The following is a 144179-nucleotide window of genomic DNA, read 5'->3' on the forward strand; positions in this document are numbered from 1 at the left end:
TTGTACCGCGCCTATCTTCAGCAGCCAGAGAGGTGAGCCGTTGCTAGTGGATACGACCTGGTCACTACCGCCGCAGCAAGACCATCCCGCTTTGCGGCGGGCTCTGGTGAATACCAGTAGTGACTTAGAACCGATCCACTAGCACGGTCCACGCCAATCCCTCTCTGGCACAGAGGATCCACTACCTGCCAGCCGGCATCGTGACAACGCATTAAAGCAGGTCATTTGTATATAGGGATAACTTATAAGTGTGGAATTGAAGGGAAAAACAGGAATAGAAGTGTTCTGTCTCCAGGGCACTGCCAGGTATTCCATCACAATCACATAGAGGAGGGGAGAGAGCGGACACCCCATCTGGTCCCATTATAGATAGAGAAGGGGGAAGAAAGAATACTGTTGACCCTAACCTGAGCTGTGGCTCCATTATATAGATCCATAATGTCACCGTGAAACTGGGGACTTATACGTAAGTGGTCCAGTGTTAAATTGAGAAAGTTCCACCCCACACTATAAAATGCCTTTTCAGCATCAATGAGGAGTAAACAGATCATGTGACCTGGTGGCGGCCATGAGAAAGAACGACTTCAGGGTGTTTTCTCTAGCCTCCCTGTCTGAGACAAAACCAATCTGATCAGACTGGATCAGGGAAGATAGCAGGGAGCCCAACCAGAGAGGTGCAAGAATCACAGAATAGATCTTGGTGTTAAGAATGAGCAGTGCGATAGATCGATAATTACTACAACAGGCAGGGTCCTTGTCTGGTTTAGGAATCATGGTGATATGGTCAGCCAGACCCTGGGGTAAAAAGGTGGCCCCCTCCACAACAGAATTAAAATCCCTTAGTAATGGGGCAGACAGGAAGTCAGTATATTTTTTGTAAAAATGGGCAGTAAACCTGTCAGGGATAGGGCTTTTCCCATTTTTAAGGCCCCTTATTATGTCTGATACCTCCACAAGCTCCAGTGGACTTTCCAGGTGATCCTGTTTATCTGGGAGTAAGGAGAAAAAAACTATGCTTTTGAAGGTAGTCCCTAATTTTATCATGGAAGAGGGAGGCTGGACGATATGCGTACTTGCCGCTGATATGGTAAAGGGACAGATAATAAGAACAAAACTCGGGCACAATCTGTTGTGTAGTGTGTATTTTACCTAATGTGGGGGAGTTGAGTGATATGAATGAATTAAACATAAAATTGACTTATAAATGGGGGAGGTCGAAAATGGAGTTCCTGGATGTACTGTTTGATGTTGACCAAGATGGCTATATCTCAACAGATGTGTATCGTAAAAAAAACTTCTACCAATACTCTTCTTCACGCTTCCTCTTCTCATCCTCATGCACTTGTCTCCAATATCCCGACAGGTCAGTTTCTGCGAATCCGACGGATTTGCTCGACGGATGAACATTTTGAAAAACAAGCTAATGATCTGTCTCTACGCTTTAAGGAACGGGGATATCAAGAAAGGGATATTACCAGAGGCTATGCACGAGCCAAGGACACACCAAGAGGCAATCTGCTTACCCAGTCCAAGAGGAAAAAGGGAAATGATCAGGTAAGATTCATATCTGCTTACAACACCAGGTGGCGTCAACTACAAAGAGCCCTGTGCAAACACTGGCCAATTTTACAAATGGACCCGATATTGTCTCAATATATATCACACAAACCTTCAATTACCTACCGGAGATCAAAGAACCTTAGAGACATGCTGGTCCACAGTCATCATAGAGGACAACCAGTGCGGCGACTATTTGGGTCAAAATGGGGTTGTAAACCCTGTGGGTGGTGTGTAGCCTGTCCAAATGTAGAAACCACAAATGAATTTTGGAATTCAAGTACAGACCAGAGATATGTGATTACACACCCTATTACTTGTATTACCACAGGAGTAATCTACTACGCCACCTGTCCTTGTAACATGATTTATGTTGGACTTGCAGGGAATTCCGTCGGAGAATAAGGGAACATGTTTTAGGAATTGAAGCAGCCAAGGAGGAAATAGATCTACAGAAGCTAAAGACCATACCCCGCCACTTTCATCAGTATCATGATTGTAACAGCACCCTCTTCAAGGTGAGAGGCATTGATAGAGTGGTACCTGGACCAAGGGGGGGGGAACTGGAGAAAGATTTTGGCACAGAAGGAAACTATGTGGATCTACAAGTTGAGAACCACTACTCCCTATGGCCTTAATGAATACAATAGTTTTGCCTCGTACTTGTGATTTTTCGTGATAGTATGACTTTCTACTATCTCTTCTATTAATACCAGTTATTGCTATCTGATCCCGTTTTTAGTTTTGTGGTCCTAATGATTTTAAAAAAAAATTAAATTTTTTTTTATATTTTGTTATTCTTTTCCTTGTTTCTTTATTATATATATATACATATACACTTTTTTCACACTTTATAGGGTTTTGAAAATTGGTCTTGTGTCCAAAAGAGTTTGGAAATTTGAAGAGAGCATGGATGACCATCAGCAGCAAAGCACTTGTCACTTTATTGAGTAGGGCCACCAGCAACCGGGTACTATATGAATTACTGTTATACATAGTATTGTTGAATAAAATTATTTCTGTCTTTTGAGGTGTTGATTAACAGTCGTTTTGTCTGATACACTTTGCCATTTATACATACAGTCATTAATTATCTAATTTATATATAAAAAATGTTCATATTTGTTATACACCTTTAGTACACTGTATGCTCGCATACACACTAATTAGAAGTAGGTACACTCGATTATACACCCTATGGGGTACATCACTTTTTCCATTCAGTATCACTAATATTTATCTTTGCACATAATTATTTGTATCCATTATACAATTATTTTTTATACACGCTAATCAACCAACCACCCATGTTTATTTATACTTATATATGAATTGTTATTACACTTACCACATACCCCCCTTTTTCTTTTTCGTTTTTATTAGCGAAGGTTTTAGCCAGCAACATAGCAATAATATGCTTATTATCTTGATTGTGTCACTTTTTTTGCACTGTTTTTTCACATTTTTCACATTTTTTATGCATGTCTCACTTATACTCACCTGCACTTTTAGTGGCACTTTTCACTATTTAATTGTAACAAAGAAAAAATAAAAAAAAAATGTTTTGCTCCTGGAATGGGGATTGAACCTCCAACGGGGTGTGTGTGTGTATGTGCCTGGCCGTTACACTGCCTCTACTCTATGAATGGCCTGGATATATTTTGTTGCCTGACACATGCATATATATGCGGTGCGCTCTCTTCTGTGTTTTGTTTTCTGCATTTTCTTTTCTTTTATTTCCTGTTTCTTCTCTTCTCAATGGCGCCCCTTTCTTTTATTTATTATTACTTGATTATCCTGGGTAGGATATGCTATGATATCCGCTCGTGTATTTTCTGATGCTAATATCTTGATCCTTGGTGCGCACCGCGCACGCGCGGATTACTCCCTCTGTCTCGCGGGATGACGATGGTGGACGCACCTTGTCATCGCGCATGCGCGATGCGCACCAAGATGGCGCCAGATACCGGGACCATGTCACCGATCCAGGTGAACTGTATATGAATTATTTACTCATAAATCCCTATTGGCTGGTATGTTGTATATATACCCCCACAAACTAGACTTGGTCATACTCCCTGAGGAAGCCAAACGGCGAAACGACGTTGGGGTACTGGTGTTGTGTAGGTAGGTACACTGTCTATGTCTCCCAGCCTGTGCTTTGTGAGTGGGGAAGCCTCATGGTAATGCTGATACTCTGTGCTCTAATTGCACACCATTACTTGCCTTTCCCCTTTCTCCTGACCACTCGCTGGAGGCTATATATGCAGTGACCTCCTTTTTTAGGTTAGCTTTGTTTTGTGGTGCAATTTTTTACATGACTGTTATGTGTAACTTATAATTATTGTTATACTGGTGGCCCTACTCTGTAGTTAAGAATAACTATGTCATATTTTGCACTTTTGCATTTATACTAACCAACAATATACTACCTGCCCTACCAACTCCTTTTTTGTCTGGCTATACTGTCCCTTTTAATTGTTTTTATTAAATGATGTTCTCAATAAAGTTTATTATTTATGTATAAAATTGGTGTTCCAGTGTGTATATAGGATTTACTGGTGGCGGCCATGAGAAAGAACGACTTCAGGGTGTTTTCTCAAGCCTCCCTGTCTGAGACAAAACCAATCTGATCAGACTGTATCAGGGAAGATAGCAGGGAGCCCAACCAGAGAGGTACAAGAATCACAGAATAGATCTTGGTGTTAAGAATGAGCAGTGCGATAGATCGATAATTACTACAACAGGCAGGGTCCTTGTCTGGTTTAGGAATCATGGTGATATGGTCAGCCAGACCCTGGGGTAAAAAGGTGGCCCCCTCCACAACAGAATTAAAATCCCTTAGTAATGGGGCAGACAGGAAGTCAGTATATTTTTTGTAAAAATGGGCAGTAAACCTGTCAGGGATAGGGCTTTTCCCATTTTTAAGGCCCCTTATTATGTCTGATACCTCCACAAGCTCCAGTGGACTTTCCAGGTGATCCTGTTTATCTGGGAGTAAGGAGAAAAAAACTATGCTTTTGAAGGTAGTCCCTAATTTTATCATGGAAGAGGGAGGCTGGACGATATGCGTACTTGCCGCTGATATGGTAAAGGGACAGATAATAAGAACAAAACTCGGGCACAATCTGTTGTGTAGTGTGTATTTTACCTAATGTGGGGGAGTTGAGTGATATGGAGCGGAGGTTTTAAGATGAAGGGCTCTAGACTGTTAGTAGCCACTCTTGTCAACATATTTGTAATATCCCGTTTGCCCTCTCCCGGAGGCAGAAAGATCCCTGGTTAAGGCAGTTCAGTAGTTGCTGTCTCCTAGTCAAGATCTGGGCATGCATCGCATCTGAATAAGCTTGTTTGTTGGAAGACTCCAAAAATAGCCTACCTCTCAAAGTGGGAAAGCAAATTCAGGGCACTGGGCACCCAAAGAGAACTAAAACCTAGTAGGTACTGGGGCATGATCTGACCAGACAATGCAGTCTATGGAGGACAAAAAATATGTCAAGGTGACTGTAATATTGTGTGTTGGAGAAAAGTAAGTATAACTGTTACGCCGAGCGCTCCGGGTCCCCGCTCCTCCCCGGAGCGCTCGCTTCACTCCCTCCGCTGCAGCGCTCCGGTCACGTCCTCTGACCCGGGGCGCTGCGATCCTGCTGCCAGCCGGGATGCGATTCGCGATGCGGGTAGCGCCCGCTCGCGATGCGCTCCCCGGCTCCCCTACCTGACTCGCTCCCCGTCTGTTCTGTCCCGGCGCGCGCGGCCCCGCTCCCTAGGGCGCGCGCGCGCCGGGTCTCTGCGATTTAAAGGGCCACTGCGCCGCTGATTGGCGCAGTGGTTCCAATTAGGGTTTTCACCTGTGCACTTCCCTATATTACCTCACTTCCCTTGCACTCCCTTGCCGGATCTTGTTGCCTTAGTGCCAGTGAAAGCGTTCCTTGTGTGTTCCTTGCCTGTGTTTCCAGACCTTCTGCCGTTGCCCCTGACTACGATCCTTGCTGCCTGCCCCGACCTTCTGCTACGTCCGACCTTGCTTCTGCCTACTCCCTTGTACCGCGCCTATCTTCAGCAGCCAGAGAGGTGAGCCGTTGCTAGTGGATACGACCTGGTCACTACCGCCGCAGCAAGACCATCCCGCTTTGCGGCGGGCTCTGGTGAAAACCAGTAGTGGCTTAGAACCGGTCCACTAGCACGGTCCACGCCAATCCCTCTCTGGCACAGAGGGTCCACTACCTGCCAGCCGGCATCGTGACAGTAGATCCGGCCATGGATCCCGCTGAAGTTCCTCTGCCACTTGTCGCTGACCTCACCACGGTGGTCGCCCAGCAGTCACAACAGATAGCGCAACAAGGCCAACAGCTGTCTCAACTGACCGTTATGCTACAACAGTTGCTACCACAGCTTCAGCAGTCATCTCCTCCGCCAGCTCCTGCACCTCCTCCGCAGCGAGTGGCCGCTCCTGGGATACGCTTATCCTTGCCGGATAAATTTGATGGGGACTCTAAGTTTTGCCGTGGCTTTCTTTCCCAATGTTCCCTGCATCTGGAGATGATGTCGGACCTGTTTCCCACTGAAAGGTCTAAGGTGGCTTTCGTAGTCAGTCTTCTGTCCGGAAAAGCCCTGTCATGGGCCACACCGCTCTGGGACCGCAATGACCCCGTCACTGCCTCTGTACACTCCTTCTTCTCGGAAATCCGAAGTGTCTTTGAGGAACCTGCCCGAGCCTCTTCTGCTGAGACTGCCCTGTTGAACCTGGTCCAGGGTAATTCTTCCGTTGGCGAGTATGCCGTACAATTCCGTACACTTGCTTCAGAATTGTCCTGGAATAATGAGGCCCTCTGCGCGACCTTCAAAAAAGGCCTATCCAGCAACATTAAAGATGTTCTGGCCGCACGAGAAATTCCTGCTAATCTACATGAACTTATTCACCTAGCCACTCGCATTGACATGCGTTTTTCTGAAAGGCGTCAGGAACTCCGCCAAGATATGGACTCTGTTCGCACGAGGCGTTTCGTCTCCTCGGCTCCTCTCTCCTCTGGTCCCCTGCAATCTGTTCCTGTGCCTCCCGCCGTGGAGGCTATGCAGGTCGACCGGTCTCGCCTGACACCTCAAGAGAGGACACGACGCCGTATGGAGAACCTCTGCCTGTACTGTGCTAGTACCGAACACTTCCTGAGGGATTGTCCTATCCGTCCTCCCCGCCTGGAAAGACGTACGCTGACTCCGCACAAAGGTGAGACAGTCCTTGATGTCTACTCTGCTTCTCCACGTCTTACTGTGCCTGTGCGGATGTCTGCCTCTGCCTTCTCCTTCTCTACAGTGGCCTTCTTGGACTCTGGATCTGCAGGAAATTTTATTTTGGCCTCTCTCGTCAACAGGTTCAACATCCCAGTGACCAGTCTCGCCAGACCCCTCTACATCAATTGTGTAAATAATGAAAGATTGGACTGTACCATACGTTTCCGCACGGAGCCCCTTCTTATGAGCATCGGATCTCATCATGAGAGGATTGAACTTTTGGTCCTCCCCAATTGCACCTCGGAGATTCTCCTTGGACTTCCCTGGCTTCAACTTCATTCCCCAACCCTGGATTGGTCCACTGGGGAGATCAAGAGTTGGGGGTCCTCTTGTTCCAAGAACTGTCTAAAACCGGTTCCCAGTAACCCTTGCCGTAACTCTGTGGTTCCTCCAGTAACCGGTCTCCCTAAGGCCTATATGGACTTCGCGGATGTTTTCTGCAAAAAACAAGCTGAGACTCTACCTCCTCACAGGCCTTATGATTGCCCTATCGACCTCCTCCCGGGTACTACTCCACCCCGGGGCAGAATTTATCCTCTCTCTGCCCCAGAGACTCTTGCCATGTCCGAATACGTCCAGGAGAATCTAAAAAAGGGCTTTATCCGTAAATCCTCCTCTCCTGCCGGAGCCGGATTTTTCTTTGTGTCCAAAAAAGATGGCTCCCTACGTCCTTGCATTGACTACCGCGGTCTTAATAAAATCACGGTTAAGAACCGCTACCCCTTACCCCTCATCTCTGAACTCTTTGATCGCCTCCAAGGTGCCCACATCTTCACTAAATTGGACTTAAGAGGCGCCTATAACCTCATCCGCATCAGAGAGGGGGACGAGTGGAAAACGGCATTTAACACCAGAGATGGACACTTTGAGTATCTGGTCATGCCCTTTGGACTGTGCAATGCCCCTGCCGTCTTCCAAGACTTTGTCAATGAAATTTTTCGTGATCTGTTATACTCCTGTGTTGTGGTATATCTGGACGATATCCTAATTTTTTCTGCCAATCTAGAAGAACACCGCCAGCATGTCCGTATGGTTCTTCAGAGACTTCGTGACAACCAACTCTATGCCAAAATTGAGAAATGTCTGTTTGAATGCCAATCTCTTCCTTTTCTAGGATATTTGGTCTCTGGCCAGGGACTACAGATGGATCCAGACAAACTCTCTGCCGTCTTAAATTGGCCACGCCCCTCCGGACTCCGTGCTATCCAACGCTTTTTGGGGTTCGCCAATTATTACAGGCAATTTATTCCACATTTTTCTACCATTGTGGCTCCTATCGTGGCTTTAACCAAGAAAAATGCTGATCCCAAGTCCTGGCCTCCTCAAGCAGAAGACTCCTTTAAACGACTCAAGTCTGCCTTTTCTTCGGCTCCCGTGCTCTCCAGACCTGACCCTTCCAAACCCTTCCTATTGGAGGTTGATGCCTCCTCAGTAGGAGCTGGAGCTGTTCTTCTACAAAAAAATCCTTCCGGGCATGCTGTCACTTGTGGTTTTTTCTCTAGGACCTTCTCTCCAGCGGAGAGGAACTACTCCATCGGGGATCGAGAGCTTCTAGCCATTAAATTAGCACTTGAGGAATGGAGGCATCTGCTGGAGGGATCAAGATTTCCTGTTATTATCTACACCGACCACAAGAACCTCTCCTACCTCCAGTCGGCCCAACGGCTGAATCCTCGCCAGGCCCGGTGGTCTCTGTTCTTTGCCCGATTTAATTTTGAGATTCACTTTCGTCCTGCCGATAAGAACATTAGGGCCGATGCTCTCTCTCGTTCCTCGGATGCCTCAGAAGTTGATCTCCCTCCGCAACACATCATTCCACCTGACTGCCTGATCTCCACTTCTCCTGCCTCCATCAGGCAGACTCCTCCAGGAAAGACCTTTGTTTCTCCACGCCAACGCCTCGGAATCCTCAAATGGGGTCACTCCTCCCATCTCGCAGGTCATGCGGGCATCAAGAAATCTGTGCAACTCATCTCCCGCTTCTATTGGTGGCCGACTCTGGAGACGGATGTTGGGGACTTTGTGCGAGCCTGCACTATCTGTGCCCGGGATAAGACTCCTCGCCAGAAGCCCGCTGGTTTTCTTCATCCTCTGCCTGTCCCCGAACAGCCTTGGTCTCTGATTGGTATGGATTTTATTACTGATTTACCCCCTTCCCGTGGCAACACCGTTATTTGGGTGGTCGTTGATCGATTCTCCAAAATGGCACATTTCATCCCTCTTCCTGGTCTTCCTTCTGCGCCTCAGTTGGCTAAACAATTTTTTGTACACATTTTTCGTCTTCACGGGTTGCCTACGCAGATTGTCTCGGATAGAGGGGTCCAATTCGTGTCTAAATTCTGGAGGGCTCTCTGTAAACAACTCAAGATTAAATTAAATTTTTCCTCTGCATATCATCCCCAGTCCAATGGACAAGTAGAAAGAATTAACCAGATCCTGGGTGATTATTTGCGACATTTTGTTTCCTCCCGCCAGGATGACTGGGCAGATCTCCTTCCATGGGCCGAATTTTCGTATAACTTCAGGGTCTCTGAATCTTCCTCCAAATCCCCATTTTTCGTGGTGTACGGCCGTCACCCTCTTCCCCCCCTCCCTACCCCCTTGCCCTCTGGTCTGCCCGCTGTGGATGAAATTTCTCGTGACCTTTCCATTATATGGAGAGAGACCCAAAATTCTCTCTTACAGGCTTCTTCACGCATGAAGAGGTTCGCGGATAAGAAAAGAAGAGCTCCCCCCGTTTTTTCCCCTGGAGACAAGGTATGGCTCTCCGCTAAATATGTCCGCTTCCGTGTCCCTAGCTACAAGTTGGGACCACGCTATCTTGGTCCTTTCAAAATTTTGTGTCAAATTAATCCTGTCTCTTATAAACTTCTTCTTCCTCCTTCTCTTCGTATCCCTAATGCCTTTCACGTCTCTCTTCTCAAACCACTCATCCTCAACCGTTTTTCTCCCAAATCTGTTCCTCCCACTCCTGTTTCCGGCTCCTCGGACGTCTTCTCGGTCAAGGAAATTTTGGCTGCCAAAAAGGTCAGAGGGAAAAATTTTTTTTTAGTAGACTGGGAGGGTTGTGGTCCTGAAGAGAGATCCTGGGAACCTGAGGACAACATCCTTGACAAAAGTCTGCTCCTCAGGTTCTCAGGCTCCAAGAAGAGGGGGAGACCCAAGGGGGGGGGTACTGTTACGCCGAGCGCTCCGGGTCCCCGCTCCTCCCCGGAGCGCTCGCTTCACTCCCTCCGCTGCAGCGCTCCGGTCACGTCCTCTGACCCGGGGCGCTGCGATCCTGCTGCCAGCCGGGATGCGATTCGCGATGCGGGTAGCGCCCGCTCGCGATGCGCTCCCCGGCTCCCCTACCTGACTCGCTCCCCGTCTGTTCTGTCCCGGCGCGCGCGGCCCCGCTCCCTAGGGCGCGCGCGCGCCGGGTCTCTGCGATTTAAAGGGCCACTGCGCCGCTGATTGGCGCAGTGGTTCCAATTAGGGTTTTCACCTGTGCACTTCCCTATATTACCTCACTTCCCTTGCACTCCCTTGCCGGATCTTGTTGCCTTAGTGCCAGTGAAAGCGTTCCTTGTGTGTTCCTTGCCTGTGTTTCCAGACCTTCTGCCGTTGCCCCTGACTACGATCCTTGCTGCCTGCCCCGACCTTCTGCTACGTCCGACCTTGCTTCTGCCTACTCCCTTGTACCGCGCCTATCTTCAGCAGCCAGAGAGGTGAGCCGTTGCTAGTGGATACGACCTGGTCACTACCGCCGCAGCAAGACCATCCCGCTTTGCGGCGGGCTCTGGTGAAAACCAGTAGTGGCTTAGAACCGGTCCACTAGCACGGTCCACGCCAATCCCTCTCTGGCACAGAGGGTCCACTACCTGCCAGCCGGCATCGTGACAATAACCTTTGACCAACAGGTGGACCAATCGCCACAGGTCTACAAGGCAGCAGTCATGCAGTTTCTTCCTTAGATTACGGAGTGCTACGAAGGACAGAGAGGACTTACCAGTGGAGGAATCGAGAGTAGGATCCCAGATCCAGTTGAAGTCACCACTGATGACAATCTGCGTTGTCCCGGCAAGCTCATCCAGCTGGTGAGGCACCTTCAAGGCAAATGTAACCTGACCCTGGGACAGGTCCTGTCTATTGCTGTTTATTGCCATGGGTCCTGCAGTAAAGCATATCTCTAAATGCTGTTAAAAAAGCTCAGGCAGGATGATACATTCCCTTTAAGGGCTTGTTACACAAGGCACTTATCCCCTGAACAGGATGGTTATTTATCAAATGTATAATACAATATTACCCTATGTAATAAATCTAGTGATTGGCTAATGAACGAGCAAAAAGCTAATTCGTCAGCTGATCACAATTTTAGGTTGCCAGAAATACTTGTTCATCAGCCAAACATCTTCCCATGTAATAGAAAATGTGCAGCAGACAAATGATGAAAGAAAAGGGCTACATGAATGATCTAGCAATTGTTCATGTGGTCCTGTCTGCACTGGAGTTAAGTCATGTAACATCTCAACAAATGAACACTGATCTTCCAGATCGGCGCTTGTTATCGAGACCTGCTTGACAGGTATAACACAGCCTTCAGTGAGATGTTCTTTAGATCTAAACTGTTTCTCTGAAGGAATGTATGTAATTGTTACTCAAAGGTGTGCAGCCAACCACTGGAACCCTGGCTCTCCCCTAGAATAGAGCGTGTCCCTCTGCACGAAGTGGCAGCTGACACCCCCCCCCCTCCATATATCTCTTTGGGAGAGCCAAAGATAGCCGAACAGCTCTCCCATAGAGATATATGGAAGGGGCATGTCGGACACCGCTTCATATGGAGGTCGACACTCTGTTCCTGGGGAGAGCCGGGCCCTGTACAGGAGATAGTGGTTGGTCCCAGCGGTTGGGTGCACACCTTTGAGTGACTATTACATACATTCCTTCAGAGAAACCGCCGACAGCTGGGACACCCCACTTTCTCCTGTACAGGGCCTGGCTCTCCCCAGGAACAGAGCATATTGACCCCCGCACGAAGCGGCGGCCGACACACCACCCTCCATATATCTCTATGGGTGAGCCAAAAGTAGCCAAATGGCTCTCCGACAGAGATATATGGAAGGGGGGTGTCGGTCGTCGTTTCGTGCAGGGGTTGACACACCCCATTCCCAGAGAAAGCTGGGCCCCATACAGGAGATCCTGTGGATAGGGGATCACTCTTTGTACATGATATATCTCCTTTAAGGTCTTCATACACATTGTAGAAAAGTCTGTCAAATACAATGGGGGAGATTTATCAAAACCTGTCTAGAGGAAAGATGGCTTCTTTAATTTGTCAGATGGCTTCTTTAATTTGTGAAAAGGCCTCTGAAAATGAAAGAAGCAATCTTATGGGCAACTCAGCAATTTTTCCTCTGGACAAGTTTTGATAAATCTCCCCCAATGTTTTTGACAGAAACCAGCCAACCATCTAATGCTAACATATGCCTCCTGATGTTTCCTCCTACAGATGATGTTGGGGTATAGAAGAATCAGAAATGTTGCACTTCAACTGCTTGACTGTTTTTAGGGCAATAAAGCACTGACATAGCTGTCTGGCATAGCTAAACCCCCTCTCCTTTCAGGACACATGAACGTTTGTCCAAGTTGAATGTTTATGTGTGTGGGAGGGGATAAGGTGAGAAAGCTGTTGGTTAAACCAACCTAGATATGCAGTTCTATATGTTGCATATCCACATGATGATTAGTCCCTAATTCATTCAATGAGCTGGTTTTTCTGTGTAGAATCTGCAGGAATAGGTACCACCCACACAGGAATTTTTCTTAACGCATGAACAAGGTTGTGGAAACCACGTTTACAGGTTTTGTATTTCTGCACAGAAATCCTGTAACATCAACCTTTCCCCTTGAATGTATTTCACTCTACTCCCCTACTTTTCCCCCTATCCCACCTTAAACCCTACAACACCACTCTTCTCTCTCTCCCTATAGCACCATTTCTCATGACCTCACGGTGCCGCATCCTGCAACCTGCAGAACTGTATATTCCCCCACCTACAGCACCATTCACCATGTTCACAGCACCATCTTTCTTCTTTCCTATGGCAGCACATTTTGTCTCTTTTCATGTAGCACAGTAAACCCCCCTCCCTTGTAAACAATCATCCCGGTATTGACAGGAGCAGTCAGCAGCTCCTACCTGATGATTATTATGCCTATGCACAATCCTCAGATGCCCTCAGAGGATCACAAGTACAAAACCCAGCATGCTGCAGGTCATTCATTCACTGTGGGCTTTAGTTTACTTGATTACAAGGCGGCACCCAGGCAATGAAGAAACCCAGGAAGGGCAATAATTACAGGTGGACACAGGATTTAGTTCTTCTTCTGTTCCCTTGTATTGTGCTTTTAGTGGCCTTGTGTTCAGTGCCTCCATTTTGCCCAGTTACCATTCATTGCTTGTTTATGGGTTGTAAACAAGGCATTAAATGTCAAATGGGCCCTATGAGGGGAATGAACAGAAAGACACTAAGGGGGCAATGAGTATTAGTTGTGCAGATAGGGTAGGGAGTACTGAACAGAAGAACACTAAAAAGGCCATGCATGGAAAACGGAATTTAGTGCCGCCTTAGTGCCTATTTGTTATTTATTGCCTGAAAGTGTTACTGTCACCTTAACAGACAGGACAAAAGTTTAGGTTAGGCTGGGTGTTAGGACCCCAACCATTTTAGAACAACCCAGGAGAAGAACTTGCTTGAGCACTTCACTACCCTTATCACTGCTTCTCCCATAAGATGAGCCTCATTATAAGTGTGGTGTCCGGGTACTGTACATGTACTGTACTTTGTGTAAGAAGTCCCCAAAGTCAGAGTTCCTCCGTACTGATAGGATGCTCTTAGTGGGATAACCCCTAGTCGCCTCTTCCTGCTTTAATTTTATGTATATATTTTATATATTGTATAGTGTAAATGTTGCTTCCAGGACTTTAGGTCACATGATTAATATTTATGTTGTTCTGCTAAGGTTAAGGACCTTCCAGGTCATGTGCTTATGTCACTTGATGTACCACAATGCTTTGTATTAGGACTGACAGGTCTGGGGGACCAATAAGCTTGAAGCCTGCCCCTTTAGATATAAGGGCGCTGTTATCCAATCCTCGCTCTCTTGTCTGTTTTTTTCCGATCGGATATGACAGCGAGCGGAGCTCTGTGCTTACCTACAAGACAAATCAGGCCTGAAGCCTACCAATCCGGCCGGATGTATAAAAATTTCTTTGACCCTGGTAAGAAGGCCGGGAATCAGGAGGTAACTGGGGAGCAGTCTACAAGTCGGACCTAAGGCTGCAGCAATTTGGTATCTGGCTTTATTTATCCGGCCATGTAGGTTTAGTGTTAGGTCCTGTACCACTTGAGAAACCTTGGCGTGGTGTGCGGGCTCAGGTATGTCTTTCATATAAGGATATACTGGCTAATGTCTCAATTTTTACATCAGTTTTGAGGGTTAGCTAATGTCCTTGTTTACATTTACCACAGGAGTGAACCCATATTGTGGTCCACAAGTGCAGGTCCTCCACTCCAAATGTAGGTGCACAACTGCACTTGGGTTTGAGCACCTTCTATCACTTTAAACCATGTTAATGTAATTTTTTAATGTGAATCATGCAATACGCATCACCATACCCATTTTTCTGGTGTCAGGATGCCACTGTGGTACTTGTGACCGTCTGCAGGCATCCTCCATTGTATGCAATTTTTGCTGGGGATCGCCCATAGCAACGGATCACAAGTGCAGGACCTCCACCCCAGCGAAGGTTCACAACTGCACTTGGGGTTGAGAGTTTCCTGCTACAACCACCTGCATGTAACTATAAGCCGGTATTCTGCTGTTTAAGGCTTATACTAATGCACCTTTTTATCTTACTGGGTAGCATTAAGGTTTCACCTGTGAGGCTGGCTATAAATGAACCAACAAGAGTAGGGCTTGTAGCCTGTCTCCCCCCTCCCATTGTATGTGTGCTTAGCCCACACTGGAGGTAACTGGGGAGCAGTCTGCAAGTCGGACCTAAGACTGCCGTAATTTGGTTCCTGGCTTTATTTATCCAGCCAGGTTGGTTTAGTGTTAGGTCCAGTACCACTTGGGAAAGCTTGGCGTGGTGTGCGGGCTCAGGTATGTCTTTCATTTAAGGATATACTGGCTAATGTCTCAATTTTACATCAGTTTTGAGGGTTAGCTAATGTCATTGTTTACATTTACTACAGGAGTGAACCCGTATTGTGGTCCACAAGTGCCGGTCCTCCACTCCAACGTAGGTGCATAACTGCACTTGGGGTTGAGCACCTCCTATCACTTTAGACCGCATTAATGAAATTGAATTAGGAGGTGAAGTGCCAAAAGCTAAAAAGGTACTCTGTGAGTTTCAGCACCTCAGAGTCACCATTACCAGAGGCACCAAAGTACCTCTGCTCTAGACCTCCCCCACCCAATGACCAGACCCAGAGGGCGGAGGTCTCGTTGCTGCAGTCATTGAAGTGGTGTTGTGGCACCAGCCCCGGAATGCCCAAGTACATCTTCCCCCTCCATGTAACTCACATCCCCATCACCACCAGTGGCAGAGACTAGACCACTGATAAGAACAGATACTACACTTAAAGGGGTACTCTGGTGGAAAACATTTTTTTTTTTTAAATCAATTGGTGCCAGAAAGTTAAACAGATTTGTAAATTACTTCTACTGAAAAAATCTTTACCCTTCCAGTACTTTTGTAGCTGTATGCTACAGAGGAAATTCTTTTCTTTTTGAATTTATTTTTTGTCTTGTCCAGAGTGCTGACACCTGGTGCCTGTATCAGGAACTGCCCAGAGCAGGAGAAAATCCCCATAGCAAACCTATGCTGCTCTGGACAGTTCCTGATACGGGCATCAGGTGTCAGCAGAGAGCACTGTTGACAAGACAAAAAAACTTTTAGGCAGCTGTATGCTACAGAGGAAATTCTTTTCTTTTTGAATTTCCTCTGTAGCATACAGCTGCCTAAAAGTACTGGAAAGGTAAAGATTTTTGATAGAATTAATTTACAAATCTGTTTAACTTTATGGCACCAGTTGATTTAAAAAAAATTATAATAATTATTCCACCGGAGTACCCCTTTAATCTTAGCCAAAAGCTAGACTTCACTGCCTTCATGACCATATTGCTGATCCACCAGTTATCTCAGCAGGGGACTGAGGGTGATCTCCCTCTTTATAGGGGTGGTTGTGGGTGTGTTTTCACTTTGATTTAATTTATTATCAATAAAATTCTTGTAAGAAATTAACGAAAACCTACCGTGGATAGGTGAGAAGTTGTAACTGTGGGTTAACCCCTTTAAGATTTTATATGAACCCTTATACCAGGTTAACAAAGCCAATAAAGCCATGCAATGTGGGAGTGCTGACTTTATCACAGCCTCACCTGATAAAAAAAAATGATTTTCTAAACATTTTTAGAGTAACAGGTTATGAAAGTTAGGTAAAGGCTGTAAAGAATTAAAATTAAAAAGACATTAGAGGACTAGAAACGACACTGATCAACCTGGACACAATACAAAAATTCCAAGCTGACTTTTTTATATTTTGTTGGATACATCTGCCAATTACTTAGAGGAATGTGCATTTGTGTATATGATATAAAAAATCTCCCAACAAAAGAAGAGTTGGAGAAAAGCTATTTGCAATTGTAAGTATCTCAGGGGAGTGCTTTTTCCCAAAACACAAACTTATAAATACACATTTTGCAATATTGTATATTGGAAATAGTAAAATGTTGTTATTTCTATCAATTTGTATTTTCTGGTGCCCAGATTACAACCCAGGTCATCAATGTATTATTGCTTGGTATGTGACACCTGGCATCCCTGACATGTGATAGAAATGTTGCATAGCGGCTGCGCTACTCCCTTTTTGAAAATTTTACTGCACAGCAAAAAAAAAAAAATATTTAAATAAAACCATTTTTTCCCATAAAAAATGTTTTTTTTTGGTTAAAGCGAAATAATAGAAGACAGTCAATAAAAAAATTTACATACATCCAAAAATAGATCCAATAAGATCTATAACTTAACCAGTAAAAAAAATATTCAAAATGCTATGTTGATGGGAAACAATTACAAAACATGGTGAAATGAATGTAAAATAAAAAGGAACCATGGCAATAAAAAAAAATGAAAAATGTATGTGTCCGGGAGATGTTATATTTTGTCCTTATATTGCCTTTTCTTAAATTTTTAGGCATTAAAAAGTTGCAATTTTTTTTTGTAAAAATTTGTCTCATATTTAAGCTAAAACTTTCAATTTTTGTTGCTTATTATTTTTAACATGGGATTAGAGGAGAAGTGTGTCTCCTTAAAGGATAAGTATAATGAGGAAAAACGTATCCCCTATCGGAAGGATAGGGGATAAGTTTTAGATCGCGGGGGGGTCTGACCGCAGGGGCCCCCCATGATCTCCTAAGAGCCGGAGATCGCGAATGGCTCTCCCATAGAGCTTTATGGAGGGGCGTGGCTGCCTCTGCTTCGGGTGGGGGTCATGACGTCCTCCTGTGCTGGAGTACTGGGGCTCCTTCGGATAGGGGATAATTATTGATACTCAATATTCCTCTTAATTCCACCATAAATACACATTCTCAGCTTTGCCAATCTTGCATTTTTGTCTCAGTAGAAAAAAGGCAAATAAATCCTGGAGGAACAATGATTCAAGCATTTTAAAATCCAAGAGGCCATACACTATGAATAGTTGGCAATGTTTTATTTAATACTAGCTGAGTACCTGGCGTTGCCCGGTTTTTCCTACCTAATCCTTGTGAGGGAGGAAAAGCAACATAGGAAGAAGTACTTGTCCTCATATCACGTCCTCATATCTAGTCCTCATATCCCGTCCTCTTATCCCAATCTAATATTCTGTCCTCATATCCCACCTCATATCCCGACCCCATATAACGACTTCATATCCTGTCCTCATATCTGGACCTCATATCCCGTCCTCATTTCCTGTCCTCATATCTACACCTCATATCCCGTCCTCATATCTGGACCTCATATCCTGTCCTCATATCCCAACTTAATATCCCATCCTCATTTCCTAACCTCATATCCTGTCATTTTAGTCTGTCCTCATATCCCGTCTTTATATCCCATCCTCATATCCCATCCTCATATTCCGACTTCACATCCTGACCTCATACCCCGTCCTCATCTTCAGCTCTCATACCCTGTCCTGTATCTCATCCTCATATCCTGTCATCATATCCTGACCTCATATCCAATCCTCATATCCCAACCTCATATTCCAACCTCATTTCCTGTCCTCAAATCCCAAACTCATATCCCGTCCTCATATCCTCTCCTCATATTCTGACCTCACATCCTTACCTCATATCCTGTCTGCATCTCCTGCCCTCATATCCTGTCCTCTGGTTGTGATGAAGAGATTATAGGGTGAAAATAGAAGGAGGCATGGTTTTGTAGAAGTTGGCATGACTTGCAAGCTAGACCAATGCACAAAAAGGGTAGAAAATAAAAGGAGAGCGTGGCTTAAATGTTGGATTGCTATATAAAAAAAAAAAAAAAAAAAAACAGTTCTTTAGAAGGTAGTATTAGAATACGTAAAAAGTCAAATGTCAGACGACTTTAAAGGATATAAGAAATGGAACTTTCTGTTGTGTTGGAAGGAATAAATTATGACACAGTGAAATGCTTTCTGTTCTTTATTCAAATACATAATGTTTATGAATGAGCAGGAAATGAGATTTGTACAGATAAAAAATTACAAGTCTAACCAATATTAAATATGTTTGGAACTGACTCTAATTTCATTCTCATTTTGTGAACTAAAATAGAGAAATGAACTATATACTGGACAAAATTAAACATTACACAAATCCAACAAGAAATTGTTCAGCGAAGGAATAGTGCCAAAAACTCTTCATTATTGTTAAAGGTGAGCAAACAGGAACAAATGTGACGCGTTTCAGGTGTCCATATGCACCCTTAGTCATACATGATGTACGACTAAGGGTGCATATGAACACCTAAAACGCATCACATTTGTCCGTGTTTGCTGGCTTTTACAATAAAGAAGAGGTTTTGGCACTATTCCTTTGCAGTACAATCTCTTGTTGTATGCTATATTGCATTGTGTGCCTGCCATAGCACAGACCGAGCGAGGGGCAACTACACGGTAAGCTGGATATTGTCTACTATTCCTGCAATACACAAATCCAGGTAGATAATTAATTAATTCATGGGGGATATGTATCAATAATGGTGTTGCAATGTGTGATTTTATGTATGTTTTTTTGCGTCATATGGAGCGTAGTTGTGCCAAAATTATCAATTGTCGCATGCAAGTTTGTAATTTTGGCACAAATGCAGCCCTACAAAAGGCGCAGACTACTGCCACAGAATTCCAGGCAGAACTTTCTGTCTGTGAGGTAGTTGAATCTGGCCTTGGGACTTTGGCTGGTTACAGAGGTAAAGCTCGCACAGCCAGGGCCTTTTTTGCCTATTTTTGCTGTTTTTAATTTGTGCATTAGGGGGGATATTCATCCAGACCTCTGCCTTGGAAAAGTGTTGCATTTTCCCCTAGTAACCAATCAGGTTGCTTCTTTTATTGTTCAGGGTCCACTTTCTGGGTGGGCACTATTTAAATGTACTACATTCTGGGTGGTATGTCCTTGCCTGACCTGCATCTATATTACCTAGCGGGACAGGTACGCTATCTTAGACACTGGGTCGCTCTAGACCCGTTACCCAATAGCGAACATCACTTAGCCCATGTTCTACACCTTCACCATCTGTGGCCTGTTTTGGAAGGTAGGTAGAGTCAGGGGGGTACATGGCTGCCACTTCACAAACTAGCCCAGCATGTTTGGACGGTGTCCAAACGTTTGTATGCCTATACTGACATACCTCTAGACAGGCAGTTATGGTATGATCCCCTACTACCACACTTTTCTCACCACTTGGATCCACAGTTCTGGAGGTCACTTGGGATCCTCACGCTGGGTGATATCTGCGACGACTCTGGTTTTAGATCCTTTCAACATTTCCAGGACACTAGAGGTGTCCCACGACAGGCGTTTTACCGATATCTCCAGCTCAGGCACGCGTTCTCTGCTCAGTTCCCAGTATCCTCGACCCCGCTCTCTCATTTCCCACTCATAGGTATGTTAACCACACAGGGCCCTGGGGGTTTTATCTCTGCTTTGTACACCTCCTTACTGGGTGCTAAGATGGAGAGGGAACCTCTTCTGGTGCAACCTTACTGGAAGTCCTCCATACCTGACTTGACCGATGAGGAATGGGATACTGCTCTTTCCTCTCATATGTCGGTCTCCCCTTCCATCAACAACAAGCTTATACAGTTATATATGTTCCACCAAGCATATCTCACACCTGTTAGAGTGGTTAAAATGTGTAGACGGCCGGGCTCTGCGTGTCACAGGTGTGGGGGGGGGGGCAGACTTTTTACACATGATGTGGTCTTGCCGCTTTATTGCCTCTTACTGGTCGGATGTTGTCCGATTTGTGAGTTTTTTGACACAATGCCCCGTACCTCTTTCCTTGAAAGTCTGCTTACTGGGAATACTGGATGAGGAACACTGGAACCACTTTGAGATCACGTTTCTTAGGGAAGTCCTATTCCTAGCCCGCAAGGCCATAGCCCTGCGGTGGATGGACCCTAGAGCCCCGACTGTACCTGGCTGGAAGGCCCTAGTTAATACGTCTGTCAATTATGAGTACTTGGTCTACAAAAATCGGAAGAACCCCTCTAAATTTTATAAAATCTGGTCTGGTTGGTGTGCTTCTCCACAGGCAAACTTCACAGCCTCCCGTTTTATAGCCCTTAGAGATCAATTATCCACCCGCCCTGACCCCACATTGTAAAGTGTCTATATCTCTGTTCCGCTATTCGCCCTGTTGATCGCCTTTGTCCTCTTCGCTCTCCTCTTCGTAATGACTCCCGGGCCTCCCTCTCCTTCACACTAGGTCTCCTCCCCTTCCCCTTCTCCAGGTCCTGACTCCCCTCCCTCCTCCTCTATTCTCCCCCCTCTCCTTTTGCCTCCTTCCATCTCTGCCTCCTTTTCTCGTTTCACCCCCTCCCCACCCCCCCTTTTTTTTTTTCTCTCTCTCTAATCCATGGTTCACCTGTCGGGTGTTTCTGTTTTTCGTGTCTGTTGTCTTGTTTGCGTCCTTTCGTTTGTCTTTCTTTGTCTACTTTGTGCTCTGGTTCCCACTAAATGTGGTTGGTTATTTTATGTGTTCTATTTTATTGCTTGACCCAGCATGTGACACTAGCTGCAAAGTGCAAACTTTTTTTTTTGCTTCTGAACATGGTATATATATATACAAATGTATGGTATCTCGATTGTTTATTGTCATTTGCTATGTTCATTTCTACATTCGCAATAAAATACAGTTTAAAAAAAATTTACTACATTCTATTGTTGTAGCTATTTTCTCTGTCATTTTATTTATGGTGTGGATTTCCACCTTAATGAAGGTATTGCGCCAAAATTTGCACCAAATCGAAAAGTTGCAATTAACGAATTCCAAACCAATGACTAGCACCGTCAAATCAGTGATAATGTTCTTAACCATTTGGCGCAACTGATTGTCGCAAAAAGTAACATATAAAGAAAATTGTGAAAAATCACAGTAAAAAAAAAATCCTTCATACATACCCCCTAATGTATGCATTAAAATATATCAGGAGCTTGAATAACACATGTAATATGAACCTGTTAAGGACCAAAGATTTTTTCATTTTTGCACTTTTGTATTTTCCACCTCACCTTCTAAAAATCTGAATGTTTTCAATTTTGCACCTACAGACCCATATGAGGGCTTGTTTTTTGCGCCACCAATTGTACTTTGTAATGACATCAATCATTTCAACCAAAAATGTATGTATCTTGTAAATTTGGGGGATTCTGATTCTACGCAGTGCAGTTTCTGGTAAAAATGACACCATATGTTTATTCTGTATGTCCATACGGTTACAATGATACCCAATTTATATAGTTATTTTTTATTTTACTACTTTAAAAAGTGATAACTACATGCACCAAAATTAGTATGTTTAAAATTATCATCTTCTGACCCCTATAACTTTTTTATTTTTCCGTATACGGGATGGTATGAGGGCTCATTTTTTGCCCCATGATCTGAAGTTTTTATCGGTGCCATAACCGTACCGATGGAACTTTTTGTTTTTTAGGGCATGCAAAGTGACCGAAAATACGCAAAGAGGGGGTTGATTAAAAATTGTATTCAGGAAGGGGTTAAATCACATTTATTCACATTTTTGTTACTCTTTTTTTAGACCCCATAGGGGACTATTACATGCAATCCTTTGATTGCATACACTGAACAATGCTATGCCATAGCATAGCATTAATCAGTGTAATCTGTGCTCGATTGCTCCAGCCTGGATCTCAGGCTTGGAGCAATCAAAGGCCAATCTGACAGCGAGGAGCAAGGTAAGGTGCCTCACACTGTCCTCTCAGCTGATTGGGATGCCTCAATTTCACCGTGGAGGTCGCGAACAGCTCCGCTGAGCTAACCAGCAGTATTTGATTGCGGCATCTAAAGAGTTAACACCGGACATCAGCCCATTTAGCGATATCCGGCATTCGCTGCGGGTCCTGGTTGCTGATAGCAACCGGGACCCAGCAGGTACGAAGCGCGCTTTACATAACGGGATATCTTATGACCATTTTTGGCACTAAAAGTTGTCAATTCACCAAGTTAAACTTGATATACAGTGTGCAAAAGTTTGTGCCAAAAAAATTACATTTTAAGAATACCTAAGTGAGGTTTTTTAGTTGGTGAGTCATGCTTTAAGCCTTTAATAACAGAATGGACAAATTGTGGTGCAAATTTTGGGGCATCATGTGCAAAATAACCCATGTGCCAAAATGTAGGCGCAAAACAAACCAAAAAAAGTTGGACACAATTTAATTTATCCCCTCCCCCTGCATTATGGAGCTGTACACACAGTAAAGAAAATAGGAAGCCATCAAACAATAATGGAAGCAAAAGATGGACATTTAATAATATATGGCTTTACATTCGTACAGAAAAAGTTTGGATATATTTGGAAAAAAAGGCACAAAATATTTGGAAGACAAAAATATTTGGAGAACACATTTTGTGATGAAACATTTAAATGTTATATAAACCTTGAAAATATGTGACTTATTCTAACTACAGAAGATTCATATTGTCAAAATATATCTTCTAGCCTCACAGAACAAAGAGGTATTTGTACAATATTTTAGTTTTTGTCCATATGCTGTCTTGTTCCAGGTCTCTGTAGTACATTTGTATGGTGATGCTGTGTGTGCTGCAACCTAATTATCTGGTCAAAGGGCTATACAAGCTAAGAGATAGAGTAAGTTAACGTTTAACCCATAAGGATTGTAAACCAAACTGGGGGCCAATGAACCTTTGGAGTTTGATATGATTAAGGGATAACCAGAGGTACACGTCTCAAATTCGCCATAATCAAGCAGAACCTGCTGGTGGTGATCTCTGAAATTGCTCAGGTAAGACTGCTGGGATCTATTCCACAAATATATAATCCTAATATAAAATCAGCAACAGAGAGCACATGAAAAAACCCATGGAAAGAAATATAAATGAGTAACCTGACTAAATATAACATATGTTTTAGAGCACTCCAATTTTTTCCAAATAAAGCAATGTTGTATTGAGATAGATACTGGATGTTACATTATATATTTAATCTATAAAGAAATACAGTGCATCATGATTTATATGTAATATGTATGGGAAATAATATAGCAGAGCTATTAATGTCTGTCCAGTTCTTTGTTAGGCAGATGTTGTTAATCATTTATGTTTTCAAAAGCCATTTGTGGATTAATTCCATTTATATTTAGGCTCTGTGTAAAGAACAACTTAAGTAAGAATGTAAAATAAACAGACAGACAGACAAGTAGATATAGAGCTATATTAATAATAATAATATAAAAATGAATGCAATATTTTTATGTATAATGCTGCAGCTTCATTTTATAATATTAGTAACATTACATTAAATATCAGAAGCATGGGTATATACTGTCATTATTATTATTTTTATTGTTAATATTATGATTATTATTACTTCTACTAGTAACTTTAACTTTATATACTATAGAATTATTCTGTTGTATAAATATACGACAATAAACAGAATAAGTAGTTAGTATTTATTATTAGTAGTATTATTATTAGTATTATTTGTATAATAATATTATAATAATATTAATAACATTACATAAAATCAGAAATATGGTTATATACTTTAGTATTATTATTAATATTATTATTATTATTATTTGTATTATTACTAATGATATTATAGTAAATAATCATTCTTTTCTATACATTATTAATATTATTATTATTATTCTGTGTCTACTTTATTATTTATTATTATTATTCTGTCTCTACTGTTTTTGAATTTAAAAAATGTTGTGTGAAATAGGCCTTAGCATATATTCTATGAATATTTGCTAAGTCACCAAATACAGAACAGTTATTACTTAGGCCCATATTTATTAAGTATGCTTAGGCACTGGGGAATGGTTAATATGACTAATGCTTCCCTTCTTTTCTGTATGGCTTTGTGATCTACAGCAGCTGCTTGTTTATGTAGTCTTATTTATGATGATAAGCTTTTTTAGAATGTAGAGTGATTGCTCTATTTGATGTTATTTTACCATAAGTAAACTATATAAATGTGGCTTAGAAATATAACTACCTTACATAGCAAGATTGTTTCTTTAATTCTTAAATCATATTGGGGGAGATTTATCAAAACCTGTGCAAAGGAAAAGTTGCCCAGTTGAACATAGCAACCAATCAAATCCATTCTTTAATTTTGCAGAGGTCTTGTTAAAAATGAAAGAAGCGAGCTGATTGGTTGCTATGGGCAACTGGACAACTTTTCCTTTGCACAGGTTTTGATAAATCTCCCCCACTATGCTTATATTCAATAAGGTTGTTTCTTAAAGTCTCCTAACATATCATACTTATAATAAATATTTAATGGTTCACAAAGTTATACTATTTGTACAAAGAACAGAGAGTTGGGGTACGTTCCCATGTGCCGTATTTTGCTGCATATTTGTTGCTGCGTATTTTCCTACCCATTGAAGTCAATGGGAAGCAAAATCTGCCGCATATTTTGCTACTCATTGAGTTCAATGGGAAAGGAAATACACATTAGCAAATATGCAGCAACATATGGCATGTGGGAACAGTACTAAGGCTAAATTTATGCAGCTTAAAGCTTTTGAATACAGCCTCTGGCAAAAAATATGGAATTACAACACTTAGAGTATGGTCTCCAAGCTTTAGAAGATACACGGTTCACAGATATGACACAAAATAATGTTTAATAGCTACACACGGACTTCATAAAACATACCTCAAATAAATTAGGAAAAATAATGGAATCACTTTGCAATTTGCATTTCTAAAACAAATCCATGTACAAATCTAACAATGCAAATACGTTTACAGTACAAAAGTGCTTACAGACCATACCAAATTATGAACTGAAGATGGGTTAGACAACATTTGTTATCCCTTTTTTAAGCATTTTCTTTGGCCATTTTTTTCAGAATTTTTTTGCTTTTGGACCATCTTTTTTAGGGATGTGTAAAGAAAACTTAAAGGGGTTATCCAGGAAAAAACTTTTTTTATTTATCAACTGGCTCCAGAAAGTTAAACAGATTTGTAAATTACTTTAGTCTAAGTGCTCTCTGATGACACCCATCTCGGGAACTGTGCAGAGTAGAAGCAAATCCCCATAGCAAACTTCTTCTACTCTGTGCAGTTCCCGAGACAGACGGAGGTGTCAGCAGAGAGCACTGTTGCCAGACAGAAAAGAACAACCCATCTTCAGCGGCTGATAATTATTGGAAGGATTAAGATTTTTTAATAGAAGTAATTTACAAATCTATTTAACTTGGAGCCAGTTTACATAAATTATTTTTTTTTCCCCTGGAATACCCCTTTAACCTGTTGGGGACAGAGGGCGTATGGATACGCCCTCGCATCCTGTCACTTAAGAACGGAGGGCGTACCAGGATGACTGCTGATATGTATCAGCAGGCATCCCGTGTCAATGCCTAGGGGGGTCATGAGACCCATGTCGGTGATTTGCGGCAATCCGGGCAAATCGCCCGAAAAATAAGAATGATCGGAGCTGTCAGAGACAGCTCCAACCATCCTAAAGGATAGGAGCGAGGTGGCAGTGCTGCCACCTCCTCCTATTCCCTGCCATTGGTCGGTCAGTATGACCACCAATGACAGTTGGGGGCGGGGGGTTAGAGTTAATTTCCCCCACGCTGCCCACCCATCAAAGTCCGGGCAGAGCGGGGGGAACGCGAGCGGCAAGGAGGGGAGCATGGCCGGCTTACCCGGGCCGGCGACGGCATCCCTGAGCAGCAGCGGCATCGGTGAAAGCAGGAGGAGTGCGGCCGGAAAGTGTGGTGGTGGAGGAGGCTGCAGTGAAGATCGCCGGTAAGTGATCTTCACTGTGGCCTTCTAAAAGTTGCAAAACTACAACTCCCAGCATGCTCAGACTGCCTTTACTGTGTAGTGGTCTCTAAACTGTGGTCCTCCAGATGTTGCTAAACTACAACTTTCAGCATGCACTGACTTTCTGGGCATTCTGAGAGTTGTAGTTTTGCAGCATCTGAAGTGGGACAGTAGGGAGACCACTATACGGTGGTCTCCAAACTGTAGCCCTCCAGATGTTGCCAAACTACAATTCCCAGCATGCCCAAACAGTCAGGGATACTGGGCGTGTAGTTCTGCAATATCTGGCCCTTCTTATGTTGCAGAACTACAACTCCCAGCATGCCTGGACAGTCTGGGCTTGCTTGGAGTTGTAGTTTTGCAACATCTGGAAGGCTACAGTTTGGAGACCACTACTTAGCGGTCTCCAAACTGTTCTTCCCCAGTTGTTGCATAACTACAACTCCTGGCATGCCCAGACTGTCCAGGCATATTGGGAGTTGTAGTTCTGCAACATCTTAAGGGCCAGATATTGCTGAACAACACGCCCAGCATCCCTGACTGTCTGGGCATGCTGGAAATTATAGTTTTGCAACAGCTGTAGGCACACTGGTTGGGAAACACTGAGCTAGAGTCTGTTTCCTAACTCAGTGATTCCAACCCGTGGGCCTCCAGCTGGTGAAAAACTACAACTCCCAGAATGCACTCACAGACCGTACATGCTGGTAGTTGTAGTTTTGCAACAGCTGGAGGTACACGGGTTGGAATCACTGAGCTAAAGTCTGTTTCTTAACTCAGTGGTTCCCCACCAGTGTGCCTACAGCTGTTGCAAAACTACAACTCCCAGCATGTACGGTCTGTCAGCCATCAGTGCATTCTGGGAGTTGTCATTTTTCCACAGCAGAAGGTTTGAGGCCCCCCCCCCCCCCCACCACCACCACCACACACACACGTGAATGTACAGGGTACATTCACACGGGTTGGTTTACAGTGGGTTTCTTTACAAGATTTGGGGGGATTTTTCTCCTTTTACCCCTTTTCATTTTCACAAAAGATAACATTTTCTAATGCAATTTCTTCCGAATACGGAAATACCCCATATGTGGACGTAAAATGCTCTGCGGATGAACTACATGGCTCAGGAGTGAGAGAATACAATGTACTTTTGAGGCCCAAATTGGTGATTTGCACAGGGGTGGCTGATTGTTACAGCGGTTCTGACATGAAATTAAAAAAAATAAATACCCACATGTGACCCCATTTTGGAAACTACACCCCTCATGGAACGTAACAAGGGGTATAGTGAGCCTTAACACCCCACAGGTCTTTGACAAATTTGTAACACCATTTTGTAATTTGTAACACAATTTTTTCTGAGTAAGGGAATACCCCATATGTGGATGTAAAGTGCTCTGCGGGCGAACTACGATGCTCAGAAGAGAAGGGGCACCATTGGGCTTTTTGAGAGAGAATTAGGCTGGAATTGAAGGCTATGTGTGTTTACAAAGCCCCCCATGGTGCTAGAACAGTGGACCCCCCCACATGTGACCCCATTTTGGAAACTACACCCATCACGGAATGTTATAAGGGGTACAGTGAGCATTTATGCCCCACAGATGTCTGACAGATTTTTTGAACAGTCATCAGTAAAAATGAAAAATATAATTTTTGATTTGGACAGCCCACTGTTACAAAGATCTGTCAAACGCCAGTGGGGTGTAAATGCTCACTGCACCCCTTATTAAATTCTGTGAGGGGTGTAGTTTCCAAAATGGGGTCACATGTGGGGGGGGGGGGGTCCACTGTTGTGGCACCATGGGGGCTTTGTAAACTCACATGGCCCCTGACTTCCATTCCAAGCAAATTCTCTCTCCAAAAGCCCAATGGCACCCCTTCTCTTCTGAGCATTGTAGTTCGCCCGCAGAGCACTTTACATCCACATATGGGGTATTTCCTTACTCGAGAGAAATGGGGTTACAAATTTTGTGGAGCATTTTCTCCTATTACTCCTTTTGAAAATGAAAAGTTTGGGGTAACACCAGCATTTTAGTGTTAAAACTAAATTTTTCATTTTCCCACTTTAAGTCCTTCCCTTCTGAGCCCTCTAGTTCACCCACAGAGCACTTTACATCCACATATGAGGTATTTCCTTACTCGAGAGAAAATGAATCACAAGTTTTGGGGGGCCTTTTTACCTTTTACCCCTTGTAAAAATGAAAAAAATGGGGCTACAATAACATTTTATTGTAAAAAATTTAGATTTTTATCTTTCTCCTCCATTTTGCTGCTATTTCTGTGAAACTCCTAAAGGGTTAACAAACTTTTGAATGTCATTTTGAATAATTTGAAGGGTGCAGTTTTCATAATGGGGTCCATTATAGGGTATTTCCAACATAAAGACCCTCAAATTCACTTATAAACTTAACTGGTCCCTGAAAAAATTCTGATTTCGAAATTTTCGTGAAAAATTGGAAAATTTCTGCTATACTTTGAAGCCCTCTAATGTCTTCAAAGAATTAAAGCATGTCAACTTTATGATGCAGTCATAAAGTAGACATATTGTATTTGTGAATCAATATGTAATTTATTTGACATGTCCCTTTTCCTTACAAGCAGTGTGCTTCAAAGTTCTAAAAATGCAAAAGTTTCTAATTTTTCCAGAAATTTTGGAATTTTTCACCAAGAAATGATGCAAGTATCTAGGTAAATTTACCACTAACATAAAGTAGAATATGTCACGAAACAACAGTCTTGGAATCAAATTTATAAGTAAAAGCATCCCAGAGTTACTAATACATAAAGTGATAGTGGTCAGATTTGCAAAAAATGCTCCCGTCCTTAGGGTTATGATGGGCTCCGGCCCCAAGGGGTTAAGGGGGTACTCCAGTAGAAAACTTTTTTTTTTAAACTCAGCTAGTGCCAGAAAATTAAACAGATTTGTAAATTACTTCTATGTAAAAATCTCAATCCTTTCAGTACTTATCAGCTGTTGTATGCTCCAGAGGAAATTGTGTAGCTATTTTCTGTCTGACCAGAGTGCTCTCTGCTGACACCTCTGTCCATGTCAGGAACTGTCCAGAGCAGGAGAGGTTTGCTATGGGGATTTGCTCCTACTCTGGACAGTTCCTGACACTGACAGAGGTGTCGGCAGAGAGCACTGTGCTCAGACTGAAAAATACTACACATTTTTCAAGAGGATACAACAGATGATGAATACTGAAAGGCTTAAAAAAAAAATTACATAAATTAATTACCAACCTTTCTGGCACCAGTTGATTTTAAAACATTTTCTTTGTCTGAAGTGCCGCTTTAACCTTGAGTGATTCCATAATTTCCTGGCATGGTCAGAGGTGTCAGCAGAGAGCACTGTGGTTAGACTGGAAAGAACTACACAATTTCCTCTGGAGAAACAGCAGCTGATAAGTACTGGAAGGGTTGAGATTTTTAAATATAAGTCATTTGCAATCTGTTTAACTTTCAGGAGCCAGTTGATATGATTCCCAATCAACTACTTAAAATTTGGTGCAAATATAAACAAAATTAGATTATAACTGGTATACAGTATACAGGTAGACCAAGGAGTATACTGGTAGACCAAGGAAGATGTCAAAGTGTTAAGATAGGAATGTTAAAGTAATATGAATGAAAAATAAAAATGTACAACAAAACAAATGAAGAACAAATAAGCAGAAACAGGAGTCAATGTTGGTAAAACAACTGTAAGGCTATGTTTCCACACATTTATTTATTTTGTGTTTTTATTTTTTTATTTTTTGGCTCAAAAACTGCAGTGGCAGTTTTCCAAAAACACAAGAAAAAAAACCTGTGTGGAAACTTAGCCTTAGGGTACGTTCACACAGTCGGATTATCTGAGGAATTTCTGCAGCGTATTTGCTGCTGAAAACCCACATCGGATTCTGCTACCATTGACTTTAATGGGTTAACAGAAAATCTGCAATAGAGGCAGATTTGCAGATGTTTCTCTGGACCCATTAAAGTCAAAAGGTAGCAAAATCTGCTGTAGATTTTCCACAGCAAATGTGCAGATAATATGCCCGTGTGAACGGACCCTTAGAATGGAATGGGATTTGCATACAGAAAAGACAAAGAAACCAGCACTGACAGATAAACAGAAGAAAACAAAAGTTACAATGGGCTAAAGATCGTAGAGTATAGAGGATTGAATAGCAGTGATATTAAGTGATGAATCATCAATCTACTTTGGCCAAGAAGATGATGCTTGAACTCAACTTTGATCCAGTTCTCATTAAAACATATAAAGATGATGGTTGAAGAAAACAATGACATTTTCCCACTCATTTATGATATAGGGTTGGGGAAAATTGTAACCAGCTGCAAGTAGAATATTGTTTATTATAAGTCAAGTCTGAGTCTCTAAGATTTTAGAGTGTTACAAAAGTGTGAGGAATAGCTTCAAAATTGGATTTTTTGTCTATTGACAATTCCATTTATTATTATTATACATTTTTTTTACTTAAAGGGGTACTTTAGAGTAAAATGTTTACGTTTTAGAAAGTTAAACAGATTTGTAAATTACTTCTATTTAAAAATCTTAATCTTCTAGTACTTATCAGCTGCTGTATGCTCCAAAGGAAGGTATGTAGTTCTGAGCACAGTGCTCTCTACTGACACCTCTGTCCGTGTCAGGAACTGTCCAGAGCAGGAGAGGTTTGCTATGGGGATTTGCTCCTACTTTGGACAGTTCCTGACAGAGACAGAGGTGGCGCAGAGAGCACTGTGCTCAGACTGAAAAATACTACACATACTAAAAAGTACTAAAAGGCCTAAGATTTTATTTTTTTTAACATAAATGAATTACCAACCTTTATGGCACCAGTTGATTTTAAAACATTTTCTTTGTCTGAAGTGCCGCTTTAACCTTTAGTGATTCCATAATTTCCTCTGTTGGATCTGGAAAACCATGCCCAGTAATAACAATTTATTTAGGTATGTTTATACAGCCAGAATGTTCAACTATTAAACAAACATTGTATGCTGTCATATCTGTAATGTCTAAATTTGCTATAAAGGGAAATAGCTGTGTGAACATCCTCTATGTATGGTGATTAAATTATTTTGCTGCCATCCCTGTATAATTTAAGGGCAAACCAATGTCATGAAGGTGTTCTTTTCTGCATGTTTGATCATATTCCTTACACCTCAATTGTATCAGTAAATTAAAAAAAAATTTAAAATTGTATTCAGGGCAGTATAGGTTTTTGCTTTATTCACAATGAATAGCAGAGATATGCTACATGTTAATATTGAGCTTAAAGGGGTTGTCCAGGAAAAAAAATTTTTAGTATATCAACTGGCTCCAGAAAGTTAAACAGATTTGTAAATTACTTCTATTAAAAAAATCTTAATCCTTTCAGTACTTATGAGCTTCTGAAGTTAATGTTGTTCTTTTCTGTATAAGTGCCCTCTGATGAAACGTGTCACGGGAACCGTCCAGTTTAGAAGCAAATCCCCATAGCAAACCTCTTCTAAACTGGGCGGTTCCCGTGTCACACGTGTCATCAGAGAGCACTTAGACAGAAAAGAACAACCTGAACTTCAGAAGCTCATAAGTACTGAAAGGATTAAGATTTTTTAATAGAAGTAATTTACAAATCTGTTTAACTTTCTGGAGCCAGTTGATTTATAAAAAAAAGTGTTTTCCTGGATAACCCCTTTAACAAATTTTAGCAAATAAGACAAATTCATTTTAGTTTTGAGAGCAGTGGGTATAGTTTAGACAAGTGTAGCTTCCAAAAATGAATAACTTTACAGACGCAAACATACAGACTCAATAGACACTGCTGTGAATATTCCCCCTTATGGGTATGTGTTCTTGATGGTTGAACTGTAAGGCCAAGTTTCAACTTGGTTTTTATTATGGCAGTTTTTGGAAAAGGGTCCCCCCACAGTAGGTGTAGGCAGCGGGATCCCACCCACAGTAGGTGTAGGCAGCGGGGTCCCCCCAGAGTAGGTGTGGGTAGCGGGATCCCCCCCACAATAGGTGTAGGCAGCGGGGTCCCCTCACAGTAGGTGTCAGCAGCAGAGTTTTCCTTCCTCTCCCCCAATCCCGGGTTGAAAAAAAAATTATGCTCACCTGATGTACCATGCAGCGATCTCCTGAGCAGAAAAGCCCGCGTCTCCCTTCCTCCATAGTGCAGGCGCTGATGAGTGACGTCATCGGCAACTGCACTGTTCAGGGGGGGTGGAGGTCACGTCTCCTCTGTGTAGACGCAGATGCAGCTCACATGGTGGGGATGCCTTCTCCTGTATTTGCGTGTACCACACATACTGGAGAAGGCAGCTCTGTCTGCTGGGGATCCAGGACAAGTGTATAGAAAACTGTATAGTAAAATGGTCTGATATTTTGTGCATATAACCATATATACAATATCCACATTTACAGTTTTAATATATTTAACATGGAAAAACAGTTAGGTCCTAGCAAAATGGTTTCAAGTTTATTCAATTGATCAAGGTACAGGAGAAGTACAACCCCTTAAGGACATGTGTCGTAAATGTACGGTGCTGCAGCGAGTAATTTCCTTGCACCATAAATAATTTTTGGGTTTTCCTATACATTTTAGGGTAAAATGAGTGATGTCCTTACAAAGTACAATTGGTTGCGCAAAAAAAAAAAAAGCCCTCACATGGGTTTGTGAATGGAAATATAAAAGAGTTTAGATGAGGAAAAAATGAAAAAGCAAAAATAACATTGGCTGTGTCATTAAGGCCAAAATGGGCTGTGTCATTAAGGGGTTAAAGGGGTACTCTGTTGCTAGACATCTTATTTCCTATCCATAGGATTATTCCCTATCCATAGGATCTCTGTACAGACAACTGGCTGAACATTATGCTCAGAATGCTGGGTTTGGGAGGTCTTAGTCGTGATGCCACGCCACGCCCCCTCCCATAGACATGAATGGAGGGGGCGATTTCAGTGCATGTAGCAATTGGATGCAACCAGTGTAAAATTTGCTGGCGTATTTTATTTAACATGCACATTTTCATTTTTAATATGTCTATCCCAGATATGTTTTAAAGGGGTACTCCGGTGAAAACCTTTTTTCTTTTAAATCAACTGGTGGCAGAAAGTTAAACATATTTGTAAATTACTTCTATTAAAAAATCTTAATCCTTCCAGTACTTACTAGCTGCTGAATGCTACAGAGGAAATTCCTTTCATTTTGGAACACTGATGACATCACGAGCACAGTGCTCTCTGCTGACATCTCTGTCCATTTTATCAACCATGTATAGCAGTGGTTAGCACTGCTGCCTTGCAGTGCTGGGGACTTGGGTTCAAATCCCCCTAAGGACAACAATAAATAAAGTGTTATTATTATTATAATAATGTCAGCAGAGAGAACTGTGCTTGTGATGTCATCAGAGAGCATTCCAAAAAGAAAAGAATTTCCTCTGTAGTATTGAGCAGCTAATAAGTACAGGAAGGATTAAGATTTTTTAATAGAAATAATTTACAAATATGTTTAACTTTCTGCCACCAGTTGATTTAAAAGAAAAAAGGTTTTCACCGGAGTACCCCTTTAATGCACTTACTGCCGTTTTACAAACCATATTTGCTGGCAGTTTGCTCCAGGCTTCCACTGCTCTCCCAGTAAATTATATTTAAATTAATTTGCATAAAATTGTAATGTAGTTTATAGTGAAAATGAGACTTCAAGTCTGCATCTCAGGACCTACAAACATTTGTACCACACACATAATACATTAAAGGGGTACTCCACTGTTCAGCGTTTGGAGCAAACTGTTCTGAGCCGGCGCTGGGAGCTCGTTACATCATAGACCCGCACCCCAATGACGTTACACCATGCCCCTTCAATGCAAGTCTATGGGAGGGGGCGTGACAGCTGTTAATTTTATGCAAATTAAAAGAGATGGAATTGTAGCAGACAGGCATTGCCGCTGCAGCTGGTTCGGCATAATCCCAGCTCTCAAGTGCTCCCAAATGTAAATTATTAGTCAAATAGTTGGTACTTAATGCACGACAGGTCCTAGCTGCTATCAGCAGCCAGGGACTCGCTGCTAATGGCAAACATGAGCGATCGCACTTATGTCCGCCATTAACCCCTCAGATGCCGTGATCAATACAGATTGCGGCAGTGCAGTAAAAAAAATGGATCAACGGATTGCCCACAGCGTTGCCGCGGGGATCCGATCATCCTTATTGGCGGACGGAGGTCCCCTCACCTGCCTCCATCCGTCTCCTGGGGTCGTCTGCTCTGATCGGGCAGACCAGAGCAGAAGATCACCGATTATACTGATCAGTGCTATGCCCTACGTATAGCACTAAATAGTATCAGCAATCAAGTGATTGCTATAAATAGTCCCCTATGGGGACATAAAAAGTGTAAAAAAAAAAAAAAAAAAAAGGAGAAAATAAAAAGAAAATAAATTGAAAAATCCCCTCCCCCCAAAAAATTTTAATTGTCCCTTTTTCCCATTTTACACCCAAAACGTGTAAGAAAAATAATTGATAAACATATTTGGTATCGCCGTGTGTGTAAATGTCTGAACTATCAAAATATAATGATCCTGTACGTGAAAGGCGTGAACGTAAATAAAAATAAAAGTCCAAAAATGCAGCTGTTTTGTCACATCATATTCCCAAAAATTTTTATAAGAAATTTATTAAAAGTTTTATATACACAAATGTGGTATCAATAGAAAGTACAGATTACGGCACAAAAAATGAGCTCTCATACCTCCGCTTATACGGAAAAATGAAAAAGCTATTGGCCGTCAAAATAGAGGGATTTTAAATGTACTAATTTGGTTAAAAGGTTTTAGATTTTTTTAAGGAGTACAATAATAGAAAAGTATGTAAACATGTGTATCATTTTAATCGTATTGACCCACAGAATAAAGAAAACTTGTCATTTTTATGGTAAATTGTACAGTGTTAAAACGAAACCTTCTAAATTCAGCAAAATTTCAGTTTCCTTTTCAATTTCCCCACACCAATAGTATTTTTTTGGTTGCACCATACATATTATGGTAAAATGATTGATGTCATTACAAAGGACAACTGGTCGCACAAAAAACGAGCCCTCATACTCGTCTGTGGATAAAAATATAAAAGAGTTATGATTTTTAGAAGACGTGGATAAAAAAAAAACGAAAATGCAAAAATAAAATCCTTAAAGGAGTACTCCCGTGGAAAACTTTTTTTTTTTTTTTTTTAAATCAACTGGTGCCAGAAAGTTAAACAGATTTGTAAATTACTTCTATGAAAAAATCTTAATCCTTCCAGTACTTTTTAGGGGCTATATACTACAGAAGAAATGTTTTTCTTTTTGGATTTCTCTGATGTCACGACCACAGTGCTCTCTGCTGACCTCTGCTGTCCATTTTTGGAACTGTCTAGAGCAGGGAAAAATCCCCATAGCAAACATATGCTGCTCTGGACAGTTCCTAAAATGGACAGCAGAGGTCAGCAGAGAGCACTGTGGTTGTGACATCAGAGAAATCCAAAAAGAAGAGCATTTCCTATGTAGTATACAGCCCATAAAATGTATTGGAAGGACAAAGATTTTTTAATAGAAGTAATTTACAAATCTGTTTAACTTTCTGGCACCAGTTGATTTAAAAAAAAAAGTTTTCCACAGGAATATTATTTGTATTTAAAATCTTAATCCTTCCAGTAGTTATCAGCTGCTGAATTTGAGTTGTTCTTTTCTGTCTGACAACAGTGCTCTCTGCTGCCACCTCTGCTTGTCTTGGAACTGTCCAGAGTAGGACCAATCCCCATACCAAACCTCTAATGATTCGGACAGCTCCTGAGACAAGCAGAGGTCAGAAAAAAAAAATCTCAACTTCAGCATCTGATAACTACTTGAAGGATTAAGATTTTTTAATAGAAGTAATTTACAAATCTGTTTAACTTTCTGGAGCCAGTTGATATAAAAACATTTTTTTTTCCTGGACTACCCCTTTAAGGAGTTAAATCTCTCAGTCACTGGATTAGAAACCCCTTCTGAAAAGTGTTAGAAGGGCAATGCTAATGCCACCCTGCCACCAGAGTTGGCAAGCCTTTTGCTATATGAAGATGACCATGCTGAAGCTACAGAAGCACATTATGGTTCTGAATTGTCACTTTTGCCGGTTGCTAGGCAACTGCCCAGACTCATTCTTAAAGGAGAAGTCTCATGCTGGTATGTACAGGAAAAACTTATCCCCTATCCACAGGATAGGGGATACGTTTTAGATTGCAGGGGGTCCGGGTGCTGTGGCCCCCGTGATCATCTGTATGGAGCCCCAGCTCTCCCACAGTATAGCATGTCATGACCCCCACCTGAAGCGGGCGCCGCCACACCCCCATTCAGCAATCTTCGGCTCTCCTATAGAGTTATATGGAGGGGATGTGGCGGCCCCCGCTTTGGGCAGGGGTTGTGACGCGCCACTGAGTGGACAAGCTGGGCTCTGTGCAGATGATCGCGGGGGGCCACACCGCTTTAACCCCCAGCAATCTAAAACTTATCCCCTATCCTGTGGATAGGGGATAAGTTTTTCCTGTACATACTGTCATGAGACTTCTTCTTCAATGACTTCCTAATAAACAACTACAACTGCAATTTGCAAGTAAGTTTCCAAAGGCCTCCTTGGGCCCTAATACACGGGGCCCAACAGACCAAACAGACTGATAATCACCCTGTGTATTAGGCCCAGTGATCAGCCATCAAACACTTTTTTAGCGGCTTATCGCAGGGTTATTTTAAGTTTTAAGAATCAGCATTTACACCTCGTCCTGTGTATATGGTCAACAAATAAGGGAAACAGCCTCACTAAACAAACGTCAATGTAGAAGAAGGCAAGTCAAGAAGGCTGTGTAATACAGCGCTTAGTTATTTAAGTACATTTACTGATCTATAATAGACATGAATTCTAGATTAAAAAAAGAACTTGATCATACATACAACTCTTCTTATATAATGGTGGAGTGGGGGTTAAAACTTTTTTACAGGAGCTCCACCAGTGCTTACAGTCTATGTCAAAATTAAACATATTATTTCCTTCATTCAATCACTTCTATTAAAATCAACTCCCGGTAGTACCTGCAGCACTTATGGGGCCTGCCTCATAGTTTATATTTTATTGCATATATTTTATCTATGAGGATTCATTTATTTTATATTTCACCAATTACAACTCTTTCTAAAAAAAAAAAAACATCCAAAGGTTAATTTGGAATTTCTCTACCTAATCTTTGTAGGGATCACATTATGAATTGCAGCTAATAGCGTAAAAGCGATAACCACTAATGACTAAATTACAGCACATGACTACTGCAACTACTACTACTACAGCTTACAATAAGAATAAGAAATATAAAAACATTTAAAGAACTTTCATGTCTAACCTATATAAAAAAAACTTTCTTTTTTTAAGCCCTACAATGAGAATGAATACTCTGAATACTCAAACGTAGGTTTTAATAATTGTAATTGCACAAAATATGCACCATAAAAAAAATAATAACCAAACATATATAGCAGTTAAGGTTATTATGATTGTAGGTTGATTTTGAATGATCACTGAAAAGCTCCTCAGCTAAAATTAAATTTTACTAAACATTATTCAAATCAGAACAGGGTCATAGTGGAATTGTATAGGAATAAACTATGATAAGACAATAGGTGTTAATATAATAACAGGTTTTAATAAAAAGGTGAACAGATAACCTTTACAAAATCTGTTGTGTAATCCAGCACCAAAGAGAGGGGACTTTAGTTAAATATCTGTTATTGGGCTTACTCTACATTACGTACATAACAACTTTTTACTAACTATTATTTTGTGTGTATTTTTTAAGCTGCATTGCCAGATTTTTGACTCTTGTGTGTAAAGGATGGTGTGTACAGTTTAAACAACTCAGTACATGAGCATTTTGTGCAGCTGAAGAGAACGGATACTGAAATAAAGAATATATAGCAGAGAATTTTCTCAAGAACCTTTCTATCTGACCTGTTTTAAACCAGTGATGTAGTAGCATCCAGCTCCTTTTTTTAACTATGTCAGCAACACAGAAACATTTTCTTGTGGCAATGCATTATATTGATGCATCAGTGTGCATTGTAATTTAGGTCATTCGAAATTTCAGATGTTACACGGCTACTGTAGTAGTAGAAAGTACAGAATTCTCCAGTGATATGTTAAAAAACAAAGCATATTTCTTGTATTATGAAGAGATATGGAACATTCTAGAACAAAGTTTATATCAGGTAGCTGAGGTACATTTATTAAAGGGGTACTCCGCTGGAAAACATTTTGTTTTAAATCAACTGATGTGAGAAAGTTAAGCAGATTTGTAAATTAATTCTTAATCTTTCCAGTACTTTTCAGCTGCTGTATGCTCCACAGGAAGTTATTTTCTTTTTGAATTTCCTTTCTTTCTGACCACAGACACCTCTGTCCATGTCAGGAACTGTCCAGAGCAGGTTAAGTTTGCTATGGGCATTTGCTCCGGCTCTGGACAGTTCCTGACATGGACAGAGGTGTCAGCAGAGAGCACTGTGGTAAGGCAGAAAGGACATTTTCTAAGTACCCCTTTCAGAGTACCCCTTTAAAAATTTGGAAATTCTTGTATCCAGTCTTGTCAGGTAGTCCTATGCAAAACCATTGAGTTAGTTAGGATAAGGAACAGAAGAGAATACATCCAATCAATAGATTTAGACTAGTAGTTGTATTATATCTTTCTGATCATTGCTCCCAGACACTTTATCCTCTTGATACATTGAAATGTTGCTTATCCGAGGACTAAATTTATACATTTCAACAGGGTAAACAGTGTTCAGGGAGATGGTGAGGTAATCAGATGGTGACAGCTCGGAGACAGTACCACATGGTGTAATGGACCTTAGCTTTCTGATGGCAGATAAGATAGAATAAAACATTTCCTAGATAAAAGATAAACATAGATCATGCCCCATTTCTTTGAACAGATAATCTATAGAAGCTGGTAGCACTGGAAACATAAAGTTTAATGGTGCGCGCCTCATATTTTTCAGTTTTTTTAGTCTTTGATTAGAGCTGTCAGAGCCAGAAAAGTTTTACTATAAAGGCTCATACACACTGAGGAAAATCAGCGAACCGAAATCTGCACTTATTTCATGCTGAATTTTACAATGAAAATAAGCATCAACATCCCATTGACAAGTGGGCTTTTTGGAGCGGATTTAGCCAAAAGAATGATCAACGCTCAAAGTCCCCTCAAGATAATATATATAACACAGGTGTGTACAATCAGTGACTCTCAACCTCTGCCTTCAGCCGAAATGGGAGCTGTAGTTTTGCGACGATTGGGACGATGTCCGGAATTAACCTCTTAGATCCCACAATTATAGTTGACTGTGGCATCAGAAACTGGAAAATTTGTATGCTGGTAGCTCAGTGGAGCTGATCATGACACCCGCAGCAAAATCATGGGGACCCAATCAGCTGGAAGAGTGGCGGGAGGGCCCTTACCTGTCTCCTTGCCATCCGATCATCACTTCAATGCTCCAGAAAGCCATGACAGCCTGGAGCCTGATTAATGCTATGCAATGGCAAAGCATTGTTCAGTGTATGCAATCTAAAAATTGCATGTAACAGGGTTATATTCAATTTTAAAACGAGATGAAAAAAGGGGGTATGTGGAGCTCACACTGAAGGGACAGGAGGTTAACTGAATTCCTTCACTCAAGGAATATAATGGAAAAATAAATAAAAACAGAGAGATCAGTCCTCAGTGTTTCACCCACTTCTGTGAGTGTGTGATGGATATCTGGTATAAATGATAAAGCCAGTTGCAATGTATGTAATATTTAATATACGATATTAAAATAGTAACATAAAATTTATCTAAAAGTTGCGCCTCTGCAGGGCCCTTGCGGTAAATAGGCTCACTTGAGAGAATATGTTAATACAATTCTTTATCGAAATAATGATCAAATATATTGCTGCAGTTCACCCTGTGGACAAGTTATTAAATAAATCTAAAAATCTTATACAAAAACCTGCAAAGAAATGTCCAAAGAAAATGCATACAAATAAACCTATGAAGGATAATAATATTGCCAAAAAAAATTAAAGTCCTGTATTGAGACATCCTGTGAAAATAAAGACCTGAAAAAAATAATAATAATGAAATGCAAAATCCAAATATATTGATTCCTATTGTTTCCAATCCGGTAAATAAATGATATGTCCGTTTTTGGTGCAATAATATTAATCCCAGCAGACACTGTATCTTTAAGTTGAGAATCCTGTTTAGAAGAAATTTGGCACACTGTGCCACTCACCGCCCTTTGGTCAGATGTTCACAGGGTTTTGATGTTAAAACTCCACGGGATGGTGACTTTTCGACTGGAGGTGGCGACAACCAGTAATGGAGTCAAGCCTCTTCTCACAGTCTGATACCGCTGCCAACAGATGGTAACAATGCTCGCTTCGGCGTGAAGATGGATACTGCCCAATGTAAGCGGCGTGTAGAGGTAGCGGCGTGTGATGAAATCGGTCAGCTGATTGCAGGTCAACTGACCTCAGGTGCACTCGATCCCGGTATGTCCCGCAAGTTGGAGTTTGCCCTGGCTTCGGACGGGAGGTTGCAGAGTGGCCAGGAGGATGTAGCTGTTAAGTCCAGTATCTGGCGCTGGATCACAGGATCATAGGATCACAGTTGGCTGCTGATGGATCACAAAAAGGTCTGCTGGTAGTTAAAATCCTTCTAATAATAAAAGTTATAGTCCTTGATTATTCAATGTCCCGGACAATAGTAGACATGGACGGACAATAGTTCCGATCAGGTCTCTTTATATGCCAAAATAAAAATAACAATAAAATAAAATACAAACGCAGCTGAACCGCATCAGATGGGAACTTGTAGCAATACCAAACATGTTTCTGGGTATCTATGGATAGTGTCCTGATCCCTTCCTCAGTGGTGCATACAGGCATTCAGTTCTTTGTATGCACCACTGAGGAAGGGGTCAGGACACTATCCATAGATACCCCGAAACGCGTTTTGTATTGCTACAAGTTCACATCTGATGCGATTCACCTGCGTTTGTATTTTATTTTATTGTTATTTTTATTTTTCCATATAAAGAGACCAGATCGGAACTACTGTCCGTCCATGTCTACTATTGTCCGGGACATTGGATAATCAAGGACTATAACTTTTATTATTAGAAAGACTATAACTACCAGCAGACCTTTTTGTGATCCATCAGCAGCCAACTGTGATCCTATGATCCTGTGATCCAGCGCCAGATACTGGAATTAACAGCTACATCCTCCTGGCCACTCTGCAACCTCCCGTCCGAAGCCAGGGCAAACTCCAACTTGCGGGACATACCGGGATCGAGTGCACCTGAGGTCAGCTGACCTGCAATCAGCTGACCGATTTATTCACATGCCACTACCTCTACACGCCGCTTACATTGGGCGGTATCCATCTTCACGCCGAAGCGAGCATTGTTACCATCTGTTGGCAGCGGTATCAGACTGTGAGAAGAAGCTTGACTCCATTACTGGTTGTCCCCACCTCCAGTCGAAAAGTCACCATCCCGTGGAGTTTTAACATCAAGACCCTGTGAACATCTGACCAAAGGGCGGTGAGTGGCACAGTGTGCCAAATTTCTTCTAAACAGGATTCTCAACTTAAAGATTAAAGGGGTATTAAAGGGGTGTTCCGCCCCTAGACATCTTATCCCCTATCCAAAGGATAGGGGATAAGATGTCAGATCGCCGCGGTCCCGGAGTTTGCTCTGTGCGTAATGACAGGCGATACGGGGGACGGAGCAGCGTGACGTCATGGCGCCGCCTCTCGTGACATCACGGCCCGTCCCCTTAATGCAAGTCTATGGGAGGGGGCGTGACGACCGCCACGCCCCCTCCCATAGACTTGTATTGAAAGGGGCGGGCCATGACATCACGAGGGGCGGAGCCGTGATGTAACGATGCTCCGGCCCCTGTACCGCTCATCATTACGTGCAGAGCGAATTCGCTCTGTGCTGTAATGATAGCATGGTGCCGCAGCTGGGATCCCAGGGGTCCCCAGCAGCGGGACCGCGGCTATCTGACATCTTATCCCCTATCCTTTGGATAGGGGATAAGATGTCTAGGGGCGGAATACCCCTTTAATATTATTGCACCAAAAACGGATATATAATTTATTTACAGGATTGGAAACAATAGGAATCAATATAATTGGATTTTGCATTTCATTATAATTTTTTTCAGGACTTTATCTCAATACAGGACTTTAATTTTTTTGGCAATATTATTATCCTTCATAGGTTTATATGTTTATATTTGTATGTATTTTCTTTGCACATTTCTTTGCAGGTTTTTGTATATGATTTTTATATTTACTTAATAACTTGTCCACAGGGTGAACCGCAGCAATATATTTGATTATAATTTCGATAAAGAATTGTATTAACATATTCTCTTAAGTGAGCCTATTTACCGCAAGGGCCTTGCGGAGGCGCAACTTTTAGAGAAATTTTATATTACTATTTTAATATCATATATTAAATATTACATAAATTGCAACTGGCTTTATCATTTATACCAGATATCCATCACACACTCACAGAAGTGGGTGAGACACTGAGGACTGAACTCTCTGTTTTTATTTATTTTCAATTTTGTCCCATAAATATTTTTTTGGTTTTCCATAGATTTGGTGGTAAAATGAGTGATTTTATTGCAATAAGTACAATTGGTGGTGCAAAAAAACAAGTCCTCATATGGGTCTGTAGGTTAAAATTGAAAGTGTTATGACTATTAAAAAGCGAGGAGGAAAAAAATAAATGCAAAAATGAAAAATCCCTGCATCCTAAAGGGGGTCAAAAATATCAAATTTTATCCCAAAACTGTATAATAGTAAAAGTAACTGCTACTACTTACAATAAATAATAGAAAGAATAAATAGATACGACTCTTTAAATAATTGAATAAAACTCTAGGTTAATCTTATAGTCATGATCATCATAAACATCATGATCAAAAATGCAGCGCTGATAGAGCCAAAGTTTATCACCCCTATTAATTTTGCAGATAGCTAGATAGACAGATAGATAGATAGATTCTAAATTTACAGGCTATCTATCTTTATCTATCTAGCTGAATCTCCAGTTTTCTAGCAATTGGTAGAGCCTGGACATATAATACAAGTTGTGGTGGTTTACAGTTGTATTGGCCTAATGGCATTACCAAATCCACAAAGAAGAGAAAATTCATGATATCCCAGAACCTATGGTAAAGTATGTAATATAATATTATCATTCTGTCTGTAAGGCTGGGTTCACACTACGTTTTCTCCCATATGGGAGCGCATACGGCAGGGGGGAGCTAAAACCTGGCGCTCCCGTATGCCTTCGTATGCGCTCCCGTATGTCATTCATTTCAATGAGCCGGCCGGAGTGAAACGTTCGGCTCATTTTTGCGCCGTATGCGCTTTTACAACCGGACCTAAAACTGTGGTCAACCACGGTTTTAGGTCCGGTTGTAAAAGCGCATATGGCGCAAAAATGAGCCGACCGGACCGAACGTTTCACTCCGGCCGGCTCATTGAAATGAATGACATACGGGAGCGCATACGAAGGCATACGGGAGCGCAAGGTTTTAGCTCCCCCCTGCCGTATGCGCTCCCGTATGGGAGAAAACGTAGTGTGAACCCAGCCTAACAAAGCTGTCTGATTTTTTTTTTACATAGGATAGCATGGTAGACTATGCTGTGATATATGTCTGAACATACATGTGCTGGGTAAAGCAGTTTCCTGATGTGCACCCAAGCTAAGAAGCACATTTCTACCAGCTTTACATATGCGTTTTAGGCTGGGTTCACATCAGGTTTTTGTCTCTGTTTCCCTATTCCGATACAGTCGCTTTAATTTAGTTGTACGCAAACATGATCAACTTCACTATTGTGTAAAAAAACGCGTCTGTTGCTGTTAGTTTTTTTTATAATGTAAGTCAATTGGAAATGGTTTATGTATGGCATGTAGGGCATACAGCAGTATCTGTTTTAGCATTGGCATTAGTAGAAAACATGTATGTTAAACAGCAGAAAAAAAAACACTGTTGAAAAATCTGTCACTTTACAATGTGATCCATACATTCTAAGTACACGATGGTCCACACTATTATTAAGGGGCTCTTATTATCATAGCAGAACGATTCAGTATTTCTACCCAAATGTGAATATTTACATGTTCATGAGCACCAGCAAATCCCATGTTGCTTAGCATGCTGTCTTAGACTCATACATTATAACAAAATATGCCATAATATGATGACATTTTCCCATTGGTTTAACGGTAGCAACAAATTTTTTCCACTAAATATGGTAGAAAATGGTTAAATAAACAAGCATTAAGGGAAATATTAATTTAGTAGTGTTAGGATCTATTTACGCGTACAGCATGCTTCGCTTATTTGATGCGCAGGATTTGAAGCTGCAGATTTGAAGATGGGTTCAAATATTTAGTTTACATTGAAATCTGCAGCATAAAACCCTGCGCATCAAATAAGCGCAGGATACTGTACATGTTAATACACCCTTAACCAGGAATCAGATTTTTTTTTTATCTTGGACAACCCCTTTATACATATCTATTTATTATATGTATTGCATGCAATGAGGGAACCTAATACAGATCCTTTAGATGTACCGTATTTTTTTTATTGTCTCTCATTTTGCATATTAAACTACATTTCTTCTGCCTTTTTAATGTCTGCTATAAGAGGGACCCTGCATTCAAAGGAAAAAATTATTTGATCTGATTTTGTACTTTTCCTAGTGATAAAGAAATGATCAGTCTTTAATTTTAATGGTACAGTTATTTGAAAAGTGACAGACAGAATAACAACAAAACATCCATAAAAACACATTTTAAATAAGTTATAAAATTATTGTTATAATTATAAATTATGATCCCTATTCAATCAGCGAGATTTCTGGCTCCCAGGTGTCTTTTTAACAAGTAAAGAGCGGAGATTGGGAACACTCTCTTAAAGGGAGTGCTCCTAATCTCAGCTTGCTACCTGTATAAAAGACACCTGTGCAAAGAAGCAATCAAAACAGATTCCAAACTCTCCACCAATCAGATTCCAAACTCTCCACCATGGCCAATGAAGTAAGAGATTGTCCAGCACAGACTGTCCAGTCTTCAGTAGTTTATTGATTAAAATACTGACATCAGGACAAAGAAAGTCATGTGATGCGTTTCAGGTGTCAGCATACACCCTTAGTTATACCTAGTCTCCACCATGGCCAAGACCAAAGAGCTGTCAAAGGATGTCAGGGACAAGATTGTAGACCTACCTGAGGCTGGAATGGGCTACAAGACCATCACCAAGCAGCTTGGTAAGAAGTTTACAACAGTTGGTGCGATTATTCACAAATGTAAAAAACACAAAATAACTGTCAATTTCCTTCATTGCGGGGCTCCATGCAAGATGTCATCTGGATGAGTTTCGATGATCATGATGGGAACAATGACGAATCATCCCAGAACTACATGGGAGGATCTTGTCAATGATCTCAAGGCAACTCAAGGTCCCCCTTCTCAAGACAGCATATGTACAGGACCATCTGAAGTTTGACAGTGAACCTTTTAGATCTTGCACAGAAACCTAAATAATGTTTTTCGGAATTTATTTGTTGTTATTCTGTCTTTCACTGTTCAGATAAACCTACTGTTAAAATTATAGACTTATCCTTTGTTTGTCAGTGGGCAAACATACAAGATCAAATACTTTTTCCCCTCAATGTACTACATTATGGTCCAGGAGAGTTGGTGTTGTGATGTAATCAAAACCTGTGGAGCAAGTAAAAGGGGTACTCCACCCCTAGACATCTTATTCCCTATCTAAAGGATAGAGGATAAGATGTCTGGTCATGGGAGTCCTGCCACTGGGGACCCATGCAATTTCCCTGCTGCACCCGGGGTTCGTTTAGAGCATTGGGTGCAGCACCTGAGGCTTGTGACGTCATTGTCGCGCCCCGCTTGTGACCGTGATGTCACAAGCCTCCGCTCCACCTCACCAGTCATCCAGCACAGAGCGAAGTTGGCTCCGTGCACCGAAGATCTGGGGTGCCTTAGCCGAGATCCCCCTGTGATCAGACATCTTATGCCCTATCCTTTGGATAGAGAATAACATGTCTAGGGGTGGAGTACCCCATTAAAATATATGCAGTTGTTTCCACAAATAGTAGATAATAGTAGTATAATGTAGTAATGTGTTGTACAGTGTATAGTGGGAAAGATACTACTGGAATGATCGATGACATCAAATAATTAATTCTTAGACTTTTAGTCATATTAATCCATGTAATTTATCTTGAATCTGATTGCAGTGAGCACTCCTAATTAACCTGATTTATTGCTGATAATCACTCACAATGGAATCAAATCAAAAATCCGGGGATGAAATGGCGGCCACCCAGACACAGAAGGAAGCCTCACTGCGCACTCTGATTCAGCGTACAGGATATAGTTTGACTCAGGTAGGAGCTTTAGCTACAGAAGGTTTACACATAATCACCATTTTAGTTATTTTTATCCTATAATATGAAAAATCATCAAATTTTAGGAACCAAAATACTTTTATCCATGGGCTGTCTATTGTATTGACTCTGGTCAACTCTTACATTGAACTACAATACTAGATAAAACCTATAGGCAAGATTGGCATTGTTTCTGGAAGAAAAATTGATAAAAGCTGCAATAGTGAAATGACCACCATATATATATATATATATATATATATATATGGCTGTGGGTGGTGTCCTGATCCTCCACAGCTGCCACATAGATGATCCTGGTCACCACTTCTCCCTGGTTTTTGTGAGGTATTGTCCCCACAAAAACTGCCCAATCAGCCAACTGATTGAGGTGGGGCACCACTGTGGGACAGTTCCTGCAGTGACAATGCATCACAGAAACCTACCAGGAAGAGGCAGTGACCAGAGGGGAATGGAAGCATTGGCATATGTAGGGACTGGTTAGGTATCACTTATTTTTTTACAGCCATAAAAATAAAATATATATATATATATATATATATATATATATATATATAATTTTTTTCCAGCCCAACCCCTTTAAGATTGTTAACACTTTGTTGTTGAACTAAATTTCATGTACTAGCCAGGAAAGCCCCACAAACTTTTCCGTAGGGCCCCTTTTACCATTCGACCAGAGTGTATGTTTGGCATATGCCAGGCTAATATATGTCAGCATTTTTTTTATTTTATTTTTTTGCCTTATGAAATAGTGTAGTAAGCTTATTAAATAGCCAACTTGTATTTATTAGTCTGAAGGCCTACAGATATTTTGTTAAATGGAAATTGTTTAAGAATTATAATAGCTTAACACAGGAATTTCTGCACTCCAGCATATGTAAGAAGGTTTAGATATTTTATGTTTACATTCAACATTGTCATTACAGTGATTATGATTTTCTTTGATTAAAATGTAGGGTTTGATACATGTACAATTATAGGATATAAGGTCATCTGCTTTCCAGAGTGAGTACAACATTGAATAACTTTTACATTTCTGTCCACAATATGAAAATTATTTTTATATTCATTATCTATCCAGACAGGAGCGTAATTCAAAGCTGATAATGCCCCACCCAGCTACCATGTGCCATTTACACTACTGGCGTAGCAGATTGCCTTTTAGGTCCTGTTGGGCACCAGGGCTAAGATGTGACTGACTGAAGTCAGAAAATAGTATACAGGCTCCTCATAAGATAACTTCTGTACATGGTCCAATTCTGACCAAGACAGAACAAAAAAAAAAAAGGAGTGTGCACTTGTAGGCAATGAGATCATGATCTATGGCTCTGTATTGCATTGTTTGCCTGGTGTCCTTCCCTTCGTGCTTGTGTTTATCTATTTTCTGTTATCTCATGTATCTCCTTTGTTGTCTCACAGTCAACTAACCCTTATCTAACTATGTCTACAGTCTGTTTTTATATCTTATTTATTACTATTTCCTTCTTTGTTCTATTTTCTGCATTCTAATGCCTCATATAGACAATTTGTCCTTAAACTATTATTTAATTATCAGCAGTGGTTGTACTAGCTGTTGTGGGGACTGCTTGGACAAGTCCATTCTAGGCCCTAAGCTGTTCATACACAATAAATCAATGTCAGCTGAACTTGATATGTCGACAGGATCAGCCAAATATTTCATGTGTATGGTGGCCCACTGACTTTCCACCAATAACAGGCGTCAGAGAAGGATGGAACATTGAATTGGAAATTTCAACTGCTCGATTGTCTCCTTTGAGATAAGCCACTGCCAGATAACATTTTCTGTCAACCTACAGTATGTGTTTGCATGACAGATGTCAACTGATGGCTGATATCTATCGTAAAAATTAATCTGCCATGTTGGGTTTTTTGGTTGTTGGGTGCTGTAGCTGTAGCTGAAAAGTCATTCATGCAAAATGACAGATCTGCATCCCATTAATGGAAGAACAAACTAGGCCAAAGATCACTGCAGAGATCGATCAGCAAGTTTACCTGAATTTCCATGGTAAAATGGTCACTTAACCTCTTAAGGATGCAGGGGGTTCCTGTACACCCTGCGCCTGCTCCCACGATATAAGGCGCGGTCACGTGGTGACCCTGCATCATATTGGGTTGGCCCCAGAGGCTAGCGGTAGCCGGGACCCATGACTAATACCAGACATCATCGATCGCGTAGAAGTCCGGTATTAACCCCTTAGACTTGGCCATCAAAGTTGATCGCCACATCTAAAATGTAAATAAATACATCCCGGCAGCTCAGTCGGGCTGATCGGGACCACCACAGAGAAACCTACCTACCTCCTCGGCATCCGATCGGCGATTGATTGCTCCAAGCCTGAGATGTAGGCTTGAGCAAACGACCATCGATAACACTGATCAATGCAATGCTGTGGCATAGCATTGATCAGTGCCTGCAATCATTGTACTGCATGTTACAGTTGCCTATGGGGGCTATAACATTGCAAAAAAAAAGAAAAAAGTTAATAAAGTTGATTTAAAGGAGTAATTCGGGCAAAAACATTTTATCCCCTATCCAAAGCATAGGGGATAAGATGTCTGATCGCAGGGGGCCCACCGCTGGGATCCCCCCCGATCTCCCTGCAGCACCTGCATTCTATGCGAGAGCTGCGTCTCCAGTTTCGGAAACCTCCGGGACTGGGGACGTGATGTCACGCCACCTCCCATAGACATGAATGGTGGCGGCGATACATCACATCCCGAGTCCCGGAAACCCGGAGGTTTCCGAAACTGGAGACGCAGCTCCCGCATAGAATGGGGGTGCTACAGGGAAATCACGGGGGGGCAGACATCTTATCCCCTATCCTTTGGATAGGGGATAAAATGTTTTTGCCCAGAATACCCCTTTAACCCCTTCCCTGAAAAAAGTTTGAATCACCTCTTTTCCCATTTAAAAAATAAACTGTGAAAAAAATATATATATAAACATATGTGGTATCGCCGCGTGTGTAAATGTCTGAACTATAAAAATATATAACTAATTAAACCACACAATCAATGGCGTACAGGTAAAAAAAAAATTCCAAAGTCCAAAATAGCGTATTTTTGGTCACTTGTTATACCATATAAAAATGAATAAAAGGTGATCAAAAAATCCGATCAAAACAAAGATGGTACTGATAAAAATTTCAGATCATGGCACAAAAAAATTAGCCCTCATACATCCCTGTATGCAGAAAAATAAAAATGTTTTAGGGGTCAGAAGAGGACATTTTTAAATGTTTTAGTTTTCGTGCATATAGTTATGATTTTTTCCAGAAGTACGACTAAATCCAACCCATATAAGTAGGGTATCATTTTAATTTTATTGACCTACAGAATAGAGAGAAGGTGTCATTTTACCGAAAAATGCACTGCGTAGAAACGGAAGCCCCCAAAAGTTACAAAATGGCGTTTTTTATTTTCAATTTTGCCAGACAAAGATTTTTTTCTTTGTTTTTGAAGTACATTTTTGGGTAAAATGACTGATGTCATTACAAAGTAGGATTGGTGGCACAAAACAAAGCCACATATGAGTCTGTAGGTGCAAAATTGAAAGGGTTATGTCCTTAAGGGGTTAAAACAAAACTTTTGGCATGTCACAGGCACATGTAAAAACTTTTTATTAATCTAGTTCTGGATGCTGAGACCCCCACCGATTGATAGAAAGAACAAAGAGAATCGCTAATCTATGTGGTTCTTTCGGTCTCACTTCTCACTTGCATAAATCATCTACTGCAGCAAGAACAGAGACTTAGTTAAGCGCTTCTCCCAGCTTGTTTAAGCACCCAGACTATGACCAATTAAAACTTTTGACATGTAACGGAGGCAGTGATACTTTAACTGATGGCATTGTCAATCCCCGAGAACAACCTTCACATACTAACCACAAACTACAAGTTGTTCAGGTAAAAGGCATGTGAAATCCTAAATGTGTGGCCAATTTGAGAAAGTAGGAATATATATCTTCAATATTGCCACCATTCAAATATTACTTACATTTCATCTGCTTCTTACTAACCTACGAACAGTAGAATGAGTGGTTAAAGTAACATATGACTACAGAATTAATCTGTGCAGGGTTTGCATAGGGTCTGTAACCATGAAGACACACATGTTTGTACATTAGCTTTATATCCAAATGATAGGATACTTTTAATTTAGACTAATTGTAAAGGTGCAACATATTTTATGGACTTGTATACAAAACATCTTATGGTATACATGCATTTATAATGTATAAATTACATCAGAAAGTCAGCACTGGAAGCCATCCACTCAGCAAGCCAGTCCAGGGGCACAGTGTAGAAAACATGGGCACAGCAGAGACGAAGGCCCAGAATATCTAGCAGCTGTAGTTGTATCCTATCCACCTTAAAGTGCCATGTTTCAGCAGTGTTGCCTTTCTGTACATTGATGTAGAAATTAAACATAAGTGGAATAAAATATAACAGAATACTTCATTTTTAAAAATTGTTCCTAGATACAGATTTACAAGTCTTGATCCTGGGCGTCTTAGGATAACATATTCCAACTTGAGGAGTGCAGTACAATATTATAACACCTTCTCAATAACTGGCCCTATGTTGATTCCTGATGCATTGTCACATGTCACTTGTTTACGTGGATGGAAAAAAATAAGCTCCATTTTATTTTCTGTGTGCACAGACAACCCATACAACTTTTCTGCAGTTTTACAGATGCATTTTTTTCCAATTCGAAAAGGTTTTTAATAATAGAAGCAGGACAACATACAGAGCATTCATGGCAATACCAATAAAGAAAACAAAGTAGACCTAGTTGGTCAGTTAAGAAAACATATTGCTCAACACACAGATGCATTTTTTTCAACAAAATATACATGAAAATGCCTTAGGTTGTAATCCATTTTTTTCCTACTAAATGGTGTTTACAAAATACAGACTATAAAAGAATATGGGATTTGTTTCACACAAAGGAGCCTAGGAGAAGTAGATTATATTTGCACACTTCTAAAAGGTATTCCATATGTAACTGATTTACTTATGAGTCATTAAACAGTCATCTCTCTCATAGTTGTGGTGCCTGGAACCATTAGCCCTATTGTTTCTATAGTTGGAACTCATCCCATAAATAATATGCAACAATATTTTAAATAAACATCTAGTGGTACTATAAACCTAAAGGGGGTAATATATTAAAGTCTGCTTACAGGTGTAAATTATAGTTGAGCTTTAATCCAGCTCTGAGCTTCAGATACGCTTGGACTTTTTAAGAGATGTGCGCCTCTTGAGAAATACAGCGTGATTGTACACGTTTACTTAAGACCTGCTTGTGAAACGCCAGTCTTAGTAAATTCTTATTAAATTCTACTCACAATTATTCCTAGGTATTTCATAGTAGTATTTTGTTGTAATGGTAAAGTGGCTTATGCTTGGGTTTTGGGAAAAGGATCTAAATAAAGAATAAGGGGTACTGGCAAATTAAGTTCCTGACCAAAAAACCTTCCAAAGTCTTCCATCAGATGAAGTGCTCTAAGTAAGGAATTACCTCAGCATTTAAGGCATAAAATTATATTGCCCGCATTTTGGTTGATGAGTTCATTCATTCATGTTTAAGGAAGGGTTTTTACAAAAACATTCTGCAAAAGACTTTACCATTAAAGGGGTATTCCGGGCAAAAACATTTTATCCCCTATCCAAAGGATAGGGGATAAGATGTCTGATCGCGGGGGGCCCGCTGCTGAGACCCCCAGCGATCGCCCTGCAGCACCCGCATTCTATGCGGGTGCTAAATCTCCAGTTTCGGAAACCTCCGGGTTTCCGGGACTGGGGACGTGACGTCACACCACACCCCCTCCATTCATGTCACACCCCCCTCCGTCATGCCCCCTCCATTCATGTCACGTCCCCCCCTCTGTCACGCCGCCTCCCATAGACATGAAAGGAGGGGGCGTGGCATGACGTCACGTCCCCAGTCCCGGAAACCCGGAGGTTTCCAAAACTGGAGATTCAGCAGGGAGATCGCGGGGGGGGGGGGGGTTCTCAGCAGTGGGCCCCCTGCAATCAGACATCTTTGAATAGGGGATAAAATGTTTTTGCCCAGAATACCCCTTTAAGCATGTAAAAGAAAGGTGCACTGTCTCATATACACCAATGCAGAGAAAACTGTTCTGATAACCACTCATTAGCATATACTTGCGACATAATAACATAATATAGCAGTTTAATTCAGGATATGAATTTAAGTACAATAATGAATGTTCCCAGGGTTGTCCATAAGTATGACAGTAAAAACTAGAGACACACATTTTTTTTCTTCCTGTAAGAGAGCTAGTTTTTATAGTCTCCATACATAGATGGTTATCTTCAATGAGAAACAATACTACCCAACATACCCTCTCCCCAACCAGATCAATATATTTGTATCAGGGAGATTGGTTAGTAAGATTAACATAAGCTATGACATTGTATTGCGTAGTAGTGTGTATGGACACTTGGGCACCTACAGTATTTACTCTTAAGTTTCTTCCCCTATCTTTAGTCCTGACCACACGTCACAAGGTTATCAGCATCTAGTGTAGAGGAAAACAAAAGGCTATGTTATCAGTCTAGACATGAAGTTGACTAAACAAAAATGTTTTTAGCCATATCTTGTCTTGTTAAATGAATTGAGTTGGGAAAGGTGATGAAAAAAGTGCTTACAACTATTAGAATCACTTGGTATCAGAGATGACTGATGATTTGACGATGTCAGGGAAAGCCTCCCTTTGTTCCCCCTTAGGCTAGGTTTACACTGCCTTTTGCATCCGACCTGTTAAGAGTCTTATATCAAAGATTGATGCTCCTATAATACTGTTAGGTCTAGAAGTATTTGGAGGGTGACAGGGTTTTCATTATTCAGCCTCTGTATACCACCATTAAAAGTAGACTTTTAGCTTTAACTCAAGAGATTTAAATATTTGGAAATATTTTGCCAATGAATATCTGAAACTATCAAAACCTGTGCAAAGGAAAAGTTGCCCATAGCAACCAATCAGATTGCTTCTTTCATTTTTAAAAGGGCCCGTGCGAGCTTAAAGAAGCGATCTGATTGGTTGCTATGGGCAACTGGGCAACTTTCCTCTGTGCAGGTTTTGATAAATCTCCCCCATAGTCTATATACCGTATATACTTGAGCCGTTCCGAATGTAAGCCGAGGCCCCTAATTTTACCCCAAAAACCTAGGTAAAGTTATTGACTCAACTATAAGCCTAGGGTGGGAAATACATCATCCCCCCCCATGTCATCATCCCCCCTGTCATCATTCAGACCCCCGTCATTAACACCCTTGTCATCATCACCCCCATCATTATCACCCTCATCATTATCACCCCATCATCACCCCCCTCATCATCATCCCCTTCGTCATCATCCCCCTCGTCATCATCCCCCTTGTAATCATCCCCCAACTTTATCATCAACGTCTGTCAATCCCTTCGTCATCATCCAGATTCCCCATTTGTTTTCTACTCACCTCCCCAGGGTGAGCTGGTCCGGACCGTCCATCTTCGGCCATCTATGCTGCAGAAACCGTCCGGTGGCGAGGGTTAGTCGTTTCGGGTTGTCCATCTTCACCAGGAGGCCCTCTTCTCTGCTCCGGGCCGGCCTCGGACTAGTGATGTTTTGTTGACTATGACGCGCATGGGCGTCCGTGCGCAGCAGACGTCCATGACGTCCCTGCGCATGAACGTCCCTGCGTGGTGGCGTCAATGCAATGTCACTAGTTCGGGGCCAGCCTGGAGCAGAGAAGAGGGCCTCCCGGTGAAGATGGACAGCCCGGAACGACTAACCCTCCCCACCGGACGGTTCCTGCAGCATAAATGGCCAAGATGGACAGCCTGGCCCATCCCCTCACAGCAAAGCCAAGATTGTTCACTCGAGTATAAGCCAAGGGAGGCATTTTCAGCATGAAAAATCATGCTGAAAAACTCGGCTTATACTCGGGTATATACGGTACTTTGAAATTCATCCTATTACATCTATTCACAGTCATAACATCAATAAACAACACATGCCCAGTTTTATTGACACTCATACATGACCATGTTATAACACCATTTCTGTGCTATCTTTTGGCTCACTAGCCTTTCCTTTTCTTCTACATACTGTTTCCCTGCCTTCATTCTACAAGTAATCTTGGTCAAAAAATTTTCATAAGAATTTTGTTTCAGAACTTTGTATCTTGCCTTTCAATTATGGAGTATTACGAATGGTTTGCATCATTACACAAAAGTGTGTATTTGCATTCATGAAGATGTCTCTTCTTTGACAATGATATGCCTACCTTCTTGAGAGTGTTCCTGACTTGGCTAGATGTTGTAAAGGGGCTTTCCTTAACCAAGAAAGAAGCATCATCCAATTTAGTTATCTTCCCTGATCTTCTTTTGGTGTTGTTGTGCTCACGACTAGTGCTTTCCTTCTTTCTAAGAATGTACCTAATCTGGTAACTGCTAAAGTTTTTACTATCATTCTTCTACATCGGTTTTTTTAAGCCTGGTGATGGCCCCCTTCACTTGTATGGACATCACTTTCAACAACCTATTAAGAGTTCCCATGAACACCTATCAACAGGGCCGGACAGGAGTTTAAAACCAGCCCTCGAAATTATTGCATACCAGACCCACAGCATTGTGTCATGGTGCCAGCCAATGGTCGCCGTGTGCGCAAGTGTATATCTTTACATAGCTATGTGTGTGTGTGTGTGTATATATATATATATATATATATATATATATACACATATATATATATATATATATATATGTGTGTGTGTGTGTTACAGAAGGTATCAGTGTCCAAGACAATGATCACAGTCCACAAATTCAAAAGGTAAAATGGTGCACCAATCCATTATAGTAAAAAAAATGGCAGCAATGTTTGAAAAAGGTTCTATGTGAAAATCCAGTATACTGAATCCAATAATACCAGTTTACAAGGAGGAATATTATTACCATCATAGTGTTACTGACCAAATCTCAGATCAATATTACCAATAATACCAGCATACAAGGAGAAATATTATCACCATACATATTACTATTATACTGTTACTGAGCAAATCCTGTGTACTGAGATATTATCAATAATACACAAGGCACATAATACTGCCACACCATGAACACTACCACCGAAATATGACGAATACCCCCACACTGCTAATGAAAAAAATCCACTATGCAAAGACCAAGGTTTACCCCATACAGTGATCATATACAAGTAGGTACCAACACTACACAGGATCTGCCGACTATATAAGTGCTTACAGTACCATCAGGTGAATGACAGGTGACGTTTTTTCTAAGTGAATCTGTGGCAACGTCTTCTTTGATCAGAGTCGTTTACTTTTATGTTTCTTCTCCATCTGTTCTGGGCATCATGAAGACTTCTCCCGGCCAAGACTTGTCACCGCAGAATCTGCCAGACAAATATTTTAGGCTCCTTACTTCAGCAACATCCTCACTTCTATACAAACGTATCAATATTGCCTGACGTAGTAATAGTGCCCCCATATAGCAGTTAGGCCCTCTCTGTGCCCCTATATAATGGTTTGGCCCCATCCGTGCCCCCATACAGTAGGTAGGCCCCCTTTGGGCCCCTATATAATTGTTTGGCCCTCTCTGTGCCCCCATACAGTAGTTAGTCCCCCTTTGGGCCCCTGTATAATAGTTAGCCCCCCCCCCCTCTGTGCCCCATACACTAGTTAGGCCTCATTAATGCCCCCATATAGCACTTAGGTCCCCCTTCTGTGCTCCCATATAGCAGTTTTAGCAGGTAGATCTCTCCCCCTTCTATATTAGGTAAGCAAGCCTCTTCCAGCCCCTCCATAATTGCTAAGTGATAGATTTCTCTCCACCCTCAGGTTAGGTAGGTAGGTAAGCAAGCTGCTCCCCCTCCTCTCACTCCATATTAACTAGGTAGATACCCACTTTATACTAGGTAGGCAAGCAGGGTTTCCCTTCCCTTCCTCCATCTTAGCTAGGTACATTTTTACACCTCTTTATAGTAGGTAGAATTCGTTCCCCCACCCTCATTCCACATTAGCTAGGTATATATCCCCCCCTTCATATTTGGTAGGTAGACAGGTTCCCCCCCTTTTCACTCTCAATATTAGCTAGGTAGATCCGCCCTCTTTAGGCAGGCAGGTTTCTTTTCTTTTTTTTTTTGGTAGGGTGGCCCTTGCCATGGCCACACTCACCATATATCCCCAGCCTTACACAATGCCACAGTACCAGGTGTAAAGGGAAATATCCAGCAGGGGCATTGTTCTCAAACTGTGAAGCTTTATACCAGTGTTTCCCGACCAGTGTACCTCCAGCTGTTGCAAAACTACAACTCCCAGCATGTCTGGACAGCCAAAGGCTTTCCGGGCTTGCAATAGGCCCCCCGCCACTGGTTGGCCTTGGCAAGGGCCACCCTACCAAAAATCACTATCTTAAAGAAAACAAAAAACAAAACCCCAACTTACCTTCCATCACACCCACGCAGCCCTATATATACACATACACAGCCCCATATACACACATACACAGCCCTATATATACACACACACATACACAGGTCTATATACACAGCGCTATATACACACATACACAGCCCTATATACTCAGCCCTATATACACAGCCCTATATACACACATACACAGCCCTATATACTCAGCCCTATATATACACATACACAGCCCTATATACACAGCCCTATATACACACATACACAGCCCAATATACACACATACACAGCCCTATATACACAGCCCTATATACACACATACACAGCCCTATATACTCAGCCCTATATACACATATACACAGCCCTATATACACAGCCCTATATACACACATACATAGCCCAATATACACACATACACAGCCCTATATACACAGCCCTATATACACACATACACAGCCCTATATACTCAGCCCTATATACACACATACACAGCCCTATATACACAGCCCTATATACACACATACATAGCCCAATATACACACATACACAGCCCTATATACACAGCCCTATATACACACATACACAGCCTATATACACACACACAGCCCCATACAAACATACACAGCCCTATATACACAGCCCTATATACACACATACACAGCCCTATATATACACAGCCCTATATACACACATACACATCCCTATATACACATCCCTATATACACACATACACAGCCCTATATACACAGCCCTATATACACATACAAGCCCTATATACACACATACGCAGCCCTATATACACAGCCCTATATACACACATACACAGCCCTATATACACAGCCCTATATACACATACACAGCCCTATATACACACATGCGCAGCCCTATATACACAGCCCTATATATACACATACACAGCCCTATATACACACATACACAGCCCAATATACACACATACACACACATACACAGCCCTATATACACAGCCCTATATACACACATACACAGCCCTTTATACACAGCCCTATATACACACATACAAGCCTTATATACACAGCCCTATATACACACATACACAGCCCTATATACACAGCCCTATATACACACATACACAGCGCTATATACACACATACACAGCCCTATATACACACATACACAGCCCTATATACACAGCCCTATATACACACATACACAGCCCTATATACACAGCCCAATATACACACATACACAGCCCTATATACACACATACACAGCCCTATATACACACATACACAGCCCTATATACACACACATGCACAGCCATATATACACACATACACAGCCCTATATACACATATACATAGCCCCATATACACCCCCCTATAAACACCCCCATATACATACATACGCAGCACCCATACAAAGCCCCCATACACACACACACTGCCCCATAGAAATAAGCACCACTACCTCATCAGTAATTAGGGATGCCAGCTGCTGCTCCTCTATTGCAGGCGCCAGGCAGGGAGAGGGAGGGACACGTCAGCTGACATCACTAGCCAGCGTCTTCTCCCAATGGCTGCTGCACAGGCACGTCTCATACCAGCAGCCAGGGTCATATCACAGGCTGAAGTGGTGCTCCTCCCTGTCGGTGCTACTTAGTGTGCCCTCTGGTGGCCGATCGGGACACAGCTAGAGCAAGCCTGGCCCCAGTAACTTATGAAAATAAAATAAAAAGGTGACAGCAGCGTCAGTAGGCGGCCGGCCCGTGCTACTCTCCGCATTGGGCAGCCAAACACGGGCCAGCTGCTGCCGGCCCACAGAGCGGGCAGCCTACCAGGAATTTCCCCGGTATCCCGGTAGGCCAGTCCGGCCCTGCCTATCGAATGCATATTTAACACTAAGGCCAGGTTCATACTGTGTTAAAACAGTGTTCTAGCCATACTTTTGCATCCTGTCAACAAATAGATACCGGACAGTTTACTTCAAAGGCCCAAAAGAAATTACCTAGGGGAAGAGTTATCAAAAAATGTGCAGAGGAAAAGTTGACCAGTTGCCCATAACAACCAATCAGATTGCTTCCTTTATTTCTCAGAGGCGCTTTCCAAAATATAAGAAGCAATCTGAATTGTTGCCATGTGCAACTTTTCCTCTGCACAGGTTTTAATAAATCTTCCCCCTAGTGAGTACCTTCTGGCCACTTCCCACTAGTAAACACATATTTGCTGGAACACAATAGTCTGTGAAAAGGAAACAGCCCTGTAAAAATGGCTGTAAATTCTAAACAATGAATGCAATATGTGTGTTAAATAACTTCAATTAAATCTGAAAGTTTAAACTTAACATCATTAATAAACCTGATAACAACATATAAAACACCAAATAAATGTATCTCAAAAGTGCCAGTTAAGGGCAGATTCACATAATGTATATTGGTTGTATCCAAACGTTGTACTGTATGAAGCGTTAATATCCAGAAATAAAAATGCTTCACACATTTCTCTATCCAGCTCAGGGAGATGTCTGATATCACCAGACCTAAAACTGACTGTCACTTTTTATTTTTATATATTAATAAAATTGTGATGTAACATTAGTTATGTTAATTTGCGTATTAAATATTTCTATAATGTATTTTCTATTTTATTCATTATTAAAGGGGTCCTCTGGCGAAAAAAACATCTTATCCTCTATCCAATAGATCTCAGGGGTCCTACCGCTGGGGACCCCCTTGATCTCCGGGCCGGCAGCTTCTGTGCTCATGACATCACGCCCCACCCCCTCCATTTATGTCTATGGGAGGGGGCGTGATGGCTAGTACGTAGCTTTCATGCATCCTCTCATAGACATGAATGGGGGGCGGCGTGGCGGCTGTAGTCGCCAGTCATCCGGAATGGAGCAGAGTTCGCTCAGTGCACGGATGACAGGGGTGCCACGCAGGAGATCGCGGGGGTCCGCAGCGGCGGGACCCCAGTGATCAGACATCTTGTCCCCTATCCAATCCCCTATTGCCTAGAGCACCTGTGATGACATCACTTAACGTCACTTAATAGGGGATCCTTTTTGTCATCTGTTTCCTTTAGTTTTTTTGGTTGTACTACCATAGAGGAACACAAAGCCAGAACACAAGACCAAAACTCTGGGCATGAGTGAAAAGGGTCTAAATTGAAGCTTTCTGTAGTAAACTGATGTCCATCAAACATTACAGGACTATCTTCAGATTCACTCGATCAAGTTCATTGATCTATACTGAAGCAGATTGTTATCTAACACATTATACATAATGTACACATTACTGAGACACAGAAAGATGATTACTATATATATATATATATATATATATACAGTATTTGGTCTATTTCAATATGTATTATTATTATTTATTCAACAGGAAAATGGACAAAGAAGATATGGAGGTCCTCCTCCTGGGTGGGATGGCCCACCTCCTGAACGAGGATCTGAAATCTTTGTTGGCAAACTTCCCCGTGATCTTTTTGAAGATGAACTTATACCATTATGTGAAAAGGTATAATAATATTTAACTATGTTCACCTAGTGATCAGAAGACAATATTTATTTACTGTACAGGGAAAAATACCAGCTAATTATAATTTGTATTTTTTAACTTTAAAAATTATGAGAAAAATATTGGGGTGATGTACTAAGACCGCTGTTTCACATGGCAGTCTTTAACATAGCATTGTGAATTCGGGTAGAAAAACAGACATGGTGCACATCTACAATCTTGTATAATGATCTGATTGCTTCTCAGCATAATATCAAAAACTAACAGGTTGTTAGTATACATTTATGATCAAAAAGTACAAGCCCACTCGCCACGTCAAGGCCACCTATTCAGAGTGGGTCCCTAACGTCCCTAGCATAAAATAGCGCAGCACCGGGCGGCGACCACCACCGCCGCGACACCAATGCCCACAGGGGGGAACGACCCACCGGCAGAGCGGCCCCAATGCCACTCAAACCAGTCTATGGGTCGCACCCCCCGCAGACACGGCGCCACGGCAGCAACGGACGCCGCACAGCACCACACCAGTGTGAACAAGGTGTAATAGCTCACTTACCATGCTCTCCCAGTCAGACTGGGAAGCTGCTAGGAAAGAAATGGCCCATGTGTAGCTAACTACTACTTATATAGGGTTGGGCTGAGGGGGTGGGGAAGAGTGCAGCACATGTTAAAACAAAAAAAAAGGAGGGGATAGAAATCACAGTGTGAATTCGGGTAGAAAAACAGACATGGTGCACATCTACAATCTTGTATAATGATCAGCATAATATCAAAAACTATTACAAGCTATTACACCTTGTTCACACTGGTGTGGTGCAGTGCGGCATCCGTTGCTGCCGAGGCACCGTGTCTGCGGGGAGGTGCGACCCATGGACTGGTTTGAGTGGAATTGGGGCCGCTCTGCCAGTGGGTCGTTTTCCCCCCCCATGGGCACTGGTGTCACGGTGGTGGTCGCCGCCCAGTGCTACGCCATTTTATGCTAGGGAAGTTAGGGACCCACTCTAAATAGGTGGCCTTGACGTGGCGAGTGGGCTTGTACTTTTTGATCAAAAATGTATACTAACAACCTGTTAGTTTTTGATATTATGCTAAGAAGCAATCAGATCATTATACAAGATTGTAGATGTGCACCATGTCTGTTTTCTACCCGAATTTTAACATAGCATTGTTCGATTCATTAAGAGGCTTTGGACAGCAGGGAAGTGACAGAAAACATGTATATTTACATTTGTGTTTCTGATTTGCTGCCAATCTGTTGCACATTTTGGCTAACTTATTGAAGTCAATTGGTAAACTTTAAAACAATAAAGCATAGCTAAATTGTTTAAACATTAACCCCTTAAGGACCCAGCCAATTTTCACTGTAGGGGGCATTTTTTGCACATCTGACCACTGTCACTTTAAACATTAATAACTCTGGGATGCTTTTACCTTTCATTCTGATTCCGAGATAGTTTTTTTATGACATATTCTACTTTATGTTAGTGGTAAATTTTGATGATACTTTCATCATTTCTTGGTGAAAAATTCCAAAATTTAATGCAAAAAATGAAAATGTTGCTTTTTTTTTACTTTGAAGCTCTCTGCTTATAAGGAAAATGAATATCCCAAATAAATTATATATTGATTCACATATACAATATGTCTACTTTATGTTTCCATCATAAAGTTGACATGTTTTTACTTTTGGAAGACATCAGAGGGCTTCAAAGTTCAGCAGCAATTTTCCAATTTTTCACAAAATTTTCAAAATCGAAATTTTTCAGGGACCAGTTCTGTTTTGAAGTGGATTTGAAGGGCCTTCTTATTAGAAATACCCCCCAAATGACCCCCATTATAAAAACTGCACCCCTCAAAGTATTCAAAGTGACATTCAAAAGGTTTGTTAACCCTTTAGGTGTTTCACAGGAATAGCAGCAAATTGAAGGAGAAAATTCAAAATCTTCATTTTTTACACTGGCATGTTCTTTTAGACCAAGTTATTGAATTTTTACAAGGGGTAAAAGGAGAGAAATCATCCTAAAATGTGTAACACAATTTCTCTCGAGTAAGAAAATACCTCATATGTGTATGTCAAGTGTTCGGCGGGCGCAGTAGAGGGCTCAAAAGGGAAGGAGCAACAGTGGGATTTTGGAGAGTGAGTTTTTCTGAAATGGTTTTGGGGGGCATGTCACATTTCGGATGCCCCTATGGTGCCCGAACAACAAACCCCCCCCCCCACATGGCATACTATTTTGGAAACTGCACCCCTCAAGGCACGTAACAAGGGGTCCAGTGAGCCTTAAAACTCCACAGGTGTTTGACGACTTTTCGTTAAAGTTGGACGTGAAAAAGATTTTTTTTTTCACTAAAATGCTTGCTTTTCCCTAAAATTTTTACAAGGGATAATAGGACAAAATGAGCCCCAAAATTTGTAACCCCATCTCTTCTGAGTATGGAAATACCCCATGTTAGGACGTAAAATGCTTTGCGGGCAAACTAAAATGCTCAGAAGAGAAGGAGTCACATTTTAGCTTTTGAAAAGCAAAATTTGCTGAAATGGTTTTTGGGGGGGCATGTCCCATTTAGGAAGCCACTATGGTTCCAGGACAGCAAAAAAAAAACACATGGCATACTATTTTGGAAACTACACCCCTCAAGGCACGTAACAAGGGGTCCAGTGAGCCTTAACACCCCACAGGTGTTTGATGACTTTTCGTGAAAGTTGGATGTGTAAATGATTTTTTTTTTTCACTAAAATGCTAGTTTTCAATCAAATTTAAAATTTTTACAAGGGGTAATAGGACAAAATGCCCCCCAAAATTTGAAACCCCATCTCTTCAGAGTATGGAAATACCCCATGTGTGGATGCCAAGTGCTCTGCTGGCACACTAAAATGCTCAGAAGAGAAGGAGCGCCATTGAGCTTTTGGGAAAAAAATTGTTTGGAATGGAAGTCAGGGGCCATGTGCGTTTACAAAGCCCCCCCGTGATGCAAGAACAGTGCCCCCCACATGTGACCCTATTTTGGAAACTAAACCCCTTACAGAATTTAATAAGGTGTGCAGTGAGTATTTACCCCCCACTGGCGTTTGACAGATCTTTGGAACAGTGGGCTGTGCAAATGAAAAATTACATTTTTCATTTTCACGGACCACTGTTCCAAAAATCTGCCAGACACCTGTGGGGCGTAAATGCTCACTGCACCCATTATTACATTACGTGAGGGGTGTAGTTTTCAATATGGGGTCACATATCAGTATTTATTTTTTTGCATTTATGTCAGAACCGCTGTAAAATTGGCCACCCCTGTGCAAATCACCAATTTAGGCCTCAAATGTACATGCTGCGCTCTCACTCCTGAGCCTTGTTGTCCGCCCGCAGAACACTTTACGCCCACATATGGGGTATTTCTGTACTCAGGAGAAATTGCATTACAAATTTTGTGGGTCTTTTTTTCCTTTTAACGCTTGTGAAAATAAAAAGTATGGGGCAACACCAGCATGTTAGTGTAAATTTTTTTTTTTTTACACTAACAAGCTGGTTTAGCCCCCAACTTTTCCTTTTCATAAGGGGTAAAAGGAGAAAAAGCCCCCCAAAATTTGTAGGGCATTTTCTCCCGAGTACGGAGATACCCCATATGTGGCCCTAAACTGTTTCCTTGAAATACGACAGGGCTCCGAAGTGAGAGAGCTCCATGCGCATTTGAGGACTAAATTAGGGATTGCATAGGGGTGACATAGGGGTATTCTACGCCAGTGATTCCCGAACAGGGTGCCTCCAGCTGTTGCTAAATTCCCAGCATGCCTGGACAGTCAGTGGCTGTCCGGAAATACTGGGAGTTGTTGTTTTGCAGCAGCTGGAGGCTCCGTTTTGGAAACACTGCCATACAATACGTTTTTCCTTTTTATTGGGGGGGACAGTATAAGGGGGTGTATATGTAGTGTTTTACTCTTTATTATGTGTTAGTGTAGTGTAGTGTAGTGTTTTTAGTGTACATTCGCACTGGCGTGTTACGGTGAGTTTCCCGCTAGGAGTTTGCGCTGCGGAAAAAAATTTGCCGCAGCCCAAACTTGAAGCAGGAAACTTACTGTAAACCTGCCCGTGTGAATGTACCCTGTATGTTCACATGGGGGGGGGGGGGCAAACCTACAGCTGATTCAAAACTACAACTCCCAGCATGTACTGACAGACCGTGCATGCTGAGAGTTGTACTTTTGCAACAGCTGGAGACACACTGGTTGGAAAACCTTCAGTTAGGTTCTGTTACCTAACTCAGTATTTTCCAACCAGTGTGCCTCCAGCTATTGCAAAACTACAACTCCCAGCATGCACTGATCGCCGAAGGGCATGCTGTTTGCTGTCTGTGCATGCTGGGATTTGCAGTTTTGCAACATCTGGAGGGCTTCAGTTTTAGAGAACACTGAAAAGTGATCTACAAACTGTGGTCCTCCAGCTGTTGCAAAACTACAAATTCCAGCATGCCCAGACAGCAAACAGTCGTTAGGGCATGCTAGGAGTTGTAGTTTTGCAAGATCTGGAGGGCTACAGTTTAGAGACCACGATATAGTGGTCTCAAACTGTAGCCCTCCAGCTGTTGCAAAACTACACCTCCCAGCATGCCCAGACAGCTGTCTGGGCATGCTGGGAGTTGCAGTTTTGCAACATCTGGAGGGCTACTGTTAGAGACCACTGTATAATGGTCTCAAACTGTATCCTCCAGATGTCGCTAGGCAACTCACCGGCTTCTGTCGGATCCAGCCGCACGTCATCGCAGCCCACCGATCTCCGTCGCCCGCAGCCTCCGTCGCCCGCCCGGATCGGTAAGTGGATCTTTGGCGCCGTTCTCCTTTCGTTCCCTGTTCCCCGATCCCTGCCCGGCCGGAATTCTCCATGACGTACGCGTACGTCATGGTTCCTTAAGTACCAGGTTGTCATGACGTACGCGTACGTCAAGGGTCCTTAAGGGGTTAAGCGAGGTTTTACTGACTTAAAGGAGCTATCCGACAGTACATTAAAACATTTTAAAAAATGGCTATAGAGGGAGTTTATATAGGTTACCTTTATGACATTTTGTGGCCAAAAATGCTCTGCAGGACCTCTAGAGACCCCCTATAAACTGTTTAAAGGTGCCATACTTCCGCATTTGAGAAACATGGCTTAAAGTGCCCAATACTACAAGTCCCTCCATACCTTGCACACTTGGTCACTGCCTAGTGGTCCTCTCTCCTCCTAATACACCAACCCTAATTGCCTCACCTGCTATACCTCCCATATCAGTGTCACCCCAGGGGCCTGCACACATCGAATGTATGTGCCACTCAGGGGGCTTGTCAGACTGTATACAGCAGAACAAGCCCCCTGAAATGCAGTGACATGTCACAAAATGGCAGTGGAGCACTGAAAAGCTGGGATGACATAGCTATATATCTGTGTATTAGGCTTTTATCACCGAGCAATTTGTAGTAGCCAGATTATTACATCAATAAAGCCCCATGAGGTCCCAATTCCTCCCTTTTATATAAGAAAAAGTCTGTTAATTACAAGTATTTCAAGTGTAAAAGGTTAAAAGTTGAATGAACAATATGCAGCATTATTGATAAAGAACAAGAATGATAAAAATTCTAAATCTCTTTGCACAATCAAGAACTATGGATGAGGCTAGAGATGAGCGAACTTACAGTAAATTCGAACTTCACGGCTCGGCAGTTGATGACTTGTAAATCCTGTGTAAATTAGTTCAGCCTTCAGGTGCTCCGGTGGGCTGGAAAAGGTGGATACATTCCTAGGAAAGAGTCTCCTAGGACTGTATCCACCTTTTCCAGCCCACCGGAGCACCTGAAAGCTGAACTAATTTATGCAGGAAAAGTCATCAACTGCCGAGCCGAGAAGTTCGTGAGGAATCGAATTTACTGTAAGTTCGCTCATCTCTAGAAAAAAACATAATCTAAGAAAAAAACACTAAGAATGTGATAATAAAATGGGTAATGTTAATATAAAGTATTTGTTTTATATCCTTGCAGATAGGAAAAATCTATGAAATGAGAATGATGATGGACTTCAATGGAAATAATAGAGGATATGCATTTGTAACATTCACTAACAGACATGATGCCAGAAATGCAATTAAGCAGCTCAATAATTATGAAATACGGTAAGCAGCTTTCTATTATAATAACTTTGTAAGGTATCATTCAATAAAATGTAGTTTTTTTGTTTTGTGCAGGACAGATGCTTGTTGAAAGGATTGTGTTTGCTTGGCCCTTTTTACCAAGATCATTTTTTGGGACCCAATTTTTAATAGAAAACATTGTAAACAATTGTTAAAATAAATTAGAGGGGGAGCTGCCACCATGAAGTTAACATTAATAAGTTAAGAAACATTCTTTTAGAACTGTATAACGAAGTCCTCCGCTCATTTTGCCCAGCACATGGTGAATGCAGAATGTGACAAGTTCCCTTCAAATGCATTTTTTATATTCAAATTTGTGCACCAGCTTTATAAACAGGAAGCTGCAGCCATGTGAAATTTACATTTACTGTATATCCATTTTGCCAGACACTTACTGGCGCTGTATTTATACTTTTGGGTGCACTGTCCACATTTTCCTTTTATCAATAACATAATGTGACATCAAACCATTTTTCTTTATCTAGCCAAATAAAATTCCTAAAAACCTGACTTTATGTATTTTTTTCACAGAAATGGAAGATTGCTAGGGGTCTGTGCAAGTGTGGACAACTGCAGGTTGTTTGTTGGTGGGATCCCAAAGACCAAAAGGAGAGAAGAAATCTTAGTTGAGATGAAAAAAGTCACTGATGGAGTCATAGATGTAATTGTTTACCCCAGTGCTGCCGATAAAACAAAAAACCGAGGGTTTGCCTTTGTAGAATATGAAAGTCACCGGGCGGCAGCTATGGCAAGGCGAAAGTTATTACCAGGTAGGCTACAGGACAAATGAAAAGGTTACATAGATGTTAAAAGCAATATGGCCCAGTGAGTGTTAATTAAGCAGCAAGCCATGTAGCATATGCTTCAGTGCCCAGTGAACAGAATCAGGGACTCCTGCCTTTAACAGAAATCCTTGCACCTCTACAAATACGAATCAGCCATTGAATCTGTTGATTTGAACGTGTCTACTCAAAGTAAATTTTGGAAGACCTGTTCATCTTTTCCTTTAGCATAGTATTACATAGAGAAAGAAAGGTCACATGGAATTCGAATATTATTATAAAAATACTATGATTATATACATTATGTAAATTTAAAGTGTTCCTGTCACAGAGATATGTCTGTCTGTGCTGAAATTCTTACAATCATTCAAACAAGCAGGGAGAAGCACACAGTTATGTGCTTTACCTTCCTGCTCACTGTAATCTCAGTCTAGTTGAAGTAGACAATCTCCATTATAAGCCTATGGAGCCAATCCAGTGAACTGGATGCTTCTACATGCTTGTTCTAATGATCTGTTGGGGTCTGAACACCAAGACCCTGACAATTCAAAACTTTTCATATGTCTCTGTGACATGTCAAAATGTTAATGGGAATTTATAAACAATAATGCTTACAGGGGTACTCCGCCCCAGGCATTTTATCCCCTATCCAAAGGGGCGGAGTCCCCCTTTAAAGGTTCTTCCACAATAAGCTGTGCATAAGGCATACCCCATGATCAGCAGTGTAAACAAGCAACGAATGTTCAATTCTTCTGCAGCAGTAGCACAAGGGAGAATAAAGGGGCATGTTGCAAAAAATTAGATTCTGCTTGGACCGGGTAAAAATAGAAAAAGCCAGAAGCTCCCATTCACCTCCATCCAGTCACCAAATCTTCTGTCTTCATCCTGCTACCGAGATGAGCCAAGACAGGATATCATTGTGGCCAGTGATTGGTTAAGCGGGCAAGTCCTGCAATGAGCGCTTGTCTTGGAAGCAGGAAGAAGACAGATGATCAGGGTACAAGATGGAGCCAAACGGAGCTAAGGGGGAACAGAAGGGGGTCGGGTATAGGTTTATTTATCTCTATAAGAAATCAAAGCTCTCTATTTATAATTTTTTATGTTGTTTTGTAGGACGCATTCAATTGTGGGGCCATCCAATTGCTGTGGACTGGGCAGAGCCAGAGGTTGAAGTAGATGAAGATACAATGTCATCAGTTAAAATTTTATATGTCAGAAATCTTATGCTTACAACTGCAGAAGAGACAATAGAGAAAGAATTCAACAACATCAAACCAGGTAAAATACTTCCTGGTGTAAGGACCCACAAATGTCTATTAACCTACCTGGTGGTATGATTCCGTCTGGAAATTTGTACCAAAAGCGGTACAATTTTTTGCATTGAAATTCCACATCTCCCCCCGTCACATTCCCCCTCCCTTGTCATATTTCCCCCTCCCCCATATCACATTCTCCCCCTCCTTGTCACATTATCCCCCTCCTTGTCACATTCCCCCCCCCTGTCACATTCCCCCCCCCCTTGTTGCATTCTCCCCCCCCTGTCACATTCATCCCCCCTGTCACATTCTCCCCCCTTGTTACACTCTCCCCCCCCTCGTCACATTCATCCCCCCCTGTCACATTCCCCCCCTTATTACATTCTCCCCCCCCCCCTTGTTACATTCTCCCCCCTCCATGTTACATTCCACTCCCCCCCTGTCACATCCCCCCTTTGTCACATTCCTCCCCCCTGTCACCCCCCCCCCTTGTCACATTCCCCCCCTATGTCACATCCCCCCCCCCCCTATGTCACATCCCCCCCCCCCCCTTGTCACATCCCCCCCCCCCTTTGTTACATTCTCCCCTGTGTCACATTCCCCCCTCTGTCACCTTCTTGTCCTGCAGCAGTATACACTGGGTTTGCCGGCAGATTTCAAACCTAGTGTATTTGCTGCAGAACAAGCCCTTTCCCCTTCAGCCAATCACAGGCTTTACACCTTTGCGGCCTGTGATTGGCTGAAAAGTGAAAGGTCCTGTAAGATGAAGAGAGCAGTGACCAGAGCGCACGGAGGGGAACGACATCTGCAGGGACCGGGATTAGGTGAGCAAAAGGTTTTTTTATTTTACTACTTTTTACTTTTACACTTAGTTCAGGGTTTTTCTACCAGGGGGCCTCCAGCTGTTGTGAAACTACTGCTCCCAGCATGCCCGGACAGGCTTGGGCTGTCCGGGCATGCTGAGAGTTGTAGTTTTGCAACATCTGGAGGCCCCCTGGTTGAGAAACACTGACTTTTAGTATATGTCTTTACCTGCTCTGGCCGGCCCCCGCAACGGGAGCCGACCCGAGCAGATAATCACATATTTTCCCGGGGGCTGCATCACTACATCGCAAAAAGCAAAAATCGCGATTTGATTGCTTTTGCGATATACTGTGCAGCCCGCACAGCAACTCTGCAATTCTACCCCGAGCGTGACTCGGGGTTACCACTTCTAGCAGCGAAAATTAACCCCGAGTCACGCTCGGGAATACCGCTAGGCTGGTTAAAATAACCGACAAAACTTTTGCAAAGCATGGCAATATCCACTTAAATATTCTAAAACATTAAGAATTCTGAGAAGAAAGGCATATGGACATTTAAAAGTGAACTCCGAAACAAGTGGAAAACAAACATTTTCAAATTAACTGGTGCCAGAAAGTTGAACAGATTTGTAAATTACTTCTATTAAAAAATCTTAACCCTGCCAGTATTTATCAGCTGCTTTATACCACAGAGAAGATTGTGCAGTTCTTTCCAGTCTGACAACAGTGCCCTTTGCTGACACCTCTGTCCATGTCAGAAACTGTCCAGATTAGAAGCATATCCTCATAGAAAACCTCTCCTGCTCTAGAAAGTTCCTGAGACAGACAGAGATGTCAGCAGAGAGCACTGTTGTCAGACTGGAAAGAACTTCACAAATTTCTCTGTAGTATAGCTGTAGTGTACAGCAGCTGATAAATACTGGAAGGGTTAAGATTTTTAAATAGAAGTGATTTACAAATCTGTTTAACTTTCTGGAGCCAGTTGATTTGAAAAATATTTTTTTCCACCGGAATACCCCTTTAAGGCCACATCTACACAGTTTATTTTATGTCATCCCAGAGCTCTATAAGATTAAAAGGGTATTCGCAGTGGTTAAAAAATGCTTAAAATAAATATACTTACCTTCCTCCCTCCAACTGCCGCTGTTTTCCTAGAACTGATCCAGTCCCACAGTGCTTTTTTTCCCAGGCTGATTTGTGTATTGCCCACTCAAATAGAATCAGCTGCTGATTTACTGAGTGGGCTATGCACACGCCAACCCCAAACAGAAGATTCACTGTGGAGAAAGGTGATGAGGTGAGCGAGGAAGGTAAGTATATATTTTTAATTCAAATAGAGACAACAGACATGGTCACACATCCACAACATGCACAATGATCTAATGCTAGATTCATATGTATTTTTAATGTTTATCAGCAGACTGAGGACATTTTTGGACAAATCGGAATACCCCTTTAAAACCTAGTGACTTTTAAGGTCAGGAAAGGAAAACTATTGTCTCTATACTTTAGCATGAGAGAAAACCTCTTAAGGCTACGTTTACATGTACGCAGATTTGATGCGCAGGATTCAATGCACAGGATTTTCTGCTGCAGATTTCAATGTGAACTAAATGACTGCGGACAGCTTCTAATCTGCAGTTACAAATCCTGCGCATCAGATCTGCGCAGGATCCTGTATGTGTGAACGTACCCTAAGGTTGGAATCTAGCATGGATGAACGTGTCTCTCAGATCAGTCAATTTTCCAATAGTAATGTGGATTACCCTGAAACTGATCCACAGGAAACTTGCTGCAACCATGCTACATTCTGGGGCACATGTCTATTATCCATACAGGAAAGATGCAATAAAAAAAGGCAGATTTCTCTAATAATATGGCCAAACAACTGAAAGTTAGTGTTCTCAACTGAAATATACGCTTGATTTTGGTATGGTATTGTAACGGCAGTGGGGAAGTGGATCCGCTGAACCTGTGGGCTGTACCAGGGAGCGGAGTCTAAGGTGCCGCTTGTCTTACACCAGAGCCCGCCGCAAATGTGGATGGACTTGCAGCGGCAGGCGGAAACTAGGTTGCTACTCCTGATATGACTCTGTGTCCACACAGGAAGCCGAGGTGTAACATGGCACAGGAAGGATAAGGCAATTACGAAGTCAGGACAGGCAGAAGGTCAGGACAAGCGGCACAGCTGCAAGGTTAAGAAAGTAGCTAGGAGGTCTGGTTTACAGTAAGAAACTTTCTCCTAGGCTAGTAAGCACAAAGATCCGGCAAGGATCTGATGAAGTGTGGGGTTAAATAGAGACAGTGCAGACAAGAACCAATCAATGGTGTGCTGGCCCTTTAAATCTTAAAGAGCCAGCACACATGCCCTAGGAGGCGGGGACACATGTACTGGCAGACACGGACAGGGGAGAGGGCAGAGAGGCGAGGAGGAAAGTGATGACCTGGCGGTCACATGTGGGCGCGTTGCGAGATGCGAAACCCGGCGCCGTCGGCAGACGGGACAGGAATGCGCTCGCGGACAGCAAGTCTAGCCGCAGCGCTACCTGTGACAGGTATTGCTGAAACCCTATCCTTTGTTGGTTAACAAATCCTGTATTAATTAGAAATGTCGCATTATCTGAATATGTACCCCGTGAAATGCTTTGGAATATGTTAGCACTATTCAAATAAAGCTGATGATTATATTTTTTTACATGAGTTTAATTCAAATATGAATAGTTCATCAAAAATTATCCAGTTAAAAATGGGGAAACTTTGAACTGTGAACCCTGAAACCAGATAATTTTCTAGGTAATAAAATGGTCATGACATGTTTCTCAAATCAACCAGAGAGATAGCAATGGAGTCAAGATCTTCGTAATTCCTTTCTGACTTCAAAGTCCTGTCTAGTTGTTTTTACAGCTCCAGAAAGATAACTTCAGCAATAAATAATAAGTGTTTGGTCCCTTAAAAGCAGCATATTTAACACATTAATGTGCATTTGAGTTACCCGGCTGCCTTGTTATTCTCATGTTCCCCTTGTGTATGCTTGTAAGGTCTGTATAGACAGAATGACTGATATTTAGCCATCAGAGCAACCCAGCAGCCATGTATGAGTGTGCAATGAGTGCCTTGTCCAACTGCTTGAATATGACGGGAGTACAAGAATGTAACTGGCAGGGGATGAAGCCAGAATCCCACTGCAGGATTACATGAAGACCCTGCCACCAGGTCCACTAAAAAATTATTGAAATTCCATATGCATTTTAGTTACTTAATATTACTAAATACTAAAATATATATATGTGTGTGTGTGTGTGTGTGTGTGATGTCCCAGTACCTGATATCATCCCACAGTCCTATCAGCTTGAGTCCCTGTACGTCCTCAGGGCTCACCTTCAGTGTTCCCCCATAGAGTGTATAGGTTGTACATAAAGTGTAAAGGACCTTTGATATGGTCACATGGTTATTAGTCACGTGATAATGGTTTTCATATGTAAAAGTCACGTGTTTTGTTACCCAGTGAGCACCAGGTGACCAGATGACCCGCAGCTAGCCTGATGGCTCATTGCACAGCCCCCCTTTATAGGAAGGGAGGAGCTGCAATCTCTCTCTTTTGCTTCAATCACTCTTTTTGCTGAGGTCAAGTCCAGTCCAGATGTCTCAGAGCCAGTATCCAGCACATCTGGAGGCCTCAAGCCTAAATTGCAGCCAGTAAGTCAAGTCATCTATGTTTGCTGTCCCTATCTTCAGACAAGTCAAGACAATTATAGTCAGCGTGGCTGTGTTAAAGTCTGTCAAGTCACTGCAAGTCCCAGCAAGCTGTGAGGTCCCCTGTGTTACTGGTCACCTCTCTGGGATCCTGGCCTAGCTGTAAAGTCTGTACCATCCGTCTACCTCAGTAAAAGCTACCGTTAATCTAACCTGACCTAGGACTAGCGGTGCTACCTTCGGGTGTTTACATAGGCAAACCACGCCCTGGCGTCACAAACACTAAGGGGTTAACACCACCTACCCTTGGCAAACACCACCCCTACACCTCACATCACACCCCAACACCATATATATATATATATATATATATATATATATATGCTAAGATTACTTTTAAAAAACCATAATGCAAGTGCATATGCAATTATTTGGGAAACACTTGTAAAAAGTGATAGAAATTAAAGGGGTACTCTGCCCCTAGGCATCTTATACCTTATCCAAAGGATAGGGGATACGATGTCTGATTGCGGAGGTCCCACCACTAGTGGGACCCCTCCCATAGAATTGCATTGAGGGGATGTGGCCGTGATGTCACGAGCCTCCGGTGCTCTGGCGCTGCATGCAACACTCTAAACAAATGCCGGATACAGCAGGGAGATCACGGGGGGTCCCCAGCAGCAGGACCCCTGTGATCAGACATCTTATCCCCTATCCTTTGGATAGGTGATAAGATGTCTAGGGGCTAAGTACCCCTTTAAGATCTCCGTGGGTTTTTATGATCTAAGTTTGGATCAGCTAAAGTGCAGAAGGTCCACAAAATGGACACTAAAATGATCTTGCATTAAACTACAACACCAAAACCTGTGCAGTTTTAGTGCAGGTCATAAAATGCAAATCAGTATGTTTTTGGGACAGTAGTGACAAAAGTATATCCACCCAAAGAGAAGAGAACATACATACATGGGTGTCAGTGCAATAGGAAAAAAGGGCTAGTCAAAAATTCTGCTACTACAGAAGAGCTTTATAATCATAACTTACACTTTATATCTTGCATTAGAGACTTTCAATGCTGCAAAAAAAGATTAAACAACTATCACATTACAGTGATTGTCTCCCGGATAACCAACATGTCTAAGGCTGGCTCCACTTAACGTTTACCCGGCATTTACATCATTCAGCAAGGGTCACAGTGGCAACGTCTTTAAAGTAATGCTGCACCAAAAAATGTATATGCCATGCAATATAGTGCTTTAATTGTTATTTGTTTTTCTTTCCATAGGAGCAGTTGAACGTGTAAAGAAAATTAGAGATTATGCCTTTGTACATTTTAACAATCGTAATGATGCAGTGGAAGCAATGAATGCATTAAATGGCAAGGTAAGATATAAAACACTGTAGAGCAATGCATTCAGCAATGCAGCAAGTTTACTTAAAGGGGTGCTCTGTTTTTTTAATCAACTGATGCCAGAAAGTTAAACAGATCTGTAAATTACTTCTATTAAAAAGTCTTTATCCTTCCAGTACTTATTAGGGGCTGTATATTACAGAGAAAGTGCCTTTGTTTTTGGATTTATTTTAATTTTTTCTGTCCACAGTGCTCTCTGCTGACACCTCTGTCTGTATCAGGAACTGTCCAGAGCAGCATATGTTTGCTATGGGGATTTGCTCCTGTTCTGGAGAGTTCCTGATACGGTCAGAGGTGACAGCAGAGAGCACCGTGGACATAAAAAAAAAGAAATCCAAAAAGAAAATAACTTTCTCTGTAGTATTCAGCAGCTAATAAGTACTGGGAAGATAAAGATTTTTTTAATAGAAGTCATTTACAAATCTGTTTAACTTTCTGGCACCAGTTGATGAAAAAAATATATGTTTTCCACCTGAGTACCCCTTTAAACCCTTTTACTAGATATGTAACTTGGTTATAAGAGTTTATTATATCACCCAATGCAAACCATTCTTGTGTAAAGTGCATTTTTGAGTTAACACACTGTTTACACATTATTAAACACTGTCAAACATAAATCACCTGAGTTTTGTGGCTGTACAGTCTACATGGCATATGCATTAGGATAGGAACATAGTAAAAAGGAGTAAAACTTTGATATGGGAGTTGAGCTATGTTCAGATACGGTGAATACATTCAGCATATGCTCCTAGCACTCAGCACATACAGTCATTCAAAAGGTTTTAGAACCTTTATATTTAGTTATGTTGCAGCCTTGTGCTAAAATAAATAAATAAAAAATATTCAACTCCGCTTTATTCTGCGTTCAGTACCCCATAATGACAACGTGAAAACAAAAGGTTAGAAATCTTTACTAATTTATGGAAAAAAAAATGAAAAAAAGTGTAATATTGCATTGCCCTAAGTATTTAGACCCTTTAGTATTTAGCACCTTTGGCAGTTATTACAGCCTCCAGTCTTCTTGGATATGATTAGAGATGGGCAAATGAATATAAGCTGACGAAGTCGAATTCATTACGAATTTAGTAACATAGTAGCATAGTTCGTAAGGTTGAAAAAAGACCAGAGTCCATCTAGTTCAACCTATATCCCTAAAGAGTCCCTACTGAGTTGATCCAGGGTAAGGCAAAAAACCCTCATACTAGAGGTAAAAATTCCTTCCCGACTCCAAGTAGGGCAGTCAGAATAAATCCCTGGATCAACATGTTGTCCCTAAATATCTAGTATACATAACCATCAATGTTATTATTCTCCAAAAATGCATCCAGACCCCTTTTGAACTCTTTTACAGAGTTCACCATGACCACCTCCTCCTGAAGAGAATTCCACAGTCTCACTGCTCTTACAGTAAAGAACCCCCATCTGTGGTGGTGGTTTTCATGAAAAATTTGATTCTGAATGAATCCGAATTTCCTCACGCTTCATGATAACGAATCGCTTCATTCACTACATTTTGTGCAGGTCAGGAGGCTAAAATGACAGTTACATGTGTGAGGACATGGGACAAGGAAGTCTGGGAAGGCGGGTAGGGGAGTTCACCCTGAATCACATGGCGGCATGCAGCCTATCAGCAGCCAGCCAGCCCTGTGATGTCACAGCCTTATATATTCGGCAGCCATTGCGTTTTGCTGAGAGAGCAGAGACTGTGTGTGCACACTAATCAATGTTATTGACAATACAGATCTTTACAGTGGCGAATCCATTCACCTCAAGCCCGCATTCGTTCTGAATAGAGGGAAAGCAGACACTGTGTGGCCACTAATCAGCGTTACTGACAATACAGATCAGCACAGGGAAAATCCATTGACCTCAAGCCCGCATCACTGCAGGCAGGCAGGCAGGGAGAGATTAGAAGTCATTTTATAGTCTGCTAATTGAGATCATCACAGGAAGCACTCCCCATTCAAAGACTGGAAGCAACCATAGAGCAGGCAGGGACATACGTCTCCCGACTCTGCTGCCACATCCAGACTCATTGTGCTGCTCTGTGGCAGTAATTCTAATAGCGACACCTGTAATCTGCATGTCATACTGAATATCAGTATTATTTCACTACCCCAGAAAACTCCCTAAGGCAAAGTGTTCTACACCCCTATTGAGGCTTTCTGTAGCCCGGAAATAACCATTTTTAATAGCGATTCATCGAACCAACATTTTTCTGAAAATTCAGCAAATCAGCCGAATCAAATTTTTGAAAAATTCCCCCATCTCTAGATATGATGCCACAAGGTTTATACACCTGGATTTGGTAATTTTCTGCCATTCTTCTCTTCAAATCCTTTCAAGTTCTTTCAAGTTGTAGAACATCAGGGGAAGCCATTTTCAGGTCTTCAAGGGCTCTGGGTAGTCCACTCAAGGACATTCACAGAGCTGTCTATAGTGTCTTGGCTGTGTCATTGTATTGTTGGAAGGTGAATCTCTGGCCCAGTATGAGGCCCAGAGCACTCCAGATCAGGTTCACATTATGAATATCTCTGTACTCTGTACTTTGCTTCATTCAGCTTTTCCTCATCCCTGACCAGTATTCCTGTCCCAGCTGGTGAAAAACACCCCTACAACATGACCACCAAATTTCAATGTAAAGGTGGTTTGGGGCAGGTGATGAGCAGTGACTGGTTTCCTCCAAATATGAGACTTAGAACAGAGACCGAAATATTCAGTCTCTGTTTCATCAGACCAGAGATTCTTGTTTCTCACAGTCTGAGACTCCTTTTGGTACTTTATTTTGCAGAGAGAGTTCTTTCTGGTCACTCAGCAATGAAACTCTCGTTGGTGGAATGCTGCAGTGATGGTTGACCTTCTAGAGTAGACGTTTCTTATATTTGCACACATGATCTTTGGAGTGCAGCCAAAGTGACCATTAGATTATTCGACACTTCTCTTACCAGCACCCTTCTCCCCTGATTATTTAGTTCAGTGGGGCGATTAACTCTAGGAAAAATCCTGGTTGTTCCAAATTTCTTTCATTTAAGAATTATGGAGGTCACAGTGTTTTTGAAAACTTTCATGGCAGTAGAATTTTTTTATGCCTTTCTCCAGATCTGTGGCTCCACACAGTCCATGCATTGTCAGGTGTCAGACGTAATAGAGACAGGCATTGTCTTTCCGAATCTTGTCTAGTCAACTGGATTTGCCACAAGTGACTCCTATCAAGGTATAGAAACATCTCAAAGATGATTTAGAGAAACAGGAGGCACCCAGAGCTAAATTTCAAGTTTCATAGAAAAGGGTCTGAATACTTATGTCCGTTATCACAAATTAAATCTTCAAAAAAGTCTGATTTAGAAATATTTTAGCTGCATTCCCCTCTTCCCCTATGTAGTGTACAGTTTTATACTCTACAATTTTTTTACAAAGTCAAGAGGTTTCTGCATATTTACAGATATCCTAAATATAAAGGATATAACTTTTCCCTTATAAAATATTTACAGATTTATATATATTCACATAGTCCATTGATGTAGAGTGCACGGCACTGCAGCACCTCCAACTAAAACTATTGCCACTATAAACAGCCCAGGGTAGATCAGTGTAGTAAGGAAGAAAGGTTGCACTCACCCAAATAGAGTCTAATCTTCTTTATTTAAAGACACATATAATACAGGTGGGAGACGGGAAGACAGACAGCGGGACCACACCTGATGAACATTTCCTGTGTATGCATGTACTTCTTCAGGCTGGAGGTTTCAGTTTATTTAGCCTTAAAAGCCTGTAAAATTGAACTTTTACTTGGTTTACTTGGTTAAAAACCATCAGATTTTTTTTTTAACAATATGTTCCATTATATCAATACATAAAAGGCTGTTTGACACATATCGTTTTTTTGACAGCTACAACAATTATGAAAGAAACACTGTGTGAATATAGCCTTAAACTTTAGTGGCTATAGCAATGAAGCTATAACTTATATGAGTGACAGTTCTTGCACCTATATTGGTTGACCTTGGTGTTTTCCATATTTGCATGTAAAGTGTAAGCTTTATTTTTTTTTTTTTATTATGTCTATCTTTGCTTCTAGATTATAGATGGCTCTCCCATAGAAGTAACCTTGGCCAAACCAGTAGACAAAGACAGTTATGTAAGATATACGAGAGGAACAGGCGGGAGAGGAGGGGCCATACAAGGAGAATATACATACACAATAGGCCACGTCTATGACCCCACTACAGCATACCTTGGAGCACCTGTATTCTATGCGCCACCCGCCTACACTACAGCCATCCCCAGCTTTCATCTTCCTCCTGCCAAAGGCTATGTCACCAATCGTGGTCTGATCCGACCTCCATCTGTCAGAGGTAACAGCACAGTAACTCAATTCAATGAATCTGTATTAAGTGTAATAAATGTTGGAACTTGTTATTAATTGAGAAAGCAGACCATGACATGACAATTTAGAAATGTAATTAGCTTTTTAGAATCCTACTGTAAGAGAGTCCCATGTAATTTATTTAATAAAAATCCTAATCATTCACCCTTGTAATATACAGGGAGCAGTTACTAACCTGAAGTTCTGCATAATGCGTGTCCAATAATACTTACTTTGTAAATAAATTAGAGAGAGTATGAAAAATGACTGCAAATTAATCGCAGCTTCCAAAATAGAAAATAATAAATTGCAACATTGGTTTGCTGCTGTTTAATATTCTTAATGGGAACCTGATAATATAGGTTGTAATTGCTTTTATTTGAGTTAATTCAAACCAATTTATGTAGACACCTACTGCTCCAATGAAGTCAAACCGTAAAGTGATTGAATTTTTTTTGTAGAACAGAGCAGAAAAAAACAATAACACACAATAATAGGTTTTACTTATGAACGTTCCCCCTGGTGTAGTAATGGCCAACAGGTTAATTATGAATTCTCATCATGGCACCTCGGTCATATACAGTGCCAAACCTCTTCATTGTAAGGCCCTGTTAATGCAGTATATTCTACATGTGTATTCCGCAATGGGATATGTAAGAAAATGGCATGTGATACACATTGGATTTTTTATTTGGAGAGAAAAAAAAATTCTACCTTCAGAAAAAAAATCACCCCACAAATGTTTTTTTTATTTCATCCCACTTTCTGGGTTTGTAATTCATTTTGTAGTAAAATGAAGGGTGCTATTAAAAAGATACAGCCCCAAAATTCCTCATGCAACCCTGTCAGTAGAAAAAAAAAAATTTAGGAATCTTAGAAGGTGAGGAAGGATAGAGTAAAAATTTAAATTTTTTTTAACTTTTCTTCAGTCCATGAAGGGACTTTTACATAATCCTGTCAGAGGTAATACCAATAAGATATATGAACCCTAAAATTGTGGCATTAAAAAGTACGGTACTTGTCCTGCAAAAAACAAGCTGTCATATGGCTTTGTTGACAGAAAAATAAAAAGTAATGGTAATTGGAAGTGACAATTGGAAAATGAAATAAAGCCCAAAAGGCATGCCAGGGGAAGAGGATAATATATAATTCAGACAGTGACAATTTACGGCTTTTTGTTTTCATAAGATAAAGGAATTTGAACACAACTTCTTCGTTAAAAGGTGGGATTAAACTTTGCATCAAATAGTTGGTTGCTTCTGGTATAATATGTTCTATCAAATGTCCAATTAAAAGTATATACCATGTCTTGTTGAGAATGCATTCACATCAAGATTGTGTGAAAAGGCTGCCGGATCCGGCGGGGAAATTTAAAAACCAGGCGATGCCGTATCCCCGGCAATAAAATCAGTTTTTTTGGTCAGACTAAAAACCATGGCAGACCACAGTTTTCAATTCGGCAACAAGATCAGATACGGTCAGAAAAATTAGCCAACCAGAGTCACTATTTGACTCTGTTTGGCTCATTTAAATGAATGGGATGCGGCCGGTGTCTGGCTGGGATACAGCAGCGCCCGATTTTTACATTTCCCCTCCGGATTCGGTAGCCATATCACATAATCGTAATGTGACTGTAGTCTGACATTGACAAGACCTTACCTAAAGGCCTAAAGTTCTCCTCATATGACTGGTTAAGTAAGCATTTATATTTGCCACAAAATAATACTTGGGAAAACAAATTCTTAGAACAAATTCTTGTTATTCCTTCTGGGCAGGGCCGCCATCAGGGGGGTATGGTACACCAGTCAGGGGCCCGGGCACCCAGGGGAGCCCAGGGCCCTAGGGCTGCAACATGCTGGGACCACGGTGCTGGCACGGTCCCTGCATATGCATAACCGGACCCTTCACCTGCGGGCCCCATCATGCCCCCTGTGACTGGGCCAGCAGTTGAAGGGGGGGCTGCACCCGCGGATCCGGGATACCTGTCCTCAATCCCTGAGCGACTGTAGCTTTTGAAACTGAGTGCGCCTTTAATACGCACATAGCGTTGAGTGTGCGCTCTAGCCCGAGCATCCTGTGTGGCAGCGGCTCTGCGAAGGCTGTCAGCACAGGAAGCAGAGAGAAGAGGAGAGAACAGGAGCTGTGGGGGAATGAGGCAGAGGTGAGTGTTACTTTTTTGTTAGAGGCATTACTATATATGGAGGCCATTTGAGGGGGCATTATTATGTGAGGGGGCATTACTTATATGGGGGCAAAGTGAGGGGGGCATTACTTATATGGGGCAATGTTAGGGGGGATAACTTATATGGGAGCAATGTGAGGGGCATTACTTATATGGGGGCAATGTGAGGGGGAATTACTATATATGGGGGCAATGTGAAGGGGCATTACTATATATGGGGGTCATGTGAGGGGGCATTACTTAAATGGGGGCAAAGTGAGGGGGACATTACTTAAATGGGGGCAAAGTGAGGGGGACATTACTTATATGGGGGCAAAGTGAGGGGGACATTACTTATAAGTAATGCCCCCGCACATGGCCCCATATAAGTAATGCCCCCTCACTTTGCCCCCATATAAGTAATGCCCCCTCACATGGTTCCCATACATAATAATGCCCTCTCTCATGGCCCCCTTATATAGTAATGCCACCATATAAATAATGCCCCCCTCAAATGGCCCCCCATATATGTAGGCATTGTGAGGGGGCATTACTATATATGGGGGTCATGTGAGGGGGCATTACTTAAATGGGGGCAAAATGAGGGGGACATTACTTATATGGGGGCAAAGTGAGCGGGACATTACTTATAAGTAATGCCCCCGCACATGGCCCCATATAAGTAATGCCCCCGCACATGGCCCCATATAAGTAATGCCCCCTCACTTTGCCCCCATATAAGTAATGCCCCCTCACATGGCCCCCTTATGTAGTAATGCCACCATATAAATAATGCCCCCCTCAAATGGCCCCCCATATATGTAGGCATTGTGAGGGGGCATTACTATATTTACATATATGGGGGCCATGTGAAAGGGCATTATTATGTATGGGGGCCGTGTGAGGGGGCATTATTCTGTATGGGAGCCATGTTAGGGGGCATTAGTTATATGGGGGCAAAGTGAAGGGGGCATTACTTATATGGGCCAAAGTGAGGGGGCATTACTTACATGGGGGCCATGTGAGGGGGCATTATTATGTATGGGGGCCATGTGAGGGGACATTACTATATATGGGGGTCATGTGGGTGGGCATTACTATATATGGGGGTCATGTGAGGGGGCATTACTATATATGGAGGTCATGTGAGGGGGCATTACTATATATGGGAGCAATGTGAGGGGGCATTACTTATATGGGGGCAATGCGAGAGGGCATGATTATATATGGGGGCCATGTGAGTGGGCATTATAATCTATGGGGGTAATGTAAGGAAGCATTATTATATATGGGGTCAATGTGAGGGGGAATTATTATGTATGGGGATGTGTACGGGGACATTATATAGGGGGGCAATGTACGGGGGCATTATATTGTATGGGGCAATGTACGGGGGCATTATATTATATGGGGGCAATGTGAAGGGGCATTATAATGTATCAGAGCAATGTACGGGGGCATTATAATGTATGAAGACAATGTTGGGGCCTGATACTATACAGGGGCACAGAAGGGACTACTATATGGGGCAGTTTAATACATATAGGGGGTTTGTATAGAGGTGAGGACTTTGCTGTAGCGAGAAGCCTAAAATGTTTGTCTGGCAGATTCGGTGAAGACGAGTTGGGATCAGGAGAAATCTTCATGATGACCCAGGACAGATGGAGAAGAAAGAGAAAAGTGAGCGACTCACCTCAGTGAAGACGTCTCCGTGAGTATGTAACTATAATGACTTATATGGTCTGCAGCACCTGTGTACAGCTCAAATCTACTCCTATATAGGGGTTATTGATCTTTTGTATAGTGCTTTTGGTGTGGCGGAATTACTGTATGTGTCCCTTGTATTGTGGTGTTATAAGTGATACTGGTCTGTGTATAGTGGCTTTTATTTCCTTACAGTATGGTGGTATTATTTAGTCACTGCAGAATTAATATGTAGTGGCGATATTATTTTATGTTTCTAAGCCCGATACTAAGATAAAATCTAGCGTGTGGCACAGTGAGGGGGGGGGGGGGGCAGACAACAAGCTGTTTAAGGGGCATCAACATTTCTGATGGCAGCTCTGCTTCTGGGACTGTAAAAAGTATAAATGTAACCTGCAAATTAGGTGTATGTATGAATACATCCCAGAATACATTGAAAGAGTAACTGAAGGATGGCAAGAAAGTGTTTCAGAACTGCTATTTTATAGGCTGCCCATGTCTAAGGAAGCTCAGGAACTGGTTGTGCTTCACAGTCGTTACGTCACAAAATTGACAGTTAAAGGGGAACTCCGGTGGAAAAATATGTTTTAAAATCAACTGGCTCCAGAAAGTTAAACAGATTTGGAAATTACGTCTATTTAAAAATCTTAACCCTTCCAGTATTTATCAGCTGCTGTATATTACAGATATACTACAGAGGAATTTGTGAAGTTCTTTCCAGTCTGACAACAGTGCTCTCTGCTGACAACTCTGTCCATGTCAGGAACTGTCCAGAGCAGGAGAGGTTTTCTATGGGGGGATATGCTTCTAATTTGGACAGTTCCCAACTTGGACAGAGGTGTTAGCAGAGAGCACCGTTGCCAGACTGGAAAGAACTGCACAATTCTCTCTGTAGTATACATCAGCTGATAATTACTGGAAAGTTTAAGATTTTTAAATAGAAGTAATTTACAAATCTGTTTAACTTTGTGGTACCAGTTGATTTGAAAACATTTGTTTTCCACTTGTTTCCACCGGAGTTCCCCTTTAACAAATGTTGTAAGATTTTGTAGAATTTACATGACAGGACAGGCTTTAGATATTAGACAAAGTTTTATTTCAGGAGTTAAACCCTATTATAGATTCAATAAGTGAACCATGTGATCACTGTCCCAATTTGGTGTCATGTGATCACATGTATGTTTGTAATCTAACGTTATCCTGCACTAATGACATAATCTGGACTGGACTGGATTTACAATGTCTTTAAAGCAATTCAAGGAAAAAGGTTATAATTTGTGCTTTAATTTTATTGGAACCATTGTGTTTTGAACATATATTTAAGAATGGAAGAACAGTACATGTCAATAAAAAAAAAAAAACTTTCTACCCTATTTTTCTACATAACAGTCTGACTAAACTGACATTTTGTCAAAAGGGGGGCATAGTTATTTTAATCTAATAATGTGACCACAGATGGCGCTGTTCCTTTTATCGCATTTTACTATGGTAATCCATGTGGCAGTTACTCTTTAAGCTCCGTCTCTTTACCTTTGACAAAATATGCATTTAAGAACAAGCCCACTGAATGTGACTCCATTGTTTCAAGCATGTTCAATGCACATGGTGCTAACTTTTCATTATCTCATGGATCTGGGTGATTTCTGCTGATTTGATTCAGTTTAATGCCTTCTTACATTCCTAGAAATTTACATGAGTGTACCTGTAGGGGCTGCAGGCGTTAGAGGCCTGGGAGGACGGGGATACCTGGCATATACTGGCCTGGGCCGTGGATGTGTGGGATACCAGATGAAAGGAGACAAGAGAGAAGAGAAACTCTATGACATTTTACCTGGAATGGAATTGACACCTATGAGTGCCGTTGCTTTAAAACCACAAGGCATCAAACTGGCACCACAGGTAAGTGGGATTTACACACCAACTACTCTTATTTTTATAGAGTTTGAATGTACTTATGTGGATCTACGTATTGTAGTATTCTTAATAACATGAATACTGCCTCTCGGACTCATATCCTCACATTATCTAACTTACTTTCACCGAGATTGTTTAAACAGGCAAGAAGGAGGCGGGGGACCATATTTTGTAAATAGGTATTGGTCTCAGAGGATGGACCCAACTCAATAGGTAGATAGGTATTGGTCTCAGAGGATGGATCCAACTCAATAGGTAGATAGGTATTGGTCTAAGAGAATGGACCCAACTCAAACAGACATGTATTATGTATTCTGTTGATATGCTTTAACCCCTTAAGGACCAAGCCCATTTTGGCCTTTAAGGGGTTCTCCGATGCTTAGACATCTTGTCCCCTATTAACACCAAAAAAGAGAAAAACCAACCTACTGTAAAAAGTAAGTGGGAGTGCACTAACTAAATAGGAACGCCGAAAACGTGTACCAAACAGTGCACACAAAAACATGAAATCATTATTAATCCATATACTTTATTAAATTCACAAAGTTAAAAATATACATAGAAAAGTGCAGAATACATAAAAAAGGCTTCTTCCTCAGGGGGTGAAGAAGCACTTTAGAAGCGAAACGATCGTTGGGGTTGGTAGGTATGGTCTGGCATTCTTGATTAGGCATTGGGATCTGTTTTCTTCCAATTGACTTATGTTCGTCATAGTCTTATACTGAGGTTCCCTTGCATTCATAACCCTTATTGCCATTTATTTATGTGATTACTCTGCTTTATGACTTATACCTGCCTTTCCATAGTGATTCAGTGCCTTTTTTTTATGTATTCTGCACTTTTCTATGTATATTTTTAACTTTGTGAATTTAATAAAGTATATGGATTAATAATGATTTCATGTTTTTGTGTGCACTGTTTGGTACACGTTTTCGGTGTTCCTATCTTGTCCCCTATCCAAAGGATAGGGGATAAGATGCCTGATCGCGGGAGTCCCGCCGCTGGGGACCCCCATGATCTTGCACGTGGCACACCGTTTGTAATCAGTCCCCGGAGCGTGTTCGCTCCAGGTCTGATTACCGGCAACCACAGGGTCGGCGGCGTGTGACATCCCGCCTCCGCCCCCGTGTGACGTCACGCTCCGCCCCTCAATGCAAGCCTATGGGAGGGGGCGTGACAGCTATCATGCCCCCGCCCGTAGGCTTGCATTGAGGGGCGGAGCATGACGTCACACGGGGCAGAGGTGTGACATTACACGCCGCCAGGCCTGTGGTCGCCTGTAATCAGACCCAGAGCGAATACGCTCTGGGGACTGATTACAAAGGGGGTACTGCTTGCAAGATCCCGGGGGTCCCCAGCGGCGGGACTCCTGCGATCAGGCATCTTATCCCCTATCCTTTGGATAGGGGATAAGATGTCTAAGCACCGGAGAACCCCTTTAAGGACCAGACCAATTTTATTTTTGCATTTTTATTTTTTCCTCCTCGCCTTCTAAAAATCATAACTCTTTTATATTTTCATCCACAGACCCATATGAGGGCTTGTTTTTTGTGTCCCCAATTGTACTTTGTAATTACATCACTTATTTCACCATAAAATGTATGGCGCAACCAAACAAATATTATTTATGTGGGAAAATTTAAAAGAAAACCGCAATTTAGCAAATTTTGGAAGGTTTTGTTTTCACGCTGTACACTTTTCGGCAAAAATTACATGTTTTCTTTATTCTGTGGGTCAATATGATTAAAATGATACCCATGTTATATGCTTTTCTATTATTGTACCGGGATATGACAGGCCAGATGTTGCAAGATCCCAGGAACTGATGTAGGACAACTGCACACACAGAGGACAGACAACTGCAGGACACTTCTCCCAATATGAACGATGAGTCCTGGTTCTAGACAAAACATAAGCTTTTACAGTACAAAATGAAACACATTTCAAATCTAGATGGGATTCTTCATCAGGCATAAACAAAGAAGCCCGTCCAGATTAATATACAGTGTATTTCTTACTGTAACCTGGACTCATCCGTCATATTAGTAGAAGCGCCCCAACCAATGTACTTTGTGTAGGCAGCAGCCCTACATCAATTCCTTGGACTTGCTATAAATGTCTAAGATGGGATTTCACTTCAAGGCGCAGTCCAGTATTCTGCTACATAATGAGTATTTTTCTCAGATCATACGCAGAATTTGGCAAATTGAAAATATCAGGAGTTAGATAAGTATACAAAGCAACAGACATGGATGTGAACAGTGCCAAAAACTTTCCACACTAAGATAAACATTTGAGTGAAATAGCTTCTCTTTGATCTCTGCCTTAATACTGGGGACATAGACCTAAAATCAAAGCAACAAGGAGCTTGTAGGTTGGTTACACTGGTTACCTCCTAGATGTAAAATAAAAATAAAAAAAACATACCTGAACCCGAACCGGTTTTATGGTAATTTTTTTAAACTTATTTATTGCAGAATAGAAAATAATACAAAGCTTCCTGTGTATGCTTTTGCTTACCTCTTTTTGCTCATGTGCTATGCATGGGATAGGTTCCGTTTTGGTTTACCAATACATAATGATGTGGGTTTTGTAAAGCAGCATACATTTCCCATGAATCCTCTGGCTTTGGCTGGGGAATTTGATTTTTGCACCTGGACATCTCGTCAGACTGCTAGTGCTGGATATCACCCTGGTGAAATCATTAGACTGGGTTGAGTCAGTTCACACTATGCAGTTCTGATGTGATTTCTTACTTAGGGTATGTTAACACTGGTTAAGGTGTGAGCGGAATGTTCGCTTACAAAATCTGCTCCAAAATACAGTTTTTTTTCTGCGCGGAATTCGCGTGGGATTTGCGTGGAATTCTCGGAAATGAAAGGGCATAGGACACACAATAAAATGCGCGAATTCCGCGTGGAAGCGTGGCAGACTGTCAAAATTTTTTAGATTTACTTCTATGGAGTTACGAGACGAATTTGCATGAAGAAAGAACATGTTCATTCTTCATGCGGAACGGAATTCTGTGACTGAATTCCGCTAGCGGAATTTCCTCAGTGTGAACTGAGGAGAGGAAAGTTAACTACATACTATGGGGTATGGCACTGCTGAATGAATTGGAGAGGAATAAGCAAGCAGAATTACTCGCTGAAATTCCTCTCCAAACCCTCAGTGTGAACATACCCTTAAAGTGCATTTTTTAGAGAAAAATTGCTATGAGGCAAAAAAGTTATTTAACCTACAATTACAAATACATAAGGGTGTTTTATGAAGACTTGAAATCTTTAGACTGTGTTCACACTTGAATCTTTACTGCATGTTAGCTGTTTTTGCTGCGATTTTCCCAAATCATCATAAAAACTTATACATTTTTACCATATTTGCACAATTGCAGTACAATCTCCATTTTGCCATAATTGTAATATGTAAACACAGCCTCAGAGTAGGTGTATAACTACTATTAATCCTAATCCAATAGAGATAGCAGATAGAACTATGAAGAGTGAGTGAGGGGTCTGGAAGCTAGTTGAATGGGATCTGGTAGGTGGTGTGATCATCCAGTAGTCCACAGGAAGTCAGAGTTTGACATCCTGTTGTAACCTTAGGTACTGGAAAATTGGGTCAGACTGTGATCACATGACCAAGTTAGAGTAATGAAACACATAGATGCAAATGTGATAAAACAAATAGCGCTGTAAGACTAGTGATGCTGAGTGTGCACAAAAATAAATAAATAGGCACAAAAAGAAATAAAAGGGGAGTGCTTCTTTAAAGACAGCGGGGGAGATTCTCAAATTCTCCATTTTGAGCCAAAATTTTGGTGCGAAAAATATCAACCACATTTTCAAAGGGCTTTGTGCCATGGTTTACACTGTTCACATCAGTTTTGCAAAAGTGGGCATGTCCACGTATATTGTCTGCTTTACATGATATTTTCAAAGGAGTGAGATTCCAGTTTACATAAAAAATTTCACAACAGCTTTTTGAGTAGAAATCATAGAAAGGCTAAGTTTCCACTTGTTTTTTTTTCTGGCAGTTTTTGGAATACTGCCACTGCAGTTTTTGAGCCAAAGTCAGAAGTGGATCCATAAGGGAAGAAAAGTGTAAGTCCTTCCTATATATGTCCTATTCCTTTTGAATACACTTCTGGCTTTGGCTCAAAAACGCCAGTGGCAGATATCCAAATACTGCCAAGAAAAGGTGTTAAGTAATTATTAAAAAAAGAAATAATCATTATTCAAAAATGGAATATATGTATATATATATATATATATATATATATATTTTTTTTTTTTTTTTCCCTCTTGGTCAATGCACCTGCACTCACATTTGAGCTCAGAAATGTTTTATTTATACAGTTATTGCTTGTCTGGGCACTAGTAACCATGCAATATTTCATGAGATGTTTCCGCCAGAATTTTCTGGGATGTAAAATTTGGCTGCAACAAAAAACATAATTGGTGCGGAAAAAAAAAGTGGCGCGAAAATGAATTTTCACATATTTTCAAAGCAGCACAAAAGACCTTTGAAAATTTGAGGAGAAAAAAAAAAGTTGTGAATAATATCGCTGGAACAGAAATTACAGTAGTTTTTAGAGAATCTCCCCCATCATGTACAAACAAACTGTCTCATTATTGCCCAGTTTAGGGCGCTATCACACACAGCACTAGTAGCCGCAGCTAGTGCTTGCAATTTACTTGTAAAAGTGGGTTGTGCCTGTGCTTTTCCCTTTCCTGTATTCATAAACTAAAATAAATGAAACATTGCCATGAAATCGATTAGAAGGATCCTCTACTAGTGATACCTGTTACAGATACAGGTCACAACCCTATGGAGAGATTTCAGATTCTAAAATATTTTTTTTTTACCAATAACACCCTCTACACCAACCCCATAGTTCCTATGTTACTCTGAAGCACTGCACAAAGGAAACTTATTCTGTAATATACATATTTTGTCCTTTTTTTGTTGTTGCCCAATTTAATCTAATTCCTAGGTTCTTTTTGGTGTTTCCCCAAAAATACACCCTACCCCGAAATAAGCTGGATTATCGGGGTGCAATAAGCCCTAGCTGGATTATCGGGCCTGCAATATAAGCCCTACCCCGAAAAAAAGACCTAGGCCAGTGGTCTTCAATCTGCAGACCTCCAGATGTTGCAAAACTACAACTCCCAGCATGCCCGGACAGCCGTTGGCTGTCCGGGCATGCTGGGAGTTGTAGTTTTGCAACATCTGGAGGTCCTCAGGTTGAAGACCACTGATCTAGGCAATGCCCGGGCAGCAAATATTAAAAAACAAACTTACATTACCTTAGTCCTCCGTTCCCCCGTTGCTAAGGAACCGGCCTCACTGTTCTCCGCTGCTCTTGCTGCTTCCTGGTGTTGTGACGTCTCAGAGCCTTCAGCCTATCACCTGCCACAGCGATGTCCCGCCTCAGCCGATGATAGGCTGAGCGCATTGTCATGTAAGGAGTCGGCCGGCTTCTTACATGACAGTTGGCTCAGCCTATCATCCGCCGAGGCGGGACATCGCTGCGGCCGGTGATAGGCTGGAGGCTCTGTGACGTTCCATCCCCAGGACCACAGCAAGAACAGCGGAGGCACCATGAGGCCGGTTCCTTATCAACGGGGGAAACGGAGGACGAAGGTAAGTTAAAGTTTGTTTTGTAATATTTGCAGCCCGGGAACAGGAATACTTAACTGCTCTTTCGGTGCAAAGGCATTGGCCAGTGTTTAGAAGTATATAGGTGTGTGCTACATAAAAAAACATTCAGGTGTATATGTGGGCCCTTCATGCTCAAGCTACTTTACAAGTACAGCGCAGTGGCTGATAATTATTTGGCAGGGGGGGGGAGAGAAGCTGCGCTCGCGGGTGACATACGATTAGTCCCCCGATGTGGGGTGCAGCGCTGGGCTGATAAACCGGTGGGGGGGATGTTGGGGGGCAGAGCTGCACCTATCACCCTCAAAATAAGCCCTATTGTGTTTTTGGTGACTAAAATTTATTTAAGACCCAATCTTATTTTCGGAGAAACACGGTAGTTTATAGGACACAAACCTCTTTCCCTCTCATCCTCTTAGATATATTTGTCACTTAAATGTCACTATACAAAGAGAACTATCATTCCTGCTGGTATAATAATATTCTGTGGGATTTGAACAGTAAAAATAGTAAAAATGAGACTCATAATGGACCAATAAACCATTTTGCTTCCTGAAATACATTTAGGAGCACATAGTCTTAATGACTTTTATCAAATACAACATTTCCATTATGTAATTTATCCAACCACATCTACCACAGCTACATCTGCCGAGAAGCTTTTTACCTAAATTTGTAGATTAGGGAATGCACCATTAGATAAAGAACAGAACCTTGTGTTCCGTCTCCTGAAATAAGGCTGTAAATTACAGAAACATTAGTTCTGTAGTGTAAATGACAGGGAACTAACACAGATTGAAACCTTAAGTGTAACCTGGTATTTTCCTTAATGCAAGGTAGGCTTAATATCAGTATTAAAGGGATATTCTGAGTTGTTTTTACGATTATTATTAATATTTAATTTACTTACTAGAGGTGAACAGGATGGAGGGAGGCTGCTCCTATCTACCTACTGGGGTGTACAGGGAAGGGAGGATACTCCTATCTACCTGTTTGTGGAGGGGGGGATGCTCCTATCTACCTAATGGTGGTGTACAGGGATGAGGGCTCCTATCTACCTATCTTGCTACTGGGGATGTGCAGTGGGAGGATTGCTCCTTAACACTTACTGTCTTACTGTATACAATAGTGATTGCAGCATCTATATAATAATATACAGTAGTGCATCATTGGTAGCCTGGGGGTAATTGTGAAGTAAAGATCAGTTTTCTTGGCAGCTGGAGGCCTTCTCTAGGCCTTCCTGGCTGCTGTGACAAATCTGCTAGTACAGCCTGCCATCATGACAATTTCACTGTCCAATGTACAATTCACAATTCAATCCCTAGGGGAACTACAAATGTGTCTGGTTATAGTAATGGGTTTTACGTGCAGCTTTCTTTTATCATTAGATTCTGGAAGAAATTTGCCAAAAGAACAATTGGGGGCAACCAGTTTATCAGCTTCACTCTGCACTTGGTCAAGACCAAAGACAGCTGTTTCTGTATAAGATTACAATTCCTGTCCTGGCTAGCCAGAGTCCTGCAATGTAAGTAGGTGTATTATCTTAGTGTGCCGCTTGCTGTTTAAGCCTTGTTGTTCCTATGGGGCCCATTACCAGATAGACATGTGAGTTTTAGAAGTCAGAATCAAGATGATTTGAGACTTAAAGGAAACCTGTCATTACTTTCATGTTACCCAAATAACAGGTCATCGAGGTCCTAACCCCCCCCCCCCCCCCCACCACCACCACCACCTCCACCATCACCACCCCAGTGGCTTCTCCCGGTCCCACCTACTTTGGTTAATAGATCTCTCACTGTTGGGGTACAGAGAGAAATCTATCAATAAAGGTTGGTGGGGCAGGGAGAAAACACTGGGTACCATCCAGATGACTCGTGATTTGTGAACATGAAAGTGATGGCATGTCACCTATAAGCCATACCCTGATACTACCATAATTCCATAATTCGGAAAGGATAGGTTGGTTGTATGAGCTCCTCCTTTGTGTATGCCCCCATAAAGGACACTTAGTAGGCACGGGAAATGACACCCAGTATTAGAGCTTTGAAAAGATTCTGAACAAAAATCTATTGTAATTCTAAACATTAAAAATGCTGCTCTTGGGATCCTACTGCCCAAGCCATGGCGGTGTGTCTTTTCCCCAATGGGCCTTTTTACTCATCAGTATATAATATCACTGTCATTTTGTTTTATAGACATCCATTTACACCTCCAAAACTCTGTATATCAGTGGATGAAGCAAAAAATTATGCAGCAGAGTATACGCTTCAGACCTTGGGGATTCCGACTGAAACGGCAGAACCACCGACAGCCTTTGCAGGTAACATTATTATACAAGTAAAATAAAAACTGTTTCTTTGTAGGCTCCATGTACTCAGTGGAGCCTATAGAGTGGTGCTCCGAGAAAATAACAACAACTTAGTATAGAGCTGTATAGCCTCCATCTGGTGCCATATGTACAGCAAAAGCTTTAGAGTACAATAAAGCATGTCACTAGTTTCAGGGGCGGACAAACCATATGTGCAGCAGGTTCAACTGCACAAGGGCCCAGCAAGTAAGGGGGCCCATTGCCAGTGGCATAGCTATAGAGGTATCTGTACGCTGGGCCCGGGCCTTGAGAGGGAGGCCCCCCCCATTAGTGTAAGGGTCGCTTTAAGAGTAGAGGGGCTGATGGGAGTAGATGTGCCCCGCACAGGCAGGAAGTCAGCTCCCAGCCCTCTGACCTGTCCCTGCATCAGGCCGGGCTTCATCCTGATAACTTCATGAGGAACAACTGCCTCAGCTCCTCTTCATCCCCGGCATCATGTGGCCCCTGTCTCGGATTACACTGCATCCTCGGTGAGTTGAGGGCCATGGGCTGTGTGAACAGTAGGTAACTTTATAAAGATGAGCGGGTTAGGGCTTTGCAAGTTTGCAGTGTTTCTCAACAAAAGTGCCTAAATGTTGCAAGACTACAACTCCCAGCATGCCAGTACAGTCTTTGGCTGTCCAGGCATGATGGGAGTTGTAGTTTTGCAACAGCTGGAGACACATGGGTTGGTAAACACTGTGATATATAGATAGATAGGTAGACTGGGCATAGAACAGTGTTTCCCTACCATGGTGCCTCCAGCTGTTGCAAAACTACAGTCCAGACATGCTGGGAGTTGTAGTTTTGCAACAGCTGGAGACACCCTGGTTGGAAAACACTGATCTATATCCTATCTATCTATCTCATACCTATCTATTTATCTATCCCATATCTATCTATCCCATATCTATCTATCTATCTCATATCTATCTATCTCATATCTATCTATCTATCTCATATCTATCTATGAATCTATCTCTCATATCTATCTACCTAAATTATAGGAGCAGGGGGTTAATGGAAACAAAAGGGGGATTGCAATGAAAGCAGGGGGGGGTTAATGGAAATGGGTGTGTGTGTGTGTAATGGAAGCGCAGGGGGAGAGAACGGAAAGAGGGGCAGGATGGGGTGAATGGAACGAGCGGGGGGGGGGGTTAATGGAAGCAGGGCGGTTAAGGGAAGTGGGGGTGTATGTGTAATGGAATCATGGGGGGGTTAATGGAAGCAGGGGGAGGGGGTTACTGGAAGCAGGGGGCTAATGGAAGCAGGGGAGGGGGGTTAATGGAAGCAGGGGGGTGTAATGGAATGAGGGGCAGGATGGGGTGAATGAAAGAAGCAGGGGGGTTAATGGAAGCACAGTGGGGGGAAGGGAAGTGCAGGGGGGGAAGGAAGGAGGGGCAGGATGGGGTGAATGGAAGGAGCAGGAGGGGTTAATGGGTGCACGGGGGTAGTGGAAGCATGGGGTGAATTGAAGGACCAGCAGGATGGGGAGAATGGAAGGAGCAGGGGGTAATGGAAGTAATGGAAGTGGGGGGAAATGGAAGCAAGGGGGGTGAATGGAAGCAGGGGCAGGAGGGATGAATGGAAGAAAGAGCAGGGGGTTCAATGGAAGCAGTGAGGGGGAGAATGGAAGCATGAGGGGGGGTAATAGAAGTGGAGGGTGAATGGAAGGAGGGGCAGGAGGAGGTGAATGCAAGGAGCAGGGGGTTAATGGAAGCAGGGGGGGTAATGAGAGCGGGGGGGTTAATTGCAGTGGGGGGGGGGTTACTGAACAATAGACATATGGGGGGGGGGGCTAGGCACATTCTTTGCACAGGGGCCCTCTGCTATCTGTGTCCACCCCTGATTAGTTTGTCAGATGTATTACATACTGCATTAATATTAATAGGGGTCAAGCAGCTTTTAAGAATGAATGATTAGTTTTCGTAAGGAAATAACCTTGCAGAATGTTGTTTACTGTGTTCTTTACTTCCACCAATTTCAATGAGTTTGCTGCTCACGCACAGCTCATCTATCCATAAATAATTTCATTATTGTAGATCATTTTTTCAGACTGTATACTATATCACATATTTATCACTACATTATCTGCAATTTAAAATTCCAGCATATGCCATTGCCACCTCCCCGGCTGCAGTGGCCGCCACCCAACTGAAACAAGCTGTGGCCTTGGGACAAGACCTTACAGCCTATGCGGCTTATGAAGCCTATCCTGCTTTTGCTGTGGCAGCTCGAGGAGATGCATATGGAACATTCTAAGAATTCCCTTCGTTCCAAGTAGAAAACCATTCTGTGTGCGGTGAATGTGAATGAGAGACTGGGTTTTTAATCTTATTTTATTGAATTTTATTTCATTTCTTCTGCTAGCCCCTATGTCAGTAGTCTGTCATGAAAGGGTCTACAAGTTATTCAGTCCATAGATTCCTGGTGTGATTTTATACTTTATGTTGGAATGTCCTCTTTTTCTCAACAATGATTTTCTTGACACTTAAAAATATTATCCTGCAGGCCAAGCCTTGAAGACTTTGGAGGACTTTAAGCATTCATAAAATGTTATTCATAAAAACACATATTTTATGATTATTAGGTTAATAATAATCTTATGTCTACTTTTCACCGTTATGTCTATATTAGGGATCGACCAATTATCGGTATGGCAGATATTATCGGCCGATAATCACGATTTTGGCCATTATCGGTATCTGCAATTACCTTGCCGATAAGCCGATAATGCCCCGCACCGCTAAAAAATAAGTGCTGAATTCTGATTGGTTCCTCTGGACAACTGCTTCAGTTTCGAAATCTGTCTAAGTTTATAGTAATATTGTTATGTTAGTTTTTATTTTTATATGGATTAGGTGTGCATAAATCCAATTCATTGGACTTTAAAAGGCCATACTTAAAAAAAGAAGAAAAGAACAGTACAACATGAATATTACATGGACCATTAAACAACCTCCATATGAGAAAAAAGGGTACAGTATAGTACTGGACTAATGTTGCCAAGAGGTTAGCTCTATGTTTTATCATGTCACCAGTACATTTAGAAGAACACTGGGTAGATATTTGCTAAGGCTAGGTTCACTTCTGTGTCGAAAGCCCTATTGCAGATCCTGTTTAAATATTGGGGCAAAAAACACCACAAGCTGTATTTTTCATTTTAAAATCCAGAAAATGATAAACACCATGCAGAAATCTTACAGACCCCATTAGAGTCGATGTGATCTTTCGGGATCCGTTGGTGTCTGTCATGCAGTGAACCATTCATCTCTGTTTACTCCACTTGAACAGAATTTGTGACAATGGACCTGAATGGAGCCTCGGATGTGTGACCCTATCCTAACACCTGCTGATGTTCTTTATCGATTTCAATGCTACTTCAAAGAATGCAAAATAATCTAATAAAACAAAAACAAATGTTTTCCCTTCTGCATCTATCAATGAAAATAGAATTTATTAATGTAAAAATGCATCAGAATTCCCTCATGTTTAAAATATAATACATTCTTGCAAAAGTATGTTATGGCACGCCAGTCATGCATATTATTGGAGTAAAATGGCTCACTATAGGATCCTCACAACATAGCACTTCTGTGTGCAGAGAAACTGTACATCAGCACATAGGGTCTGTATGGGACAGTATAAGGCTGGGCCACCAAAGTTATACCGGGAATGGGAGGACTACAGTACCCAGAAAGATTATCAGAATTAGGGTTATTTAGTTTAGAAAAAAGAAGGCTTTGGGAAGACCAAATAACTATGTATAAATATATCAGCAGACCTTATAGAGAACTCTCCCATGATCTATTTATACCTAGGACTGTATCAATAACAAGGGGGCATCCTCTACGTCTAGACGGGGGTTCTAAGAGCAGTGAGACTGTGGAATTCTCTGCCAGAGGAGGTGGTCATGGTGAACTCTGTAAAATAATTACTAAGGGGTCTGGATGCATTTTTGGAGAATAATAACATTACAGGTTATGGATTCTAGATCTATATGGACAGAAGGTTGATCCAGGGATCTATTCTGATGCCATATTTGGAGTCAGAAATGAATTTTTACCTAGAGTATGAGTTTTTGTTTTTGCCTTCCTATGGATTAACTCAGTAGGGACTCATTAGGGTTATAGGTTGAACTTGATGGACACTGGTCTTTTTTCGACCTTATGAACAGTGTTACTATGTTACATATGTGCGGCGTCCGGCACAGTTTCCCTCCAGCGTGCACAGGAGGGAAACTGATGCCATAACTGATCCCATTCATTTGAATGGGACAGTTCACAATCATCCAGCATTTCAATTTTGATGCCAGATGTTTGGACACACCAGAGGACACCAGACAGGGGAACACAACGGCGTTCCTCTGTTCGTTGCCCAGAAACAATGGATGCCATACAACTGATGACAACTTGTCATCAGTTGTGGCATTAGTTGCGTCGAGATTTAGGCTGAGTTCACCTATGCTGCATGCAGGACATATGTGAACCCAGCCTTACAGACCCACGATCACTCTTTGTGCTACCATATGGTACCTTCATTACGTACCACATTCTACTAGAGAAGAAATATTTTGACTAACAATACCTATGTAATATGGCATTAGATTGATGCTGTATTTTATCGATCAATTTTAATAGCAGTTTTTCAAAACTAAGAAACAATATTCTACCCAAAAAATAGTGCAACATAAGTTGGCACACAGAGTCCTTATAGTACACACATCAGCACACATCTGTGCCAAGTGTCTGAGCCCTAATACCCTACCATACCAACATTCAAGTCTCTGTACACCTGTTAAAGCTGAAAACACAAAAAAACTTGAAATTAACTGTATAAAATAGGTAACTAAATATTAGTTGTTCTTTATCGTTATGTTTTTTTTTTTTTTTTTATTGACTTGTCCTGTTTCGGGGGAATATATTGAGCAATGAATGTGAACTTAACCAGAGAATGACCAGCCAAAGTTTAAAGTTTAAACAAAGCTTAAAAAAAACAAAAAACAAAAAAACTGTATTGATTCTAAGGTATAGGACATTACAATGTTGTTGGCTGGTCTCTCTTCTTGCATTCGGAAAATAACAGCAAAGGTAGCAGTATTAAAATGTGCATGAAGCACTTAAGTTTGTATAGATGTTTGTAAAGAACTGTCATATTATGAATAAAAGGCAATTCTGTTATCAAATAAAAAGATGTAGCTATCGTCAATCTAATGTATCTGTATGGAAATATGTGATTATGAAAAATTATTACATTCAATTATTAATTGCATTATTAAATGAAAATGAATAAATGATTGTAAATAATAATTTTAGATGCCTTTTTACTTCATTTGTGGCATATACTGATGTATCAAAACTAGAACTTTAACCGTTAAAGTAGTTTTCCCTTAAATGGGCACTCTCATTAAAACTTATTTTTGCTATTGCCCTCCTTATGGTAAATAAAAAATCTTTCTAATGTACTTTGCTTAAAAAAATGAAGTTTTCTATGTTTTATTTGTGTTTAAAAAGCTGCCACTAGATGTCTCCCTACTTGTCCAGAGCACATTTCCCCCCATCTTTTGCACAGACTTTGGACTCCTTCTGGTCTGGCAGAAGTTCAAACACAGGAAATGCTCTTTGGAGTTCTGAGGGGGGGGGTGTCAAGCCTTATCCAATATTAGCTCCTCTCATACTTAACTGCCGTTTGCTGTTGGTTGCAGAGTAAGGGAGGAAGTTCTCCCCTCTATGGCTTCAGATGATGTCACACCTGCTGGGTAACACCTCTTCCCAGTCTGTGAACCCGAACCTGAGGCTGAGCAGAAAATACAGAGCAATATCAAGGTAGAAAACTAAAAAATATTAAAAATAAAATCAGGGGGTAGTTTATCATTATGGGGGCAGTGAACTGGGAGGATAATAACATTTAAGACATGTTAAGTTTAAGTTAGTGAAAGGTACTCTTTAAGACATGTGCATACCACAGATTATTATTATTATTATTATTATTATTATTATTATTATTATTATTATTAACATCAGTGTATGGTGCTGGTATATATCAGGTTACTGCCAAATAACAGTATTTGGAGATAAACCTTGGCATATCAGCAGTATGTCGATTGGCTTTATTGACTGAACATAGTCTACTAGTTACCATTGGTGGTATTACACAGGCAGACGTGTGCATGATACAAGCAGCAATGTAATAGATCAGCGCTCGGTTAAGGAGCCTGTAACATGGCTTAACTATTGCATGGGCAGGGCCACATGGTTGATCATTGGATCGTTCATGCCGCCCTTTAGTTTATTATTGAAATGATAAATGAAGATTTTTTAACCAGCCGAAAACATGCATACAGCCAATCAACAAGCATGTGCTCATTCAACATGTATTTGTTTGGTAATCAAGCAGTAACTCGTGTAGGTGTGATATACATGTTAAAGAATTAGATGATCTACTAGTTGAGGAAATAGCTAAAATGACAATGAAAGGAAAAGTTATCATTATGGGAGACTTCAATCTTCCGGATATAAACTGGAAAATCAAAATAGCTAGTTCTGGAGCCAACCTGGAGGGAGGCCATTTTGGATTTGGTATTCACAAATGGGGATTGGGTATATGATGTTATTGTAGGCGAAAGCTTGGGATCTAGTGATCACCAGTCAGTGTGGTTTAATATGAGAACAGTGAAGGAGTCACACCACACAAAAACTAAAGTTTTAGATTATTGAAAAACAGACTTTTAAAAAATGAGATTAATCATAAATGTGTCCTATCAGACTGGAACGGATTACATGGAGTCCAGGAAAAATGGGACTACTTAAAAGACACATTATTGAAGGCAACAGAAAATTGCATTAGACTTGTCAGTAAAAGCAGAAAAAGGAAGAGACCACTGTGGTACTCAGCAGAAGTGGCCAAAATCATAAAAAACTAAAATCTAGCATTTAGTAATTATAAAACAACCCAGAGCAATGAAGATAGGGAAATCTACAAGACTAGGCAGAAAGAGGCCAAGCAAGTTATAAAAATTTCAAAAGCGCAGGCAGAAGAAAAGCTAGCTTAGTCTGTGAAAAAAGGGGATGACATACTTCAGATATATAAATGAAAAAAAGAAATTAAAACAAGGTTTAACTAAATTAAAAGGAAGGTATGTAGAAGAGAATACAGGGCTAACCAACTGCCTTAATGAATACTTCTGTTCAGTTTTTACAGATGAAAAAGAAGCAAAATGACCTCCATTATGGAGAAAGACTAATGAATCATTTGATGCATGTGTCTTCACAGAGGAAGAGGTTCTACATTTTCTGTCTAAAGTGAAGACAAATAAGTTACAGGGGCCTGATTGGATACACCCAAAATTATTAAAAGAGCTTAGTGGTGAGCTAGCAAAACCGTTAACAGATTTATTTAACCAATCACTGGTAACAGGAGTCATCCCGGAAGATTGGAAATTAGCAAATATCGTGCCCATTCACAAGAAAGGTAGTAGGGAGGAATCAAGCAACTATAGGCCAGTAAGTCTGATATCAATAGTGGGAAAATTTATGGAAACCCTACTAAAGGATAGGATTGTGGAACATCTAAAATTCCATGGTTTGCATGATGAAAAACAACATGGGTTTACTTCAGGGAGATCATGTCAAACAAATCTTATAAATTTTTTTTGACTGGGTGACTAAATAATAGATGGTGGAGGGGCAGTAGACATCACATATCTAGATTTTAGTAAGGTTTTTTACACTGTCCCACATAGAAGACTTCTCAATAAACTGCAGTCATTGAGCTTGGACTCCCATAATGTTGAGTGGATTAGGCAGTGGCTGAGGGACAGACAACAGAGGGTTTTAGTCAATGGAGAATATTCAGACCAAGGTCTTGTCACCAGTGGGGCACCGCAGGGATCTGTACTGGGACCAATTTTGTTTAATATATTCATTAGTGATATTGCAAAAGGTCTCGATGGTAAGGTGTGTCTTTTTGCTGATGACACAAAGATATGTAACAAGATTGATGTTCCTGGAGGGATACGCCAAATTGAAAAGGATTTAGGCAAACTAGAAGAATGGTCAGAACTCTGGCAACTGAAATTTAATGTGGAAGTGCAAGATGATGCACTTGGGGTGTAAAAACCCTTGGGCAGAATATAGAATATTTGACACAGTCCTGACCTCAGTATCTGAGGAAAGGGATTTAGGAGTAATTATTTCAGAAGGCTTAAAGGTAGGAAGACAATGTAATAGAGCAGCAGGAAATGTTAGCAGAATGCTTGGATGTATAGGGAGAGGTATAAGCAGTAGAAAGAGAGAAGTGCTCATGCTGCTGTACAGAACACTGGTGAGACCTCACTTGGAGTATTTTGCGCAGTACTGGAGGCCATATCTCTAGAAGGATATAGATACTCTAGAGAGAGTTCAGAGAAGAGCTACTAAACTAGTACACGATTTTTTCATGATATAAAAAGTGACCAAGAATACACTATTTTGGACTTTGGAATTTTTTGCGCATACGCCATTGACTGCGATTTAATTAATGATATATTTTTATAATTCGGACATTTCTGCATACGGCAATACCACATATGTTTATTTTTATTTACATTGTTTTCTTTTTAAATGGGAAAAGGGGGTGATTCAAACTTTTATTTGGGGAGGTGTTAAATGATCTTTATTCACTTTTTTCACTTTTTTTTTTTTGCAATGTTATAGCTCCCATAGGGGGCTATGACACTGCACACACTGACCTTTTACATTGATCACTGGTTTCTCATAGGAAACCATTGATCAATTATTCTGCCACTTGACTGCTCATTCCTGGATCACTGCAGTGGTCACTGCAAATACAGTGAAGGAGTTTAAAGGGGTATTCCAGGCAAAAGCTTTTTTTTTATATATCAACTGGCTCCGGAAAGTTAAACAGATTTGTAAATTACTTCTATTAAAAAATCTTAATCATTCCAATAGTTATTAGCTTCTGAAGTTTTCTGTCTAACTGCTCAATGATGATGACATTTCCCGGGAGCTGTGCATGATGAGAAAATATCCCCATAGGAGCTGCACAGCTCCTGGGACGTGAGTCATCAGAAAGCAGTTAGACAGAAAACAGCAACTCAACTTCAGAAGCTAATAACTATTGGAAGGATTAAGATTTTTTAACAGAAGTAATTTACAAATCTGTTTAACTTTCCGGAGCCAGTTGATATATATAAAAAATGTTTTGGCCTGGAATACCCCTTTAAGCATGCATGAGATAAGCAGAAGGCTATCCTTCATATAAGATAGGGCCAGGGACTATTGATAGGATTCAGATTTTTGGGCAGACTAGATGGGCCAAATGGTTCTTATCTGCCAACACATTCTATGTTTCTATTAGTTGATCTCGGGGCTTATTACATAGAGCGATATCGGTCTTTTTGGCTGATAATCAGTGTAATGTAATGGGGCCCTTAGGTCAGTCTATTTCCTTTATTTTGCGGGACTCAAAAGCATCTACACTTTTGAGTCCTTAAAAAAAAAACTATATGTTCAGCAGTGTGTTTAAATGGGCACTTTCAGTTGGAGACAAAGTCAAAAGTTTTGTTCAGTGTTCAGACCTCCATCAATAAGGAGAACGTTACCTCCTGGCTGCTTACCATACTCACCTTCCCTGCTGCCCTGCTGCCCTCCCACTGACATTCTGACTGCTCTCATTCCCCGCTGCTCTCCACTTTTTCTTGCTTCTTATGACATGTTTCCCCTCTAACAACAACCCACTCAACCAATCAATGTGTAAGTGTGTAAAAAAAAAAAAAAAAGTTTTTAAATAAATATTTAATGTGGCATAAACGCAAAAAATTATTGCTTATTTTCAGTCACATCAAATCCCATAAAAGAACGTGAGAAGTGATAAAAAAAATAAAAAAAAAGGCAGAACTACACAAAGTGGTGCCATTAAACTCTACAGCTCATGGTACAACTCTGCAGGAGAAAAAAATAAAAAACAGATATAGGGATCAGAATATGGCAATGAATTGATTTTTTTTCTTCAAGTTTTCTACTTTTTTAACACTGAAACAAAACAAGAATCCAATGTTAGTTTTGTGAACTCCCAAAAATAATAATTATACTAAATTGAGCAATTCCATTTTTTTTCATTCTTGTATTACATATACATAGTGTGCCAAGTGTGCCAATGAAAAGTACAACTTATAAACCCTAAAACAACTTTGTCAGTAAAAAATGAAAGTTGAAGGTCTTACATGGTGAGGATCAAAAAAATGTAAGCCACAAATCAAAATGCGAAAGGGTCATGAAGGGGTTAAAAGATGTATCCCCTATTCTCATCTCCAGAACGGGGCCTGACTTACCTTCCTGAGGTCTCGGCCCTTACCTTCCGAGACTCGTCAGCCGCAGCGATGTCTTTCCCCAGCCAGTGATTGGCTGAGCGGATCACCACTCCCCAGACACATGGTACCTTTCATATATCTGTGTGCTTCCATAACATAGAAAAATGCTATAATATTTAGAAGTCAAGCATCAAATAGGTGTTCCAAGTCCCTAAAGTGCTGAGGGCTAGAACCCCTTCTTGCTCTTCAACTATCCCTATCCCTGCTTGGTTACTAGTTAGCTTAAAGGGGTTAACCAGCATAAGGTGATTTTAGTACGTACCTGGCAGGCAGTAATGGACATGCTTAGGAAGGATCTGCGATTGTCTTGGGGCTAAAAGGCTATATTGTGAGATTACCATAACACTGTGGTTAGCTTTTTGTGAACTTGTATTTCCTGTTTGACTTTTCTTTTTTTGACTACAAATCCCACAATTCCATTTTTCTCCCTCCCACACATCAGCCACCCCACCCATTGAAACATAAATGAGCTGCATCCATTCAAATCAGTGTGGTTTTCAATCAGGGTGCCTCCAGCTGTTGCATTAGTTGCAGAATGATCCCTCCACCCATTGAAGCAGATAGGCTCCCTGTCATCAGCTGACTAGTGAGTCAGTTCTCGGCTGCATTGCAAGCCGGGAAAAATCCGAGACACCAGTCATTTTTTATGCTGGTAAAAATAAATAGTGGGATGAAGATCACAGAAGAATTGTGAGAAAACTATCACACACTGGTAGAGACACTATTTTATGAACTACACTAACTTTACACCCCCTGTAGCATAGTCAAATAAAAAAAATCCTGGAATAACCCTTTAAAGCTAAGCCCTATTTCAAAATTTTTCACCTGCCCACAATTTGTATAAACAGAGCAGGAATAAGATTTAGAAACAGGACTCAGATTCCATTTGGCTGTCAATCACACAGAAAAAAGGAATAGGGTAGGAGGAGGTGTTACAGGCTTCAGCACTTCAGAGGCTTGGGAATGCCTCTTTAACACTTGGCACCAGGAAATAAAAGCATATGTATATTTGTAATATACATTTGCAAAAACAAATGTCTGTGTGTCTCTTTAAGGAGTCCATATACAGGAAGTGTGGGTGGACAAGCAGGGCTCTGTGTAGTGAGGACAAGCAGGGCTCTGTGCACTGAGGACAAGCAGGGCTCTGTACACTGAGGACAAGCAGGCCTCTGTGCTCTGAGGACAAGCAGGGCTCTGTACACTGAGGACAAGCAGGTCTCTGTACACTGAGGACAAGCAGGGCTCTGTGCACTGAGGACAAGCAGGGCTCTGTGCACTGAGGACAAGCAGGGCTCTGTACACTGAGGACAAGCAGGGCTCTGTGCACTGAGGACAAGCAGGGCTCTGTGCACTGAGGACAACAGGGCTCTGTACACTGAGGACAAGCAGGGCTCTGTGCACTGAGGGCAAGCAGGGCTCTGTACACTGAGGACAAGCAGGGCTCTGTACACTGAGGACAAGCAGGGCTCTGTACACTGAGGAAAAGCAGGGTTCTGTGCACTGAGGACAAGCAGGGCTATGTGCACTGAGGACAAGCAGGGCTCTGTGCACTGAAGACAAGCAGGGCTCTGTGCATTGAGGACAAGCAGGGCACTGTGCTCTGAGGAAAAGCAGGGCTCTGTGTACTGAGGAGAATCAGGGATCTGTACACTGAGGACAAGCAGGGCTCTGTACACTGAGGACAAGCAGGGCTCTGTGCACTGAGGACAAGCAGGGCTCTGTGCACTGAAGACAAGCAGGGCTCTGTGCATTGAGGACAAGCAGGGCACTGTGCTCTGAGGAAAAGCAGGGCTCTGTGTACTGAGGAGAATCAGGGATCTGTACACTGAGGACAAGCAGGGCTCTGTACACTGAGGACAAGCAGGGCTCTGTTCACTGAGGACAAGCAGGGCCCTGTGCACTGAGGACAAGCAGGGCTCTGTACACTGAGGACAAGCAGGGCTCTGTGTATTGAGGACAAGCAGGGCTCTGTGCTCTGAGGACAAGCAGGGCTCTGTGTACTGAGGAGAAGCAGGGATCTGTACACTGAGGACAAGCAGGGCTCTGTACACTGAGGACAAGCAGGGCTCTGTTCACTGAGGACAAGCAGGGCCCTGTGCACTGAGGACAAGCAGGGCTCTGTGCACTGAGGACAAGCAGGGCTCTGTGCACTGAGGACAAGCAGGGCTCTGTGCTCTGAGGACAAGCAGGGCTCTGTGTACTGAGGAGAATCAGGGATCTGTACACTGAGGACAAGCAGGGCTCTGTACACTGAGGACAAGCAGGGCTCTGTTCACTGAGGACAAGCAGGGCCCTGTGCACTGAGGACAAGCAGGGCTCTGTACACTGAGGACAAGCAGGGCTCTGTGCACTGAAGACAAGCAGGGCTCTGTGCATTGAGGACAAGCAGGGCTCTGTGCTCTGAGGACAAGCAGGGCTCTGTGTACTGAGGAGAAGCATGGATCTATACACTGAGGACAAGCAGGGCTCTGTACACTGAGGACAAGCAGGGCTCTGTTCACTGAGGACAAGCAGGGCCCTGTGCACTGAGGACAAGCAGGGCTCTGTACACTGAGGACAAGCAGGGCTCTGTGCTCTGAGGACAAGCAGGGCTCTGTGTGCTGAGGAGAAGCAGGGATCTGTACACTGAGGACAAGCAGGGCTCTGTGTATTGAGGACAAGCAGGGCTCTGTGCTCTGAGGACAAGCAGGGCTCTGTGTACTGAGGAGAAGCAGGGATCTGTACACTGAGGACAAGCAGGGCTCTGTACACTGAGGACAAGCAGGGCTCTGTTCACTGAGGACAAGCAGGGCCCTGTGCACTGAGGACAAGCAGGGCTCTGTGCACTGAGGACAAGCAGGGCTCTGTGCACTGAGGACAAGCAGGGCTCTGTGCTCTGAGGACAAGCAGGGCTCTGTGTACTGAGGAGAATCAGGGATCTGTACACTGAGGACAAGCAGGGCTCTGTACACTGAGGACAAGCAGGGCTCTGTTCACTGAGGACAAGCAGGGCCCTGTGCACTGAGGACAAGCAGGGCTCTGTACACTGAGGACAAGCAGGGCTCTGTGCACTGAAGACAAGCAGGGCTCTGTGCATTGAGGACAAGCAGGGCTCTGTGCTCTGAGGACAAGCAGGGCTCTGTGTACTGAGGAGAAGCATGGATCTATACACTGAAGACAAGCAGGGCTCTGTACACTGAGGACAAGCAGGGCCCTGTGCACTGAGGACAAGCAGGGCTCTGTACACTGAGGACAAGCAGGGCTCTGTGCTCTGAGGACAAGCAGGGCTCTGTGTGCTGAGGAGAAGCAGGGATCTGTACACTGAGGACAAGCAGGGCTCTGTACACTGAGGACAAGCAGGGCTCTGTTCACTGAGGACAAGCAGGGCCCTGTGCACTGAGGACAAGCAGGGCTCTGTGCACTGAGGACAAGCAGGGCTCTGTGCACTGAGAATAAGCAGGGTTCTGTGCTCTGAGGACAAGCAGGGCTCTGTGTACTGAGGAGAAGCAGGGATCTGTACACTTAGGACAAGCAGGGCTCTGTTCACTGAGGACAAGCAGGGCCCTGTGCACTGAGGACAAGCAGGGCTCTGTGCACTGAGGACAAGCAGGGCTCTGTGCACTGAGGACAAGCAGGGCTCCGTACACTGAGGACAAGCAGGACTCTGTACACTGAGGACAAGCAGGGCTCTGTGCACTGAGGACAAGCAGGGCTCTGCGCACTGAGGACAAGCAGGGCTCTGTGCAATGAAGACAAGCAGGGCTCTGTGCATTGAGGACAAGCAGGGCACTGTGCTCTGAGGACAAGCAGGGCTCTGTGTACTGAGGAGAATCAGGGATCAGTACACTGAGGACAAGCAGGGCTCTGTACACTGAGGACAAGTAGGGCTCTGTTCACTGAGGACAAGCAGGGCCCTGTGCCTTGAGGACAAGCAGGGCTCTGTGCTCTGAGGACAAGCAGGGCTCTGTGTACTGAGGAGAAGCAGGGATCTGTACACTGAGGACAAGCAGGGCTCTGTACACTGAGGGCAAGCAGGGCTCTGTGCACTGAGGGCAAGCAGGGCTCTGTACACTGAGGACAAGCAGGGCTCTGTACACTGAGGACAAGCAGGGCTCTGTGCACTGAAGACAAGCAGGGCTCTGTGCATTGAGGACAAGCAGGGCACTGTGCTCTGAGGACAAGCAGGGCTCTGTGTACTGAGGAGAATCAGGGATCTGTACACTGAGGACAAGCAGGGCTCTGTACACTGAGGACAAGCAGGGCTCTGTTCACTGAGGACAAGCAGGGCCCTGTGCACTGAGGACAAGCAGGGCTCTGTACACTGAGGACAAGCAGGGCTCTGTGTATTGAGGACAAGCAGGGCTCTGTGCTCTGAGGACAAGCAGGGCTCTGTGTACTGAGGAGAAGCAGGGATCTGTACACTGAGGACAAGCAGGGCTCTGTACACTGAGGACAAGCAGGGCTCTGTACACTGAGGACAAGCAGGGCCCTGTGCACTGAGGACAAGCAGGGCTCTGTGCACTGAGGACAAGCAGGGCTCTGTGCACTGAGGACAAGCAGGGCTCTGTGCTCTGAGGACAAGCAGGGCTCTGTGTACTGAGGAGAATCAGGGATCTGTACACTGAGGACAAGCAGGGCTCTGTACACTGAGGACAAGCAGGGCTCTGTTCACTGAGGACAAGCAGGGCCCTGTGCACTGAGGACAAGCAGGGCTCTGTACACTGAGGACAAGCAGGGCTCTGTGCACTGAAGACAAGCAGGGCTCTGTGCATTGAGGACAAGCAGGGCTCTGTGCTCTGAGGACAAGCAGGGCTCTGTTCACTGAGGACAAGCAGGGCCCTGTGCACTGAGGACAAGCAGGGCTCTGTACACTGAGGACAAGCAGGGCTCTGTGTATTGAGGACAAGCAGGGCTCTGTGCTCTGAGGACAAGCAGGGCTCTGTGTACTGAGGAGAAGCAGGGATCTGTACACTGAGGACAAGCAGGGCTCTGTACACTGAGGACAAGCAGGGCTCTGTTCACTGAGGACAAGCAGGGCCCTGTGCACTGAGGACAAGCAGGGCTCTGTGCACTGAGGACAAGCAGGGCTCTGTGCACTGAGGACAAGCAGGGCTCTGTGCTCTGAGGACAAGCAGGGCTCTGTGTACTGAGGAGAATCAGGGATCTGTACACTGAGGACAAGCAGGGCTCTGTACACTGAGGACAAGCAGGGCTCTGTTCACTGAGGACAAGCAGGGCCCTGTGCACTGAGGACAAGCAGGGCTCTGTACACTGAGAACAAGCAGGGCTCTGTGCACTGAAGACAAGCAGGGCTCTGTGCATTGAGGACAAGCAGGGCTCTGTGCTCTGAGGACAAGCAGGGCTCTGTGTACTGAGGAGAAGCATGGATCTATACACTGAGGACAAGCAGGGCTCTGTACACTGAGGACAAGCAGGGCTCTGTTCACTGAGGACAAGCAGGGCCCTGTGCACTGAGGACAAGCAGGGCTCTGTACACTGAGGACAAGCAGGGCTCTGTGCTCTGAGGACAAGCAGGGCTCTGTGCTCTGAGGACAAGCAGGGATCTGTACACTGAGGACAAGCAGGGCTCTGTACACTGAGGACAAGCAGGGCTCTGTTCACTGAGGACAAGCAGGGCCCTGTGCACTGAGGACAAGCAGGGCTCTGTGCACTGAGGACAAGCAGGGCTCTGTGCACTGAGGACAAGCAGGGTTCTGTGCTCTGAGGACAAGCAGGGCTCTGTACTGAGGAGAAGCAGGGATCTGTACACTTAGGACAAGCAGGGCTCTGTTCACTGAGGACAAGCAGGGCCCTGTGCACTGAGGACAAGCAGGGCTCTGTGCACTGAGGACAAGCAGGGCTCTGTGCACTGAGGACAAGCAGGGCTCCGTATACTGAGGACAAGCAGGACTCTGTACACTGAGGACAAGCAGGGCTCTGTGCACTGAGGACAAGCAGGGCTCTGTGCACTGAGGACAAGCAGGGCTCCGTACACTGAGGACAAGCAGGACTCTGTACCCTGAGTACAAGCAGGGCTCTGTACACTGAGGACAAGCAGGGCTCTGTACACTGAGGACAAGCAGGGTTCCGTACACTGAGGACAAGCAGGGTTCTGTACACTGAGGACAAGCAGGACTCTGTACACTGAGGACAAGCAGGGCTCTGTGCACTGAGGACAAGCAGGGCTCTGTGCACTGAGGACAAGCAGGGCTCTGTGCACTGAAGACAAGCAGGGTTCTGTGCACTGATGACAAGTAGGGCTCTGTACACTGAGGACAAGCAGGGCTCTGTGCAGTGAGGTTCTGCGACATGCGCTCGGCTCACCCAGCAGTATAATTGACAAGCCCGGAGCCTACACAGAGTCCTGCTTGTCCTACCCTACTTCCTGTATTTGTTCTTCCCACAGAGACACACAGAGAAGTGCTGTGGGACAAAAATATCCAATTGTTTTTAACCACAGTGCTGTCACCTCTGTCCATGTCAGGAACTGTCCAGACCAGGAAAGGTTTGCTATGAGGATTTACTCCCAATCTGGACAGTTCCTGACATGGACAGAGGTGTCAGCAGAGAGCACTGTGGTCAGACAGAAAAGAAATTCAAAAAGAAAAGAACTTACTGTGGATCATACAGCAGCTGATAAGTACTGGAAGGATTAAGATTTTTTTAATATAATTAATTTACAAATCTGATAAACTTTCAGGCACCAGTTGATTTAAAAAATGTTTTTCCCTGTGGAGTACCCCTTTAAAGAATACTGGGAGATTCCAGCTCTGAAGCCTGTAGAATGTAAATGCAGTTTAGAATTATAATACCAACTGTAACTCATGATCAGCTTGTGGTAAACAATCTAATCTATAATGGGTTTTAGATACAAACATACCCTTCAATTGTTCCAAATTTATAGTTAGAATAGTAGAATTCTTCTTGGAATATAACAGCCAGATGGATAATGCTCAGTAAATGTGAACTTTGCTTCATTTGCTCAATCGATTTTTAACTCTAAACTTTAACTTCTCTAAGTGAAAAGCTGTTGAAGCGTCATAGTGACCGCATGCTGGAGTATATTAAAACTACCTGTATCGTTTGAATCCTCTTTATTCACTGCTTATTTTTGTTTTTTTATTTGGTTAGGAGAGTAAATAAAAAAAAATTACAAAAAGAAAAAAAACATTTGTGAACAACAAAATTGTTGAAAAAGTGCAAAAGGCGATGTATTGCATGCATTTTAATTTAATTTGTTTTATTTTTTAATGATGAATCCTAGTCAGACCTGCTCCCCATATATCCCACTTAGCTCTAAAGAGCTGTTTGGGGCCTATTTTTTTTTTTTGTATTGATCACATAAACATTAAACAGAGCAGGAAGCAGACAGCTCCATATATTGTGTAGTGCCGGGTTAGTACAACTTAGCTGCTAGGCACTTCAATGGGATCGAGCTGCAGTAACCCAGCACAGCCACTACACAATGTATGGTGCTGTCAACTTCTCCTTCTTTTCTGCCAGCGGCTCTGGCAAACAGCCTATCAGCAGGATGCTGAGGTATGGACCCCCCCCCCCCCCCCCCCACACACACACACACACACACACACCACCACCACCATACACACACACACACTTCACCCATCATTATAACCTATAAAAAAACATTTTTTTAAAGTCCACGTAATACATGAATGAACCAGGTACAACATGGTAGCTATAACAGTGATTCTCCACTTAATATAAAAAGGGGGTATTTTAGTGAGCCAAGGCTTGTGTTTTGGATGTGTTCCCAGTGACCGCTCTAGGTTGATGTCCTGAGCCAAATTAGATAAATACGTGCACGGAGAAAACACATGCTGATTCTCTAATTGGGTCAAAGCAGTTCTCTAGTTTATTGTATAGCGTACACACAAGATATATCCTTCATTAGGGTGTAGCACATTGTATAAGCATTCTAATTGGTTAGCAGATTGCTACGTAAGCATTGCATCATATTTTCTCTGTGCCAAAAGGGGATGGTCACATAGGGCGTGATACAGGATATAACCTCCATTTAAGAAGAATGATCTTCATTTTATATCTATTTTCCATAACACTTGTTATGAGCCTAAAGCATTGTAGGTTCCGTAACTGGAAATATTCTCCTTAACATCCATTGGCTGAAAACCTTTAAAGACCTAATACACAGTTAAGGGTTATCAAGAACTATATTCAGTATTGGCCAGTGTTTCCCAATCGGGGTGCCTCCAGCTGTTGCAAAACTACAACACCCAGCATGGTCAGATGCCTAAAACTACAACTTTGTTATGCCTGACGCCTAATATATGTAACCCAGCCTTACGCATCCTTTATATTGAGAAACTACTTTTGCACCAGTGTTTTGAAAATTTCCATATTTGCCAACAAATCCTACAATTTAACAAAAGGATTCCACTCCCCATGATAGCATTCACTCTCTGTCATGCTATCAGGTTAAGTACAGGGCATCAGATAAGAGTGTTTGTTCTATCACTGGCTAGCCATGAACTTTCAGCAAAACAGAATATTTTCTACCAATGCATCATTCTATGGTAAGTCATTGCTTGCTGACATTCTATGTGATGTATAAATCCAATGCCATGTGTCGCATATAAAGAGAACAGTCAGTATGATTAAGAGGGTTTTTTCCACTTGAAACGCGTCACTGTCTGTGGTGCTGTCTTATCCTTAATGTGTCCTGCATCACAATAAAGACAAGTATACTTTTATACGGGTGCTGCGCTGGACTTTTCTTTCTTCCTCTACAGAGAACAATTGCATAATTGCTTTTCAAATACAAGAAAATGTTTATATTCTGTTTAAGAACCTTACTATGAGCAAAGAAAGTAAAAAAAAAAAACCAGTATCTAAGGTAATGGTGAAGGGTAGACAAAGCACAAAAGTAGGAGACAAATTTATCTTATATTTAGGATCTATTAGACAATGTAATGTATGCCTGAATATCATCAATATCTTTAAATGCAACACCTATGAAAACATAGGTTACCTATACTTGAAAGTTTGATTAAAACAATACTGACATCTAGTGGTATATTTTGATAAGTGAATGTTAAAAGGTGGATTCACTTTTCACATTTTCTGGCAATTTATGTGAGAGAGTCTGTAAACTAAGACCTAAAATTGCCATCAACTCTTGAATTCCTAGACAGTCTATTGGGGACTTTGGGGAATTTTTATCAAAACCTGTCCAGAGGAAAAGTTGCTGAGCTGCCCATAGCAACCAATCAGATCGCTTCTTTCATTTTTCAGTGGCCTTTTCAAAAATGAAAGAAGCGATCTGATTGGTTGCCCAGGGCAACTCAGCAACTTTTCCTCTGGACAGGTTAAATGTCCTCCAAATTTGTGTGTACGAATAAAAATTGATCTTGCCATGATTTTTTGAGGCTAGTAGCTCTAGAGTAAGTTATTGTGGTTTTGATTAACATTTTATGGGTTCTTATCAGTATATTGAGCTTTTGGATGATTGTGACTTTTGGATTATTATTGGTTCCTTGGAGATGTTACAAAGAATAGGAAATAGCTGCAGAATGTTACTTTTAGAATCATTACTAGGGATGAGCGAATAGAATCTGACGAATCCAAATTCGCTAAGAATTTCAGGAAAAATTTGATTGGTAATGAATGAGAATATCGCTGTTATTTGATCGCGCAAATTGCTTCATTAAACTCCATTTAGTGCGGTCCAGGCTCCAGGGGCCAGGCATTTAAATGGCGGATCCACGTGTGACGACATGGGCAAAGGAATCCTGGGAAGGCGGGAACAAGGGTCGGCGGGATGACCCTGAATCAAATGCAGCATGCAGCCTATCAGCAGCCAGCTACCCCTGTGATGTCACAGCCCTATATAATTGGCAGTCATCTTGCAGCCATTCACATCAGCGTTCTATTGCGAGAGAGAGAGCAGTGTGTTGCACAGAAAAGCTTTTTTACAGCAGTGATTCACCTCAAGCCCAAATCGAGCCTAGAAGCACTGATAGGTAAGGGAGTGAGATTGAGACAGAAAGTGCAGTTGTGGGTGTATTACAGCAGCAATTCACCTCAAGCTCAAATCCAGTCTAGAAGCACAGATAGGGAAGGGAGAGAGATTGAAAAAGAAAGTTCAATTTTGGGTGTAGTACACAGAGACTGTGTGCTGCAGCACTGGTGTCTACAACAATTGAAAAGCTAATAGTAGCCAGCCAGTTAGGGTTAGAAGAGCACTAAAAGCATATTGTCCTCTATTAAGTGTAACCTGTGCGTACATCTAAGTCGTGTACCATTTTGTTCCTGTTAAAGTCTCAAGGGCCTTGTTACTGTGAAAGACCATCCAAAATTACACACCTGCTGGTGTTGTGGACAAATACTGTTTTAAGCATACAGGAGAGCATTGTACTCCCTCATAAGTGCATACCACGTATGTGTGGTGTCCCGGTACCGTATTTTATACGTTACCTTTGTAGAGGTCCCCATAATCAGAGTCCCTAGGAACGTCGGGGTCCCTCTTCTATAGTTATCCCCTTGTCACCCCTCAGTTAATCTATAACTGTATAGAAATTCATATAAATACAAGTATAAAAATTTATATATTTAATTGCCTACCTGTTCAGCGTAACAGGACCTGCGGGTCACGTGATTAGGCTTAGAACTCTATGGTTTTGCTACAGGACCTTTGGAGGTTCTCATGACGTGTTCACCCACAATGCAATGTAACGGTGAGTTACAGTTGTTATGGACCAATCCAAAACGGCCAGCCCCTGCCCATATAAGGGAGCTGCGCCATCTTGATCGCTCTCTTGGGTTGCTGATTCTGGAAGAGGTAGGACCTCCGCAGCTTACAAGACAATTTACTAGGCCAAAGCCTTGCGACGTCGGCCTATATCAAAGCGGTTATACTAAGCAATGCCCCGCTACCCTCCGCAAGATCACTGGACCTAAACGCACCCTTAAATTCAGCGGATCTCTGCTACACAATCCCTAAGAAGCTAAATTGAGCTCATCTGATCCCAACCAACTGTCAATCGCTGCTCAGCTATATCTGTAGAGACTCTGTCATCTGGACTGTTACTATTGCTGCATGTACAGGAATTCTTTTAGTAAAAGTTCCTGCAAGTTTTCAGTTAACAGTGGTTGTGGACAATCCTTTATTCTACATTCACCTATTGCTCTTGGGAAGGGTGGCAATAGGCCTATCAAGATTACAGAATTTAACCCTCACTCTGGCGTCACGAGTGACAAGGGTTAACAGCGCCCTTTATTATACTGAACAGCAACACCCTAACTACCCTACACCCCACAAGGCTTTATCCCCCAATGCCACCACATATGTACATCTACGTGGTGTACCATTTTGTTCCTGTTAAAGTCTTGAGGGCCTAGTTACTGTGAAAGGCCAGGCAAAAGTACACACCTGCTGCTGTTCCAGACAAACAATATTTAGAGATAGTTACCACAGTCTTGTTTATGTTTGCAGTCTTTCGGGTGTTCTGAGAACGAGAAGGTAGTTGTTTGGGTTGGTGTTGATTCCTTGTTTTCCTGGCTTTGTGTCGCTTCCGACCGCCTCTCCTGGTGTGTTTCCTGTAGGTGTAGATGGCATCTCCTCTCCTAAAAAATCTTGTGTTAGGGAAGAAGAATTCACATTAAAATTCTTAGTGACAGGTTTATTTTTCCGTTTTTGGTTGTACTCAGAATTCTCTCCCTGATTAGGATTTTGGTTCCACGTGTATACTTTGCCTTTCGTATAGTCCCCCAAGTCTCTATGCCACTTCTTCTTTTTAAGATCCATGGTGTTGGCCTTAAATTTATCCAGAAAAATATTACATTTATTCATATATGCCACAAAGTCCTCCGCAGATAACATATTTTTCAGAGTATCCTCAAACCCCTTCAGTCTCTCTTGTGCATTATTCAATTTTTGTTGTGAAAAATCTAGATTCAATAAAATAATGTCCAATGCGTCTCTATCTGAAATAGCTTAAAATTTCTTCTAGAGCTCAGCATTTTCTGTATACACACTTGGTCTCCACCGTGAACTTATCCCCCTAGGAATGCGTCTTCATTTATAATATTCTCCAGGCGTAATCAGGTGCAAATCCAGCGTAATACATCTCCTAGACTCCATTTAAAAGTTCCTCTTAACATCAATCACAGTGGGTACCGCTTAAAATGTAGCGTCACCTCTCACTCCACCAAGGATCCTGCTGACCTCCCCTTTGGTGTATGAGAAAGCATGAGACAATTCTCCATTATCATGCGTTTCCATCTTAAACAAATTCACATTGTGCCTGCACAAAAAGGTAATTCAATAAATCCAAAGAAAATCTTGCAGCACTACCTTAATCTTCAATGCCGGTGCCAGCACTCCAGACCTCACCACAGTCCAACCAAATAGAAAAACAATTATATTTCATTGTACAGTGATCGCTCAACTTACAATGGCCTCAACATACAATATTTTCAACATACAATGGTCTTTTCTGGACCATTGTAACTTGAAACCAGACTCAACATACAATGCTACAGACAGTCCAGATCTGCAAAACGTGTCAATAACCAAAATAACTGACCAATCAGAATGGACATTTCACTGGTAAAATTCCTGTATTACTGAAGTGCATGCACTGACTAGTGTCTGATAGCGTCCCCTACAGTACAGGGAGGTACTACATGTTCTATACTTTTTACCTGTGCCAGGGATAGCTGCTCCAGGTGAGGGCAGCTCCATTTTACTTTTTTAGGACATTGCGTGTACTGTTCAGGACCCTGAAGAAGCTCCTGTCCTCTACATAGACATAGTGATTTACAGCTGCCAGCAGATCTTTATTACTTTTATATGTAAGGATGTGCTATATCTGTATTAGTTATCTACTTATTTTTCTTTCATCCTCACTTTTTCAAATTTTTGGATGACATTTTGGTGGCTTCAGAACCAATTACCAGGTTTCCATAGAGTTATGGTCTCAACATACAATGGTTTCAACATACAATGGTCATCCTGGAACCAATTGATATTGTAACTTGAGGGACCACTGTAAACGATTCTGGAATATGGTGTTGTGGGAACTAGAGGAGGGGTCAGATGGTTAGACACTAACGGGAGTATTATGCCAGGGTTAATTATTTTATAGATTCATTTATTTATTTTTCTTTATTAGATATTACTTTTCTTGGAGTGATTTTAATCCCCAATAATTGTTATACCCGAAGGCTGCGCTGGCTGGCTGCACTCCCATATTATTGCTGTGGGGGACAGTGACTGGGGGCGAGAGATTAAAAGACCCCTGCTGACAGCGGGTCCTACTGTATCTATCTAGCTCATATCTATTTATCTCTTATCTTTCTATTTATCTATCTATCTATCTATCTATCCAAAGGAAAAGATCGCAGCACACATGGAAATTCAATAAAGTGCAGTGTTTATTGCATCCTCACAACATAAATCTTCCTCATCTGGGCAGGTGGGGAGGAAGAGTTAAAACAATTCCATTCATTTCTGAATACCGTGGATTTGGTTACACAGTATACTTTGACCTACTCTGAAACTACAGTACAGTTCCTTGACATGTCAGTTTCAATCATGGGCAGCGGATTTACACTCTAAACCCACGGACTGCAATACTTTACTTTGTTTTGAGAGTTGTCACCCGCGCACCATGATTGAATCTCTTCCTTATAGTCAAATGTTACGGGCACAGAGGATCACTGATACAGATGATAAATTGGACAAAGCTCTTGACAAAATGACGAAACAATTCAGACAAAGGGGATACCCGACGAAAGTGTTTACTAGACACACTGATAGAATTAAGGATAGGACGTATACATCAACTCTGAGGGAAGTAGTGACGACTGAGAGATTACCTTAAGTGACAACATATAAACATTGTTCCAATAAAATAGCACAAACAAAAGATGGTTTCCCTCAGATTACAGCTTTTAAATTTCCTCCCTTGATGTCTTACAGGAGAGCACCTAATCTCAAAGACCGAATTGTTAAAACAGATATATCAGTTAAACCCAAGACAACACAAAGATATCTTACAGTGAGGGCTAAACGTTGTTTCCCGTGCTGTACCTGTGTGACTTGTAAATATATCCAGTTTTACAATGTTTTTATTGAATTTTTAACATAAGAGAAACAACATATAACATAGTGAGACACAAGCGCGTCAGGTGTTACATATGATTATGAATATTGCCCTTAGTTCAGAGATGCATGTATATCCAGACAACGCTGTATATATCCTACAACAAAGGGAGCAATTGGGTCCAAAGATGACTCCACTTGTAGGTTAAGAACAAGACAGCAATAACAATCCTTCTATTACTCCTGGGTTTGGAAGATTTCCCAAAAAACACTCAAACTCTGATTATCCATATATGTTTGTCATTTAAAATTTTACTAGCCTCTAAATGGAAATTAAGAGAGGTTCCCCACATCAATGAGTTCATAAACACGTTACTAACCCATTATAATTACGAACTAATACACTTTGGACAGAGGGGAAAAGAAAGGAATGTATCTCCTTATGGGAATCCTGGATTAAACATTGTAAATATATCCAGAAGGGTAGAGAATTTGTCCATCCTGTTACTAAGATTGTCTATCCAATCAAGCATTATTTCACATGCAGTTCTGATTGCATTATCTATGTCCCGAGCTGCCCTTGCAAATTGCTGTACGTTGGGGAAACCACTTATGCTTTGAGAACACGACTCAACCAACATAGGTACAGCATTCGCAAGAGCAGACAGGACCTACCTGTTTCAAAACATTTTTCTGAGTTTAATCATAAAGAGAAGAACCTTAAGGTTATGATTGTTGACCAGGTACCTCCATTGCCACGGGGTGGAGATAGAAATATGTGTCTTAAAAACTTGAATTGAAATGGATTTACAGTCTTGACACGCTCAGGCCTAGAGGCTTGAACGTGGAATTTAAGACACCCCCCCAAAATGTTCAAGTAGGAATCTCACCGACGTGTTGTCTGTTGTTCTGGTGCACCTTGAGTATCTGTATGTGACTAGACATATTGGCCCTCATTTACTAAAGTCCAACTGACTCTTTTTCTCGGTTATTGCACCAAAATTTTAGTCGCAACGTCTGTGCGACTATTTATGCGACAAAAAAATACTCCAAAATCACTCGAGAAAAAGTGTGAGTTGGCCTCACACAATAACCAACAGCCAAGAGGCCGAATGAAATTCCAAAAATGGAGTGATTTCTAACAAGGGACTGTTTGCCATTGTGCTTTTTGTGAAAGTAACTTGTTTTATAACCTGAAAACATTTTGTACAGTTCAACACTTTTATGAATAATATATTGAATGCTTTTGTGATAATTAATGTTTATATAGTTTTTTTTAACACATTTGCAATATTATGTTGAAATCACTTTGGCACTTGGCTTACTTCTTCAGCAGATGTTATATGCACCACTTCAATGGCGCACCCTTCATTCGCACTTTCACCAGCCACCAAGCACAAGACTTTTAGTCACCTTTGACAAATTCCTTGTAAAAGGCTCTATTCATGTCAAACCTTTCCAATGCCAGGTTCTTCACTTTGGTCTGTGCAGTGCTCTGGACACTAGGTGCAGAAAAGGCAGATGCTACAGGCCTTTGTCTTCTTCTGCCACCAGTACGGCTATCGCCCAAACTTTGCTGGTGGCCAACCAAGCCTGTATCACCCATTTTCAGGACTTCTGCAGTTATCTCTGGTTTAGCTTCTGCCTCAGAGAACTTCTCTACCTCAGCAATTTCACCCTTCAATGTCCATATCTCTGCAGCTTCAGAGGACCTTTCATAGGGTTTCCTCTCATGGTCTTCAGACTTTTAGAGAAAGCATCTCAGTCTCCAGTAGCTTTAAATGTTTCTGCTGCTCACTCTTGAGCTTAGCAGAGTTAACCTTTTCCCTTTCCAGCAATTCTGTCAAGTTTTTGACAGTATCCTCCAGGGACAGCAGTTGTTCTCTCATCTGCTCATTGGCCCTCTATTGTAAACCCGACTTGTTTTGTTGTGTTCTTTTGGCGCATCTTTGTCTGCGCCATGTCACAGACATCGTGCGCCAGTCTGCGACACGATGTGAAATTTTTTCCCGACGGACCCGATGTGGATTCTCCCAAACCCGAAAAAGGGGCATAACCCGACATTTCTGAGCTTTCCCACGTATTTATAAAGGTTTCCAACCCGAATTTGTTGAATTGTTGTGGATTTTTTCCCGACAACTCAGAGGAGTTGGAAACCAAAACCAACAAAACTCACGTGCGACAAACAGGATGCGACATAATAATAAATACCAGGGGAAAAAAGCAATCGGGTAAGAAAGCAACATAGACTTACAACCCGATTTTCTAAGTAAATGAGGGCCATTGTCTTTATTCAGCTGTGCCATCTTGGACACATTTTGCTCATAGACTTTTAGCTGAGCCTCTTGTTCAGAGAGCTGTGTTCCGAATGAATCCAAGGTAGCTACGTGAGACTTAAGGTGCATTTCGTTCTGCGCCTTCAGGCTCGACACCTTATGAGCCATTACTACTTTCTCCTTCTTCAGCTCTTCCATGGCTACCAACAGCCTTGTGATCACTTTGCAGAGCCAGATATGCCTCACACAGGACATTCACTTCTTCATCTTTGAATGAGACCTGCTTGGCTGGACTCTCCAATTCTCTCTCCTTGATGGTCACAAGATCCTGGGAGCGGGACAGTTCATCCTGCAAAGCCGCGAACTAATATTTCTGCAGCTGAAGCTTTGCTTCCTGCTCTTTCAAGCCAACTTGTTCCAACTCTTCTCCTTTAAGGGTCATAATCCCCTTTGCAAGGATCATGGCCCCTTGGGCCTCAGGGTAGTCCCAAGACAGTCTCTCTGGACTGTTTCTCTGCTTACTCCCTGACATCTCTCTTACTTCGCCACGATCTCTTTGTTCACCGGCAGAAACGTCTAGGGCTCCTGGGTCTGCAGCAACATCTGGTCACGATCCATCACTGGTCCAGACATCACGTCTCCTTCATTCAGGACTCTGTCTGTGACAGTAAGTGCAGCTGCCGGCTCCACATGTACTCTCTTCAGTACTTCTGCATTATCCACAGACATCTCTGTAGCTTCTTTTCCGGTCACCACTTCCAGATGACGTGCAATTCTATCCCCACCTTGGGCTCATCTTCATCTGGCGGATGGAATCCATGTTCCTGTACCTGATCCGTTTCTGGTTTTACTGAAGATTCTGTTTCAGACAGAGGCACACTTGTCACTTGAGTCTCTGGATCCTCTTGGACTTGACTCACGGTCTGTTCTTCAGTTCCCCCAGCAGTCTGGCAGACCCCTATCTGACATATATCTAGTGACTGCTGACACTCCCTATCCTCAGCCTCTGTTGAGTAACTCTCAACTAGTGTGTGGTGCAAGTCAAGTGTTGTGGGCCTATCAGGTGTACCTGTTCTGGTTACCTGACAGTCTTCCCAAAAGTGCTGAAAAAATGGAAAATCCATCCCCAGTACTACATCATACTCCAAGGAGGGCTCTATTGCAACCTTGCGACTCCCAGTACCATAGGGAGTAGTAATACAGACATTAACAGTTTTACAGCCCCAAATAACTGCCTGTATAGACTCTATGACAGGGTCCGCCTTCACCAGACCTACTATACCCCAAGGGTCTAGCAAAGCAATCATCTTTTTACCATCTACTACCAGCTCACACAGGTTTTCTTTTGTCCCATCAGAGTTGGCAGCAGTACATATTACTTCAGAACACACAGGCATGAATTTTTGACAAAAAACATTATCACACTACACAGGTTCAAAATATACAGAACAGTTCACACAGTCAAGAAGTGACACACCACCCATCACTAGCTCAGGAACCTTTGTGTGTGATTTTTCTGCCATACTCTCCCCTCCCACAACTGCCAAAAATATGGGAAGCCTCTGCCTAGTATAATCTCTATCTCAAGCTCGGCACACACCTCCATTTTATGGCTTACTGTCCCATAACATGTTTCAAAGTCAATTAGAACAGTCTTACCAGATTCTGGTTGAATCTTCACTAACTGTATTATGTCCGGCATGGCTCTAGATACAGCCTGGTGACAGTCCAGTTCCACATACAGTGGGATGCCACCCACCATGAACTCACGGATCCTCACATCCATCTTTTCCTCTTGCTGAACTGCAGCCAATTTCATCAAGGTGCTCACCACAGCATCCATCTAAGCGACAACCTTGCTGTCCATGTCAGTTGCTTATAGCAACTGCATTTGGATGTCGACCCATCTTCCCTAAACAAACAACACGGCTTACTGCTGTTGCTCTGCGCAGGTGGATGGTCCACCTGTCTCCTTAGCTGAGAGAGCACTCACTTGCTTGATGCGATCCATTGCCCCTAGCAACACTTTCCCCACCGGCTTAGTCCTGCTCTTGTACTCCACAGCTGGGCTTGTCCGACTTGCAACATGCAGGGTGGGTTGCTCCTAGCAACAACTTCACTGGAACTCGACTGCTGGTTCCCCTTAGCAACGTGCTGCCCGCATCCTCCACCAATTGTAAGGATTTCTCCCTGGGGATAGCTCTGGGATCGTCCTTGACACCGCCACAGGACACATTTCCACTTCAATTAGCAGGCAAACAACAGTACTTTATACAAGTCCATCCCCTCGCCAGCTATATTAGACAGGTTGCAGGATAAATAAAAACATAAGACAGGAACTAACAAAACCCTAGACCATTGTCAGGAACCGGACAGGAAGCGGGTAGTGGATTCTCTGTGTTAGTGAGGCGATGGCGTGGGCTGTACAAGGGGACCAGTTCTAAGAATTCAGCCGCAAGGCGGGATGGACTTGCTGCGGCGGTAACTCCCAGGTCGTATCCCCCCATAGCGACTCAACCTCACTAACAGCTGAGATAGGCGTAGTACACAAGGACAAGGCGAAGGCGAGGTCGGACGTAGCAAGAGATCAAGGCAGGCGGCAAAGGTTCATAGTCAGGGGCAACGGCAAGGGTCTGGATACACAGGCTTGGGAACACACAGAACGCTTTCTCAGGGCACTAGGCAACAAGATCCAGCAAGGACAGGAAGGGGAAGTGGGTTTTTATGTCTTTGGGAGTGATTAGCACTGATTGGGCCAGGCACCAATTAGTGGTGCACTGGCCCTTTAAATTACAGAGAGCCGGCGCGCGCGCGCCCTAGAGAGCGGGGCCGCGCGCACCGGGACACGACAGCAGGGAAACGGGGCAGGTGAGAGGACTGGGATGCATCCCGTGGGCGGGCGGGTCCCGCCATGCGGATCGCATCCCCACCGGTGATAACAGAGCAGCGCTACCGGTCAGCGGGTCTGACCGGGGCGCTGCATGCTGAAGAAAGCCGCAAGCGCTCCGGGGAGGAGCAGGGACCTGGAGCGCTCGGCGTAACAGTACCCCCCCCCCCCCCTTTTGGTCTCCCCCTCTTTTTGGAGCCCAGGAATCTGCGGACAAGCTCCTTGTCCAGAATTATTTTAAATGGCCCGAGGTAACGAGGACCCAACTTGTAGCTAGGGACACGAAACCGTATGTATTTGGCAGAGAGCCACACTTTATCACCAGGGACAAAGACAGGAGGAGTTCTTCTCTTTTTATCCGCATGTCTCTTCATACGAGAAGAGGCCAGTAAAAGCGACTTTTGAGTTTTCTTCCAGATAGAGGAAAAGTCCCGGTTTAATTCATCCACGGCAGGAACTCCAGAAGACGTGAGAATGGGGAGGGGGGGCAGCGGGTGACGGCCATACACCACAAAAAATGGAGATTTGGCGGAAGATTCAGAATTTTTGAAATTGTACGAGAATTCAGCCCAGGGCAGAAGGTCAACCCAATCATCTTGGCGGGAGGAGACAAAATGTTGCAAGTAGTCACCAAGAATCTGATTCACTCTTTCCACTTGTCCATTGCATTGGAGATGATAGGAGGAAGAGAAATTTAATTTGATCTTTAATTGATTACAGAGAGGTCTCCAAAATTTTGACACAAATTGAACGCCTCTATCCGAGACGATATGCGTGGGAAGCCCGTGAAGACGAAAAATCTGCAGAAAAAATTGCTTCGCCAACTGTGGCGCAGAAGAAAGGCCAGGAAGCGGAATAAAATTAGTCATTTTGGAAAAACGATCAATGATCACCCAGATGACAGTGTTGCCATGGGATAAAGGAAGGTCAGTGATGAAGTCCATGGCTATGTGGGACCAAGGTTGTTCAGGCACCGGCAGAGGAAGAAGAAGACCTGCAGGCTTCTGGCATGGGGTCTTGTCCCGTGCACACACTGTACAGGCTCGTACGAAATGGGTCACATCCTTTTCCAGGGAGGACCACCAATAGTGTCTGGCAATCAACTGTATAGATTTTTTGATTCCAGCGTGACCAGCCAGAAGGGAGGAATGGCCCCATTTGAGGATCCGGAGGCGAAGACGTGGAGGAACATACGTTTTTCCTGGAGGAATAGACACCAAAGAAGCAGGAACAGAAGAAATCAGACACTCAGGGGGGATGATGTGCTGAGGAAGGGCCTCGATTTCTGAGGCATCGGTGGTACCAGATAGAGCATCAGCCCTAACATTCTTGTCTGCGGGACGAAAATGGATTTGAAAGTTGAAACGGGCAAAAAACAAGGACCATCTAGCCTGGCGAGGATTTAACCGCTGGGCGGATTGAAGATAAGACAAATTTTTGTGATCTGTATAGATGGTGATGGGATGAAGGGATCCTTCCAGAAGATGTCAAGTGCCAACTTAATAGCCAATAGTTCACGGTCTCCTATGGAATAATTTTTTTCAGGAGGAGAAAAGTTTTTGGAGAAAAATCCGCAAGTGATATTTTTTCCTTTAGCGGATTTTTGTAGAAGTACAGCTCCGGCTCCAACTGAGGAGGCGTCAACCTCTAGGAAGAAGGGCTTCAGAGGATCTGGTCTGGACAAGACTGGAGCAGAGCAGAAGGCGGCTTTGAGGTAGTTAAAGGCTTCCTCCGCCTGAGGCGGCCAGGATTTCGGATTAGCATTTTTCTTAGTCAGTGCCACAATAGGAGCAACGATGGTGGAGAAGTGGGGAATAAATTGACGATAATAATTTGCTAATCCGAGAAATCTTTGCATAGCTCGTAGGCCAGTGGGGCAAGGCCAATCTACTACCGCCGATAGCTTATCAGGGTCCATTTGAAGACCTTGACCGGACACAATGTATCCCAGGAAGGGGAGACTGCTCCGTTCAAATAGACATTTCTCAATTTTGGCGTAAAGATGATTTTGACGTAGTCGCTGTAGTACTTGACGGACATGAAGGCGATGTTCCTCTAGGTTGGAGGAAAAAATGAGGATGTCATCAAGGCAGACTACCACACAGGAATACAGCATGTCCCGAAAAATCTCCTTAACAAAGTCCTGAAAGACTGCTGGGGCATTGCAAAGTCCAAAGGGCATGACAAGGTATTCAAAGTGACCATCTCTAGTATTGAAGGCGGTTTTCCATTCATCGCCTGCACGCATACGGATAAGGTTATATGCGCCCCTTAGATCAAGTTTGGAGAAAATCTTATCTCCACGTAGTCGGTAAAAGAGTTCGGAGATGAGAGGTAGAGGATAGCGATTTTTTACTGTAATTTTATTAAGAACGCGGTAGTCAATACAGGGGCGTAGAGATCCATCTTTTTTGGCAACGAAGAAAAATCCAGCTCCGGCTGGAGAAGAAGATTTCCGGATAAAACCTCTTTTGAGGTTTTCCTGAATGTACTCTGTCATGGCTTGTGTTTCCGGGGCAGAAAGTGGGTAAATCCTACAACAGGGCGGTGTGGTACCAGGGAGTAAGTCGATAGGGCAGTCATAGGGTCTATGTGGAGGTAAGACCCCGGCTTGCTTTTTACAAAAAACGTCAGAATAGTTCTGATAGGCCTTAGGAAGACCTGGCAATGGAGGAGCAATGGAGACTTGATTGACAGGAACCGACTTAAGACATCGCTTGTGGCAGGAAGGTCCCCAACTCTTAACGTCCCCAGTGGCCCAGTCGAGGATGAGTGCGTGACGCTGGAGCCAGGGCAAGCCAAGAAGAATTTCTGAAGTACAATTGGGCAATGCGAAAAATTCAATATTTTCAAGATGGTGAACTCCAATGTTCATGAGCAGGGGTTCAGTGCGATAACGCACGGTACAGACCAGTCTCTCTCCATTCACCAAGGCAATGAAGAGAGGTTTGACGAGACGGGTAACAGGAATATTGTACTTGTTGATGAGTGAGGCCTCGATGAAATTTCCTGCTGAACCAGAGACCAGAAAGGCCTCAGCAGAGAAGGATGACTTAGTGGGCAAGGAAATCCGTACTGGAATAGTAAGACGTGGAGAGGAAGAATTCACACCTAGTAACGTCTCTCCCACGTTCACTAGGTGCGCGCGTTTCCCTGACGCGGAGGACGAAGAAGACAGTCATTTAAGAAATGCTCAGAGCTCGCACAATATAGACACAAGTTCTCGTTCCTTCGGCGAGTCCTCTCTTGTTGGGTCAGGCGAAATCGGTCCACTTGCATGGCCTCCTCGACGGAAGGCACAGTAACAGATTGCAAAGGATGCTGAAAGAGAGGAGCCAGGCGCAGATTATGCCTGGTGTGAACAAGATCTTTTTCCTGGCGAAGCTCCTGGCGTCTTTCAATGTAGCACATATCAATGCGGGTAGCCAAATGAATAAGAACAGACAGGGAAGAAGGTATCTCTCGTGCGGCCAGACAATCCTTGATGTGGCTGGATAAACCTTTCTTGAAGGTCGCGCAGAGAGCCTCACTATTCCAGGCCAACTCAGAGGCTAGAGTACGGAACTGTACGGCATATTCATCCACTTTAGAGTCTCCTTGGACGAGGTTTAGCAGGGCTGTTTCAGCGGAAGAGGCACGGGCAGGTTCCTCAAAGACACTGCATAGTTCGGTGAAGAAGGACTGGATGGTAGCAGTAGCAGGATCATTACGGTCCCAAAGCGGTGGGGCCCAGGACAAGGCCTTTCCAGATAGCAGACTGACCACGAATGCCACCTTAGACCGTTCAGTGGGAAAGTGGTCTGACATGATCTCCAGGTGCAGCGAACACTGGGTCAGGAACCCACGGCAGAGTTTAGAATCCCCATCAAACTTGTCAGGTAGAGACAGGCAGACTCTGGGCGTGGAGGCGGCAGCTCGCTGTGGAGGAGATGCTGGAGCTGGCGGAGGAGATGGTTGCTGCTGTGGAGGTAGAAGCTGCTGGAACAGAACAGTCAACTGTGACAGCTGCTGTCCTTGTTGAGCGATCTGCTGGGACTGCTGGGCGATCACGGTGGTGAGATCAGCGAGGCTTGGCAGTGGTACCTCAGCGGGATCCATGGCCGGATCTACTGTCAGGAACCGGACAGGAAGCGGGTAGTGGATCCTCTATGTTAGTGAGGCGATTGCGTAGGCCATACCAGGGGACCGGTTCTAAGAAGTTACTGGTTTTCACCAGAGCCCGCCGCAAGGCGGAATGGACTTGCTGCAGCGGTAACTCCCAGGTCGTATCCCCCGATAGCGACTAAACCTCACTAACAGCTGAGATAGGGGTAGTACACAAGGACAAGGTAAAGGCAGGCGTAGTACACAAGGACAAGGCGAAGGCAAGAGGTCAAGACAGGCAACAAAGGTTCGTAGTCAGGGGCAACGGCAAGGGTCTGGATACACAGGCTTGGGAACACACAGAACGCTTTCTCAGGGCACTAGGCAGCAAGAACCTTCTGACTTCCTTTAAAAAGACTTCCCCTCTCTGCTACCTCATTAATTAGACCACAGGTGGAGGTTTCTCCAGGGTTAGCTAGGGAAATACACCCTTTCCTTGCCACACTGTCACAAGGGGTATTCCAGGCAAAAAAAATAAAAATAATTATATATCAACTGGCTCCAGAAAGTTAAACAGATTTGTAAATTACTTCTATTAAAAAATCTTAATCCTTCCAATAATTATCAGCTGCTGAAGTTGAGTTGTTCTTTTCTGTCTGGCAACAGTGCTCTCTTCTGACATCTCTGCTTCTCTCGGGAACTGCACAGAGTAGAAGAGGTTTGCTACGGGGATTTGCTTCTACTTTGGACAGTTCCTGAGACAGGTGTCATCACAGAGCACTTACACAGAAAAGAACAACTCGACTTCAGCAGCTCATAAGTACTGAAAGGATTAAGATTTTTTTATAGAAGTAATTTACAAATCTTTTTAACTTTCTGGAGCCAGTTGATGTATATAAAAAAAAAAGTTTTTTTCCTGGATAACCTCTTTAACCCATTAACGACCAAGAATATATATTTACGTCCTTGGCCGGCTCCTTGGCGTGACCCCACATCATATCGTGTCAGTCCTGGCATGTATCTGATGACAGGACCCGGGGCTAATAGCGTGTGGCTAACCCTTTAGACGCGGCGTTCAAAGTTGAACGCCGCGTCTAAACCGAAAGTGAAAGCTGCTCGGCTGCTCAGCAGGGCTGATTGGGACTACCGCAAGGAAAATGCGGTGTCCCGATCAGCTGGGACATGAGCGGAGGTCCTCTTACCAGCCTCCGGCGTGTCCCCTCGGCGATTGATTGCTCCAAGCCTGAGATTCAGATTCAGGCTTGAGCAATCGACCGCCGATAACGCTGATCATTGCTAAGCTATGGCTTTGCAGTGAACAGTGCTGGCAATCAGTGTGTGCAATGTTATAGGTCTCTATAGAAGATATAACACTGCAAAAAAAAGTGTCATTTAACCCTTTCCTTAATTAAAGTTCAAATCACCCCCCCCCCCTTTTGTCATAAAAAAGAAACACCAAGTAAATAAAAATAAATATAAACATATGTGGTATCGCCGCGTGCATAAATGTCCGAACTATAAAACTATATCATTAATTAAACCGCAAGGTCAATGGCGTAAGTGCAAAAAAATTCCAAAGTCCAAAATAACGTATTTTTGGTTGCTTTTTATATCATAAATAAATGAATAAAAAGGGATCAAAAAGTCCGATCAATACAAGAATGGTATCGATAAAAACTTCAGATTACAGCGCAAAAAATGAGCCCTCATAATGCCCCATATGCGGAAAAATAAAAAAGTTATAGGGGTCAGAAGATGACAATTTTAAACATACACATTTTTCTGCATGTAGTACAACAAAATCAAACCTATATAAGTAGGGTATCATTTTAACCGTATGGACCTACAGAATAAAGATAAGGTGTCATTTTTGCTGAAAAATGTACTGCGTACAAACGGAAGCCCCCAAAAGTTAAAATATGGAATTTTTTCTTCAATTTCGTCGCACAATAATTTTTTTTCCCGTTTCTCCATAGATTTTTAGGTAAAATGACTGATGTCACTGCAATGTAGAATTGGTGGCGCAAAAAAAAAAGCCATCATATGGATTTTTAGGTGCAAAATTGAAAGGGTTATGATTTTTAAAAGGTGAGGAGGAAAAAACGAAAGTGCAAAAACGGAAAAACCTGTGGTCCTTAAGGAGTTAAAGTCCAATGCAAATCTATGGGAAATGTATTTTCAAGCATAACTTTAGTATAAGTAAAGGTAGAGAAAAGAAGATCAGCTAACCACAGTTCAATTGATAGGAGGATACCCAGGTGTGAATGCTGGAAGCACGGATGAGGAGCCGCCTCTCCTTGTAGACATAGAGCAGAAAATGGATTGGATTCAGCTCCCCGAGAAAAATGGTGAATAAAACTTAACGTTTAATGCTCATGTTAAGAACAATTCACCATGGAGATGGCAAGTGACATGTCACTCCTAAAAACGGATGAACGCCGACACCTTTCGAGCATGAAGCTCTTAGTCATGGCACAGGTAACCTGCACCACGGAGGTTTAAATAGCTAGTGGGACATATTCCCAAACCTCCGTGAGAGATGCACCTCCCCGCCTACCAAAGAGGAAATGACGGGCTTCAGCCAAAAAACAGGTGTAGCATAATTAGATTGATAGGATTGGTTCAGAGTATATGAAACAACCTAGTATCAGGAATCACAGATACTAAAAATTAAAAGATCTATGTGTATGAGAAATACGACGCTGAACCATGAGCATAGAGAATGTACAATGCTGCATTACAGAAAAAAGAGTACAGTAAACAAATGACTATATTGCAGAGTACATTCCCTGGAGATGCCGCAAGTCAACTATCATAGTGTGAATAACGCTCAACATATTATAAGGTGTGACACATTGGAATAAATAGAATCCTGTTACAACCTATAGGTGCAATATCCAGAAAGCGCACAAATGCATGCAGAACACAATATTAAATACAAACATAAAAATACCATATATATGAGATAATTCAAAGGTAATCTGCAACATACAAAATGCGGCGAAAAAACATAATCATGAGGCAAAATGCACCCAGTATATGAACAGATATCCCCATAAAGAAAACATGAACGTCCAAACCAGAAGAACGCATCGTATGAACAGAACATCACAAAGAATAAATAGTTAATGATGCGTACCTCATGATTAGACTAAATAAAGTAAGTGTGTGGACACATGTGAGAAACACAACAACTTGCAACATATTAAGGAGAAACACAGAAAGACGCACAAAAAATGCACCGAAAAAACGCATGATGTGAAGATGGAGAAATTAATGCCACTTGGCATATTAAACAAAAAGACCACACGGATAATAATGTATCATACAACTGAAAACAATAGAGATCAATAAAAATACATAAGGTCATTTCTGTAATTTAGACCCAAAGGAAATCTCGTGTCCATTCTGAGGATCCAAAATGCTTCCCTTGTGCGAAGGGCATGTAACCAGTCTCCCCCGCGTTTGGGCTGGGGGACCTTTTCTATGCCCTGCACACATATCATGTCGCTTTTACCCTCATGTTTTTCCATTATGTTTCTGGTAAGCCCAGACACACAACGGGAGGAGAGGCCGGCACTAATAGACAAATGCTCATAGAACCGTTGTTTCAATTTTCGACTTGTGCAGCCTATATACTGTAAATTACAGATTCTACAGGTCGCACAATAAACCACCAGGGAATGTACTCTGCAACATAGTCATTTATTTACTGTACTCTTTTTTTCTGTAATGCAGCATTGTACATTCTCTATGCCCATGGTTCAGCGTCGAATTTCTCATACACATAGATCTTTTAATTTTTAGTATCTATGATTCCTATGATACTAGGTTGTTTCATATACTCTGAACCAATCCTATCAATCCAATTATGTTACACCTGTTTTTTGGCTGAAGCCCGTCATTTCCTCTTTGGTAGGCGGGGAGGTGCATCTCTCACGGAGGTTTGGGAATATGTCCCACTAGATATTTAAACCTCCGTGGTGCAGGTTACCGGTGCCATGAATAAGAGCTTTATGCTCGAAACGCGTCGGCATTCACCCGTTTTTAGGAGTGACATGTCACTTGCCATTTCCATAGCGAATTGTTTTTAACATGAGCATTAAACGTTAAGTTTTATTCACCATTTTTCTCTGGGAGCTGGATCCAATCCATTTTCTGCTCTATAACTTTAGTATGGCTGGAGATATTTCACTATTACTTGGTCACATGTTACTTATATGTCAAATAAGAATACATAATAGTTAAATTAACCCCTAACCTACCCCCATATGTGAAGGATGGGGTTTTTGTTTCAAGTCCCCTGCAAGTATATAGGACTTCTGTGCCTTACTCCACAAGCTCCGCTCTGCATCTCCAGGTGAATGCGTCAGTCACTGGCAAGCCACACCCTCCCCGCATGCCAGGCCCCATCTTGCAAAGACATGCCAACCCTTTAAGCCACACGCCTTTTATTTTAAGCTTACAATATCTTTACCACAACTGAGCCCCACCTGAGGAAGGGATATGAGGATTAGAAATGGGGATTAGATATGAGAACAGGATATTGGGATGGGATATGAGGTTGGGGTATAAGGACAGGATATGAGGATGGGATATGGGGCAGGATATGAGGACAGGATATGGGGGTGTGATATGGGTGTTACGCCGAGCGCTCCGGGTCCCCGCTCCTCCCCGGAGCGCTCGCTACACTCCTCTCACTGCAGCGCTCCGGTCGGTTCCACGGACCCGGGGCGCTGCGATACCGCCTCTGGCCGGGATGCGATTCGCGATGCGGGTAGCGCCCGCTCGCGATGCGCACCCCGGCTCCCGTACCTGACTCGCTCTCCGTCAGTTCTGTCCCGGCGCGCGCGGCCCCGCTCCCTAGGGCGCGCGCGCGCCGGGTCTTTGCGATTTAAAGGGCCACTGCGCCGCTGATTGGCGCAGTGGTTCCAATTAGTGTTTACACCTGTGCACTTCCCTATATCACCTCACTTCCCCTTCACTCCCTCGCCGGATCTTGTTGCCTTAGTGCCAGTGAAAGCGTTTCCTTGTGTGTTCCTAGCCTGTGTTCCAGACCTCCTGCCGTTGCCCCTGACTACGATCCTTGCTGCCTGCCCCGACCTTCTGCTACGTCCGACCTTGCTTCTGTCTACTCCCTTGTACCGCGCCTATCTTCAGCAGCCAGAGAGGTTGAGCCGTTGCTAGGGGATACGACCTGGTCACTACCGCCGCAGCAAGACCATCCCGCTTTGCGGCGGGCTCTGGTGAAAACCAGTAGTGACTTAGAACCGATCCTCTAGCACGGTCCACGCCAATCCCTCTCTGGCACAGAGGATCCACTACCTGCCAGCCGGCATCGTGACAGTAGATCCGGCCATGGATCCCGCTGAAGTTCCTCTGCCAGTTGTCGCTGACCTCACCACGGTGGTCGCCCAGCAGTCACATCAGATTGCGCAACAAGGCCAACAGCTGTCTCAACTGACTGTTATGCTACAACAGTTACTACCACAGCTCCAGCAACCATCTCCTCCGCCAGCTCCTGTACCTCCTCCGCAGCGAGTGGCCGCTTCTGGACTACGACTATCCTTGCCGGATAAATTTGATGGGGACTCTAAGCTTTGCCGTGGCTTCCTTTCCCAATGTTCATTACACTTGGAGATGATGTCGGACCAGTTCCCCACTGAAAGGTCTAAGGTGGCTTTCGTAGTCAGCCTGCTGTCTGGAAAAGCCCTGGCTTGGGCCACACCGCTCTGGGACCGCAATGACCCCGTCACTGCCTCTGTACACTCCTTCTTCTCGGAAATTCGAAGTGTCTTTGAGGAACCTGCCCGAGCCTCTTCTGCTGAGACTGCCCTGTTGAACCTGGTCCAGGGTAATTCTTCCGTTGGCGAGTATGCCGTACAATTCCGTACTCTTGCTTCTGAATTATCCTGGAACAATGAGGCCCTCTGCGCGACCTTTAAAAAAGGCCTATCCAGCAACATTAAAGATGTTCTGGCCGCACGAGAAATGCCTGCTAATCTTCATGAACTTATTCACCTAGCCACTCGCATTGACATGCGTTTTTCCGAAAGGCGTCAGGAGCTCCGCCAAGATATGGACTCTGTTCGCACGAGGCGTTTCTTCTCCTCGGCTCCTCTCTCCTCTGGTTCCCTGCAATCTGTTCCTGTGCCTCCCGCCGTGGAGGCTATGCAGGTCGACCGGTCTCGCCTGACATCTCAAGAGAGGACACGACGCCGCATGGAGAACCTCTGCCTGTACTGTGCTAGTACCGAACACTTCCTGAGGGATTGTCCTATCCGCCCTCCCCGCCTGGAAAGACGTACCCTGACTCCGCACAAAGGTGAGACAATCCTTGATGTCCACTCTGCTTCTCCACGTCTTACTGTGCCTGTGCGGATGTCTGCCTCTGCCTTCTCCTTCTCTTCTGTGGCCTTCTTGGACTCTGGATCTGCAGGAAATTTTATTTTGGCCTCTCTCGTCAACAGGTTCAACATCCCAGTGACCAGTCTCACCAGACCCCTTTACATCAATTGTATAAACAATGAAAGATTGGACTGTTCCATACGTTTCCGCACGGAGCCCCTTCTAATGAGCATCGGATCTCATCACGAGAGGATTGAACTTTTGGTCCTCCCCAATTGCACCTCGGAAATTCTCCTTGGACTTCCCTGGCTTCAACTTCATTCCCCAACCCTGGATTGGTCCACTGGGGAGATCAAGAGTTGGGGGCCCTCTTGTTCCAAGGACTGTCTAAAACCGGTTCCCAGTAACCCTTGCCGTAACTCTGTGCTTCCTCCAGTAACCGGTCTCCCTAAGGCCTATATGGACTTCGCGGATGTTTTCTGCAAAAAACAAGCGGAGACTCTACCTCCTCACAGGCCTTATGATTGTCCTATCGACCTCCTCCCGGGCACTACTCCACCCCGGGGCAGAATTTATCCTCTCTCTGCCCCAGAGACTCTTGCCATGTCTGAATACGTCCAGGAGAATCTAAAAAAGGGCTTTATCCGTAAATCCTCCTCTCCTGCCGGAGCCGGATTTTTCTTTGTGTCCAAAAAAGATGGCTCTCTACGTCCTTGCATTGACTACCGCGGACTTAATAAAATCACGGTTAAGAACCGCTACCCCTTACCCCTCATCTCTGAACTCTTTGATCGCCTCCAAGGTGCCCACATCTTTACTAAATTGGACTTAAGAGGCGCCTATAACCTCATCCGCATCAGAGAGGGGGATGAGTGGAAAACAGCATTTAACACCAGAGATGGACACTTTGAGTATCTGGTCATGCCCTTTGGCCTGTGCAACGCCCCTGCTGTCTTCCAAGACTTTGTTAATGAAATTTTTCGTGATCTGTTATACTCCTGTGTTGTTGTATATCTTGATGATATCCTAATTTTTTCGGCCAATCTAGAAGAACACCGCCAGCATGTCCGTATGGTTCTTCAGAGACTTCGTGACAATCAACTCTATGCTAAAATTGAGAAATGTCTGTTTGAATGCCAATCTCTTCCTTTTCTAGGATACTTGGTCTCTGGCCAGGGACTACAAATGGATCCAGATAAACTCTCTGCCGTCTTAGATTGGCCACGCCCCTCCGGACTCCGTGCCATCCAACGTTTTTTGGGGTTCGCCAATTATTACAGGCAATTTATTCCACATTTTTCTACCATTGTGGCTCCTATTGTGGCTTTAACCAAAAAAAATGCCGATCCCAAGTCTTGGCCTCCTCAAGCGGAAGACGCCTTTAAACGACTCAAGTCTGCCTTCTCTTCGGCTCCCGTGCTCTCCAGACCTGACCCATCTAAACCCTTCCTATTGGAGGTTGATGCCTCCTCAGTGGGAGCTGGAGCTGTCCTTCTACAAAAAAACTCTTCCGGGCATGCTGTTACTTGTGGGTTTTTTTCTAGGACCTTCTCTCCGGCGGAGAGGAACTACTCCATCGGGGATCGAGAGCTTCTAGCCATTAAATTAGCACTTGAGGAATGGAGGCATCTGCTGGAGGGATCAAGATTTCCAGTTATTATTTACACCGATCACAAGAACCTCTCATACCCCGAGTCTGCCCAACGGCTGAATCCTCGTCAGGCCAGGTGGTCTCTGTTCTTTGCCCGATTTAATTTTGAAATTCACTTTCGGCCTGCTGATAAGAACATTAGGGCCGATGCTCTCTCTCGTTCCTCAGATGCTTCTGAAATTGAACTCTCTCCTCAACACATCATTCCTCCTGACTGCCTGATTTCCACTTCTCCAGCCTCCATCAGGCAAACTCCTCCAGGAAAGACCTTTGTTTCTCCACGCCAACGCCTCGGAATCCTCAAATGGGGTCACTCCTCCCATCTCGCAGGTCATGCGGGCATCAAGAAATCTGTGCAACTCATCTCTCGCTTCTATTGGTGGCCGACTCTAGAGACTGATGTGGTGGACTTTGTGCGAGCCTGCACTATCTGTGCCCGGGATAAGACTCCTCGCCAGAAGCCCGCTGGTTTTCTTCTTCCTCTGCCTGTTCCCGAACAACCTTGGTCTCTGATTGGTATGGATTTTATTACTGACTTACCCCCATCCCATGGCAACACTGTTATTTGGGTGGTCGTTGATCGATTCTCCAAAATGGCACATTTCATCCCTCTTCCTGGTCTTCCTTCAGCGCCTCAGTTGGCTAAACAATTTTTTGTACACATTTTTCGTCTTCACGGGTTGCCTACGCAGATCGTCTCGGATAGAGGCGTCCAATTTGTGTCTAAATTCTGGAGGGCTCTCTGTAAACAACTCAAGATTAAATTAAATTTTTCTTCTGCATACCATCCTCAATCCAATGGACAAGTAGAAAGAATTAACCAGATCTTGGGTGACTATTTACGACATTTTGTTTCCTCCCGCCAGGATGACTGGGCAGATCTTCTACCTTGGGCCGAATTCTCGTATAATTTCAGAATCTCTGAATCTTCCTCCAAATCCCCGTTTTTCGTGGTGTACGGCCGTCACCCTCTTCCCCCCCTCCCTACCCCCTTGCCCTCTGGTCTGCCCGCTGTGGATGAAATTTCTCGTGATCTTTCCATCATATGGAGAGAGACCCAAAATTCTCTCTTACAGGCTTCTTCACGCATGAAGAGATTCGCGGATAAGAAAAGAAGAGCTCCTCCCATTTTTTCCCCTGGAGACAAGGTATGGCTCTCCGCCAAATATGTCCGCTTCCGTGTCCCTAGCTATAAGTTGGGACCACGCTATCTTGGTCCTTTCAAGATTTTGCGCCAGATTAATCCTGTCTCTTACAAACTTCTTCTTCCTCCTTCTCTTCGTATTCCTAATGCCTTTCATGTTTCTCTTCTTAAACCACTTATCATTAACCGTTTCTCTCCCAAATCTGTTCCCCCCACTCCTGTCTCCGGCTCCTCGGACATCTTCTCCGTCAAAGAAATTTTAGCATCTAAAAAGGTCAGAGGGAAAACCTTCTTTTTAGTGGATTGGGAGGGTTGTGGTCCAGAAGAGAGGTCCTGGGAACCTGAGGACAATATCCTGGACAAAAGTCTGGTCCTCAGGTTCTCAGGCTCCAAGAAGAGGGGGAGACCCAAGGGGGGGGGTACTGTTACGCCGAGCGCTCCGGGTCCCCGCTCCTCCCCGGAGCGCTCGCTACACTCCTCTCACTGCAGCGCTCCGGTCGGTTCCACGGACCCGGGGCGCTGCGATACCGCCTCTGGCCGGGATGCGATTCGCGATGCGGGTAGCGCCCGCTCGCGATGCGCACCCCGGCTCCCGTACCTGACTCGCTCTCCGTCAGTTCTGTCCCGGCGCGCGCGGCCCCGCTCCCTAGGGCGCGCGCGCGCCGGGTCTTTGCGATTTAAAGGGCCACTGCGCCGCTGATTGGCGCAGTGGTTCCAATTAGTGTTTACACCTGTGCACTTCCCTATATCACCTCACTTCCCCTTCACTCCCTCGCCGGATCTTGTTGCCTTAGTGCCAGTGAAAGCGTTTCCTTGTGTGTTCCTAGCCTGTGTTCCAGACCTCCTGCCGTTGCCCCTGACTACGATCCTTGCTGCCTGCCCCGACCTTCTGCTACGTCCGACCTTGCTTCTGTCTACTCCCTTGTACCGCGCCTATCTTCAGCAGCCAGAGAGGTTGAGCCGTTGCTAGGGGATACGACCTGGTCACTACCGCCGCAGCAAGACCATCCCGCTTTGCGGCGGGCTCTGGTGAAAACCAGTAGTGACTTAGAACCGATCCTCTAGCACGGTCCACGCCAATCCCTCTCTGGCACAGAGGATCCACTACCTGCCAGCCGGCATCGTGACAATGGGGATGGGATATGGGGTCCGGATATGAGGTCGAGATATGAGGACGGGATATGAGGTCAAGATATGAGGACAAAATATAAGGACAGGATATGAGGTCGGAATATGAGGAGGGGATTTGGGGTCGGGATTTGTTGCTTTACCTCCCCCATAAGGATAAGGTAGGAAAAACCGGGCATCAAGTATACAGCATATAGGTGACACCATAAACAAGAGGCAGTAACTTCATTTGTTACACAGGCAGGTGACATCAGAAACTTGCAGAGTGAGGACACATACCCTGCAAAGCACAGGATGAAAAACCAAGTGAAAAACTGAAAAAAGGTATTTGTGAGAGAAATATAGGTGCTAGACACATAAAGATTATATGTACATAATCAGGATTTGGCACTGAGTAACATATAACTTTTTTGTGGGATATGACAGGTCCGCTTTAAACTGATCAAACCCAGTTTTTCCACAGAATTCACATATTACAAAACTAAAGCCATATATAAATCAGTTGCAAATAAATCTATTTAAAAGGGACTTTGCAGTTCTATTTAAATAAATGTTTTGATTGTACAATAAATTATTATACAATATTTTAACTCTATTTGTGCAACAATCCCCAACCACTGCTAGCCATAAGTGAATGGAAACATTTAATATTTACTAATATTAGCTGAAAACCTTTCTGACCTATTCTTGCATGAACAGCTCATTGACGTATGGAAACAGGCAAGAGTGTTTCCATCCACTGATGAATATATTTAAAATATGCATAGGTGTTTTATTAAGCTTTATTCACGTAAAATCATAAAAACTATTTTATCTTTTGAGAAGTCTAAACAACAAAAAGCTAAGAATATCTACAGTCTGCATTGACTTAAAAATACTATAAACTGTGCCTGAAACCTAGGCACCTTTATATATACGTGGTGCCTTGGTGGAAGGATGCAATGGGGTGTTGCGGAGTGGTAGTGTAGGGTATTGGTATTAACCCTTTGTTGTCGTGATGCCAAAATGCGGTTTCCTTAGGATAATGGTCCTACCGCCAACCGTCCTATAAAGAGGTATCCTAGATTAATTAAATATATAAATATGTACATTAAATATTACCATATTAAGAGGCGACTAGGGATTAGCCCTTCAGGAGAGCCCATTAGCTTGGAGGGACTCTGGCTGAGGGGACTCCAGACAAAGGGACAGGACCAAGTCCTGTACCGGGAAACCACAAACCCCCTTACTTAAAATAAGTTGTTCTCGACGAAGGTCCCCAAAGACAGAGGGACGGAATGATAAAGTCCAACACAGTCCTGGGCATAACTAAGAATGTCCTTAATCAGGCTGTAGATGAATAACAACAAAGAGTCCTTGTGCATAATAGAATGTCCATACAAGCTATAAAATTAATATAAACAGGATTGTTGGGGATTGGATCACAAACAGGATAATATAGATTTATCTAGAGATCCTTTTGTTATCACCATTTTACTTTACTTTATTATGCACCTATTGACTATGCATGAAATTTAATACCGAATAACATTTGACTGATATTTTATTATTTATATTTTCTTTTCTTTCTTGACTGAAAAATAGACTAATATACGACTAGAAGTATGTATAATGACTTTGATGTTTCTACATACTAGAATAATAATCTCACTTACCATTTTTTCTATACCGCATTTTCATTATACCACATATCTATTACCTAAGTTATACACTTGTTTCGGATTGGGTTGCCTGAAGCTTTCCGCCAATACCTTAGTTACTAGGGTATATAGGTATTACACTCTTACCCCTAGAAGTCTGCCTAGATAACACTTACATACTGTTACCTTTCTGGATACGTGCATTTTAGTGAGCAAAAGGAGCATCTTCTGGCCAGGAAAAGCATCCTTAACATGTAAAGGACAAAAGAACACACATGTTAGTGCATAAACAATGGTATGGAACTGGAATATAGCATGTTACAGTCCCTAAGAAATCCTTTTGTTGTTTTTGTGAGATATATTTTGGAATTGTGTGTACTGAACTTTATTGGAAGGTACACTAATGAGAGTTATGAGATGTACTATGTGTACTGTACAATATATTGGATTAAGTAAGTCTTGGTATCTGTGAGGAATGTTTCCCTGTAGGCGCTAGTGAGAGGTATTAGTAATGTTACTCCCAGAGGAGCTGGAAGGGTATCTTAAAGTAACCACTATAACACCTGCAAGAAAATATGCATTTGGGGTACAGGAATTGATACTTCTGTACTAATATTCGCGAATATATGGACGAATATTCGTAATATATTCGCGAATATTCGCATATTCGTAATATTCTCGTTTTATTTTCGCATATGCGAAACTTCGCGTATGCGAAAATTTACATATGCGGAAATTAGCATATACAAAAATTTGCATAAGCGAAAATTCGCAAATGCGAAAATTAGCACATGCAAATTTTCGCATATGCGAAACTTCGCACACCAGTATCACACAGTAGTATTAGAGCCTTCTTTACACCACACAAGCTGGAAGCAGAGAGGGATGATCACTGTGATGTGTACTGTGAAAAAAAAAACAAAAAAAAAACGAATATTCGTAATTACGAATATATAGTGCTATATTCGCGAATATTCGCGAATATGCAATATTCGCGAATAAAATTCGAATTGCGAATATTCGCGAGCAACACTATTCTGTACAATAACACCATACACAGTGTTGACATTTGATGTCAGCAGACTTTTTATTTATTAGCACACTAAGGCTACATCATAGTAGCACAACATAAAGATGTTTCAGGTACTTTTCACCTGATAATATGGTGTACACTTTTGCACACAAAATATATTACTATATGAATATTTAAATTTAAACAGAGACACAAGGTTCAACAGTCCACCTGTGTTATGAGTCCAAGGCCGGGCACACATTTACATGAATCTCCCTGTACCAGGAGTCTCTCTGCCAAGGGCCGGGCAAAAGCTTGAGTGGTTGCGTTGCTGAACCAGAAACTTTCAGGGCACAATCCTGGCAGGCACTTTTCTTTAACCGCTTACATCAGGAACAGAGCATTCTGTTGAATTATAGAAAAAAACAAAGGTACTGGGTACCAAAGAGTTAATGACAAGCAAAACAGCAGCTCAAAAGACTCTACAACGGATTTCTTCTGTATCCCCACCCTCGCCTGTCAGGATTCTTTCTCCTGTCAGACACCCCGGAAGAAGCCTTCATTGGTGAAACGTTGGGTGGCGGGTGGCTGTAGCATTGTACTCCCTGCTCCACTTGGTAAAGTATTTCTTTATTTTGTCTAGCTTAGGGTTTGTTCTACCTATAATGCGCTATTGATCCCCTGAGGCTCCCTTATTTGCTCTCTGATTTTCTGTATTTATTTGCGATCCGAGCATATTGCCGGATCAGCTCCTAATATCTATTCCACAACCCTTGAGCCGTAGCCTCCCTCATTAATTCATGGGAAACAATACTTATTGTGCACTATTTATTTAACTCTTTCCCTGGCAGACAAGCATAGCCCCCGTTCTTCTCTCTCAGCATCTCTTGGATTCATGTTTACTACTATATATGTATTCTTTTAAATTATTTTAAATGTCTTGTCATTTTTCATGTTAATAAAGTATACTTTGCGTTAATTATGTCCTGTTTGACGCCTTTTTCTTTGTGAATTACTCTATGTCTTGTGGCGTAGGACCTACTGTGTGGGAATTTTTTTCTTTGGGTACCTCCTGTCAGACATATAACGAGGAGAGCGAGATGGGGACTCTCTCAGAGGATGAATTGCAGTGTCCCACAAGACATTAGTGAGTGTTGATTGGAACACAGATGGATTCACACTCACTACCAAATTAATGGCCGCTGCTGAGGCCAATGGAACTGGTGCCAGTTGGTTCGGTCTCACCTCCTTAAGCGGAGTAGGCTGACGCACTTCTGCTGGTGTCTGTTGGTTAGGCCAAACCTCCGGGCATGGAGTAGGCCTAGGCACTGCTGAGGTTGGTGCCCGCTGGTTAGGCCAAACCTCTTTAGGGGGAGTAGGTCTGGGTACATTTTCAGATGCTGAGACATCAGAGTAGGATTTTGGCAGAAGCTTGTGGTGCATGATGGGGTTTTTTAATCCCTCCTCCTCCTCGGCGTTGCTAGGCAGCCTCATCAGCTGGATACCATGTGGGTCTGCCTCCCAGTCATCCACCAGAAAATGGGTGAAAGGAAGTTGGGTAGGGTTCCTGGGCCTCGTGACTGCTGCAGCCCATTCACCCCGCAGACTCTGGACAGGGATATACTCGACAATCTCCCCTCGCTCCAGGGAGTGGTATCTCTTGGGTAGATAGTCCCTTTGCACAGCCCTCCTGTTCATTAGGATGGTTCCCCCATGCTTGCAATCCAGGAGAGTACCAAAACCCTTGGTCTTATGGAACTTAATCACAGTGATGCGTCGGTGCTCTAGAGGTGCTTCACCCTCTTGAGGGTAGTCCAACTTCCTTATATATAGGGCCTCCAACTTTTTTGTTTCACGTTGCTGCTCTTCCCTCACTTCATAGGGGAGATACTTTGGCCCATAACACTTCCTGTACTCAGCTCTCAATTTTTCCATAATGTTATTAATTTCAGCCTCCCTGCAGGCCCTTTCCCTCTGCGCTGTGGGGATCGGTGGATGGGACTTCCCAGGCAGGGGAAGAACATGGTCCCACATATACACAATCAGCTCAGGCTCATCGCCGAACACCCATTTCGGGAGAGGGGGTGAGCGCAGTCGTGCACTCGGCAGGGTGACTTGGGACAAGGGGATCTCTGGCTCTGGGCTGGATGAAGAGGAAAATGCGGCTTTCACTGGGGTACTCATGTCTGATTCCTCTGTTGGGATCTCGGCCCAGGACCCCCATGTCCGGTGGTGAGGGGACAGTCTCACCGGTGATGCCACTGGCGATGTCCCAGGTGATCCCCCTATCGGGGTAGCCGGCAACTAGTCGTCCTCAGGCAGCGGTGGTAGGTCGCAGGTCCCTTTGGTGCTGATGGACAATTGCTGCAAGCGATCGGCCAAGTCTTGGAAAAGTTGCGCTGCGGCAACTTTTCGCTGTTCGGGCGCCATCTTGATACTCTCCTAACGTGTAGCACTGTGCTCCGCCATGTCTGTACTCCTTGCTTTCATCTCCAGACTGAAGAGGTCGTGTTGCGGGGCTTCTTTTATGTGAGGCTTCCACAAAATGGCTGCCGGCTGGAAGGACGTCATCAGTGCAGCTCTGACTTCCGGTCCCCCGGCGAACATCAGCAGAAGATTAAAGTTCCACCTCGGCATCAACACTTGTACTTGATGTCCACGCCCAGGGGCGGGTCGCGGAGCAGCGCGGGACATTTTTGCGCGCTTTTCGGGTAAATCCTTAACCCTTTCTAGTACACATGGCCGTGAGGAGTCCAGCATGGCTTCGCTGATGATTTTGCACATTTTCGCAGCGAAACAATCTTGGCCTCCCCCTTTACTTTTTCTTGCTCACCAGTCAAGCACAATCTCAATAGCAAAGTCCCGTACACTTTTGTGCGCAATTATGAACGCAACATGCGAAAATTTCGGACAGTCCATATAACACATTTCTTGATAGGGGGAGGACTATTGCTTTAGTCAGGGTAGCAAAGGCACACACCCGAATCCTGTTCGTAAGATGCCAAAAGAGCTGTGGTGCCAGGGTGGAAGGATGCAATGGGGTGTTGCGGAGTGGTAGTGTAGGGTATTGGTATTAACCCTTTGTTGTCGTGACACCAGGATGCAGTTTCCTTAGGGTAATGGTCCTACCGCCAACCGCCCCATAAACGGTAGGGAAAAATAAAGGAATGTCCACAGCAGATGTTGATGAAAACCGGAATAAACTTTACTGCATATTTTATGCAACTGCAGGTAACATAACAGTCTTTGTATAGAGGACCGTAGTTCAGGTTCCTCACAGGTTTGCTGGGACTTCTCAGTGCAATGAGCTTTGATTTGCTAGCCACTGTGCTACTGAATCTATGATAATTGAGTTGCAGTAGTCACACAGGATTTTAGTAATTTTTAGCTGAATAACTCACGGTTTAGTGGCTGCGGAAGATAAGGCTTCAGGCCTAGCTTTAATTGATGATGAGCTATGAGATTAGTGCTGCTTGATAGTCTGGAGTTAAGAGAGTGAATTTAGTGGCAGCAGCCCCTTATATATTAAGGGGGTGGAACAAAGCTCATTGGATAGCCAAACCTGTCAGTCCTGACCCATGGGACTCTGGGTATATCACATGACCCAAAGGTCCTTAAACTATAGCATAACATAAATCAAAGGCACGTGACCTCTAAGGTCCTATACAGAGGTATCCTAGATAAATTAAATATATAAATATATACATTAACCCCTTAAGGACCAAGGACGTACCGGTACGTCCTTGGTCCTGCTCTTCTGATATAACGCGGGGTTACACAGTAACCCCGCGTCATATCATGGCGGGCCCGGCGTCATAGTGAAGCCGGGACCCGCCTCTAATAGCGCGCAGCGCCGATCGCGGCGCCGCGCGCTATTAACCCTTTAGCCGCGCGCTCAAAGCTGAGCCGCGCGGCTAAAAGTGAAAGTGAAAGTTCCCGGCTAGCTCAGTCGGGCTGTTCGGGATAGCCGCGGCTAATCGCGGCATCCCGAACAGCTGACAGGACAGCGGGAGGGCCCCTTCCTGCCTCCTCGCTGTCCGATCGCCGAATGACTGCTCAGTGCCCGAGATCCAGGCATGAGCAGTCATCCGGCAGAATCATTGATCACTGGTTTCTTATGAGAAACCAGTGATCAACATAGAAGATCAGTGTGTGCAGTGTTATAGGTCCCTATGGGACCTATAACACTGCAAAAAAAAAGTGAAAAAAAAAAGTGAATAAAGATCATTTAACTCCTCCCCTATTAAAAGTTTGAATCACCCCCCTTTTCCAATAAAAAAAAAAACACAGTGTAAATAAAAATAAAAATAAACATATGTGGTATCACCGCGTGCGTAAATGTCCGAATTATAAAATTATATCATTAATTAAACCGCTCGGTCAATGGCGTGCGCG

At 42.8% G+C, this 144179-nt stretch overlaps 1 protein-coding gene across 3 annotated transcripts; it reads left to right on the forward strand.

Annotated features, from left to right (window-relative positions):
• Positions 1-23377: 23377 nt before the first annotated feature.
• A1CF (APOBEC1 complementation factor) lies at positions 23378-98573 on the forward strand. 3 transcript variants are annotated; one of them, XR_008846261.1, is made up of 13 exons: positions 23378-23406; positions 46782-46931; positions 60805-60939; positions 66941-67071; positions 67621-67859; positions 68985-69149; positions 74906-75003; positions 79110-79386; positions 84947-85161; positions 92226-92362; positions 93033-93157; positions 93518-93675; positions 95295-95373. XR_008846261.1 is itself a non-coding variant. In XM_056530111.1 (12 exons), exons 2-12 carry the CDS (start codon positions 46827-46829, stop codon positions 95444-95446), a joined length of 1779 nt encoding a protein of 592 aa, XP_056386086.1. In that variant the 5' UTR covers positions 23378-23406; positions 46782-46826; the 3' UTR covers positions 95447-98573. The 3 variants fall into 3 exon arrangements, 2 of the variants coding, with proteins under 2 accessions (XP_056386086.1, XP_056386087.1); XM_056530111.1 differs by lacking the exon at positions 93518-93675 and having other exon boundaries at positions 95295-98573; XM_056530112.1 differs by lacking the exon at positions 93518-93675 and having other exon boundaries at positions 84971-85161; positions 95295-98573.
• Positions 98574-144179: the final 45606 nt, after the last annotated feature.

The sequence above is a fragment of the Hyla sarda genome, chromosome 7 (genome assembly GCF_029499605.1).
Source record: "Hyla sarda isolate aHylSar1 chromosome 7, aHylSar1.hap1, whole genome shotgun sequence".
Lineage (NCBI taxonomy): Eukaryota > Metazoa > Chordata > Amphibia > Anura > Hylidae > Hyla > Hyla sarda.

Excerpts from the sequence above, each read along its gene's own strand:
- A1CF (XM_056530111.1), top strand. The coding sequence starts at position 46,827 with ATGGAATCAAATCAAAAATCCGGGGATGAAATGGCGGCCACCCAGACA. Across the intron at positions 60,940-66,940 it reads TTATACCATTATGTGAAAAG|ATAGGAAAAATCTATGAAAT; the intron begins GTATAATAATAT and ends ATATCCTTGCAG. Across the intron at positions 93,158-95,294 it reads ACCACCGACAGCCTTTGCAG|CATATGCCATTGCCACCTCC; the intron begins GTAACATTATTA and ends TTAAAATTCCAG.